This window comes from Peromyscus californicus, unplaced genomic scaffold (genome assembly GCF_007827085.1).
Source record: "Peromyscus californicus insignis strain IS unplaced genomic scaffold, ASM782708v3 Scaffold_5__1_contigs__length_169319896, whole genome shotgun sequence".
NCBI lineage: Eukaryota > Metazoa > Chordata > Mammalia > Rodentia > Cricetidae > Peromyscus > Peromyscus californicus.
Genome location: NW_026294573.1, coordinates 19,141,668 through 19,285,846, shown reverse-complemented (window position 1 = coordinate 19,285,846; position 144,179 = coordinate 19,141,668). Strand labels below are relative to the sequence as shown.

Sequence of the window (144,179 nt, the reverse complement as noted above, 5' to 3'; positions counted from 1 at the left end):
GCTGAGGAACCCAGGAGGGCACAGCGGTTCCATTCCCTCCGTGACTGTCCTTGGCGTTTGCTCTTGGCTGGATGTCTGTGGGCTGCACAGTACACAATGATATGTCGTATCTCTGTGGGCCGGACACTCCACTTCACCGCTCCCTGCCCCCAACCCTCGACCCCTGACCCCACTCATCTTGGGGATAGTTTTCCTCTCCTAGAGTGTCAGATAGTCTGATGCCTCACATTATTTAGCCTTCCTAGACTTAGTAGTATGGATTAAAGTGTTCCCGTTTTAAATCGTATTTTAATTTCTGTGTGTGTGTGTGTGGAGGTCAGAGGGCAACTTGCAGCAATTGGTTTTTTCTATTATCGTGCAGGTCCTTTGGATCAAACTCAGGTCACCAGGCTTGGCAGCAGATGCCTTTACCTGTTGAAACATCTTGCTGCCCACCCTGCTGTTTGCTTTTTAAGAAAACTTTGTTTTTCACACTGAAAGAGAGCTATGGGATAGGCGGTTTCCTATTTCTTTTCATGGTTTGGTAGTTCATTTCATTTTAGTGCCGAATAGTATTCCATTTTCTGGATATACCACAGTTTTTCTATCCATTCACCTACTAAAGAACATTTTGGTTTCTTCTTGGGTTTTGACGATTATGACAAAAGCTACTGTAAACATCCATCAGCAAGTTTTTGTGTGGGTCTAAGTTTTTGACTCTGGAGTGAGTAACAAGGAATGAATGAATGAATGAATGAATGAATGAATGAATGAAACAGACTGTGGCTTGCATGTGTCATCATCCAAACATGTATCAACACATGTTACAATACAGATAAAAGTGTTACCCTGTGTGAATGATAAGACCACACGCATTGTGCCATCCCGGTGTGGCCATGCCCAGAACAGGCAACTCCAAACACGGAAAGTAGACTAGTGGTGGCCAACAACTAGCAAATGGAGAATGCTTGTGAAAGGTTCAAATTCCCATGGAGAGCAACAAAAATATTCTGCAATTAGTGGTGATGGTTGGATGACCTTTTACTGAATAAATAAATGCTACTGATTAATGCATGTATCAAACCCAGGACCATGGGCATGACAGCAAGTGCTCTACACTGAACCACATTTCCAGCTACTAATTAATGCATGGGTTAATTAGGGGCTGGAGAGGTAGCTTCATTGGTAGACTGTTTGCCTAGCCTGCATGAGGCCTGGGTTTGAGCCCCAACAGTGCATAAGCTAAGCGTGGAGGTGCACACCTGTAGTCCTAGTCCTTGAGAGGTAGAGGCGGGAGAATCAGGAGTTTGAAGCCAGCCTGGTCTACATAGATAGTCAAAGATCAGTCGGAGCTACATGAGACCCTGTCCCCCACAACCCAAATAACAATAACAACAACAACAACAAAGGCTTGGAGAGATGACTCAGTGAACAAGAGTGCTTGATGCTGAGTTCGGTTCCCAGCATCCATGCCAGATGGCTCACAACTACCAGATCTGATGCCTCTGGCCTCTGAGGGCACCAATACACACACATGCCCCCCCCACCCCCACACAAAACAAAAGCTAAAATCAAATTATCTTGAAGTCAGAAGCTGGGGTCCAGCAGGATGAGAGACACATTTTCTCCACATGGTGACTGTCCTTGTCTCAGAGGACTGTCCACAGAACCGGGAGCTAACCGTCCACTCTCAGATCACAGGCTTCCTTAGAATCTCCAAGCGTGTGTGCTAAAACATGAGCCACCTCTGGGACGCTTCTGACTCAGCCAGTGCAGGCTGGGAATCTGCATTTCTGGTAAGTTCCCCGGTGCCGACGTTTGCAGAAATGCACTTGCCGACAACACCAAGTCTGATCCTGGACTGAGGGGAACTCGGGGTCCTGTTGACACACTGCCCTGAGCCCTACAGCCAGACACTCCTGTATGCTATTGTCTTGGTTTTCTGGTTGGGGAAACTGAGGCTCAGAGAAAGCGGTGGCTACTGGTAGTTGGGAGAAGGGCGGGACAAGGCAGAGCTGGAACATAAGTGCATGTCTTCTGACTCTGGTTTGAAGATGTGTCCCAGAATTGGGGGAGGGAGGGCACCAGCCCTCTGCCCTCACCCCAGTCTCCATCTCCCCACCCTTTCAACTCAGTCTGGCTCAGGATATGCTTCTCTCCTTTCCGCCATTCCCCCTCTCTCTGCTCTCTCTAGAGCAGAGGTGCGCCGCCCCCCCCCCCCCCAGACATCCTCCCACTCTGTGACTGTTAACTTTAATTGTCAACTTGACGCAACCTAAAATCACCTGGGAAAAGAGTTTCAATGAGGGATTGTCTGCATTGTCTTGTCTTGTTTTGGGGGATTGTGGGCGTGTCTGTGGGGAATTGTCTTAAATTGATTGATGTAGGAAGACCCAGCCCACTGTGGGTGGCACCATTCTCTAGTCAAGAGGTCCTGAACTGTGTGAGAATGAAAAAATCAGACTCAGCACCAGCAAGCAAGTGAACGTGCATGCATCCATTACTCTCGGCTCTTGACTAGGTGAGATGTGTCCTGCTGTTTAACATTTCTGACTTGGCTTCCCCAGAATGATGAACTGGAACCTGGAAATGTAACCTGAAATAAACCCCTTCTCCCCTAAGCTACTTTTTTTTTCCCCCCCGAGACAGGGTTTCTCTGTGTAGCTTTGCGCCTTTCCTAGATCTCGCTCTGTAGACCAGGCTGGCATCGAACTCACAAAAATCCACTTGACTCTGCCTCCCGAGTGCTGGGATTAAAGGTGTGCACCACTACTGCCAGGCTCTAAGCTACTTTTTAATCAGGATATCTTATCACGGCCATTAAAATGAAGCTAGGATATCACTCATCCTGGGAACCTGGCCTGCATCCCAGCAGGTGGACTCAAGATAGGGCAGTCTGAACCAAGCCACAGAAGACATGATTCTGAGGTCTCCCAAGGAGTCATTTAAAAACACTTGCCGCTGGGCATGACAGCCCACACCTATAACCAAAGCACTAGGAAGGTTGAGGATCATGAGTTCAAGGCCTACCTGGGTAAAATGAACAGACCCTGACTCAAATACTGAAAACAACAAAAGACTCTCACAGTGAGTTCCATGGAGCTTGTCCGAGGCCGTGTTACATTGGTGGCTGCTAGCTGCTGTCACTGGCACAGAAAGTGGCCTTCCCTGTGTTCCTGGCTTCAAACATTGCCTGGCTCTTGACCTGTTTGAGACATCCTTGACTTTGGGGGACACAGTTTGGAATTTAAACCCAGTTGTAGGGGCTCCCAGGTGGTGAAGGTACCTCTGGCCTGGTCATTGCAAAGGATGTCAAGGCCGCATTCCAAGGCCCCTGTGCACGGTTCCCAGAAGGCATGGCGCAGACCACACCGCCTGCAGCAGTCTGATGTGGGGGAGAGTTTGAATCACTTGTCTTCTTCCTATGAACCAAAGTGGCAGCACAGACAGGTCCATCTCTGCTGGTGGAGGGGAGGAGAGACCAGGAAAGGCGTTAGCCAGGAGGAGCCTGGCCGCTTTGTAGGGCTCAGCCTTCGAAATGTGCTGCTTCTCAAAGGCCGTAACCCCTGTTTTATAAACACAATGTTCAGTGGGGAGATGCTGTGTTTGGGCATCTTTGAGAGGCTGGGTTTGTCCTGTTTCAATATTTCTGGAATTGGGTGTGTCCCACCGCAGCGGCTGGCGGGGCTCTCTCGTTGCCTGCCGATGCTGAACATCACATTTGTAGGGGACTCTGTGGCTTGGGAGAACCCTCAGAGACAATGGGGGAGTGTTCTTTCGAGTCGTAGGAACCAAATCATTGTGGGCACAGGGTGGAGGAGGTGGCGAAGCAGGCGGGCTCAGCAGCATTCCTCACTGGGGAGTCACAGATGCTGGCCACACAATGGCACAGCTCGTGCCAGCGGCTCCCTGCCATCTGAGGACTCTGTGGAAAGCACTTCACCCAGGTTCAGCTCGGTGCCTCACGCCTGCAGTCCCAGCACTCGGGAGGAAGAGGCAGGAGAATCAGGTGTTCAAGGCCAGCCTCAGCTACATATGGAGTTCGAGGTCAACCTGGGCTACATGAGACTGGGTCTCAAAAACAGAACACACAAACAAAGGATAAAACAAGAAACAGCACAAGCGAAAGCTTTCCAAGTAGAGATGGGCTGTGGAGCTCTGTCCGTCTGCTGGGAGCCAGCAGCTCTCTCCTGACATGGTAGAAGTTGTACTCCACGATGAACTGGTGAGCCTGATGAACTGGTAAGCCGGATATCAGAACTCCTGACTGTGATGTTTGCCAATTCCCGTGGTGTAAACTCTCCACACCCACATTACTTACAAACCTAAAAGAACTCTTAGGAATAAGATAAAAAAATTCTAAGTTACAAAGAATTATAATTTTACTGACAGAGTTTTTGCTTCCTAGAGCATGTAAAATAGAGGTCTGTCTACTTTGAAGGACATCGTAGACCCATTGAAATAGAATCATAAATCCCTTTAAGTTTTTTGTTTTGTTTTGCTTGTTTGTTTTGTTTTTGTTTGTTTGTTTGGTTTGGTTTGGTGCTCTTAAGAGCTGGATAAACGCTAGGCCTGGAATTAAAACTAAGAGATGGGTTCTAGGTGTGTAGTGCTGTATGACTTTAAGCAAATCAGTTATCCTCTGTGAAGCTCCATTTTCCTACTCCCAAAATAGAGGTCACACTATTCTCCACCCCGCAGGGCTATGGTAAAGGTTTTGTGAGACGCCACATGCAGGATGGTTGATCACATGCCCTTGTCACAGCCCCAGTCCCCCTTCAAAGCACGCTAATGAAAAGTGCTCCACCAGTGTGGAAAGACCATGTGACACAAAGGGACAGCCAGACAGCGACTGGACATGTCACCCACGGCTGAGGTAGGAGACACCCTGAGAACAGTGTGGCAGGCTGGAGCCCACTTCCACATGTGGGAACATCTGCCCTGTGGTCAGACCTGCCATCCCGGCCTGGCGTCTTGCTCATTCAGAATGGAGAAGTGGCTGTGGGAATGATTCCAGTCTTCAAAGGGCTGACGTGGACCTGGGACACAAAACCAGGCTGAAATGGAAATGGCTCCTGGGAGCTCACCCTGCTGCCCAGCTGGGTGGGGGTGAGACCACGTGACTGAGCCTGTGATGAAGCAATGTGGCCTTCCCAGGCCGACTCCGGCCTGAGCTCTGTCCCCGCTAGTCACCGCTGCCTAGATGATATCATCCGCTTGCAGGTTCCCAGAGAACTCCAGCAGACACCGCTCACACAGTGCTCAGCAGCCCCACACCACACGGTGGGTGCCTCCGCTGGTGGAAATGTGAGGAGGCAGAGTCGAGTTCCCTAAGCGCCATGCCGGACACTGTGGAGGGAAATTCACCCTGAATGCAGCATAGGTGCTCGGGAAAGAAGAAAGCCTGGTGCTGGGAAAGAACACTGCAAATTTCCTGAGAGCACTGCATCTCCTTTGGTGGGTGAAGGTTAGCAGCGTGCAGGAGAACAGGGCATTCATTGTTGGCTGGTGACACCTGTTGCTCCAAAGGCAAGCCCGGCTTTAGATTGGGGACTACGTAGAGGTCCATGCTTGCCTACCACTGTAGCATACCTTCACGCTCTGCTGGCCTGGCCTGTACTTGATGGACCCTGGCTGCTGCCTTTGGAGTTAGGAGAGTGAGCTTCCCAATGTCCAAAGCTTAAGTGGAAATCAGCGTGACTGTGCTGGACTCTAGCCTTGACCGTGCTCCTCCTGTACCGCAGGGGGCTGACCTGCATGCTACCTTTCCCTGGCTTGCTGTCAGCTGCTTTCCAGTGGGTTCTGCCAAGGCAAGGAGCTAAGGGAGGGCATGAAGAGAGAAGCTGGAGTGTCCTGCTTCCCTCCTGCCTCAGCAGGTCCCAAGAAGCGGCCGTGTCTCCTCTATGTCCCAGCTCCTACCCAACAAGCCTCTGATGGCCCCAGTAGCCAGGACTCTGGGCTCTGCTAACCCCATCACCTCTCCTGGTCCTTCCATCCCCCCAGAGTTTCATCTCCAGGTCCACTCACTGTCTCCTCGTTTCCTTGGCCTAAGCTCCCCTATAGCCTGCGTAACTAACTCTTTGTCCATCCAGAGACAAGTGCTTCTGACTAGGCGGTGGTGGCACATGCCTTTAATCCCAGCACTCGGGAGGCAGAGGCAGGCAGATCTCCAAGTTTGAGGCCAGCCTGGTCTACAGAGCGAGTTCCAGGACAGCCTGGTCTACAGAGCAAGTTCCAGGACAGCCAGGGCTACACAGAGAAACCCTGTGCCAGAAAGAAAAAAAAAGAGTGCTTCTGTTTTCTTGTTTGGATCCAGAAGAACACCAGCCTTCCCGACACCTCGGACAGGAGGCTGATCTGAAAGGTCCTTTGCCAGCTTGAGTCTCTGGGCTTAACTTTAGGTGAGGGCATCACTATGCCCTCCTATGTGAATGCCAACTTCTGGAAGATGGCCACCAGATACACCAGCTCTGCCAGGCTGGCAAAGGTCTAGCAGCAGAAGCTGCCCCCTCCAAAAGATGGAAGCCCCAGGTGCCTAAGCAAGAACTATCCAGAGTGCTGGGGATGGTCCCTCACCCCAGAGCTTTGCAGACCCGATTCCACATGCATGCCTGGCGAGGCCTCCAGAGCCCTGGAGCAAATAACTGCCAGCACTGCGCCCACCCCCATTTAAGAGTGAGGAAATCAAAGGAAGGAGCTTCCCCCCCACAGACAGCCAACAGGTGAGGGGCACAGATAGTCTGGACCTTTCAGGTTTCCAGCTTACAGCTGGGACTCTGTCCCCTGGCTTACCCAGAAATGGGGTACTCAGTGCTTGGTGAGGCTGGGTCAAGATGGGCTTCTAGAGGGTGTGTTGGCAAAGGCCAGAAAAACCTATGCTCAGACAGCTAAGGCCTAGCGAGCCCACATTGGGGGACCACCATTTAGCAGTGTTCCCATGCAGAGTCAAGGTTAATAATGCTCATAGAGGCCTCCTTGAAAGGGAAGCCCGAAAAGACTCCATGGCTCTCTACAGGCTGTTGGTTGGGAAGCAGGAACCATCCAGCCTTGTGCTCACAAGCAGCTGGTGCACCAGTCTGCCATGGCCACAGCCGGTGTGTGCAGAAAACCCCCACAGTTGTGGTTTGAATGAGCATGCCCCCAGAGGCTCAGACGTTTGTCCCCAGTTAGCGACATTGTTTGGGTAAGTTTAGGAGGAGGTGAGGTCTTGCTGGAGGAAGCAGGTCACTGAAGGAGGACTTGGAGCTTTAAAAGCCCCAGGCCCTTCCCAGTGCACTCTCTACTTTCTCCTGCAGATGGCATTAGCAACTTCGAGGGGTAGGGGCTGGGGGTGCACACTAGGGGAAGGCAAGCTGGGGAAGGGCACTGCCCAGAAGGGATGAGGTGGAGGGGTGGATTCTTTGATCTCTAAGGGTCCCTTCGACCTGAGTTTATAACCCATGGCTGAAGGACTCAGGACAAGGACTGTAGCCGTTACTTTTCTATTGCTGTGATAAAACACTGTGACCTTTTATAAGGCAACTTATAAAAAAAAACATTTCACTGGGCTTGCGAGTTCCAGGGAGTGAGTCTGTGATGGTGAGCACAGGTGTGGGAGCAGGAGCATCAGCAGGCAGAAGGCAGAGAGCACACGGGCAACGGCACAAGTCTTCTGAAACCTCAAACCCGCACCATTGACACACCTCCCCTAACAAGCCACACCTCCCCTAACAAGCCACACCTCCCCAAACAAGCCACACCTCCCCTAACAAGCCACACCTCCTTTAACAAGGTCACACCTCCTAATCCTTCCCAAACTGTTTCACCATGTGGAAATCAAATATCCAAGCGTGAGCCTATGGGGGCTGTTCTCGTTCTAACCACCACAAAGACAGTATCAGTAATGGCCCCCACTGGCTGAATCTCACTGTTGTCACACCCCCTGTGCTCAGAGGCCTTTAGGTAACAATATGTCTCACAGCAATGCTGAGCTAAGAGGTCTGACTCCGGCCAAGTTACAGGTAAGGAAAGAGTATGGGAGGCTGAGATTCCAGAAGATTCCATCAGACTCCAATGCCAGGGGAAGTAGTGGGCAGCTCCAATCACACCCTGAAATGCCATAAGGTCACAGCTGTCAGTTGAATGCACTTCTAAGTGGACCACTTAATCCCCATGTGGCATGTAAACAGGATTTCTCAGTAGGGCACAAGCTCTGACCTGGGGGACAGAGTCCTCATCTCTGGATGCATGAGTCATGCATTCTCTCCACAGTCCCTCTGGGAAAGCCATCTTGCTGCCTCAGCCACAAGGTCCTCAGACATGCTGTAGTGTGGGCCACTGAACCTCACAGCCCCTAGAACCATAAACTGAAGAAACCTGTTGTGTGATATTTTGTTTGTGTTCTGACAAGTAAAGCTTGCCTGGAGATCAGAGGGCAGAGCTAGCCACTAGTTAGCCATAGAGGCCTGGGGTGGTGGCACACACCTTTGATCCCAGCACTTGGGAGGCTCATGCCTTTGATCCCAGCACAGTCGGGAGGTGGAGACAGAATCTCGGCCCCTATTCAGTCAGAGGATCTGGAGAGGTAAGAAGTCACTGGTGGTCGCTCCTTTGCTTCTCTGATCTTTACCCCAATATATGACTCCTGGTTTTTATTGATAAGTCTAATTAAGATCATGCTTCAGAAACCTCTTTTCTCTGTAAGTTACCCAACCTGTGACCCTCAGTCACAGCCAGGACAGTCACCCCATCCAGGTCTGCCAATGCCAATGCCAGATGTTTTCGCATTCTGTTCTATTCTGTTAAAAGAAAATTAAGCCCTTCCTCACCTGGGTGGTGCACACCTTTAATCCCAGCACTACCTCTGGGAGGCAGAGGTAGGTGGATCTCTGAGTTTGAGGCCAGGCTGGTTTATACAGAGAGTTTCTGGACAGCTGGAGCTATGTAGAGAGACCTTATCTTCTTGTATAATATTAGAGGGACCAGCCTTAATATTATACATCCCAGGGGCTCAGGAGAGAGAACTACTAATGGCGAGGACTATTTTCAGGAAATAGAATCTCAGCACACTGAGCTCTATAGTCCACTTGCTTTAATTCCTCTGGCATAACATCCTTTATACACAGCTTCAGTTCTGTTCTCGTGCCTAGCTCCTTTCTTGTCTGATTTCTCTCTGTTTATCTACTGTTCCCTCTTAAGTTCTATCTTAATTCTCTCGTTTTAATTCTGCCTCATCTAGGTCCTTTTCACCTTGTTCTTACCCAGTTAGTACTTCCCCATCTGACTCTTCCTTATCTTCCATCTCGTTCCTCTAGTCCTCTCTTCTAGCCCTTCAATCTAGTTCTTCCCCATCTCAGTTTGTTCCTCTCAAGTTCTTACCCATCTAGTTCTTCCATTCTCTTTTCTCTTCTCTATCTTGTGCCCTGAAAGTCTCGGTATATAAAGGGAGGGTCTGAGCTAAATTGTGTAAAGCTATATACTTAACGTCCACCTCTCCTAGGCGGTGTCTCCTTGTGGAATTTACCTTAGATCAGGAGACTTGCCTGTGGGCTGCTATCATTGTTAGTCCTCGGAAGTTGGGCGCCCACCTGGGTGGTGTTTCCTGTAGTCCTTGAAAGTGGCTAAGGGAGATATCTGATTCCAGAGAAAGCCTTTCCTGAGGCAGTTCTGCAAATACTTGGAATGTGTATGTCCAGAGAGTGATCAGTCCACACTGTCAGCCCTTCTTAGGGAAAAGTCAACTGGGAAAACTATGAAGGCACACATGATTTTCAGAACAGAAGACAGCTGATATATAACAAGGCAAGTAACACCAAAAACTCCTTGGGATTTGGCTTCCTCTGGAGGAATTCCCTGATCCCTCCAGGTAGTGACTTTGCCATAACCAGCGGAGTTCTTATGATATATTCCTGTGGCCTGCAGCATTATCTCTCAAACAAACAAATGATAATAATAATTAAGCCCTGAGAGTATGACAAGAAAACACAGTCAAGCCCGGGTGCTGTGGAATAATCCTTTTCTACACTGTGAATGTGTGTTGCTCTCCTTGGTTAATAAAAAGCTGACAGGCTGATAGCTGAGCAGAAAGTTAGGCAGGAAAGCCAAATTGAGAAGGATGGTAAGAAGGAGGGTGGAGTCAGAGGAGTCACCAGCCAGATGCAGAGGGAGCAGGAGATGACCATGCCATGCATACAAAGGTTTTCTATAACCAAATAGAAATATAGGTTAACTTAAAATGTAAGAGCTATTTAGCAATAAGCCTGAGCTATTGGCCAAGCATTTATCATTCACATCCAGCCTCTGAGTGGTTATTTGGGATCAGGCAATCGGGTCAGGAAACATCTGTTTACACTCAGGTTCCTTGCCCTGGCTTCGCCGTCAGTTAGCATGCAGTTCGTTGCTCTCCCTACACACCCACATGATGCTTGCTGAGCCCCAAGTAGAATGTCAACCTAAGTGGACTGTGCTGTCTCTTGAGTCCCTGTCAGCATGGCCTCATGAGACAAGGACCTTGTCCTGTGCAGCCTGGAACCACAGCCACCACATGAAGAGTGAACATGGGCAAGAGACTGTTCCCATCCCACCAACAGCCCAACACTGTCCCCACATCCCTTTCTACCTTCATTGATGGCTTTGAGCTGGATCCTTAAACACCTGCCTTCTTCTTCTACCCACCTGCATTTCCTGGTCCCCACTCTGCCCAATGGTGAGTGAGTGACCCGGATGCTGCACATCATGTGTTTTCTGCCACACAGGAGGCTGTGACAGACCCCCACACCCTGTGCCCTTGGCCTAGCTCTGCTCAGTCTCATCAGCACAACTTGGTGAGTAGAGTCTCCCCAGTGCTCCAGGCCAGGAAACAGGCCCACTTGACATGTGACATGTGACATGCAGGCACTACTGGCCCAGAGCAGCTCCCGTGGGGGACGGGGGGGAAGGAGACGGAGTCACTGCTTGTTAGAAGGCTGGGAGTGGACCCAGGAACACAACTGACTTTTTTAAAGTTTAGATTAGCATACAGAGTAACGGGTTAGGAAATCTTCACACATATGTGTTGTTATCCTTTGTCCCCATCTGTCCTCTTCCCCACATCCCTCCTCATGCCTCTGGACCCTCTGGCTAGATCCCTTCCCGTCCCCAGATGGTCCTCTCTTCTGCATTCTCAGCACTACTGTTCCATTCTCCCTCCCTTAGGACCTCTTTCTCCTCCTCCCAGGGTCCCCTTTCTAGTTCCATGGCCTATGCATCCATAAACACACACATATGTGCACACACATGTAATTTTAGGTCTAGGCTGCACGCGTGAGAGAATCATGTGACGTTTATCTGTGTGAGAGGCGTGTTGCACACAATCCCACTTCCGTGCATCTCCCTGAAAATACTTCGTTTCCATTTCATTTCATTCATGACTTCATTTTCTTTACAGCGGCACAAAAGTCCATGGTGTGTCTGGACAGACGGCTCAGTCCATAAAGTGCTCACCGCACAAGCATGAGCACCTGAGTTCGAGACCCAGCGACCACAGAAAAAGCCAGGCACGGTGGTGTGTGTCTGTAACTTCAGCCCCGGGGATCCCCACAGCTCACCAGCCAGCCGGGCTAGCCTATCGGTGAGCTCCATATTCAGTGAGAAACTCCATCTCAAAAACCAGCGTGCAGTGCCCGCGAGGCGGCATGGTACGCCAGACGCTGGCTGCCAATCCTGATGACCCAAGTGCAGTCCCGGGACCCACACAGTGGGAGGAGAGAATCAGTTGTCTTCTGGCCGCCGTCTGTAAGCTGTGTCTCATGTCATCTGTAGGCTGTACCCACCCGCGCCCACAAATGCAAAACAAATAAATAGATGTGAAAATGAGAAACAGAAATTAGTGAGAAGAGCAATCGTGGAAGGTACCCGATGTCAACCTCTGACTTCCACATGCACACTCATGCAGTGCACACCCACCCATGTGTACACCTGCACACACCCACATGAACACACACTCATGCAGTGCACACCCACCCACGTGTACACCTGCACACACCCACATGCACACACACACACTCATGCAGTGCACACCCACCCACATGTACACCTGCACACACCCACATGCACACACACACACTCATGCAGTACACACACAGCACCGTGCACACCTGCACACACCCACACGCACACACACATACATGCAGTGCACACCCACCCACGTGCACACCTGCACACACCCACATGCACACACATATACATGCAGTACACACACAGCACCATCTCTCCTTCTTTCTGCTTGGACCTGCACAGATATGGGCGCATGTCGGACATGTGAGAATCCCATTTTCCAGACAGCAAACTGGAGTTCACAAGAGCAAATGACATCTGCCCAATGTCACTTGAGGAAAGAGGCCACTCCCGAAACCTGCACTTTCCAGCTCTGGGATGTCCGAGGCAACTTTGGGAATTGAGGGATCAGCGCCCCCTCCCGGGAAGGCTGTTCAGTGGACTTCACTGTCCTCCTTCCCACTTTCCACTGTGGCAGTGGCTTGATGTGCAGCCCAGACAGAGAAAAGCTGCTAAGCTGGTCTCTCCAGTGTGCCTGGGACGAGGTTAGCAGAGGACTGACAGGAAGTGTGCTCTCTCGCTCTCTCTCTCTCTCTCTCTCTCTCTCTCTCTGACTTTTTATTTGTCTTTATTTATGCTTACATGTGTTTGCCTGGGTGAGTTAATAAGTACCACATGTGTGCAGGGGCCAGAAGAGGGTGCTGGATCCCCTAGAATTAGAATTACAGATAATTGTGAGGTACCCAGAGTGGGTGCTGGGAACTGAACCCTGGTTCTCTGCTGGAACAGCAAGTGTTCTTTACCACTGGGCTGCCTCTCCAGCCCTGTGGAAGGGCCTCATCGCTGCACAGTCAGTAGCTTGGAAAACAAACATACATTTTTTTTTTGTTACTGAAAAAGGGAATAACACAAAGAAACAAGCCCAGAGGAGTCTATGGAGGTAAAGAAGGGCATGGATAGGAGAAGCAGGTGGCACCAGGTTCTGTCCCAGGGGCCCAGACACCAGGTCCTATGTGAAGTAACAGAGGGAACTTGGATCTGTCGCTGGTGCTCAGAGCTCTACCCTCAAGCCAGAGGCCATTTCCTTCCCCCATGGTGGGTGTGTTCTACATCTGGCCACACACAAGGAACACACCCAAGGTATGGAGTGGAGGACCTGGGAGGGCACAGGGAACACAGAAAACAGGGTAAAGAGGCAGGTTACAGCCAGCACTAAATCACATCAGGCAGTGAACTCCACCAGGTCCCTGGCAAGGACGACACAGGAATGCTTGGGATTCAGGAAGATGGAGACGTGGGATGGGTCAGATCTACATATGCTTGTGCACGCCTGCGGAGAGAGACCCTTCTCCGCTCAGAGCCATGCCCCAGAATTCCCAGGGTCCTGTTCACCTGCAAGGTGTACCTCTGCACCCTCCATGGATCCTGAGAGTTCACCTGGCACAAGACACATCACCCACACTTGCACTCACACATGTACGCACACTCATACACACACTGCCTTAATTTCTTTTCTCTCCACTGGGACATCTCATCTTGACCAACCATACAAAGGTTGCCTGTGACCTTCTGTCTTCTCTGGTGGCTACTGTCACCCCGAGGCTGAGTGGCAGCCATATACCCCAATAGCAATGCCCGAGGCCCACCACCTCCAGACAGCATCCTCTGTGTCCCGCCACCTGAAATGTTAGCTGCCACACCAGCCAAGGCTCCCAGCTTCACCCCCGTGATTTGCTGACCTGTGCTCACTGCTTGCTTTGGAGAAGGCCAGTTGCCGGCTCCAGGTACTGTGGTGGGTCACCTGCACTGGGGTCCCTCCCAGCCCTCCCAGTAGGACTCTGCATGTGGTCGTTGTACTTGAGGGAAGGCTGGACGTTGCCTGGCACTACTCAGAAGTGACTACTTCCGGGCTTGGCTGGAGCAAGAGAAACCTTCATGTCTCACACCAAACACACCTACCTACATTCTTCCTGGAATCTATTTCCAGTACCCTATGGTGAATCCCTGAGCACAGCACAGTGCGCTAATAATAAGAAACCTACTGTTTGCACAGCACCTACTGTGTGCCAGGGGCTGCTCTGTGGGCTCCATGCTTGTGAACTCACTTAACGGGAGCCCAGTCTGATCTACACGTTGTCATCATCTTTCTAGGTCATGGCCACTCACAGCCACTAAGGACCAGAGCAGGGACTGAGACCTGGAAGTCTCCTTGTCCTGATGACGCCTGACAACTTCCCTCCATCACCTCAGAGGCCTCAAGTAAGTTCCTTCATTTCTGCCTCGCTGCAGCTGTGTCTGGAACTCCTTGCCTGATTCAAGTACTGTAGATACAGAGCTATAGTCTACATCTAGATTATTCGCCAAAGGCTGGTGTAATAAAGGTGTGGCCACATCGTAGAGGAAGGGAGAGATGAGCTAGAAAATGTAAGGGTGGGGCCTGGAGGGAGGTTTTCGGCTACTAAGGACTTGACTTTGAAGGGGATTGTGGGACCCCAACATCTTCCTCTTTGTCATCATCCTAGCCGTAAGGGGAACAGTTTTACCCCATGCTGTGGCCGCCACCATTGTGTGCCGCCATGATGAACAGTTTCCAAAGCATCATGGCCAGTGGGCCACAGGCTAAAACCTCCAAATGCAGAGGTGAAAGCCATGTGTTTATAAGACCCTTGTCCCACAGTGGGTGAGACAGCTCCCTCCACAGCTTGCCCATGTTCACTCAGCTGCTGCTGAAGTGACTGGAGATGGCAGGAGGCTTGTTTTCCCGTCTTCTCAGAGGAAGTCTCAGAGGAAGAAACCTGTGTGCTCACACAGGCCCAGGAAGCCTCCAAGCCTCCGGCCACGGATACCTCCACACCACGCATTAGCCCTGGTCACTGAAGCCCGGTAAGTGCCATGAGTCTGTTTGAGCTCAGGCAGTGGCTTGTAGAGCTGGGAAGGATGAAGAACAGTTCTTTCCCCTCCGGCCTGTGACTTGCCTCTGCAGCAAAGCTCAGTCTTGAAATCCTGTCTACTTCCACACATGCCACAAAAGCAGGCTCTCCCCCACCCCCATCCTTAGTAGCGTTGGGCCCCAGAACTGTCACACTGCCCTGGAGCCACATCTTAGAATTCTCAAAATAAGACCTGGCCCAACACCCTGGAGGAGACACACCCACATGTGAACAGTGGCAGATCTGGGGCGTGAAATTGCGGGTAATTTTTATTTCCTTCTTCGTACTTTCCCACAGCTTCCAGATTTTTCTACAGTGAATATGCATCGCTGTTATAATTAGAGAAAAAATAAAAACACTGTGGTGGGTTTTCTTTTTTCCTCCCAGGAGACATGGCGTCGGAAGGCTTCCAGCCATTGAGTGTCAAAGGCGCCAAGCTTGTTCACCCAGAAAAGGAAATGGGAGAAGACCACCCTCACTGGTTGGTGCTCGCCATGGTACAGACACCTCATCTGTTGTCTCAACTACTCAAGAGCCTGGTGCTCTGGTCCCCATTTCATCAGTGGGGATATTGAGGCATGCAGATGGGGCACCTCGTCCATGTTCACTCAGCTGGTACTTGGTAGAGCTAAAATCGAACCCAAGATCATCTTGTTCTCTCTACCTCTGGTAGGAAATTTGATTTTAAAACATGCAGAGGACCAGTCACGCCCCAGCAGCTATCAAGAGACCATAACCCAGAATGACCTCTGTCATCTGTCTTTCTCGTCTCTTTTTTAAAGATTTGTTTGACTTGTGTGTGTGTGTGTGGGGGGGGGGGGGCCAGATTCCTTCAGAAGCCAGAAGAGGTCATGGATCCCCTGGAGCTGGAGTTACAGGCAGTTGTGAGTCACCAGTGTGGATGCTGGGAACCAAACTCAGGTCTCCTGCAAGAGCAGCCCACGCTGCTAACTACTGAGGCTTCTGCCTCGCCCCCACTCACCTTTTCCTTCAGGACTGAGGCTTGACTTGTGTTCTGGGCACATTGGCTGAACTGGCCACACTGGAGCCCACTACACACAAAGCCGCAGTAGGTATGGCCACCGTTGGCTCTCTTCTCTTGGAAACAATAACCATAAATACGGCAAGATCTGTTGACCCAGGGAGTCCGTTGGCAAAGAATGGATTGCTTAGAAGAATCCAGAAAGAAGAAGCCATGTGCATAAAGATGTCTGTGTCAGTGTCAACCACTGCCGCAAAGAACTGCCATTTCAATAGCCTGATGAGAAAGACTACAAAAGGTACATTATCGACAACGGATAAATAGTATGCCAACTTCTGCAAGGCTCCTGGTGGTGCCACCTTCTGATGAAGCCCTTCTCTTCCTGAATGGGGCTAACTCAACGGTCCAGAGGTGGTGGAAGTACCCTCATGTAACTTCCAAGGTGAGGTCATGCAAAGTGTTGCAACATCTGCCTTGGTCTCCAAAGCTCCCTCTGGGGAAGCCAGCTGCTACATCATGAAGACTCTTGGGTGCACCTTGGAGGGGCCCAAATGCAGGGTAGCAGAGTTTCCTGCCCTGGCAAGCTTAGCAGTGTGATGGCACAGATATGAAGTGGCGCAAGAGATGCGGATGCCAGAGAGGACATGTTTTATGATCTTATGAATGCAAAGATCAAGAATGTCAAAATTCCAGAGCTGCAGAGATGGATCGGTGAGTTAAGGGCTTACCACGCAAACAGGACTTGAGCTTCGATTCCCAGCATCCACACAGACAGCGGAGCACGGGGGTGCATGCCTGTCATCCCAGTGCTAGGGAAACAGACAGGAGGAAGCCCGGAGCATTTGGACCAGCCAGTCTAGCTGAATCAGTGAGAGACCATGTCTCAAAAAAACAAAAACAAAAGCAAAAACAAAAACAAAAAAAACAGGCAGGGCATGGTGGTGCACACCTTTAACCCCAGTACTCTGGAGGCAGAAGCGGGTGGATCTACGTGAATTCAAGAGTTCCAGGCCAGCACACACATACACATATAAACACAAAAGTCAAAATTCACTTGTACTTTATAAATGAGGGGTATTAGCTGTCTTTGCTTGTGGAACAGTAGTAGCAGAATAGGTCAGGACCCACCCCCCCTTTCTTTCATGTATACAGGTGTTTTGCATGCTTGTATGTCTGTGCACCACATGTGTGCAGCGCCCGCAGAAGCCAGAGAGGGACTGGAGTTGCAGATGGTTGTAAGCCACCGGGTGGTTGCTGGGAATTGAACCCAGGTCCTCTGGAAGAACAGCCAGTGCTCTTAACTGCTGAGCCACCTCCAGCTCCACATCCTTTAGTTTGCATTGTGACTGGGCAAGCTGTCCTACAGGCAACAGTGGACCTCAATCAAAATGTTTTAAATGTTTAAAGATTGTCTGTTCCACTAAGAACCTGAGGCTCCATCTTAAAAAATGTTTTTAAACTATTATTTCCCACTCACTGTGTAAAATGTAGACACATACAGCCAGGCTGCGGCCAGGGAAGAGGGAAGCTGCTTAAGAGAACATGTTCACGTGACTTGCAGCCCTGTAAAATACACACACACACACACACACACACACACACACACACACACAGAGAGAGAGAGAGAGAGGGGGGGGGGGAGTATTCATGCACAAAAGACAGAAAAAGAATGTATTAGGAGACAGGAATTATGGGTAACTTAAAATTGTCCAATATCACTTAAGAAGCATCATATTGTCTTGAAAAACATGGGAAAGTGGCCAAGGTATATGTAACACATTTCTACAGGGTGTCTACCTAGAAAGCAAACACAATCCTCAAAGGAGCCAGCTTTTTGGTCACCACCAATGCCCCTGCCCAGAGACTCCCTGTGGAGACTCCCCATCCCATGGGGCAGGAAGGCAGAGATGCTTTAGCCCCATGGTCCAGCAGGGCCTGAAGTGCAGCCATAGCAGGTAGAGGGGAGGAAGGCGGCAATGCGTGGTGAACGACCAGAGCGGTCTTGTGCCCAGTGGCAGAGAGAGAAGGGGGCACCCTGGACCTGGGCATCCTCCCTGGCATCCTTAGGTCAGAAACCATACAGAGTATGCCCTGGAACCCCCGCAAACTGCACTCCAGTTGAGAGGATGGTCAAGTGGCCTGGAGCCAAAACTTTGCTCCCCAGACCCAGCGCCACTTGGTTTCTGGTGGAAGTTGAGCCCTCAGCCTTCAGATGTCATAGCAAGGGCACTGCCTGGCAGCCCCTCCAGGACCCCTTGCACACAGCCTTCTCTACTGTGACCCCACAGATTGGGTTTAAGAGCCGTCCCTCATGGTGTCCCAAGCACCAGTTCGATCCACTGTGCACCTGCAAGCCAAGGCCCTTGGGTTCCTCACCCGAGCACTTCTTGCCCTACTGACCCAAACAGGCAGAGGGTTCTCGAAGCTTCAGAGCTGTGGGAGATACCACTGAACCGAACTGTAAAAATAAAATATTCTGACAGGGGCTGGGCATGCAACTTGGGGAGAGAGAGAGCCTGCCTGCCTAGCATATGTGAGGCCCCAAGTTTGATCCACAACAACACACATGCATGTACATGTAAACAGACATGGGGGGGGATTAAAACAAGTAAAACTAAAACGAAACCACAACAAGAAAAAAGCTGAGGAAATGTTCGCACAAAGAGAACATTAGAATCCGAGTTGGTGACGTCAAGCTACTTGTACAATCCTGAAAACCTAAGCTTGCCCTGGAACCTATAGAAAAAGAAACACGACTCCCAAAGTTGTTCTCTCTCTCTCTCTCTCTCTCTCACACACACACACACACACACACACACACACTACTGATAATAAATAAAAAATCTTTCAAATCATTAACTCGTAAAGAACTCATACAAGTTAGTTGAAAAGATCAAGATGCCAGTGGATAAGATATTAGTCCCGCGCGCGCGCGCGCGCACACACACACACACACAGACACACACACCCCACACTATTGATAATAAATAAATTTTTTTCAAATCATTAACTTGTAAAAAACACATGTGAGTTTGAAAAGTTGAAAAGATCAAGATGTCAGGGGATAAGATACTAGTTCCTAAACAATGGAAAGTAAATAAAAATGGCTGTGGATATTGCTCAGCCGCCAGAGGGTGTGGGTTCCACTGAAGCAGAGAGGAATGGAGCACCCACCCACCCCCAACCCCACAACCAGAACACCAAGCGAAAGTTTTAAAATAGCTCCTTTTGTTCACATTTTAAAATCATTTCCTAAGACCCCGTCTGGGAGCCACGGCGGTGGAACACCTCCCCCGCCCCACCCCCTCCCCCCTTCAATGTTCACACTTTCATTTCCCATTTCTGATTATTTCTTCTGAACTCCATACTCCGGGTGCAGCCCCAGATGTGTGCTCGAGGCTGTCCGCTGTGACTAAATGTGTCACCGTGAGAGCCGAAAACAACCGAATCCTGCTCACCGTGGGATAGGCAGCAGTGAGGGGACCTGACCAAAATCTAGAGTTGCAGATGATGTGGGGATGCTTGCGACATAGTCTGTTAGTGACAGAGAATAAAGCCCTACAACTCTCAAAGGAAAAAGAACCCCCTAGCCAACGGGCTGTCCCTGAGGGCTCACCCTGAGTTGCGCTCGGTGGGGGAAGTGGGAGTGAGGCTGCTTCCAAGCTTCCTGCCCCCTGAGCTTTCCATTCTCAGTGAGAATGACTTTAGTCATCACTTAAACAATTTAAAAAAAAAAAAAAAAAGATAGTCCCCGCCTCATCCCTGTCATTTTCTTTTTTTTTTTTTTTTTTTTTTTTTTTTTTTTTGGTTTTTCGAGACAGGGTTTCTCTGTGTAGCTTTGCGCCTTTCCTGGAACTCGCTTTGGAGACCAGGCTGGCCTCGAACTCACAGAGATCCGCCTGGCTCTGCCTCCCGAGTGCTGGGATTAAAGGCGTGCGCCACCACCGCCCGGCCCCTGTCATTTTCTTAGTGAAAAATTTCTTCATATGTCAGTTGAGTTTGTCTGGGTAAAGGTTTGGGGGTGGAGGAGTGTCCGTGAGCAGTACTTTCATGAATCCTTCTTACCCTTGGCTGGCATCGCCTAGCTATCTCTATTTAGATCATTTCTCCTTTGCCATTCTGGAAGCTTCTGAAAGACAGAAGCCCAGTGTCTGTTTTATTCCTATCTAGCCATGCCACCGACACCAGTAAATCACAGGGCTGCCCCATGCAGATATGTTTTAACCTGGGATGGACAGAGGGTGCCAAGAATTGCCTGTGGGCTGAAGAGTGGCACTGTGGTACACAGGAGGGGAGGGACCCTGAAAACCAAAAGGAGGGGATAAAGATACAGGTGTGGCGTCCCTGCCTGCTGATCCTTGAGGATTTGTGCCCAATCCACACTAACCCACGAGGGCCCACTCAGGGCCTAGCTAGGCGAGGAGCTCAAGCCCCCCATTCTTAGTCACCCGGCCTCAGCGTTCCTGGGTCATACAGAAGCTGGAAGTGATCCAGCTTCATGCCGTAATGATTTATTTCTACAAGACATCAGATAAGGAAAGCCGGTGTAGAATGTCAAGTTGAAAAGTAACTCCAGAGCATTGCAGGATTTTCCCTTCAAAAAACAAAACTGCCAAGAGTGAAACCGATCCTGGGCCAGAGACGTGGGACCGACTTCATTTCTTTTCATTTACATTGATTACATTTATTTTCTGGTCAAAATGCAAAGCAGGCAACCCCCAGATTCCTGCAAAGACCCTTGAGTTCCAGAAGGGTCTGTAGAAATTGGGAGCAATTTCTTAAACTGCTAAAGAAGAGACAAAATACTTTTCTTTTGGCATATGTGTGTGGTGTGAGCGCACGTGTGTGTGTGCGTTCACATATGTATGTGGTGTGAGCACACATATGTGTGTGCGTTCACATATGTATGTGGTGTGAGCGCACATATGTGTGTTTGTTCACATATGTATGTGGTGTGAGCGCACATGTGTGTGTGCGTTCACATATGTATGTGGTGTGAGTGCACGTGTGTGTGTGTTCACATGTGTATGTGGTGTGAGCGCACGTGTGTGTTCACATATGTATGTGGTGTGAGTGTACATGTGTGTGTGTTCACACAGTATGTGGTGTGAGCGCACATGTGTGTGTGTGTTCACATGTGTATGTGGTGTGGGCACACGTGTGTGTTCACATATGTGTGTGGTGTGAGCACACTTGTGTGTGTGCGTTCACATATGTATGTGGTGTGAGCGCACATATGTGTGTGCGTTCACATATGTATGGGTGGGCATGTGTGAGCATGTCCGTGAAGTCCCAAGGTTGACAGGTCTACCTCCATTGCCCTCGTCTATCTTGCTCATGAAGGCAGGCAGGGTCTGTCAGTCAAGCCCTGGGTTGATGATTCAGGGCCAGTCTCATCTGGCCAGCGTGCCCAGAGACCCCTAGTGCTGGGATTACGGGTGGTTGCCATGTAACGCAGCATTTATGTGGGTTCTGGGGTTTGAACTCAGATCCTCGTGTTTGTGAAGCAAGTGCGTTATCCACTGTGCGTGTCTCCAGCCTGCGGTGAAATTGTTTGGAGGCTTTGAAAATAGCGTTTCCAAAGAAAGAGAGAGCAAGAGAGCCCAGGCGTCTCTGACTAGTCACCAGGGGCTGACTCCCAGTTCTCGATCCACTTGTCCCCAACTCTCACGTGCTGGGATTCCAGATGTGGCCAAGCCTTCTCTAATCCTCCTGCTTTCCCAGGCCCTACTCTCCCGTCCGTCTCGACTAAACCGGACCGGCCTCTTCCACACTGAAGTCTGGGCCAATACACTTGCCCAGGTGGCGCTGGAGCCGCTGGGCTCTCTTAGCATCCCCCGGGAGGCTGCTGAACATCCCCACAGAAAAATCCCCTTGGCCAGCTCTGGGCTGCCCCACCCTGTGCGGGGCCAAGAAGTCCACCTGGCTAGAGCCCCTGCCAGCATGGGAGGTGACAGCTTCCAACCCAGTGCTATGGGGGGAAGGGAGGGAGGAGAGAGGGAGGGAGGGAGGGGGGGAGGGAGGGAGAGGAAGGAAGGAGAGAGGAAGGGAGGGAGGGAAGAAGGGAGGGAGGGAGGGGGAAGAGAGGGAGGGAGGGAAGGAAGGAAGGAAGGAAGGAAGGAAGGAAGGAAGGAAGGAAGGAAGGAAGGAAGGAACCTTGGCGCTATAGATGAAAGAAGATAGTTTGCTCTTATTTGGGGAGGGAATCAGAACAGGGGGACTCTTGAGGAGACAGGGGTTTGTCATTTTCTTATTTATGACATGGGATCAGAACGCAGCAGCAGCTTCTTTTCCTTTTGTCCTGGGTGCATCAAGGTCCTCTCTCCAATCGTTCCTTCTGAATGCAGACCTAGGGACATGTTCCGTTGGAGCCAAAAATGCATTTTGTGGAGACAACGTCACCGATCCTTGGAGAACTTTCACGAACCATCACCTCTGCCAGAGGCCCGGCGCCTTCCTTTCTTTTAGGTGGCACCCACTGCTCCATGTGGCTCAGGCGCCAGCCACGCGCATGCACGTCCTGGGTGTCACCGGGTGCAGGGCCCCTGGAGGGATGGCAGCAGCGGCCTCGCTTCGCCCCGACCCAACTGCCACCAGGCCTAGCAGTCTGCCGGGCGCAGGCCGAGAAGAGGGTGCAGAGGCGCGCAAGGCCCATGCGTGAACCGAGCTCGGGGCAGGTGTCGCCCCTCCCCCTGCCCTGCCCGGCCCCGGGGTGCGAAGTGTCGCTCGCTAGATGGCTGCGTCCGTTCGCCACAGGAAGGAGGGAAGGAGGCCGGAGGTGCCTTCACGACACGTCGCGGCCCTGACAGATCTGATAAAGAGGAAGGAAGCCGGCGGCGCTGCGGATCTGAGCTGACAACTCCCCAAACTGCCGGCGGCCTGCAGCTGGCCTCCCGCCGTTTGCAGAAGTGGCGCCTGAGAGAGGGTCGCCTGCGCCCCCTGCCGGGCATTTGTAGAAAGCCCAGGTGACAGCCAGAGCTTTGGGACCAGGGTCCACCTCTTGGGTGGGTGTGCACAGCTTGTCCGAGCCTGGGGCCTCTTCACTTCTGCTTGTTGCAAGAGATGTGCCCCCAGAGAATAAACCCAGTGCTGAGTGCGCCCCAGCTGGGTCTCAGTTTACCTGATAATCTAATTCGTTTGGTTGGCAACCTCAATGAAAAAAGCAGGCGTGCTTCAGAGTACAGAGCACAACAGTCCATCACTGGGACAGCCATTTCCAAGCTGACCTTAAACAAGTGACTTACCCCCGTGGGCTTCAGTTTCCTCATCCACTAAATGAGAATGCTCTATATTAGGATCGTGAAAGAACTCTAATATGGTGAGGCACTTAGAACAGTTGTTAATGTGATAGGTACACGCTTGTTAGATGAAGCATTTAAAACGGCAGCGTGGCTGGGAAGCCTGTCAGCACTGCCTGAGAGGGGATTTTCCTGAGGCCTGAATTACAGAGCAGAGTATATGTTCTCTTTTGCCAGACGCTCCATGTGCACTTGAACCTGCATCCTGAAGTTGCTGAATGTAGAATTCTACACACATCAGCTAGGTCTATTTGGTTGTCGTTTAAATTTTTCCTCCCCCTCCCCTCTTTTCTTTGAAAAAAAAATCTTTTTTGAGACAGAGTATCATATATCCCAGGCTGGCTTTGAACTCACTAACTAGCCAAGGATGACTTTGAGTTTCATAGCGCCGTGTCTTTACCTCCTGAGAGCTGAGACCACAGTTTCCATGGTACTAGGGATTGAACCCAGGGCTTCAGGCTTGCTAAGCAATCACTCTTGCATCCGGGCTACACACCGAGTCCCATTTCCTCCTTAGGCTGAGAGCCCGATCTGCCTGGTTGTCTTCCTTGTGGCGGCTTCTTCACCGAGTATGGAACTTTTTTTTTTTTTTTTTTTTTTTTGGTTTTTCGAGACAGGGTTTCTCTGTGCAGCTTTGCGCCTTTCCTGGGACTCACTTGGTAGCCCAGGCTGGCCTCGAACTCACAGAGATCCGCCTGGCTCTGCCTCCTGAGTGCTGGGATTAAAGGCGTGCGCCACCACCGCCCGGCGAGTATGGAACTTTTATTGGCGGACTTCCCCCAGCTGCAAAGCCATCCTGGCCTCCCTGTGGCACCCTCATTGGCTCTACACCGTTTGTCTGGTTGTTTTAAATGGTCAGCAGTTTCGCCAGGATGTGCTTAGGTGTGTTTTTATTTTGCATGGACTTTACAGATGTTTTGTGGATTTGGGGGTTGACTCCTTTAATTAGCTTTCAGAAAATTCTCAGCCATTATCCATCAAGCGCAGCTCCAGCCCACTGCCCTGTCCTGCCCTTCCAGGGTTTCATTACACACGTTCAGGCTGCGTTATCCTCTTGTGAGGGTCTTGTTTTCCTGGTTTTCAGTTGTTTGGGATAGCGCTCTCTCTCTCTCTCTCTCTCTCTCTCTCTCTCTCTCTGTAAGCATGTGCACACGTGGAGTCCAGATTGCTCCCACAGATTAACCTACAGCTCAATGTTTTAGCAAGACTAGCTGGCCAGCAAACTCCAAAGACACCCCCGCCTCCCCGCCCCGTCTCCACCTCCCCAGTACCGAGGACACTTGGAATAGGCAGAATCCTACAGTATGTGACCTTTGGTGTCTGGCTTGTATCACAGAACAGTTTTTCTGGTTTGTCCATGCTGTGGCATCTGTCAGTACTTCATGTCTTTTCATGTATTACTCACTGTACGGACCTACAAGCCAGTCCACTAGTCAGACACGTGAGCTGTCTCTATCATTTGAGTTCTGCAGACGGCACAGCTGTAAAGATGCTTCAAGATGCTGTGAATGCATTACCCGCCCTTCTGCTTTCATATCTAAATTCCTTCCTTCCCCCACCCTGTTCCCAGCTCTCTCTGAAGCGCCCCCACCCCCACCTCCGTGCATCATTGTCTCCCTCTTGCTTCGCTTTATTAAACCTGGCCACATAAGGCCATTTTCAAGCAAATATATAATGTGCTTTGTGCATGCCCCCCCCATATCCCATCATCCTCTGTAGCTAGAGTTTTCCTTCCTGGCCCACAGTCAGGACAAATCTCTAGCTACAAATGGCACCCAACGTGGGGCAAGAGTTTCCACCTAAAAACTGAGAAAAAGGATTCTAAAATGGAGCTAAAAACAGCTTCCTAATTGTCTCTCTCAAATGAGCGGCAGCTGCCGGTTTGAGCTACTGGTGGGTTCCTAGCGTGTGCGCTCGACCTGCAGTATGGCGGGAATGAGGCCTCTGCAAGTGGCACATTAAGCTGCATGGTGGATTTAGCCTTTGCTGGTACAAAACAAAAAAAGAGGTTTCTGGGCTACACGCTGCTTGGATAAAAGCATAGACCCACGATAGCTCCCAGAGCTGGTGGTAAAGTACCACGCCATGTTGGGAAGCTGAGGTGGGCGGAGCCAGCAGCCACAGCTGCTGCAGTTTAAAGCAATAGATTCACAATAAGACAGATTCAGATGTAATAGTTTAAAATGTGTGTAAAATATACGTAGGCTTGAAAGAGACAAAAAAGGTGATATATACAGTTATAGAAACAAATACATAGTTTTAAAAAATAAAGTCTTTAAAGAGACAGTAAAATTAATATAAAAAATAAGCCACATAAAGATGAATATTACACAGAGAATCTGGATTGTGTTGTCTTTGGGATTTTTAACTGCAGAAAAACATTTGATTGTAAAAGCTGTTGAGTTATGCCAAAATGTATATTTTAAAGGTACCATGACTTCAAAATTTGAATATAAGGATATGTTGCTTTGGAAAGGAGACTCTGCTTTTGTTTCCACAGAAAGTCAGAGGCTATGGATTTGTTCCAGATTAAGATACATAAGGTTTGACCAGCCAAGACCCCCTGAAAGGTCTCCGATGACACCATGGCCCAGATGATCCAACATCCAGAATGGTTTCAAGGCAACTGGCTCAGACGATACACCCTCACGGACTACTCCATAATCCTAAAATAGTCTTTGTGTCCCCATAAGATACAGCACCCCCCTCCAGCAGGAAGTAGTAAGAGAAGCTACGCCCAAATTCCCAAATATACCAAGCTGACTTTGGAGATGTGTAAAGGTTAAAAGCTTCCTTTTTAAGAAAAGAAAAGGGGAAGTGCTGTGGGATGGTCTGTATGTCAAATGTGTTGCTGATTGGTCAATAAATAAATCACTGATTGGTCCGTGGCTAGGCAGGAAGTGTAGGCGGGACAAGGAGGAGAATAAAGCTGGGAAGTGGAAGGCTGAGTCAGAGAGACACTGCCAGCCGCCATGATGAGAAACAGCATGTAAAGATGCCGGTAAGCCACGAGCCATGTGGCAAAGTAAAGATTAATAGAAATGGGCTGAATGTAAGAGTGAGAGCTAGACAATGATAGGCCTGAGCTAATGGCCAAGCAGTTTAAATAATGTAAGAGTCTGTGTGTTTGTTTTATAAGTGGGCTCTGGGACTGGCGGGACTTGGTGGTGGGAGCTGGAGAAAAATTCTCCAGTTACAATCCTCCCTTTCACGGCCCTCCCCTCCCACTAGGCCCCTTTGTTCCCCCGGAGTTTCATTTCTACTTCCATATGTCATCTGTACACATATGACTGTATGTATCTATATAAAATCAGGACTCCCAAATGAGAGAAATCAGGCCGTTTACCTTAGAGATTCTGGGGTAATTCACACGGTATGATCTGGCACAGTGGTAGTTACCTTCCTGTAGAGGACACAACTTTCCTGTTCTCTTCCTCTTCAGTTTCTTCAAAGAGAGACTGGAGCAGGCTGCTCCAAGGCGGGGAACAGCTTCCTTCTTTTTTTTTTTTTTTTGGTTTTTGGTTTTTGGTTTCTCGAGACAGGGTTTCTCTCTGTAGTTTTGCGCCTTTCCTGGAACTCACTTTGTAGCCCAGGCTGGCCTCGAACTCACAGAGGTCCACCTGGCTCTGCCTCCCGAGTGCTGGGATTAAAGGTGTGCGCCACCACCGCCCGGCACAGCTTCCTTCTTTATGGCTGAAAATACTCCCATTGTGTATGAACCACAGTTTCTTTCCTTTTTTTTTTTTTTTTTTTTTTTTTTGTTGTTGTTTTGTTTTTTGAGACAGGTTTTTTCTGTGTAGCTTTGGTGCCTTTCCTGGAGCTCACTCTGTAGACCAGGCTGGCCTCAAATTCAGAGATCCGCCTGCCTCTGCCTCCCGAGTGCTGGGATTAGAGGCGTGTGCCACCACTGCACGGCTAAACCACGTTTTCTTAATGCATCCCTCTCTTGTTGGGACACCTGCCTGGATCTATAGCTTAACTATTAGAATAGTGCTCCGATGAACACTGATGTGTAAGCACCTCTGGGATACGTTGGCTTGGGGGCTTTTAGGTTAATAAGCAGGAGTGGTATATCTGGGTGATTTAGTTCCAGTGTAAATTTTTTGGGAACCTCCATTCTGACTTGCATAGTAGCTGCACCAGCTTGCATTCCCACCATCTGAATGGGGGCTGTTCTTCCTCACATCCTTGCTAGCACTTGCTATTTGTCTTTTAATTATACAATGCGTCTGTGTGTGTGTACACAAGTGCAGGTGCCTCGGAGGCCAGGGGCGACAGATACTCTGGAGCTGGAGTAGGAGGTGGTTGGGAGCCACCCAGTGTGGATGCCAGGATGCCAACTCAGGTCTGCAAGGAATGAGTGCCCATCTGCTCAGCAGTTTCTCCAGCCCTGGGAGGCATTTGTTTCTTGGTAATAGCCATTCTGGCTAGGGTAAAATGGACTCTCTCAATAGAGTTTCAATTTGCATTTCCCTGTTAGTTAAGGATGTTGAACGGTCTTTCAAATATTTACTGGTCATTTGTTTCTTTTAGGACTATAGTCAGTTCATTTGCCCACCTACTGATGGTTCATTTTTTAATTAAAAAAGAAAATCTATACAGATCCTAGACATTAGTCCCTAGTCAGATGGACAGTTGGTGAAGATTTTCTTTCAATCTGTAGGCATCTCTCCACTCTGGTGATTGCTTTTGCTGTGCAGCAAGCAGCTTTTGAATACCCTGCAATCCCACGTGTCTGTTCTCGATGGTATGCCCTCACCTGTGGTGGTTAGTTTTAAATGTCAACTTGCCACAACTTAGAGTCACCTGGGAAGAGAGCCCCAGTGAGAAATTGTCTAGATGGGGTTAGCTTGTGGGTAGGTCTGTCTGTGGGAGACTGTCGACTCACTGACCCAGCCTACTGTGGCGGCACCATCCCTTAGGCTGGGCCCTGAACTGTCTAAGAGTGAAGGGCGATGATGAGCAAAAACAGCAAGCTGGTGGCATGGTTGCCTTCATCTGCTCCTTCCCTGCAAGGATTAACATGGAAATGTAAGCCAAATAAAGCCGTCCTCCTCAAGGACATCTTTGGGCAGGGTCTTTTGTCACAGCAACAGGAAAGAAACGAGGATTGTGCTACATTTTATGCTCTCCCCTAGCTGTGTTTCATGCCTTATGTTATTGTGGCTTTGACCCATTCGAATCAACTTTTGCACAGGGTGAGAGTTGGGCATCTAGTTTTGTTTTTCATGTGGATATCTAACTTTCCCAGCACCATTTATTGTCTTTTCTCCAATGTATTTTTGACACCTTTATCAAATATTAGGTGCCAGTAGCTATGAGTTTATTTCTAGTCTATTCCATTGGTCTACATGTCTTGAGTTTGAGCTAGTACCATGCTGTTTTTGTTACTATGACTCCGAACATAATTTGCTATCTCTAACATTGTTCTATGATTATTCTGGCTGTTCAGAGTATTTTTCTTTTCCATATAAACTTCAGGATATATAGATGGATAGTTTCGTGAAGAATGGTACTGGAGTTTTGGTAGGAAATGAGTTAATCTTTTCTAAGAAATCAGAAAAAAAAATTTCATCAACAATAGCTTCAGAAGCCTAGATATAAGCCTAACTAAAGAGAAAAGATTTCTATGATTCAATGAATGTAAGAAAATCCTCTCATGTCTACAGGCCAACCTGATCTAGACAATCCCTCTAGACTCTCTCCCACAAGTTGAGAAACCCACCACACCAGACCAGATCACACGTGGGTCTGATTCCAAGTCTGAGGTAGTTGGCATCTTTTAAAGGAAGAAGACTATTTGCACTTAGGAGTACTGGGAGAGATTTGCTAGTTGCTGTAACTGGGTTTTTATTCTGGTTTGGATTATTGCTCCTTTCTTTCTCTACTTGCACTAGGGGTTTCTTGCTGTGTTGGACACAATGGATCCTTTCCTAGCTCTCTTTTGCTCATGGAATATGCAATCTATTCTTCTCCAGTCTCCTTTCCCCCCATGTTTAAGGGTCCTTTAAGTATTTTCTGCAACACTGGTGTGGTGGTCGTGATCTGTTTTAGTTGGTGCTTGTCTTGAGATGGCCTCCTTGTTCTCTCAATTTTAAGAGAACTTCACTGGATATAAGAATCTCGGTTGGCTGTTATTTACTTTCAGGACTTGAAATGATGCCGTGTTTCCTGGCTTTGGGGTTTCTATTGGGAGGTCTGATGTTATTCTCATGTTTCTGTGCACTACTAACTTTTCTCTTACAACTTTTTATTCGAGACAGGGTTTCTCTGTGTAGCCCTGGCTGTCCTGGAACTCTCTGTAGACTAGGTCGGCCTCAAACTCTCAAGAGATCCACCTGCCTCTGCCTCCCGAGTGCTGGCATAAAGACAGAGAAAATCTTGTCTTGAAAAACCAAAATAATTTCTTTCAAAACAGGACTTTATATAAGCTTACATTTTTCCTACTTATTTTTCCTCCACCACCCAGGTCTCCTTCTGAAGAAACTGATGTTAGCAGTTTAACTTCTCATTTGTTTAATGTGAGTATATGGTAATTATACTGACTTTCAAAATCCTTAAATTTATTTTATGTATCTAGATGTTTTGTCTGCCTGTGTCTGTGCATCACGCGCATGCCTGGTGCCCAAGGAGGCCAAGAGGGTGACAGATCTCCTAGGACTGGAGATACAGCTGGTTATGAAACACCATGTGAGTGCTGGGAGTTCAAACCCAGGTCCTCTGGACCAGCGCTCTTAATTGCTAGGCCACTCTCCAGCCCCTGATTTCTGATATTTAATGTTGTATGTAGACATTCAACTGAATTCTGTTGAGAATTTCCACCCTGTTTAGGATTACACAAACGCCATCATTCATCCACGCCCATGCCTTCCAGGCCCGCTGCGCTGCTGAGGTGACCTCACAGCAGCTGTGAAAAGCAGAGGGACGGCAGCTGTGACGGGACATGGCTTCCACCTCATGCTCTTGTCACAGTTTCTGGAAGTTACTGGTGAAGTTTTTATCGGGTTAAAAAAAATTACTGGTCCAGGGGCTGGAGTCAGCTTGACAGTTAAAAGTGTTTATCGCTCTTGTTCAGGACCACATCAGGCAGCCTGTCACTCCAGCCCCAGAGGATTCTTCTGCTCTCTGCAGGCACCCCTACATACATGAGCGTGTGTGTGTGTGTGTGTGTGTGTGTGTGTGTGTGTGTGCATAAAAACAAAATATTTTTAAATGTGCCCTATTTTGCTAAGAGTATCAGTTTTTACTAAATCATTCACTACACCAGTTGTGAGTTAACAGCATTTCATTTTCCTTCCTAGTAAATGTGCTGAATCATATCAGAAAAGCACTCTCAAACACTTTTACACCAAGTTATTTCCATGAAGGAGACAAAAGACTCCTCTGATAGTGAAAATATATTTATTTACTTTTTTAATATAATAGCTGCCAGCAATCTACTGGTGTTGATGTTCCAGAGAGAAGAAAGAAAATGCAAGCATTCTGTAATGGGCTTTCATCCCTACCCAAGGAATTCTAGAAACAAAAACTCCAATCCTGTTTGGTCAGCATTATGGCTTGGGTGCTGAGTTTTTATGGCTTGGGACTTAAATTTTTTCCACACACTTTGATAATTGTAAAGATGAACCTTTAGAAGTCTACTGTGAATTTCACTAACAAACGTGCTCTCTCTCTGAACCAAATGTTGATTATTGCCAGCCGAAGAAACTGGTGAGTCCATTACAACTTGATGAGGTGTAGACCAAAATCTTCACTAAAAATAATTTCTACTTCCCCTCATTTTTACTTTGTAGATATTTCCTAAATGAGTTTAAATATGAAGAAATAAACCCTATCTACATGCAACTCTGGCAAGATTCCAGAATAACTCAGCCAAAGTATAAATGCCTACCTTCTAGAGCTGATCCACCTAGTGTACAAATCACTCAGAATCTCTTCATAGTATGCAAACTGCTCAAGAGTTTAGAGCTATGAAAGCTAATGCTACTGAGAAAATCTTATCTGCACTGCATTGAAAATCTGTATCTACAGAACAAAGGAAGTTACAGGAATTAGAATAGTGAGGCATTCCCACTGTTCAATAGTTTCTCAGTATCCACTGAAAACTAGGGAGACTCCACTCAGAATCCCGCCTCCAAGGGGAGGGCTGGTAAGAAAAGGAGGTTAGACACGGAGGAATGAGTCACTGGTGTGGACGTGAGCCTAGGTGACTCCTGTACTTGAGCCCACACACTGCATCAACTGCATGGAAACTTCCACATTCGCACGTTCCAAATCCCCAGGTTTTAAGCCACGAGCTTTGCAGAGGGAGTGGTGGGTGCTCGCTGCAGGCCTTCCTTTTTATAGCTTCTGTCCATTGCCAATCTCAAACTTGTCTGACTTTCTTCATAGAAAACTAAACTGTATCTCTCTACAGAGAAAAACAATTCTGCCTTTGTCAAAACCAAGGCAGGCTTCCCTTCCTTGGACATCCAGAGACAGCAAGAGCAACCATGAGGCAAATTAGGAGCCACAGAGAATAAACACCAAGGGTGGGCATCTCCGCCAGTTTCAGCCTGTCCTCTTCACTGTCCTGCACAACCTCTGCAGAGTGAGAAGCCCTCACTCCATCCACTTGCGGAAAGAACAGGCATTCATTCTCTGGAATCTTCCTCATGAAAGATGCAATCTGACCCAAGGACAAGCTGTCACTATGTAAAGTTGGGACATTTCTGCCCATGGAGACACTGCAGGGTCATTTCTCAAAGGAGAAAAGACAGTGCCTCCCCCTGGAACCAGACACATCACCACCCAGTGTTTGCATAGTGATGGGTGCTCACACCCTGATCTGAAATAAGGGGGAAAGCTGTGGCCGAGGCATCTCCCTGAGCCACAGGGACGCACTGTAAAGCTCCCCTTGTCTCCATGCTAAGCCAATTCCTGGTAAGTTTTCAAAGGGGGCTGCTTATGAGTCAGAATCTTCCGCAGAGTCGGCGTTTGTTTACTGTCTGCACACCAAAGGGAAAGCAGGCCACCTTGAAGCGGCGTACTGTGGGGCGGAAAGCCTGTGAGAAACAGCACTTCTTGAACAAGTTACCTTTAAAAAAAAAATCATCAAAACTGTAGTACAGTCAGTCACATCCAGGCTCTGGAGGACTGCTTAGAAAGTCCACTTTGTTTGGGTGAGAGGGGACAGTAAATACACAGCAAACCTCTCCTTTTACCAAACTCATTCTCCTCTGTTAGACTACAAACAACTTTCAGCTTAGACTTTGTTTAAAAATGAGAAAACAGGCCAGATGTGGTGATGCAGGCTGACCATCCCAACACTCAGGAGGAAAAGATGGCCACAACTTTGAGCCAGCCCGGTTCACCTATCAAGTTCCAGGCCAACCAGGGCTTCAGAGTAACATCTTACCTCAACACAAACAGCAAGAACAGAGCAGTGCTAGTCCTCAGTGTGGCAGTGGACAGTAGGCAAAACTGCGGGAAATACACACCACTATGACAAACACAATTTATCCCAAGAGAAGTGAAGGACCTCCCCTCTTTGGTCTAATGCAAATGGAGGTGGAATGGGAGCATGTGACCTGTGCTTCACGGGAGTTTAAGATGGGCTGGATGATGCATTCTTCACACCCCCTCCTCCAGAGAGTCTGCTTTAGGAGTAACATGTACTTGACATTTCAGTAAGCAGACCCTGAGCCCGAATAAGCTCTGAGTGGTTGACATGCTAGTCACCAAGCTGCAGCAGGTGAGTGTCAGCTTATGTAGTGCTGCTCAAAGACAGGAAGATAAAGAGCCACCCAAGAAAGGAGCTCTTACAAGAGGGAGGCGGGGCTTGGCGGGGCTCAGGGACAGCCTTGTCAGGCCTACACAAAGCCCTGGGTTCCATCCCAAGCACAGAGAGAGAGAGAGAGAGAGAGAGAGAGAGACAGACAGACAGACAGACAGACCTGTGACAATGAAGGCAGCAATACTGTTGCAAATGTATCTAAGACCCTGGGTGAAACCCACACGCAGATAACATAATAGAGAACCCACCCACCTTCTCTTATCATTTTGAGAATGTCTTCCCAGCCCTCAGTCTTTCGGTTTCTACATAGTATCGGATGTTACAATTTATACAAAGGACACATTTTAGGCAAAATTAAGTATCTACCAAGAACCCAACAGTCTCTCTATGGAAGGCAGTTTCCCAGACAGCAACACCCTCCAGCACACTCCAGGGCAGAGGACACTGAAATAGTATGTCCAACGCAGTAGCAATCCGTCCATATTCCATACTCAATATTACAATTCTCCCCAGTACAGAAATATTCTTTGTACCATGCATTACACACCAGTGTGGGGCACTCACGTCACGGCTACTATTGTAATGGTTGACCACTGGACCTCAAGTTTGCCATCTACACAGTGGAGGGACATGATGGTCGGGGCTCCAGAGGGATGGCAAACTGCCTCTCGTGTGACGAGCTTGTGTGGAGTGCCTCCGAATTGGAGAGCAGATGGGCAGGGCAGGTGGGCCAGGTAGAGGATTTTAGAATAATACTGCTTAGGAGTGTGTATTGGAGATAACTACTACACTTGGTCTACCTTTAATCCTAGTCTTGAGTAACTGCATGTTCATGCAAAATACACTTCTACTTTAGAGGAGGCAGAGCAGTCTGTTAGGAAAGCGGATTCTGGGGGAATCTGAAGGCATCTCTCTCAAAAGTGCTGTTTACTTGGTAAGTCTCTTGGCGACATCACTGTATGCGATTTCCACCTCCTTGTCGCTGGGGCAGGTGTTGGTGAACTCATCCCTGCTGTAGGCATTTGTCAGGTATCTCCAGATGCCCGTCATCCCTTTAGGAATATCAAAGTTGCGGTATTTTTTGGCCACCACCTATAAAAGACAAGAGACCAAGAGTTACACCTACCTTCCAAGGCTCCACACTAAGCACGTCTGACTGAAGGACCATTAATTCTGTGAACCTTTGTCAGCACATTCTGGGGGCAGAAGCTCTTTCATGTTCTGTTCCCAGCTTCCATGCTGGGCAGCTCACAACAGCCTGTAACTCCAGCAAGGGAAAGGCACCCCTTCTGGCTTCCCAGGTTAGCCAGGTGAACGCGCACACACTCAGAGAGCAAGCTACATTTGACATGTAGACTAGGACTGCATGCTACTGCATGCACCTGGAAATGCGACAGTGGCTACAGAAGCCTGCCTTGGACACAGGAGACGGCTGAGTTCAATCTCTGGGGACGTATGCTTTAAACACACGCTATTTTCAGTTTGCTTTCTTTTCTTTCTTTTTTAGTTCGGGCTGGTTTTGGTATAGTCTCATGTTAGTTACGCTGGCCTCGAACTCTCGCTTTCCTGCCCTCATCTCCCAAATGCTGGGAGTGCACACCAGCTTCTCAAACCGTTTTTCTCATCTTAGAGCTTTACTACACATTTAATTTACTACACATTTACTACTCATTTAATAACTGAGCGTGGTGACCACTTGGCATTTCTGGTTTTGAATTAAAAAGGTCAGGTAGGTGATGATCACCAAACAACATTTGACAAGCTCAGGCCAGTTCAGAGTTACCTATCACATCTTTGAGTTTTTATTCAGTCACAGGAAAAGAAAAAAAATAACAATTCTTGATCCAGTCTCAGTGTTTTCCTCCCTGAGACAGGGTCTCACACAGCCCAGGCTGGAGAGGGTCCTGATCCGCCCAGCTCTACTTTCTATTTAAGTGGCCCGAGGACGTGTTGACAGGGTCCTCTCTGGCTGGGGTGGAGAATCACTGCTCCGGCAGCACCCCCACTTCCGGCAAGCCCACCTTGACAATGTGCAGCTTGGGCAGCAGGTTGCAGTCTGCTAATGTCATCTCATCACCGTCCAGAAATCTACGTGTGGAAAACTTGATGTCCTCCATACTGTTCTCATCAATTTCATCAGGGAGGGGCGAATTCAGATACTCATCCAGTTTCTGCAGTGTCTTCAGGAGCCCCCTCTCCAGCGCTGGAACAGACACAAACACCGTCAGAGAGGAAGCCAGTCCTGAGCAGGGGCTGTGCCTCAGTCACTGCGTAATGTTCACTAGTACCGTGGGCCCTCACACCCTCAGCTCGGCTCGAGAGCAAGACAGAAGGCCCCTGCCCCTGGAGCTTGTCTCCACGATCGCTCCAGCGAGCGCATAAACAAACGAGAGTGCTGTCATTTTGCTGACCAACAAATGTCCCGTCCCGTTCCCACAAAAATGCTGCAGCCCACCCCGTTGATATGTAAACTGCAAAGATAGGTGGGGAAAGCAAGTCTACTAACTCACAGTGGGAGGAATTCTTATCAAGAGGGAGAGCACGATCCTGCTCACTGGGACCGTTTGGATTTACCGTGAAGAGTGGTCAAGAGGCACCAATGCCTGAGCAGACAACTTAGAGAGAGCCTGGGGTCTCAGCTTGCCTTGTACCACACAAGAGGCCAAGAACAGGACTGTCTCACCAAGGCCCAAGTCAGAATGGGAAGGCACAGTTACAGCTCTGAACTGGCTGCCTCCTGAGAGCCAGGAGAACTAGAGACTGTGGCTGTTAATGCCTCGGAAGTCGCCTAAACCACGGGCATGCACCTGGAGAGTCAGGTCAGCTGGCCTTAGCGGAGGGAGCAGGAGCGTTATAGGAAGGAATATGGAACAACAGCCTCACTAACCCTTTCCTTTTGTGTTGTTGCTGCTGGTTTGGAGAGGGGTGGGGGTGTGTGTGTGTGTGTGTGTGTGTGTGTATGAGAGAGAGAGAGAGAGAGAGAGAGAGAGAGAGAGAGAGAGAGAGAGAGAGAGAGAGAGAGAGAGGAGTACTGGATCCTAGACCTAGTGCATGACAGACAACCCCCTAGCTATTGAACTATATCCCCAGCCTAATACACCTCCCCCGACAATTCTCAAAATAGATGAACTCATGCAAACATCTGGTAAAAAGAAAAAATAAGAGTAAATATCATAACTCTCATTCACAGCAATATATACATGTGTAAGTATGAAGAAGTTTGGAGCCTTTAAACCATAAAGTCAAGTATTACATGCTTTACATCAGGCATTTCACCAGTAACATAAATCCACCCTACCAACACTTCTTCCAACTGCTACCTCCCTACCCATCCCTCAGTTTCTCTGTGGCAATGGATGAAGTCTTGGCTATGTAAGAACTTACAGGCACCAAAAGATGAATGAATTTAAAAGACAAAAAGCAACAGAGTTCAGAAGGCGTGTGAACAAGTAGAAGGAATATATTCAACAAAATATAAACTCGATCTTGTAAACTAGAGTAGATTTGAGTACTTAGAGGAACTGCTTGGAAGGATTATGAGATGTGGCCTTTTTGGAGGATGTATGTCCCAAGGGGATGGGCTTTGGGGAATCAAAAGTACATACATGCCATTCCCAGTGTCTGTCTGTTGGATCAGACAGAAGCTCTCAGCCAGTGCCTCACCACCACACCCACCTGTCTGCCTGCTGCCATGCTCTGCCGTGGTGACCATGGACTAGCCCTCTGAAACTGTAAGCCCTAATAAATGCTTTCTTCTATAAGTGGCCTTGGTCTTGGTATCTCAGCACAGCAACAGAAAAGTAATGAAGACATGGACCTTTCATTTCCTTCTCTCAGGCTGACACTACCAGGAAAACTCTCAGAAGCAGGGACAGTGAGCACCCTGTTCTAGCTCCCAATCCCAAGGAGGAAATGGAAATCTTCCAGTATTCCCAATATGGTGGTTGTTACAATTTCCTACAGAATTTTCTACAGAAAATGATACCTAACAGTATACTATGTGTAACGGAGTCTCACTACGTGGTCCTGGTTGACCTCAAACTTGCTCTGGTCATCCTACCTCTGTCTTGCGAGTGATGGAATTACTGGATCACCATGCCAGGCAGGAAAAAGAAAAATGAGTTTCTTAAAAATGTATGGAGAACGGGGGCTGGAAGGTGGCTCAGAGGTTAACAGCACTGGCTGCTCTTCTAGAGGACCTGGGTTCAATTCCCAGCACCCAAATGGCAGCTCATGCCTGTCTGTAACTCCAATTCCAGAGCTTCTGACACTCTCACACAGACACACATGCAGGCAAAACACCAATGCACATAAAAATTAAAAAATGTATTGAGCTTGCTGCTAAGTGTCTGTGGGGAGATGGGAATAAGGGAGGCACCGGGTATGGCTGTGAAACGAAAAATCCCCTTTAACACGTACAAAGAGAATGGATGAAGTTTCTACTTAGGGAAATACCAAGTTTTATGTGTGTACTGTGGGAAGATGTGTTGCTGTGATTGGTGTAATAAAAAGCTGAATGGCCAATAACTAGGCAGGAGAGATAGAGGAGAAAATCAAGACCCACAAGAGGCACCATCAAAACTTGGAACAAGTTGGATACCAAGAACAGGAAAGAGAAAAGCCATGTGGTAAAATGTAGATTAATAAAAATATGGGTTAATTTAAGTTATAAGAGCTAGTGGGGCAAGCCTAAGCTATAGGCTGAGCTTTCATAATTAGTAAGTCTCCATGTCATTTTTTTGTGAGCTGGTGTGCACCCTCCCCCAAATCTGATTACAGACAGCAACAAACACATAGGCTGGATTCATCAAGATCACCCTCACTGTCTCCACAATCAAACAGGAGGGGTTTTCTGGTTTTTTTTTTTTTTTTAAAGAAAACAAATAGGCAGCAGAGGGTGATAGAATTCAGAAATAAATTTGGGAAATTATGAGCACTCAGCTGGATCTGGAGACATGGCAGGGAATCATCATTTAAAATAAAGATTAAAACACACAGCAATAGCTACTACCTCCTTTTAATATCATACAAGCCAACGGTAAAGCAGATATAGCTAAAACACAACGATACAATTATTAATAATATGAACTAATAAGAACCCAGGGTTAAAAACAGCTAGGTTAGTAAGGAATTGAGGGCATGATGAAAAAATCTTTTTATGGTTGTACTTAAAAGAAAAAGAAACAGCTGGGTGGTGGTGGCACACACCTTTTATCCCAGCATGCAGAGGCAGGCGGATCTCTGTGAGTCTGAGGCCAGCCTGGTCTACAGAGCAAGTTCCAGGGCAGCCAGGGCTACACAGAGAAACCTTGTCTTAAAAAAACAAAAAACAAAAAAACAGCCAGGCGGTGGTGGCACACGCCTTTAATCCCAGCACTCGGGAGGCAGAGCCAGGCGGATCTCTGTGAGTTCGAGGCCAGCCTGGACTACCAAGTGAGTTCCAGGAAAGGCGCAAAGCTACACAGAGAAACCCTGTCTCGAAAAATCAAAAAAAAAAAAAAAACAAAACAAAAAAAACAAAAAACAAACAAACAAAAAAAAAACAGTGAAAATGGAGAGAGGAAAATTAGTAATAATTTATGTCATTATTAATAATAATTAATGATTCATCGTAAGGTATGGCCAACGAAAAAAGACACAAACAGGCATCAGGAGGTTCCAAAACCAGTACTAGTCAATGAACCCAAGCAAGTTCTAAAGCTCAGCTCCCAGGCAAAGGCCTGTCACTAGGACAAGGAAACACCAAGACTAACCACTGGGGGGCGGCAGCAGGTCGCCAGAAAGTGATCTGTCTGCAAGTTAGGACTGTTACTCTCCATCTCTAAGAAGCTAGTCCCAAAAAACAAAGAAACAAAGTGCAATGCAGTATACACAACTTAAAATTAATTATGAAAATAAAAACATTTTGGCCTATGGATATAGCAAAATTTAAAAATGCAGACACACATGAGTCAGAAGTCTGTGGAAATGATCACTTTGAAGTTACAGAAAATACAAACTAGTACAGACTTTTGAAATTTTGGCAAAATTAAAATGCATAAAATTGCTAGACATGGTGGCACAAGTCTCTAATCTGCATCCAGGAGAGCTGAGGGCCACGCAGTAAGATGCCATCTCAGAGGAGAGGAAAGGCTCGGGCCTGCCCGCACATAATTGGAATCTAGGCTAGGATAGTAGCATGGTCACTGCCAAAACAGGTACAAGTCCTGTTGAATAAGGGACGTTTCTAAAGCCTGAGGCACCCTTGTTTTGACTGGAAGGACTGGGCTGGGGGTGGTGCGATCCACGGTCTCCTCCTCCTGTCTCAGCCTCAGGAGTGCTGGGGTCACAAATGACAAAAAGCATTTTTTGGGGGGCGGGGGTTTTCGAGACAGGGTTTCTCTGTGTAGTTTTAGTGCCTGTCCTGGATCTTGCTCTGTAGATCAGGCTGGCCTGGAACTCATAGAGATCTGCCTGCCTCTAGCTTCCGAGTGCTGGGATTAAAGGCGTGCACCACCACTGCCCGGCTGACAGGTAGCATTTCTAATACATAATAATGTGAACATGCACAACACGGTTTCATATAAAATGACTCCCAGTCACCTAGGATCTGTTATTGAGTTACATACTGAAATTATATTGGATTTACTCTCCAACAGTAAGTCAGAGAGGATCAGAGGAAGTGTCTTCTGGATAGGACAGGATTCATGAACACTCAAGAACACGCAGCAGCTGTGGTCTCACTGCACAAACCAAGCCAGTTAGCGTTCTAGCACGGGAATGGGGGAGACTCATGAGCCCCATCCCCAGCTGAGGAACTATTGACAGTTGATGGCTTCTGGGGGAGGGAGTCAGTTTTCTTTAAAGGTGTGGCTCCTGGTAGGTCACCCCGTTTCCAGTGGATGGCCCCACACCCAGGAATATATGAACAGCATGAATTGTAATCAGTGGGTTATTAAAAAAGACATGAAGTTGAAAGAGTGGGGAGATGAGGAGTCTGGGTGGAGTTAGCGGGGGAGGAGAGTGAACAGGATAGGATCAAAATACATCGTGTGCATGTATGATAATCTCAAAGAACAAAAAATATCATTAAAAAGTTATCCTGCTACAACCTTAGCTTTTCCAATAAGCAAAACTTACTCTATTACTTATATGATTTGAATGGGCAGATTCAAGGCGGAAGTGTTAAATGTGACATAAACATTTCTGTTGGTAAAATAGATACATCAATCTAAGCACCAGCCCTTGCCCATTTTCACTAGACTAATACGATAGCACCTAGACATCTAAACCCTTAGAATTAGGTCCTAAGGGTCTTTAAACTCCTCATATGTAATGGATTTTACAAATATTTACCAGGCTGATAAAGCCAAGACTTGTCAATGAAAACGTGACACCCACGTCTGTGCAAACTGCTGGCGTGTGAGTGTTGGGAGACGGCTGCCGCCGCTGCCTCGGCTTATTAAAAGCGTGTAATTGCTCTCAACAGACGGTAAGAGAACCGCAGCAAACACACAAGGGGACAGCATTCAACGCAAATTTGATTTCAAAGTGTTTTCTAAAGTCTCGGGGCAGTGACAGTCCCTGTGGGAAGAGGTAGCTCGGCAACAGGAATTCTTATTTACCAGTAGGTATTGACTAGGAATGAAGCCTTCTGCATTAAGTGCTTGCCTCGTCCTTTCTTACTGGCTGCAGCACTCTAAAGACAGTAGGCGTAGGTGGCCACTTAAGGCAATAACAACTTGACAGGTAAAAAATAGAATACAAAGTTATACTTAAGTGAGTCACTCTCTTTCCCAAGCCCTCATCCCCCAAGGCAAAGGAAAACTCACTTTATTTCCCTCTTCTACCCACCATGTAGTAAAAGAAATCCAACTGAAACTCAGCCCTCAAAAACTGCACACAGAAATAAAAACATTGCAAAGAGCACAAAGGTGGTCGGCTAGCAGACCTGGGTATAAAAGCCAGCTCTGTGAAAACATTGTCTGCACAAGCAGAGAGCAAAAAACACACTCTGGGAAGAGAGGGCTCCAACTTAACCACTTGCTTAGAGTATAGATTGCAGAGAGAGAAACATTTTTAGTCAGGAAAATGGCTAATTACTCAAGAAAATTGCTTCTAATCCAAGGCAGCTGCTGGAACACATTATAAAAATAGATGTAAGCCAAGCCTGGGCACTAAAACTGTCCCCCTCCCCCTTCACTGAAGAAAAACACTCCAGAAACCAAGAGTAAAGACACGGAATCCCACACTGAATTATGAAAGGCTGGAAGCTTAGAGCTGGAAGCTGAAGTACCAGGGAACCTGAAAGAGCTTCGCTTTGGGGTATTTGCTGCTATAACAGCACTGATCATCAACCCCCATCCTCACCCCACCCCATCCCTAGGCTGCCAGGGCTTTGGAGCCCAGCTCAAACTACCACCCTGCCTACAGCCAGAGCAGGCACAACACATTTTTAGAGGGCAGACTTTTGTCTGTTTTTTGTTACTGTTCTAACTTTTTAGGTTTGGGTTTTTTATTTGGTTTTTTTTGACACTTTCATGTAGCCAGGCTGGCCTCAGACTCAATATCTTTTAATTAAAACAAACAAACAAACAAGTTGTCTCCATACTACTAAACTATTCCTCACCATAATAATGACCTGAACCAAAATTTCTAGTTTTATGATGTAAAGAGATCTGAAAGCTGGTGAGTCCAATCACCTAAAGGCCACACCCAAAACTGCTCAAGAGGAGAAATCAGCACACATACACACAGCAAAGCACAGGAGCTCGTTTAGGCTGCCAGTCCCCCACAATAAACAAGTGATTTAGTAATCAGTCAATCAAAGCTAACTCTATCTCACCACCACAACCAATCTGCCCACCCCTGGGTGTGTCCTCAGTTCTCTGCGGGGTTCCCTTGAGTAACTCTCAGTGTCTGAGAACTCAACGCCTCCCATCACACATCTACCAGACTCCAGGCACCGGAGCAGGTGCTGGATGAGCAGTGATTTAACCACTTCCCCAGGGTTCTCATTGCCCTCCACCGACAGCTCTGATTCTTACAGGAAAGCCTACACACTCCCTCACACTCACTGTCTTCATAACAGCTCAAACTGTTGTTTGGGTTTTGTTTCTGTTGTGACAATCTAATTTATTTCATTTTATTTTATTTTACCTTCATTGGCTTCTGGCCTTGAGTTCTTGATGTAAGCAGAGAATTTGGCAAAGATGTCCATTCCAGCAGTGTTTGACTCCGGGTGTTTTGGTGAAAGCTTTAAGTACCTAAATAGAAAAGGTGAAGCTGGATTACAGATCCTTCCAGAAGAAATTATCCCAAGTCCTATCAATCTGTAAGCCACTGTACAGGTGACACCTGCAGACATCTCTGAACAGTTACTGACCTAAGGAACACCATCACCTGTTTTCTATGATAGTTTTTAAATTTTTTTTTCATTAGGAAACAAAGTCTGCATGGTGTTTTTGTTCACATATTAATATTCTTGGCAATCAAAGGGCATCCACTCCCCAGCTCCATTTAGTGATTAGAATGCTAAGGAAATGGCTTGTTAAGGGGTCTGGGCCGGGAGAACACACAGGAACAGATGTCCCAGGATAAGACTTCTCAAGCAGGCCATCCAAAGGAGCTTTTCATGGTAAAGGGAATGTACTCCATCTTCACGTCAACACGGCAACCATTGGTGCCAAGAGGCTATCAGAACAACTTTAAAAGAACCACAAAGAAATAAGGCAGGTCACACTCAAACTCTCTGCAGCGGGGGACACAGCTCTCACAGCTGGGTGCTTAGTATGCTAGGCACTGGCCTGGCCTTTGTGCAGCAGCCTGAGAGGACCAGACAGCAGGAGGAGCCCAGGCTGGTCAAGCATCTTGATCATCCACAGCCAGCTGAGGACAAAGTAGTAGGTGGACCTTTCACTTCCAAACAGCAGCCAGCCTTTCCCAGTCCTTCTGTGCTAAACATGCTGCAGTATATTTAGGACCGCAGTGCTACGCAATAAATAAATAGGATGTCAGACATCATACTGAACCCTCGTTTGTGTTGTGACCAAGTTTTCAACTTTAAGTCATGACACACCAGCTTTGAATAGGTGTGCACACGCATGTACTTTACATGTGTAAATTTCAACCACAAGTATTCAGTGTGTTTCTTCCTTAGAATGGAAGTCTGTGTGTGGAAAAGTCTGGGCCACTCCCCCTTCCTTCAGCAGACCTTGCTTCATCTCAGAGGATGGCCTAGAGACATTCAGTCCCTGAGCCCTGCTTCAGAGAATATTAATCAGCTGGAAGGCCCTGGAAAGTAAGGTAAAATTTCACACTAAACTACTTATTTCAACTTATTCGAGAGGATGCTCTCTGGTCTACTTCCCTTAAATTAAAATGAAGGGGAAACAAAATTTGAAAGAAACTGTATTAGAATGCAATGTTTTATTCTGTGTCTCTCTCATACACATATACATTTACAAACATACACACACACACACACACACACACACACACACACACACACACACACACATATTCCAGGCTGGCCTCAAACTCACAATCCTCCTGCCCCAGCCTTCTGAGTGCTGGAATCAGTGTATTTACATTTCTTCTGCTTGCTATTGTGAATTCAGTAAAGGTTTATCTTCTAAAAAAACTCAGGCTGGTTTTCTTTTTAATAGGTCCACCTAGTCTCCAAATTTCTCACTGTTTAACCCTGGAAACTTCTCCCATAAACATTACACCACGTGTCTTAGTGAACAAATAGAATGCGTTTATGGGAATCACACACGTGCACAGACGTTCTTCCTAACCTGAGTGGAGACGTGAATCCCAAAGCCAACACCCCTGGCTCTTCCCTGACTCTGAAAACAACCAGCTTGCAGTGGCGTATTACCAATGGCTCCCACTCACAATGAAGACCCACACCGAGCACGCTAACAGAGCCAGTATAGAGAAGACAGCGCCTCTTCAGTGTCTTCTCTAGCCCAGTGTGACCCCCACTCTTGTGAAGCAGAGACAGGAGGATCATGAATTTGAAACCACAAAACACAATAAAATGGCCTCTCTTATACAGAGCCTGCCTCTGGAGTTACACACTGACGTCTGTCGTCTTCTGTCCTAACCCTTCAGCTCTTGGAGCAAATTACAGTTCAGTTAAAAAGCCAGGTTTGGGGCCAGAGAGACGGACCAGTGATCAAGAGCACTTGCTACTCCTGTAGAAGAGGACACGGATTCGGTTCCCAGCACCATGTGGTGGCTCACAACCACCTGGAACTCCAGTTCCGGGGGACCTGACACCTTCTTCTGACCTCTACAGGCTCCCGCACATACAAGCATACACACACACACACTCACTCAGGCACACACACAGGTGTACACACACACACACACTCACTCAGGCACACACACATACACATTAAATAAAATGTTTTAAACCAAGTTTTAAAGCTTTTTGGATAAGTAGTTCCTTTATTAAAAGAAAAACAAGAGGAACTAAATTATTAACTAATAATAATAATAATACTTTCCCCAGAGGACAAGAGCAAGCCGTTAGACCCCGTAGTTTCTCACAGAAGGCTTCTTTGTGTTCAACTTTGCACTGGTGGCCACATCTCAGGAAATGCTGGAGCCCTTGCATCTATCTGCCTGCAGGGGTGGCATCACAATGCTCACAGTTCCAGCCACTGCCTTTGGACAGGCTGGTCTACCTTCTAGAGCAGTTCGGCTGCCTATCCCCCTTCCCTGTAACAGGGCACAGCATGAAGAGTGCTCATTAGGCCGGGAGAGAGCCACAGCTACATAAGTGAATTTGAGGCCAGCCTAGGCTACATCAGACCTTGTTTTTTTAAGCAAGAGGAAAAGGGAGAAGGGAAGATGAAGAACAACAAAAATACAATCCTGTCTCTATAAAACGTTACTCAGAAGCTCTTCAGGCTACAAAGAAAAAGGAAAGCACTCTAGGAAGAGCTTAGCACACTGAACACTAAAACAGAAAGACTTCCCACCCATCTCCAGTTAGAGCAGCTTTATAACCTGCCCAAACAAAATGGAGAGGAAATTTCTATATAAAAAAGAACAAGTTGCAGTCCAGCACTCAAGAGGCAGAAGCAAGTGGACCTCTATGAGGCCAGTCTGCTCTATGGAGCAAGTTTTGGGACAGCCAGAGACACACAGAGAAAAAGAACAAAAAAGTTGCAGGGCATGGTCGCACATGCCTGTAACTGCAGCACTCCAGAGGCAGAGGCAGGCAGAGCTCTGAGTTCAAGGCCAGTGTAGCAGCCAAAGCAACACAGTAAGGTCCCGTCTCAATAAACAAATAATAGAAAGAAAAGGGAAGAGTGGAAAATGTTTATTTCCAAGGTCTAATCTAATACATCGGATGCCAAGAAACCAGAATATTTTGGTTTTAGCTCTATTTTTCCTAATATCAACCTTCTGAGGAGCTGTAGCAAGAAGGAATAATAAAACTGACTTTGTTGCTGCTGAAAAGTAGAAGAAAACATAAGAAAATGTTTGCTTGGCCCAAGTGGATACACAATTTATCCATGCACTGATTTAAAAACTTAAAATAGGGCTGGAGAGATGGCTCAGAGGTTAAGAGCACTGGCTGCTCTTCCAGAGGTCCTGAGTTCAATTCCCAGCAACCACATGGTGGCTCACAACCATCTGTAATGAGATCTGGCGCCCCCTTCCGGTGTGCAGGGATACATAATATATATGTACTGTATACATAATAAACCTTAAAAAAAAACTTAAAATATCCTTGGAAAAATGCACAGAATGAGTATTTCAGAAATGGCTTATGACAAAATACAATTCCCTTCATAGAGACTGGCTATGTCTTCAAACTGCTTCTCCACTTAGAGTTTAAGGTCAACACAATGAACCTGACTACATGAGAAGATTACTATCAATCAGTGGTCTGAGAACAAGTTGCCAATTGGTACCTTCCTCAGAGCTGACAGACTTAAGCACAGAGAGATCTAGAGGCTTCTATGATGCAACAATCTAGAGTCATTTCCAGTAAGTCAGATGCATGTTCCTAGTTGAGTGTACAAAGTCTCCCTTTCTGCTGTACCCGAGACTTTGGCTGTGGTTTATTGGCATCCAAATTAGACGCATGGGCTGGGAGAGGGAATTAGGATCCTTTTAAGTGTTGTTTGCAGATACTTTTCAGGAAACGAAAAGACCTCAGGACTACTGGAAAACAGAGATAAAAGAAACTTGAGACTCTCACAGAGAAGGAAGGACGAGGAGGGCTCGTAGGCTGTTAGCATTTTAGAGCAGGATTAAGAGAAGATAGTTTTAGGTTTAGCACAAAATTACCAGCCCAGCACACAACGTGCTGGTCTGCATCCTTCCTTTTTGTAGTCCTCCAAAGAAACACCCTTTAGCCAATACATTCTTGCCCTACAATGCCTGTCACGTCTCCATTTAACTGTGCATACAGACTTCAACTAAACAAGTAAAGCTTAGTTAAGGGAGGGTCAGATCTTCTATACAAACCTTTCCTCACCCACTCCTGCATCCCACTTGTCATTTGACTATGCTGCTTATGTGCTTTATTTTTTGAGACAGGGTCTCCCTCTGTGGTCCTGGCTGCTCTAGAACACTCTGTAGACCATGCTGGTCTTGAACTCACAGAGATCTGCCTGCCTCTGCCTCCTGAGTGCTGGAATCGAAGGTGTGCGCCGCCACGCCTGGCTGCTGCTATGTTTTTTCAAGAGCAGGAGCTAAGCTTCCTTTCCTGTTGATCCACACTGTTGTGCTGTATAATCGCTGAAGAGAAGATAGACTGATGGATGGATGGACTGATGATGAGTGGATGAATGGACTGATGAGTAGATGGATGGATGGAGGTGAGTTAGCGGGGAGATGGACAGATACTGAGCAACTAATTTTGGAACCATCTGATCCAATAATCCCCATTGCTGGGAAAATTATCTGGACATGAAGAGTAAAGGTAAAAGCAACTGGCAAGAAAGGGTGGGTTAGAAAAAAAGAAACACATTTTCTGAGATGAAGGGATGGCTCATTGGTTAAGCTAAGTGGTTAAGACTCCTGTTCTTGCAGGAGTCCTGAGTTCAATGCCCAGCACTCACATGGTGGCTCACAACTGTCTATAATGGAATCCAATGCCATCTCCTGGTGTGTATACATACACGTAGACAAAACATTCATATACATAAAATACACAAATAAATAAATCTTTAAAAAAGAAAGAAAAGAAACACATTTTCAGGTTAATTAAGCTGGTAAAACCTAAAAGAAAACTAATAATGCTTTGAAAATAAAAGTAGAATACAAAACCTTCAATCTGCATTTTGAATTTCCAATATAGTACAAGTGGGACTTCAAAATTTGGAATGACTTCAGGAATGGCAGGCAATTGCCCTGAACTGGAGCTTCAAAAAGCTCCCTTCAAAACTGACCAAGAACCAACTGTAGGTCTGGCAGCTCCACAGCCCATCTAGACTTTCCAACTGGGTGAGCTGGAACCTGTTTTGCCCACCAATAGCCAGATTAGGGACTCTCTAGCTCAGACTGATTCCAATCTTTCTTAGTATAGCTAAGCAGAAAGTCCATTTGACACTGATGAAGCATGAATCTTACAAGGGAGTCCTGGTTATCCCCAATTCAACATTGTGAGAATTTAAAGAGTGTCCAGAGACAAACAAAGCTTTATTCAAAGCGGTGGCATTATGCCCACACATTCTGATACTCACTTCGGGGGGCACAAGACTTCTTCAAGAAATTCCTCAATCTTATTTACATCCGTTTTGACTTCGCTGTTGAAGGTTATAAATGGTGGGTGGGTCCCGGGAGCCAAGTTCTGTAGATCCGCAGGCTTCCTGTTAAGCAAAACAGTGGTCAAGATGAGATCACTTTTCACTCTAAAAGGCAACAGTGCACTCTGGAGTGGTTCTAACCCTCCAGTTTGTAAGAATGAGCAAGCCCCAGGGTTCACTAAGTCTAAGAGTTGCACAGTACAATAACAAGCAGAAACCCCCCACAGCCCATAATGTACGGTCAGAACATTAAGAGTCTCTGCTTTACCAACTGAAAGACAAATCCTTCATCCTGGGCCTGGAAAGAAAGCTCAACAGTTAAGAATATGTATGGCTCTTACAGGACCCATGATTAGCTCCCAACACCCACATAGGGCAACTCACAACCACCTGTAACTCCAAATCCAGAAGCTCTGACACCCTCTTCTAGCCTCCAGTACACAGGCACACAAACATATGGTTAAAAATAAATAACATTTAAAAAGATAAAAAAAAACAAAGTTCTTCATTCTCATTCCAAATTCAGTTAGCTGCCTAAAGGTGTTGGGAAATGAGGGGGCAGACTTAAGGTCAGCCTGCAGCTTCAACTTTACACTACCTGCCGCTGAGCAGGGCAGATGAGCCAAACTTCTCTAAGCCTACATTCTTTTCCAGTTTTCTTTGTTTTGCTTTGTTTGAGGGGTGGGAATAAAACAAAGAAGAGCAAGCTCCCACAGTTCTGAACTGTAAGAAGAAATCCTGATCCCTTTACCATGTCCATATGAGTCAGACTAACAGACAGAGATGACTGGGAGACTATCTAGTCTCTTAATATGTAAAAGATGGTATGAGCAAGGTAAGAAATAGCACAAAATAGATAAATTATTCAGTGTGTAAAAAATACTTATGCTTTGTAAGGACTTGTCCAAATCGACTTTAAGTCATCAAAAAATTAAGTAAAGCCAGGAATGGTATCATACCCCTTCACTCTCAGCAAATTTTGGTGAGTTTGAGGCCAGCCAAAGGTATAGACAGAGACCCCTTCTCAAAACAAAGATTAAATAGATATAGGCCCAAAGAATTATGTAAGAGGGAGGAGGGGCTGGAGAAATGGCTCAGCAGTTAAGAGCAATGGCTGCTCTTCTAGAGGACCTGGGTTCGAATTCTAGTACCCATGTTGGCCAAGAATTAGCTGTAACTCCAGTCCAAGGGATCTGACGCCCTTCGTGGCCTCCAGAGGCACTGCACAGACATACATGCAGGCAAAACACACATACACATAAAATGAAAATAAAATCTAAAAAGAAAAAGAATGACAAAAGGCAACCGGGAATGGTGGCACACCTATAATCTGAACATTCAGGAAGCTAAGGCAGGAGATTCATCCCCTCCAGTCTGAGTACCACTCAAAGAACAAAGAGAGTAGAATCTCTAAAAGCAAGACTCTGTCTCAAAAACAATAAAGAGGTAAGAGAAAAGCCAGTGAGCACATGGCCAAATATACAATTACTAAAGAAATCCAAAATGCATCAAGACATTTTCCTATTAGAAAAAAATTGAAAATTTTTTTTTGTAAAAATATTGTAAAGCACTGATAAAGATGGCTAGACTTTATGAATATAACCACCAACAAGAAGGAATGTTGTTCCTACCTGACTAAAAAGCTCCCCCAGCCCTCCAGTGAACATCAGCATCAGTGTGTGAGATGATTAGTGTATTTGACAGTGACAAGACAAAGAAATCATAAAGCACCACGACATTCACTCTGAATCTAATCTCGCCTCTGGGGTATGTATTTCCAAAGCCAGGTCTAAACTAGGCATAGTGGTGCATGCCTTTAATCTCAGCACTCAGGAGGCAGAAGCAGGCAGATCTCTGTGAATTCCAGGCCAACTAAAGCTATATAGAGACCCTGTCTTTTTTGGGGAGTGTGGGGGGTGGGAAGACCAATAAACAAAGTGAGGTCTAGGACCCTTTTGTTTTGCAGCGCACATTTAAAAACTCACGTAGGCTGGAGAGATGGCTCAGAGGTTAATTAAGAGTGCACATTGCTCTTCCAAAGGACCCAAGTTCAGATTCCTAGCACCCACATGGGGTGGCTCACAACCACTTGTAAGTCCAGTTCAAAGGATCTGATGCCTCTGCTTCCTATGGCACTGCACTCATGTGCACATATCCACACAGACACAAGCATACCCATGATTATAAATAATACAAATATTAAATAAATCACCCTCGTAGCCCAGTGTGGTGACCTGGCACGTGATCCCAGCACTCAGGAGGCTGAGGCAGAATCACTTAGCTCCAGCCCAGCCCAGGCTGTATAGGGTTCCAGGCCAGCCTGAGCCACAGATGAGAGTCAAAGAAAAAGAAAACACCCCCAGTACCTGAGACATACATCACAGGACTGAAACGGCCAGGAATTACTTTAACATAGTTCAGAAAAGAGGCTAAGAATGGAACAACACAAAAATGATAGATTTTGGCAACTGAATCGAAAATATGGGAAAGTATTTTCTACTTTTTTTTTTTTAACAGACAAGGTCTCATGTAGCCCACGCTGGCCCCAAATTCACAGTGTTTAAATTCACTTGAACCCAGTTCCAAGTGGGCATTGAACTTCTAATGTTCTTGCCTCAGCCTCCCCAGTACCGGGATTACAGGCATGGGCTGCCTACCATATCTGGCTAATTCTATTCTGATATGTTTGAAAGATTTCATAATTAAAAAAGTAAACTCTAAGTTAACAACAACAACAAAAAAAGCAGTTAGCAGCATATCCCTTCAAAGAGCTTCTTCCCACAGCCATCACAGCCACAGAGCTAGTTCTCTTATGTTTAAATTAGCCGGCCTGCTTGCCCTCTTCCTTCCTTCCTGACCACAAATGCAAAGAATCTGAATTAAAACTATCTTTAAGTATATCACAAAGGAGAATTACTTTTCCATTGAAGAGGATTTCCAAAAGAATGGGCCCTACACACTACAATTAGTCCTGCTATATCCACTTCCCCAGGTCCCATTCATTCATACTTTACTCTGGCTCCATCTTTTAATTAGGTTAGAAAAAAAAGGACCTTTTTCTTTGGCTATATTCCAATCAAAGATATAAAGGTTAGCTGTGCAGTGATGTCTTTAATCTCAGCACTGGGAGGCACAGTAAAAACATAAAGCCTATATTTTTATAATTATTATTTTATGAACAGGTTAGAGTTGTATAAAGGGGAAGGAAAGGCTCAATGCTTTAAAAATAGCCCATGGAAGGGACCACATAACTAGCTCTGACTTCCACAATTGAGCATGGCAATTTTTAAGCACCCCCAAAAAACATGTTTCTTAGTGGAAGGGGCAAGGTGAATGAATAAACCTGAATAAAAGGACTGGGTAAAGCTCTACGGTCACCAGCTCCACCAGTGACCAAGTAAATAACAGCTAAACAAAGGTATGCAAAAAAAAAAAAAAAAAAGGCATTAGGACCCCCAGTGTCACATTAACAAAGCATTATATGAAGGGGCTAGGTTATATCAGTTTTAACTTTAGTGGAGTTAAGGGTTCAGAACTGGTTATGTATGATCAAATGATTTATAATAATAAAATGTTTAGAGGATTTATTTGACAATGGGATAAGAAGCCAGGCATACTTGTGATTACCAATTTCCATTAATATTAATGACTGGTAATTAGTCTATCTTATTTGAAAGCTATACAGACTTTGAAAACAATCAAGGTCATAAAAGGATTAGTTGTTGAAATAAAGGCCCTCCATTCCCAGTGAGAGGGGAACTGGGAACAACCTCAGCTTCTCTCAGTGGGAAATCTGCAGGAGTGCCAGGCAGGGAGGTGACTCTTCACAGGCTCTGTGACAGCCCACAGAGCCATCTGCAACTGCTAGTCCGCCCTGGCACATTAAGGATGCTAGTTCCATGTGACCCACAACAGCTCCTTTTACAGATGCTTTCCAGACAGAGGCTGAAGCTTGAGAGAACCCCCGAGGCAGTGGATGACCACTCTAGGTCATCTTCCATCTGTTTCCTAAAAGGCCCTCAACCCGTATTCTGCAGCTCACGTAAGCTCATTCAAGTTTCCCCGAAGTGAAAAAAGCCAGGGCCCTGAGTTCACACCTTGAAATTCTGCCTGAGCTGTGCAGCACTCCAGAGCTGAGGCCTTGCCTCCCACTGTAGCTTTGGTTTAGGACTCTGACGGAAATACATTGTTCCGTCCTTTCCCAGTTTGTTTCCAGATGAAAAACAACAACAACAACAACAAAAACCAGAAACACAAAAACAAGAAAAAGAACAAAAGAGAATGAAAGGAAAAGGGGAACCCAGTTGAGGCTAATATAAGTAGCTTAAGTGGCTTAATTTCCATTAAAATTGAATTCACCCCACTCACAACAACAGGAAGGCATGAGGCTGGTGGCTTGGTTCCAGTCGCTCAGTATAAAATATGAGCACAGCACAGTGATCCCACATGGGAGCTGGCTCTTGAGGGTCACCTGTCTCTGACCGAAAGGGAGCAGAAAGGACTGTCTCGAGTTATTTCAAAGGTACCAATTTTCAGTGCATAGCATTATATATAGCAAGAGAATACTTAACATTATATAAACAATCAAAAACAAAACAAAACAGAAAACAGAAAGCACCCAGCCTCACAAAGGCTACTAGTAGGGGATCTCTAACTGTTTTGTGATCTTTTCTCTCAGTTAGTTGCTCCTGACTACTCACTACCTGGAATCTTCTGGCTGACGAAGTCACAGCTGGGAAGTCACAGGCGCCTCCTTCCTAAGGTCTGTTGAGTTAAAGTGGTTAGAGGATTTCACTGATTTTTGCTACATGTTATAATCAGCTCATTTTTGTCTACTTCAGTATCAATCTGTGGAGAGAGGGATTGAGAGAGAGAGAGAGACACAGAGACAGAGACAGAGACACAGAGACAGAGAGATACATAGATACATGATACATGGATACATACATACATACTTATTATATACATACATACATACTTGTTTGTTTTTGATTTGAGGCAGCGTTGGCGGACCTGGAACTCACTTTGTAGACTAGGCTGGTCTCAAACTCACAAAGATCTACCTGCCTCTGCCTGCTGAGTGCTGGTATTAAGGACGTGCACCACAATGCCCAGCTAAGAAACAATATTTTAAAAATAAAATATCACTCAAGACTTCAGAACACATTTTAATAACACAATGTATAAGTAGAATTTAGAAAAATATGCATTATGGGGCTAGAGGAATCCGAGTTCAGTTCCCAGCACCTACAGCAGGCAGCTCAGGGGATCTGATACTCTCTTCTGGCCTCCACATATATACATTAATTTAAATATAAAAAAAATGTCTTTTAAAAATAAATTTAAAAAAAGAAAAATACTCACTAATCACTTTTCTAATTCACTCTTAGTAGCCTCAGGATTTACTCTCACTGACATTCTCTTGGAGAGGTTAAAAAAAAACATGCAGTAGCAAAACTCTCCTATGGAAGAGCACAGAGGGAAAAAGACAGAAAGGCAGACAGACGGACGGACACACAGTATCTAGTTCAGAATCCATTTGTGAAACTGTCTTGAGATGGACTGCAGGGCTGGACTAGCAGCTTCATGAAGGAAGATGAAGTCGCCTTTCCTGAATGAGTAATAGCCACAGGAAACTGGCAATTCTCTAGAAGGAAGGCCTCCCTGTGCCATTACATCTACAATTCTCTAGAAGGAAGGCCTCCCTGTGCCATTACATCTACAACTCTCTAGAAGGAAGGCCTCCCTGTGCCATTACATCTACAACTCTCTAGAAGGAAGGCCTCCCTGTGCCATTACATCTACAACTCTCTAGAAGGAAGGCCTCCCTGTGCCATTACATCTACAACTCTCTAGAAGGAAGGCCTCCCTGTGCCATTACATCTACAACTCTCTAGAAGGCCTCCCTGTGCCATTACATCTACAATTCTCTAGAAGGAAGGCCTCCCTCTGCCATTACATCTACAATTCTCTAGAAGGAAGGCCTCCCTCTGCCATTACATCTACAATTTTCTAGAAGGAAGGCCTCCCTGTGCCATTACATCTACAACTCTCTAGAAGGAAGGCCTCCCTGTGCCATTACATCTACAACTCTCTAGAAGGAAGGCCTCCCTGTGCCATTACATCTACAACTCTCTAGAAGGAAGGCCTCCCTGTGCCATTACATCTACAACTCTCTAGAAGGCCTCCCTGTGCCATTACATCTACAATTCTCTAGAAGGAAGGCCTCCCTGTGCCATTACATCTACAACTCTCTAGAAGGAAGGCCTCCCTGTGCCATTACATCTACAATTCTCTAGAAGGAAGGCCTCCCTCTGCCATTACATCTACAATTCTCTAGAAGGAAGGCCTCCCTCTGCCATTACATCTACAATTCTCTAGAAGGAAGGCCTCCCTGTGCCATTACATCTACAATTCTCTAGAAGGAAGGCCTCCCTGTGCCATTACATCTACAATTCTCTAGAAGGAAGGCCTCCCTGTGCCATTACATCTACAATTCTCTAGAAGGAAGGCCTCCCTGTGCCATTACATCTACTCTCTGCATGTGTCATTCATGCAGCTGTTACTGAAGATCCACCAGGAAATGTCACCCATTTCTCAACTTGAGAAAGTAGGACAAGAAAGACATACATGATGGTGGACTGTTGTTTTGAGGGATGGTTGCTGCTGTTGCAGCTGCTGCTTTGAGACAGGGCCTCACGGGTAGCCCAGGCTGGCCTGGAACTAAAGATTCTTGTTCCTTATAACCCTGGGATTGCAGGCATGCACCACCATGCCCAGCTTGAGACATAATAAAACTGAAAACATCTTGTGGGTTTATTTGGAAATTAGATTTTGCTCTGAGTTTATAACTCCTTTTCAAAGGCCTGGTACAATCATTTTCATGGCTCCGTTGTTATATTTTAAACTATTATGAAACTACATTGAAGTTTAAACTACCACAATAATCCTCCATAACAATGTTGTTACTACAGTAACTTGACTCTGAGTCTGATCAATGTACTATATTACAAATGGTATGCCTACATTTGCAGAAGGAAATCATTATGACGGTGCAAGTAAGATGATTTTTCATGTTTAACAGAGAATAGAACTGTACATTTCCCCAGGATTTCAAAAAATGACCTCCATTTATTCTCTCAAGGGAAAGCACGTAGAAAATATGATTCATTGGTATGACAGACATGACTGCTTTTTTGATAGAAAGCTAATGTTCGGGCTGGGGAGATGGGTCAGTATAGAAAGTGGTTGCTGGACAAGCATGAAGACCAAAGTTCAGATCCCAGGACTCAGGTCAAATCCTGGGATGGGCACATGTGCCTGTCATTTGGACAGACAGGCAGATCTCAAGAGCCAGCCTGGCCAAAATGATGGGACCCTGTTCTCACAGATGGAGCAAAGGCTCAGAGATTAAGAGAATAGCTACCAAGAACCTAGGTTCAATTCCCAGCACCCACATAGTAGGCTGCAAACTATCTGTCACTCCAGATCTATGGGATGTGATGCTCTCTTCTGGCCTCTGTGGGCACCAGACATGCAAGTGCACAGATAGATATGCGGGCAAAAGACCCGTACACATAAAATAAAAGAGAGCCAGTTCTCAGGGACGAAGATGAGAGTGATAGATCAGGACGCCCAACATTCCCCTCTGGCTGCACAGACATTCATACACCACAGACAGACAGACAGACAGACACAGACACACACACACACACACACACACACACACACACACACACACACACACACACACAGCTAACCTCTAAAAGTTATCGTTTCTACGCACTTCCCCAAACCAGAGGTCATTACTGTGCAGAGGCAGGTGTCTCTTCTGATTGTCTCTCATCAGATTACCAATCATATTTTGTTTTGTTTTTGTCTTTTGAGAGAACATCTCACTATGTAGCCCTGGCTAGCCTGGAACTCAACTGGGATCCATCCTCCTGCCTCTGCCTCCCAAACTGAGATTACAAGCGCACCTTCAACTCTTATACTTCCTGCTTTCTCTTCCCTTCTCACCTGTAATGCCTAGCTATAGTACTGGAAGGCTGGACTATGATGTAACAAGAGAAATAGAGACACTAGTCTCTGGCTTAGGAACTCCTGGGCAGAATGAGGGCAGTACATACAAATCTTCAAATCAAAACCCTGGTTACTGCCATGTGCCTGTCAGCTAACACAAGCCCTGTAAACCAATAAATTCTATTCATTAAGAGGTCAAAACCAGCTGCTGGTGGTAGCACAGGCCTTTAATCCCAGCACTTAGGAGGCAGAGGCAGGTGGATGTCTCAGTTCAAGGCCAGCCTGGTCTACAAAGGGAGTTCTATCTAGGACAGCCAGGGCTACATAGAGAGAAACCCTGTCTCAAAAAAGATGCCAAAATGGTCTGAAAATAGTCAAAAGAACCTTGAACACTGCCCATCACACAGCTGATACTGAAAGTTAACCTTCCCTTTGTCCTAACTTGAACGAGTAACTGACCCCAAGAAGATGAGGCTGCTTGCCCTCGGACTCGGGAACTTCTCTTGGGGCTCTTGGTGCAGAGCCAGACCTTACTCCTTGCTCCCAAGGCACCCTGCTTCTTCCTCCCCATGATGCTATGTGATAGTATCTGCTGCTGGACTCCTGGTTCTAATGTATGTTTATCTGCAGCTTTTGTTCAAATAGCAATTGCTGAAATAGATTCTTCCTGTAGCCTGGATGCCATGTTATCTAAAATGCCTTTAACACCACTTCATCAAGAACAGAGAAACGGGCTTGGAAACAACTCCCACTAAAGCATTAAGGCTGCAATGAGAGCAGGCAATGGCGGTGTTGGAAGGCTCACAGAAGGCGAACATATGCCAGCACAGTCATTAACACCAACTGAGACTCAGAACACATGCCACTGTGCCAGAGCCAGACCCGCCTGCTCTTGTGCATGAAAGCTAACAATCACTGCTTCCGAGTGCGAGTGGGCTTCTCAGTAGCTCTCAGGGGGCCATCACTCTGCACTGGCATGCTCTGGGATCAGTACTTTCACTGTAGAAGTGGGCAGTTTCTAAGATCTGCAGGAAAATGAGCTCAGCGGGCATTTTCTCCCCCACAGATTTCTAAAAAGGGTTACAAAGCTTTAAAACTAAGTATATATTATGGAAGGTACTTCATACCACGGAGTACTTCACTCTTTGTGACAACTTTATTATATGTTGTTTCTGAGCCAATGTTCATTCTCTTGGGTTACTTTTCTTTTTAAGAATGTTCAAAACTCTGTAAGCTCGTAGGAAAGATCTGAACGGATAAATATCACAGACCTTGCCTAAAAGCAACAATCTCCTTGAAAGAACACTGATGACCTGGTTGGAGGGGGAGGGTGTCATCATGGCTTTGTGACCCTTCATTTTAACCTCCTCAACTTTTAAGCTGAGTGTGATATCAAACACCTATACTTGGGAATGGTAGGGCAGGGCCAGAGGAGTGCCACCTGGGAATATTGCAAACCCTGTCTCTAGGAGGGAAATATATTTTAGATGTACTAGACCTTAACTTCAGGTGTTCTCTGCTCTTGATCTGATGCATAACCCTAGAAAAATGTACATCTTTGATATTTTCTGGCTATAAGACCCCAAATACCTATTTCCTATGTGTCACTTTTTGTATATGGAGTACAATACTCTCAAATCTACCAGCCCTCATATCAATCAACCTGCAGCAGTAATGCCTTATGGAGTCTGTAAATGAGAAGTAGGCCCTGATGCACTCCTTTACTTCCCCACCAGATTCAGTATTCCTGGTCTTCAGACAATCAGGCACTGTACTCAACTGGTCAAAGAAAGCTTTTCAAAGCATGGCTGTCAGCTCATTTCTTCCAAGCCAAAACTGGAATCGGAGAGCACCCGTAGTTTAGGACATAGTAAGGGTGTGTGTCTGGTGTATGGTTTATTTTTAGGAGTTATACTGAGAACTTCCTTTTTGAATATATGTAGGAAAATAAAAGTAATAGCAGGGCTACTGCATGACTTCTTTCCTTCTTAAAATAGCTCTGTCCAACATGAACGGATCCGTGCCTTCCCAGGAGCCCGTAGTCATTTTAACTCTTACTAGCTCACATCAAGGGCTTATTTCCTACATTCATAAACTATCTCCGAGGGGCTCCTGAAAGACTGGCTAGTTTCAACAAATACACTTTCTTCCCCTTTTGAAACAAAGTCTCTCTCACTCTGTAGCTCAGGTCAAATTTGAATGCACAACAATCCTCCTATCTCTGCCTCCCAGAGAAGAGTCACCCACCCAGCTCACAAATACACTTTAAATCTTCAAAATTTCAAAAACTGTTCCAAAGAAGTAAAAAACAAATGATAAATAATAAATAAACCTAACTGGGAAGAGCTCTATGACAACTCAGGATAAACAACCATCCATTCTGCCGTCAAACAGCAGCCTGACCAGTCTTCCCCAGACACTCTTAACAACCTGAAATGTTTAGAAGGTATTTAGCAAACAAGACTGTGGCATTTCTGAATCTATGTCAAGAGCATTGTGTGGGGCTATGGGATAGTTCAGTGTTAACCTAGCACACACAAGGCCCTGGGTTCAACATACACCATCAAAAAACTAAATACAGTTCACTGCCAGAACCTAGATTTTCCATTGGTACAAATATTTTTTTTTATTTTAATTTTGGTGTGTGTGTATGTGTGTGTGTTGCCTTCATGTATATCTGTGTACCGCTTGCGTGTCTGGTGCTCTCCAGAGGCCAGAAGAGGGTGTCTGATCACCTGAAACTGGAGTTACAGACAATGGTAAGCTGCCGTGTAAATGCTGAAAATTGAAGCTAGGTCCTCCAGTAGGTCCTCCAGTAGAACAGCCAGTGCTTTTGAGCCAACTCTCCAGCCCCAAGAACAGGCTCTTACTGAACCTGGAGTTTACCATTTTGGCTAGGCTGACTGGCCGGAGAGCTATTGAGGATCTGTCTTTGGGGACTGTGGGAATGTAAGTGTTCGTCAGACACATTTGCTAAGGAAAACTAAAAGTTCTTGGATTTAAAAAAAAAAAAAAAAAAAAAAGAGCTTCCTACTTGTCAGAACTCTTCTTAGCCTCCCATATTCTGGCCTACGGAGAGAAACCTAGCAAGACTACTCTTATTTTATACCAGACTTCATTTACATATCACAGAAAATACATTATTCCCTGAAAACTAGGCTAAATGAAACAGACCACACATTATTCAACTTTCTAAAGCTCCTGTTGTCTTCGCCCACCTCACACCGTGACTGTCCCCAGTCTTTGTGGCACCAGCTGGACAAGTGCTCTACCACTAAACTATGTCCCCACCTCGGTTCTCCCTCAGGATCAAACGCTATTGTTCACATTTTAGCACACTTGAGATCAGGAAGATGTCAGCCAGAAAGCAAAGCCCTTTGTGGCTCATGTTCACACTGAGAAACTCAAGACTACACTGCATCCACATTAAAGCTTGGCTTCAGGTGCTGCTCAAGAGATTTAAGGTTGACAGGGTCCAAGGAAAACCCAGACTGTACAGCCAAGGGTGGCAAATGCACCAATGGAAACACTATGATTTGGAAACGTCATTCTTTTTTTCAGGACAGGGTTCTTTGTGTAGCCCGGGCTGTTCTAGAACTCACTCTGTAGATAGGCTGGCCTCGAACTCACAGAGATCTGCCTGCCTCTGCCTCCATGGGATTAAAGGCGTACACTATCACCCCCCCTTAAATCTAGCCTTACACAGAAAACCTGACTAACATGTGTTTCCTTCATGTGCAATCAAAGCAAAGGACAGGAAAAGGATCCAAGCTACAGATAAACTACAAACTTGCACACCACACCACAGCCATGTCTTACCTTTTCAGGTCAACGGTTGTAACACTAAACACAACTCCTTTGAGCCACAGAATCATGAAGAGCCTCTGTGAAAAGGGGCAGTTTCCTATGCTTTCCCCATCACTGCCAGCCTGGAAAGAGAATCAAACATTTAAAAACAAGATCACCAACAAGGACACTCGTGCAGAGCTTCCTATGAATTCCACCCAGAAACACTAGGAGCGGCAAGGAGGGTGGAAATGTGCGTCTTATTGTTTTGGTCTTTCATTTGCCTCAGTTTCTTCTTAGAAATGACCAGTCCAGTAGAGCATTGTCCCAGATGCTTTGTACTACAAAGGAGACTTTATTACAACTTTCCAGTGTGGCAGCCAGCAGCAACATCTGGCTAATGACTACTTAAATAAGGATAGTCCCAATGTAATGAAGATTTCATTTTACTTATCTTTAGAAGTCTCATTTGTTCTGAGTTCAAGGCCAGCCTAGTCTACAGACTGAGTCCCAGGACAGCCAGGGCTACACAGAGAAACTCTGTCTTGAAAAACCAAAAAACAAAGTCACATTTGGCTAATAGCTGTGTGACGGTTTAACTGAAATGTCTCTCATATTTTCTTGTCTTTGAATACTTGGTCCCCAGTTTGTGGCACTGTTTGGGTATGATCAAGAGGTGTGGCTTTGGTGGAGGAAGTATGTGACTGGGTATGGGCTTTGAGGTTTCAAAAGCCATAAGCCATTCCCAATTTGTTCTGTTTCCTATTTGTGGTCTGAGATGTGAGCTCTCAGCTGCTGCTCCAGCAGCCAAGCCTGTGGCCTACAAGCATGGAGCCTGGTGCCATGCTTCCCACTTCTAGAACCCTGTAGCCCAAAATAACCCTTCCTTCTCTAAGTTGCCTTGGTCATGGGGTTTTATCACAGCAACAGAAAGTTCACTAATACAGGCTGCTATGCTGAACCATGCACCATGCCCAAGGATATATACATTCCTGACCCAGGCAAAGGCAAAGGCTGCCATGGGTCTGACAGTATTCTTTTGCAGGGGGGGCGCCTTGGGGGACAGGGTTTCTCTGTGTAGTCCTGCCTGTCCTAGAACTCACTTCAAAGACCAGGCTGGCCTCAAACTCACAGGGATCTACCTGTCCCAGTCTCCCAAATTCTAGGATTAAAGGTGTGCACACCACCACACCCAGCAACAGTATGCTGTATAAGGCAACATAAAACCCGGAAATTTATAAATGTCTGTCTCCAAAGAGTTAAATAACTGCCAATCATCTCACATTAAAAAAGAATCCACTATAAATATCCCACATTATTCATGGAGCAAGAAAATAATCAGCTTTTCCTAATCCTAGTTATTGAATGAACAGTTAACTTCCCTGAGGCAATGATGAACAAGGTAGAATTTTCCCAAGTCCAAGCCAAACAACTCTTTAATTTTTATTAGGTATGTGCTGTGGGATGGTCTGTATGTCAAATTGCTCTGATTGGTCAATAAATAAAACACTGATTGGTCAGTGGCCAGGCAGGAAGTATAGGTGGGACTAACAGAGAGGAGAATTGAGAGAACAGGAAGGCAGAGGGAGACACTGCCAGCCACCGCCATGACAAGCAGCATGTGAAGATGCGAGTAAACCATGAGCCACGTGGCAAGGTATAGATTTATAGAAATGAATTAATTTAAGATATAAGAACAGTTAGCAAGAAGCCTGGCATGGCCATACAGTTTGTAAGCAATATACGTCTGTGTTTACTTGGTTGGGTCTGAGCGGCTGTGGGACTGGCGGTAGACAGAGATTTATCCTGACTGTGGGCCAGGAAGGAAAACTCTAGCTACAGGTATGCTCCAAGATTAAAAGGGAGACCTGGGTGTGGGGGGGTGGTACGGTAGCACATCCTAAAATCCCAGCACTTGAGAGAGGCAGGAAGGTCAGGAGTTCAAAATTATCCTCTACTACATAGAAAGTTGGAGGCCAGCCTGTGCTACAATGACTCAGGACAGAAACATTCTAATCACTTCCACTAATCCTTCATACTGTGGCCAAGAGCATTACTTTCTCATCCCGGTTCATTTGAATGAGTCCTTTTGGGGTTTGGACTTACCAAAGCAAAAGTGTGCAAGACATGGAAGTCCGTCCACTTGTTTCCACACACAGCAAACACAACCACATGAGCGCCCAGGAGCAGAAGGCAATTTGCATTACCACTCCCCATGTAACACACCAGAATTCTTGAGTTTCCTTTGGAGTCAAAAAGCATTTGAGGCTGGGAGGTGGTGGTGCACGCCTTTAATCCCAGCACTCAGGAGGGAGAGGCGGGCAGATCTTTTGAGTTGAGGATAGCCTAGTCTACAGAGCTAGTTCCAGGACAGCTAGGGCTACAAAGAGAAACCCTTGGGGTGGGGGTGGAGGGTACATTTGAACTCACAACGTGTCTTAAAGAAATTAAGTCTACAAAAAAATATTTTCTATTCCATTTCTCTCCCTCCACAGACAATGCCTCTGTCACTTCCTAATACAAACTATAATCATTGATGACACACATTCTGGGTTGGAGAAGGTACTGTTTTCCTAAAGTAATGCTGAAACAAATTCAGAACATCAGTAAAAAGTTACTGAATCACTAACTAGCACTGGGTACTTAGTAGTTGAGGGTACAGTTCACTGATATAGTGCTTACAAGGCCTGGGTTCCATAGCTAATGCCAAAGCTTCCTCAATTAAAAAACAGAAGTCACAAAGAACTTGAAAAAAAGAAACAAGGGACATCCATATAAAGAGAATCTCAGATACCACTGTAATCAGAAATCATAGGACAGTGAACTTGAATTTTAAAAAATACTAATTTTTATTAATAACAGAATATAAACAGAATTTGTAGTCAGAATGAATCAGCAAGTAAGTCCTATACTGCAAACTGTGTAAAAATTTACTTTCTAAAGCGGGTCTACTTTTTAGCTATATTGTGTTTTAAAATAATCCAAGAAGGGGCTGGAGAGATGGCTCAGTCGTTAAGAGCACTGGCTGCTCTTCCAGAGGACCCAGGTTCGATTCCCAGCACCCACATGGTGTATCACAACTGTGTATAACTCCAGTTCCAGGAGATCTAAAGTCCTCTTCTAGCCTCCATGAGCACCAAGCAAAACCATATATGCAGACCAACACTCATACACCTAAAATAAAAACGTACAATTTTTTTTTTTAAAGAACCAAAGGAATGAACCGGCGAGATGGCTCACCAGGTAAATCACACAGCTGATGACCTAAGTTTGATCCCCAAAACCTACATAATGGTGGAAGAAGAGACCCTACTCCACACATTTGCCCACTGTCCTCCATATGTGTGCTGTGACAAGAGCACACACAAAATAATAAGTAATAAATAGTAAAATAAAATAGCCCAAGGAAAGCATTCAAAACAGCCTCAGTGCCGGACTGCAATCTCAGAGAATCCAGGGTGGGTGCAGGAACCCTGACTTCATTACAGGCACCACAGAGATCCACAGGAAAAGCGAGTGCAGGAAGGTCATACTGGGAAGCAGGGTGAGAAGGTGGAGAAGGCACTTGCTTCTCGTTCTCAGTTCTGAGGCTCCACACTGTGGTTGTCCCTAGCGACCCAGTGGGGCTCGTCCTACACTCCCTGTGCCTACAAGAGCTCTCACTCCTCTCACTTAGTTCAGGATTTAAAGAGAAGAGTCAAGCAGACCCAGGGTTTTACAATGAAATGCCCGGGGTTCCACTGAGAAACTCTACCCTGAATTTTTGAAAGGCAACCGACAGATGCCAATAGCAAGATGACAGAGACAGAAAATTACATGACAAAATACTTAGGAGCTGTGATAAAATGCTTCAGCCAACAAGTATCAGTACCTGGAAACAAATGAAAATCTAGCAAGCCTCAGCAAAATAGTCTAAAGAGGAGACACAAAGAAAGGCTAGTTATCTTAGAACTAAGTTAGAGTAACCAAAATAAGAGGCTCAGTATATACTCTGCTGTGACTTTGTTATTAGTGTCCCCCAAGGTCCACTGTGGAAGGCCTGGCCCCATGGCCCCCATGGAAGGCACTACAGAGGCTTATAAAGTGGGCACCAATAGGAGCTTTATGTCACTGTAGGCATGCCACTGACAAGATTATGGAACCTCAGTGGGCAGGGGTGGCACACGACTTTAATCCCAGTACTCAGGTCTACAGAGCAAGTTCCAGGATAGCCAAGGCTATGCAGAGAAACTCTGTCTCAGGAAAAAAAAAAAAACATAATGGGGCCTCAATAGCTTCCTCTTCTCTGTTGCTTCGTGACCAAAATCAGCAATTTGTTCTGCCGTAGACTTCCAGCCACTGCCACCCAACTGCTGCACCAGAGGCCCAAAGCTGTAACCTCAACACCATAAACCAAACCAAAACTTTTCTCTTCAGAAGTTCTCTCCGATATTTCACATAGTAACAGAAAGCTGTAGCTATAGCCTGGAAAGTCAAACGGATGGCCCAGAGGAAAGAACCTATAAACTAAAAGAATAAAAATCACCAATCTAAACAAAGGGGAAAAAGTAGGCTTAAAACCGAATATATAAAGCCAGGCATAGTGGTGCACTCCTTTAATTCTAGCACTTGGGAGGCAAAGGCTGGTGGACATCTGTGAGTTCAAGGCCAGCTTGGTCTACCTAGTAAGTTCCAAGACAGCCAGAATTGCACATAGTAAGATCCTATCTCAAAACGACAACAAAAGGAATATCAGCTGACTTTTGATAGGATATGTCTGTGTTCCTAACACTCAGGAGACTGAGACAGGAGGATTACCAGTTCAGGGCCAGCCAAGGGTACAAACCATACTGGGAGGTGCGGGTGGGTCTTAGCACTCACTTGGGTTTTGTCCTGAAAGGGTGTTTCCGTCTACCATACTGCCTGATGTGGCTCTTGCTCACTAGCTCTCCCTCCTCCAGGCCTGGTGTAATTCTACAATTGCACAACACTGGCATCTGACGAGAAACCGCTGGATTAGCTCCCACATTGCAGAACAGGGGGCAGTAGCAGATGCCATGAATATTTTAATGTTTTACTAAGTCAAGGTTAAGGAACTGCTCACTTAGAAAACCTAGTTTAATCAGTCCTTAGAGCAGTCAGATTTAAAAATAACGGAGAGGGGCTTTAACAACTTTCTCTCTGTTCCCGGCTAGGGGGAGAGGTGACGGTGACAGGGAGGAAAGAAGCCGAGACCTGAATGGTCTCCTTACCACTCACTCCTTTCCCTCCACACATACAGAGCCTGTGTTACCAAGGTGCCTTACGTTTTAATACTCCATTTACCTTCAGCGTAGGTGCTACTGATCTAACGGAGATGCCTTGTGGTGTGGAGGTGCACACCTGCAGGCCCAGAATGCAGGAAGCTGAGGCAAGGGATGAGTTTCTGACTACTAGACTACACAGTGAAATCTGAGGCCAACATTTCTTGCTCTATAGGTTCAAGACCCCATCTCAAAAAACAAAACTAAGGAGAACAGGAAGGAGGCAGGTAAGGAAGAAGAGCTGCCAGAGCACTCAAATGACTTCCTTTGCTTTAGGTTTATTTACAAATCACAAAGCAGCGAGGTAAATGAATGTCCCCCAATGTCTATCACCTATCTTCAAGTTCTGGTCAGCCTGCTGAAACCACTGTGTGCACTCTCAAGGTCTCATCTTTCCACTGGGTCTAGAGTGCCCAGGAGTACCCAAGTTCAGACTCAGACACATCTGGAATTGAATAGTGACTTTATTATTTCATTAGCTGTGCGATCGTCAGTAAACTAACATCTGTGAGAGCTGACTCGATACACATGTAAGAGACTGGCTAGGTTAGAGACCCACAGTGCCCAACATGCGGTAAGAGTTTAGTAAATGTTTGAGTTTAAAAATACTTCTTGCTGCCGGGCAGTGGTGGCGCACGCCTTTAATCCCAGCACTCGGGAGACAGAGGCAGGAGGATCGCTGAGGCCAGCCTCCAGAGTGAGTTCCAGGACAGCCAGGGCTATTACACAGAGAAACCCTGTCTCAAAAAACAAGACAAAACAAAACAAAACAGAGCCTGCTGGCAGTGCTACACAGAGAAACCCTGTCCAGCTGAGTGGTAAAGCACTTGCCTAGCATGCATGTTCTGGGTTCAAGCCTAGTGAGAGACTAGGAGTTGGACGACTCTCTGGCAGGCAGACAGGGAGGGAGAGAGAGGGGTTAAGGCTAGTAATAAAGATGGTAAATTTCCAAGATGGCCGGCTTCTTCCTCATCCTCCCACCAGCAGGCCCCCTGCTGATGGACTGATCACACAGGACACACAACAGTTGTGAACCCATCAGCCATCCTGTATGTCTTCATGCTCGACACCCATAAAGTGGGGGAGGAGGCTCTTCAGAGGTTTAAACCCCCAGGGCTCAGCAGAGCCTGGGTCTTCAGCTTTGCAGAGGGTCTTTAGGGTCTGCAGCGAGCATGCCTCCTCTTTCCTCACACTGCTGAACTGCTGATTCTGTCTGCGGAGCTCGAGAGTTCTCTGCTGCTGCTACCTGTTGGGCTACAGATTTTTTCTGCCTATAATTCCTCACCTGGCAGAGAAAATAATCCCAATCAAGACCACTAGACTGCATCATTTCAAGACTGTTTCACTAGCACTGGAAAGAAAAAAAATAAAAGGAACACAAGTCTAACAAGACCTTCAGTTCAAGCACTCAGTCACTAGGATCCTCAGAGTTCCTTTTCGTTCAGAAAATGGGAAAGACTCTAAGAACCTTTTTCAATTTTTCCCCATAAATGTATTTCTATTGATGTGTTGTGCTAGCTTGTCTATGTATACAATGTGAGTGTGTGTGTGTGTGTGTGTGTGTGTGTAGGGTCAATGAGATGACTTAGCAGGTAAAAGCTCTTGCAGCAAAGCTTGGTGGCCTGAGTTCAATCCCCAAGGCCTATGTAAAGTTGGACGGAGAAAAATCTACTCTACAAAGTTGTCTTCTGACAGACAGCACAAACATACACACTGTAACACACAAACCATGACCACAGACATGCAATAAATTAGTAACAATTCCACATGATAAAACTGAGTGCAGTAATTGGAGCGAAAACAAAAATAATCTTTATTTAGGGTATCAAAAATCTCAGGCCATGGCCAGTCTGTACCACATCACAGTACTATAATTTGATAAATAAAGTCAAATGATATGGCATGCAGGAATCACTGTTTCCAAGCTCTGCATTTGCAAATAAAACAGCCAAGGACAAGATTGCAGACATGGTCTAGGACACAGCCAGAGCTCCATAATAGAAACCCTGTGTCTCAAAAGAACAACAAAGAAAGACAGCAGACTTGAGGTGTTCCCATTTCCTTTTGCAGCATCAGCATCATTGGCTCCTGAAGCCTAGGCCACTGAGACAGGAGCTGGCTGATCCCTTTTCAATCATACACAACCAGGCAAGGCTAGCTGCAACTCCAGGCCAGCACAGGAGCTTTTACCCCTGAAGATGAACTCTGCTCTTGCAAAGCAAGCTCTTCGAATTAATCCAGTTAATACTTGGATCCGCTCACTCAGCAGAGGGTGGTTCACCTAGACCCAGACTCTCAGAAAACCCCACCCACTCCCTCTAGTCAAGTGACCAGTCCTTGCTAGGCTGTTTGCCCTTTCTACAAAAAAGGACTGTGCGGATCTCATTGGATTGTTACAGGAATCAACGGTCAACACATACAAAGGGTTAGAAATAACACGAGGCTCCAAAGTAAGGGGCAGAAGAAGCTGCTGCTCATTGTATGTCCTTTCTTACTTCTCAGTATGTGTAATTCATATGCAATAAACATAATTAATACATAAATTTACAGTATTTAGCAATATGGACATGAACCTTTCCCCTCCTCCTCAGCCCCCCAAAAAAGGAAAATCAAAACCTTTCTACCTAAAATAAATGAAAATGAAATAGGGTTCCAGAATGAATGTGGACAAGCTCTGGAGAGGAGGAAATCTGTTTGAAAAGTCCACAGAAGCAGGACTCTCAAATAACTAGAAACAAAGCCGTCAATGAAATATATTTAAATGAAAATTATATGAAATCCCGCCTCTAGACGTGATTCAGTACATCTGCAGTGGGGGTTTGACATTGCAATTTTTACAAAACACTTCTAGTAATTCAAAGTCTGATGCATTTGGTGAATACATTGAATTTTCATAAACACTGACAAAGAAAAAAATTTTGAGGGTAAAAAAATCAACACCTGGAAAGAATTTGCTCCATGGTTAAACTCTTCTTTGGACTCTGCTCTTTGAAGGTCAGTAACTGATAACCAGTTGGTAAACAACAGTGTGTGTTTCCCCCACCCCCTATTAAAAGAATGCTTCTTGGCCCAAAGTGACGGTGCTTGCCTTTAATCCCAGCACTCAGGGAGCCAAAGGCAGAGGATCTCTGAGTTCAAGCATGGTCTACATAGCAAATTTCAAGCCAACCAAGGCTATATAGTGAAACTATTTCTCAAAAATCAAACAAAAATAATGCTACCCTATCTCATCTTAACTAGAGCATACCCAAATCTAATTAATCCAAGCCTTTTTATATTCTCAAAAGAACCACCCAAAGACATTCAAGAACGGCCAGGCTTGGGAGACAGAGGCAGGAGGATCTCAGTGAGTTCAAATTTTTTTTTAAACTTTTTCTTGGTGATGTGGCAAGTGCACTACCAAACTACATCCCTAGTCCTCAACCATTTAAAATTAAATTTTCAAAAACTGGGCACAACAGCACATGTCCAGCCTCTAATCCTAGCACTCAGGAGGGAGAAGCAAGGGGATCAGAAGTCATCTTCAGCTATAAAGCCAGTTAAAGAAAAGCTAGCCTGTGCTACATGACATCCACGTCCCCCTCCCCCAAAAAAGGAGGAGCTGAAGGCACGGCTCAGTCTGGGTTTTTTTTTGTTTTTTTTGTTTGTTTTAAAGGAGGGGTAGAAAGGGTAGGGTCTGGAGAGACTTAGCAGTTAAGAGCACTTCCTGCTCTGGCAGAGGGACTGAGTTTAGCTCCCAGCACCCACTGAAAACTCCAGCCACAGAAGATCCACAACTTCTCCCTCCTCCAGTACCTGCATGCACACAAGCATACAAACATACACAAATATAAAAATTAAAGATTAATAATTTTAAAGTGGGTGGAAGCTGGGGTAGCCTACTTACTTTCCAGAAGCAAGTAGGCTAGGATAAAGAGACGGCTCAGTGATTAAGAGCGCTTGCTGCTCTTCCAGAGAACCCAGCTTCAATTCCCAGCATCCACATCTGTCTGCAATTCTGGTTCCAGGGTCCTGACACCCCCTTCTGGCCTCAGCAGGTAACAGGTACATGAGTGATGCACAGACATATATTCAGACAAAACATCTATATGCATCAAATAAAAATGCTAAGAAAGATGGTAAGCGTTCCTGGGGAACAGTAGCCAAGGCTGACCTCTGACCTTTTATGCACACAAACACACATATACACAAACGTTTCTGTCCATTCCTTACTCATGTGAGGACCCAAATGAACCCAAAAGAGACCCAGTTAGAGAAAGAAAACTTGACTCCTGCCCTCCCGTTACCAAGTCTACAGTGCTTACTCTGATGAGAACTCAGTGAAATTTTCAGTCTGAAATACATTGAAGTTCCCAACCTCATCTCAAGTAAAGTCACACTTGTTTAACATTTTCTCAGAAGTGCCGTGAGTTGCCCAGCGGTGGCGCACGCCTTTGATCCCAGCACTCGGGAGGCAGAAGCAGGAGGACCTCTGAGTTCAAGGCCACCCTGAGTTCCAGGACAACCAGGGCTATACAGAGAAAACCTGTCCCAAACAAACAAACAAACAAGGGGGGGAAAAGTCTTTTCACATTATTCTTTAATTTAAAAGGGAGAGATCAACCTGAAATACAGCAGCTACTGTTCCCCCCATCTTAAATAAACTTACCCCTGTTACTATGAAGGTCACCTGGAATCAAACTTACTGTGGTAACTAAAATGGGCCAACTGCTTTAGCTAAATGCCCTGCTAAGTGCAAGTCTAAAGCATCCTCTTCACCACAGCTATCCAGGGTTACAGCTGCCTATGGTTACACCTGCAGAGCTGAGGCAGACACTTCACCTTCCCGAGACTCAAAATGGTATCTGTTTCCTTGAAAAATGACCAAACTCTGATTCATCTACCAACTGTGGCTAATAATTCTATTTTTAAAAGAAAAGGTCAGCCGGGCGGTGGTGGCGCACGCCTTTAATCCCAGCACTCAGGAGGCAGAGGCAGGCGGATCTCTGTGAGTTCGAGGCCAGCCTGGTCTACAGAGCGAGATCCAGGAAAGGCGCAAAGCTACACAGAGAAACCCTGTCTCGAAAAACCAAAAAAAAAAAAAAGAAAAAGAAAGAAAAGGTCACACACACACACACACACACATGCACATGCACATACGCACACACACACTTTGTAAAGCTGAGGTCTGTCAGAACCCTCTGCTCTTCCCTTAGATGAGGTCCCTGCTGTGATCCCAGGGAGCCCCTTCCATCCTGGACCGTATGGTGCATGACTAAAATCATAGTCTCCTCTGTCTGAGATGAACTCTGCTCTCCTGGCCCTTCAGTCAAGCCCCAAATTCCGCCTCTAAGAAACTTCAGCCGGGCGGTGGTGGTGTGCCCCTTTAATCCCAGCACTCAGGAGGCAGAGGCAGATGGCTCTCTGTGAGTTTGAGGCCAGCCTAGTCTACAGAGTAAGTTCCAGGGCAGCCAGGCCTGTTACATAGAGAAACCCTGTCTTGGAAAACCAAAAGAAAAAGAAAGAGAAAGAAACTTCTAGGTTTCTCTAGCCCAAACCCATCATCCAACCTCTCAAGCTCTGTTGCAGCAGATCGTGAGACCTTGTAAAGATCTCTGGGGCCCTGATCAAGGTTCTCCACCTTTACAGAGTGACGGGCTAGAGCAAGCCTATCCCTTTTCTTCGCAGTCATGACTCTCCTTGTGGTTTCCTGAGTCACTGCTGTGTACCGTCACTCTTCCTGTCTGCATGCCTACGGCCTGTGCTGGACTTTATCATCTCACTCTTTCTCTAACTTCCCATGGGACTTCATCTGCTATAAATACTTTACCACTTACTAGCTTTCATTGATTGGTTAACAATTAAGTCTGAACTGCAAAGAAGGTGTTTTAGGCCAGTGCCTTAGAAAAGGTATTGCTTTTTCCTGACATATTTTTATCAAAAATTTAAATTAAGGAGCCTAGGGTGTACTTCAGTTTGTAGACGGCTTGCCTAGCATTCATGAGACCCTCCGCACAGCACACACTGGGTATGGTGTCACACATACACTAGGTATGGTGTCTCACACACACACACTGGGTATGGTGTCACACACACACTGGGTATGGTGTCACACACCGGCTAACTCCTGTACTTCGAAGATAGAATCAGAATTAGGAGGATCAGAAATTCAAGGTTACACTCAGCTACATGGAGAATTCAAAACCAGCCTGAGCAACTTAGATTCATATTTATTCTTTCATTCATATTCTCTGTCTATCTCTCTGTCTCTCTGTCTCTCTCATGAATAAGAGAGATGGGGCAGAGCTCAGTGGTAAAATACTTTTCTCACATGCAAAAGGCCTGGGGTTCAATCCCCAGAATCTTCCATACATACACAGACACACAAACACACACACACACACACACACACACACACACACACACACACACACACACACGAAAGATTCTAGAAGGGACTCCTTGGATGTGACTGATAGTATCCTGACACTGAAATCAATACCAGAAGACAGAGCCAGGAGTCAGGAAGAAACAGCTGGTATCTGATATGCCTGCCACACATGGAGCTGCCCATACTCTTGCTGTACTTTTATCGATGTATTTCCTTGGCTGCTGAAGCCACACTGAACTCGGATTTTCTATTATTCACAATCACAAGTAGCTATATCAATACTGTCACTTACCTCTAGTTTAGACTAGCTGGAAGGGCTAGTGTTAGTTCAGGGGGTTTAATGCCCAGTATTACCAAAAGGGGTAGCCCTAGTGTGGAGAATGGAAGACTGTGTGCTGAGGACCAAGGGAAGGAAAGCTCTTTGAGGACAAAAGAGCCAGCATCCCAGGGTGCCGCTCCATCTATAATTAGCTCTTTTCCACAGGCTGCCATCTAGACTGCTCTATGCTGTGAGTGAGCTGGGTAGTATTTGCCCCACGAGGTCTGAGAGCAGAACATCACACAGAACGCCCTGTCCTGGAACCCAGCTCTATTTTCTCAGCGTTGTGCACTCCCTCATCTCCAAGCACTACAGCAAGCAAACAAGCGGGAATGAACAGACCTGATCTCGTGAAGATAAATACTCCAGGCCCGTCCTTCCTTTCTCTGAGTACTTGGTTACCCTTGGGCACTTAGTGATGTTGGAATATCTCACAGACATCACCTAGACTAAGAAAAATGGAGTTTCTGACTAGGCTCAGTGAGCACAAGACCAGGCCACAACAGACATCTGAAACAACATTAAAAGGCAGATTTTTCTGCTCAAAGAAGAAATGATCCATTGGTTTGTTTGACAAATGTTTACCAAGAGCTTGCTTGCTTGCTTTTTTTCAAGACAGGGTTTCTCTGTGCAGCCTTGGCTGTCCTAGAATTTGCTCTGTAGATTGGACTGGCCTCAGCCTTGAACTCACAGATCTGCCTGCCTCTGCCTCCCAAATTCTGGGATTAAAGGTATGTGCCAGATGTAAGGATTATGTCCTTAATTACGTCACCAGCCTGCAACGGTGTCCCAGCCTAAAAAGCGGGCGTTCCCTCTGTGCGTTCTCTCTTTCCGCACTCTCTCCTTCCATAATCCCCCCTCCACACTCCCCTCTCTTTCATCCCCCCCTCCCTCTCCCTCTCTCCCTCTCTCTCCCAATAAAGCTCTAGAAAGGTAACTATGGCTCGTGAATCATCCGTCACCAATACATCCAGCACTCTGCTCCGTCGGCCAGCCATGAGCGGTGGCCAGCCATGAGCGGTGGCCAGCCATGAGCGGTGGCCAGCCATGAGCGCCACCACGTAACCAACACCACAGGCCCAGCCTATCAAGAGTACTGAACTCAGTGTCTCTAACAGGGACTGAAAGCAAAATGCCTGGTTTGAAGCATACTGGTGCTTCTAACTAACTACCTGTGTGATACTAGAGACTTATTTAACCTCTCTGGTTCTCAAGTTTTTCCTCTATAAAATGGGGAAGAACGTGCACTTCAAATTATTATCGCTATCCAATGAGTAAATAGATGAAAATCTCTAAAGACAGTCAACATGTGGAAAGTGATCAGTAAGAACACACTTCAAGGCAGAGAGTGTAGTTCTGAGCTTTGGGCGTGGCAGGAGGAAGAAGCTAGAGATCACTCAAGAAAGGAATGAAAGGAATTGATATAGGGACACGGAGGCCAAAGTCCAACTTCCATTTAAGGCAGTAAGAACCTACCCAGGGAAAAATCAGGCTGAGGTATGGAACTGATGACAGACAGATGGAGCCAGGCTGGGCAGGGCTGGCTAGAGAGGCAATGGAGATAGAAATAAAGTGTGGTCCAACCAAACCAGAGAAGTGCAGCCCTGTGTCTTTGTCGTGACAATGACTGGGAAGACAGGACGTTACAGAGAGCTCAAGGGGCTGGGGAACCTTTGGGTTAAACACCTGGGTAGAGAAAAGCCTCATGGTTGGGGGGGGGGGGGAGGCTACAGCCTGCTGCAGGGTAGTGTCCAGCCCTTCAAGACATAGTAAAGGGGTCGTCTATTCCCCTGAGCAGTCTACAGCCAAAACCGTTCCCAACCTCAGCACACACTTGGGGAGAGAGGTAGGTAGGAATGAGAAGGTTCTTTTCTTTTTCACATTTAAGAAAATGCAGCCAGGTGGTGGTTAACGCTTTTAATCCCAGCACTCAGGAGGTAGAGGTAGGCGGATCTCTGTGAGTTCAAGACCAGCTTAGTCTACAAGACTGTCAGAGCTGTTATACAGAGAAAAAAAAATAGAAGAAAATGCACCAAATGTTTATAAATGCTGCACAAATATTAAATTGCTTAAATATAATAGAACTTGAATTTTAAAATACTGAGTGCATTACTGGAGGGAATTAACACCAGTTGAGAATGCCCCAGTACTCTGGTTCCCTACTTGGAGCACATGCTGAAGAGGAGAAAAGGAGTTCTAATCTGTATAAAACCAAACCTGGACTGTCTCAGCCAGAATCGTTTTTAAAAATACTATGTCAGGTGGAGAAAACCCAGACAACTCCACCTGAGCAGAGCAGGACCACGATAAAAACTCTGCTTATCTGTATTCACTGCCCAGGAGAAGCAGTGGCTGCTCTTTCTTCAGAAGAAATTATAAACCATATAATTTAAAACCTTGACTGAGAGTGATCCCACCTCCTTCCCTGGGGACCCATCTTTTTTTCTTCCAAATTCTTCAATAAAGGCACATTGTACGGTGGGCATGGTGGCCCACACCTGTAAGTACAACATTGGAGAAAAGGGCCGGGGAAGGACGGAGGAGGGGGAAGGACGGAGGCAGGAATATCAGGAATTCAAGGACATGCTCAGCTTTATGGTGAATTAATTCAAGGTCAGCAACACAGGAGACTGTCTCAGAAAAAGAAAAAAAGGACACAATTGTAACCCTGCACTCAGAGGCTGAGGCAGGAGAACCACTGTCAGTTCCGAGACAGCCTGTTCCCCAGCAAAAAAGAAAAAGGAAAAAACTCTTAGGAACAGCAGGGATCAGTCAGCACGTCCCTAGAACTCTCAGCAAGTTTGAGGCCTGCCTAAGATCCGTAGTGAGAGTCTGTCACAAAAAAACTGAATAAATGGCTGGAGAACTGGCTCCGAGTTAAGAGGTCTTGCTGCTCTTCCAAAGGACCTGAGTTTACATTGATGTCAGGCAGCTTATAAATGCCTGTAATTCCAGCTGCCTCCAAACACCTGCACACACATGCTAGACATAGACATACACACATAAATAAAATAAATCTTTAAAAACTAAATAAACAAGCTGGGCGGCGGTGGTGGTGCATGCCTTTAATCCCAGCACTCGGGAGGCAGAACCAGGTGGATCTCTGTGAGTCCAAGGCCAGTATGGTCTACAGAGCAAGATCCAGGACAGACACCAAAACTACACGGAGAAAACCTGTCTTGAAAGACAAAACAAAAAAAGTAAATAAACAAAGATTATAGTGAGTTCCAGGTCAGTCAGGGCTTTATAGTGAAACCCCATCTCAAAAAACAAACAAAATTAATGTAAATAAACCCCCCCCTCTTTTTGAGGCAGTATCCCACTGTATAGCCCTGGCTGCCCTGAATGAAACTCACTGTGTGGGCCAACCTGGCCTCACACCTGCCTCTGCCTCTCAAGTGCTGTGATTAAAGACATGCATCACCATGCTCCACTATAAATAGTACCTTTATTTAACTCAACACATCTAAAACATCATCATCTCAACCTAGAGCATTGGCCTAGAGCTGGTGGCGTACACCTTTAATCCCACACTCGGGAGGCAGAGGCAGGAGGATCTCTGTGAGTTCAAGGCCATCCTGGTCTATAAAGGAAGTTCCAAGACAGTCAGGGGCTACACAGAGAAACCCTGCCTCAAAACACCAAAACAAAAGAAAAAAGAACATAAGGCATTACATTCTTTAAGTCTTTTAAGTCTAGTGCATATTTTATAACTATAGTACCTATCAATTCTAACTGAACATGGTTCAAGTACAAGTGTCACCCGTGGGCAGTGCCCATTATGCCTGAGGGTGGATGTCTACAGAGAAAAGCCCCTGGGAAACTTCTGCCATGTCATTCACCACAACCACAGATTGATGATATGAGCCAGACAGGTCAATTCCACACCCCAGCTCTCCTTAATGACTTGTTCTTATTTCAAGCACAAAGTTTTTCTTCCCTAAAGTTAACTTAAAATACATATAACTGCAACCTAAATTATCAAGAATACTGGAAATGAGTGAAAACAATTAAACAAGGAAAATTCCTCCCATCTGTGTTATGGCAGCTACCTAAATTTGTTTATTTTTTAAATATATTTATTTTTATTTATGTGCCTTGGTGTTTTATGATGGGTGTCGGGTCCCCTGGAAATGAGTCACAGACAGTTGTGAGCTGCCATGTGGTGCTGGGAGTGCTGAGTCACCTCTCTAGCCTCACTACCTAAATTTTATGTGCAACAGCTATTCTTTTTTGTTTGGTTTGGGTTTGTCTCCCCAACTCCCAACCCCAGTAGCGGGATTGAACCCAGGGCCTTGCACATATTAGGCAAGCACTCTTTGAGCCAGGGTCTCAAGGAGATGCCCAGAGGGGCAAGGACCTCACTCGGCAGCACAGGCAGGCCTGGACTTGAGACCCTCCTGCCTCAACGTCCTAAGGAGCTGGGAATATACAGGCCCGTGTAGACACTTGACTAAGAGTTCAACTATGAAATCAAAAGTCTAAGTTTTTTCCTCCAAATATATCTAAATTTTCTAGGTAGTTTTTTCTTTAAGAGATTATATGTTGCCAGGCCTAGAAGCTGAGGCAGGAGGACTACTTTGAGTTCAGGGCTAGCCTGAGCTACATAAGACCCTGTCTCAAACACAAAACAAAACAAATTCAAAACATAAATAAGTTTATGTGAGGGTAAACTTTAAAAACAGAATTACAGCCAGGGCAGCCAAGGTTACACTTGAAAACTAAATTTTAAAAAATTATAAACAAAATTATCTTACTTCAGCTATTAAAACTTAATATTCAGAATTAGTATTTACCTCTTTACCTCCTTAGCAGATGCATTTTTTTAAAAAATCTGAATAGTCTAAGAGCATGTTTATGACTGAAAGTTTTAGTTACCATTTTAAAGACAGTCCCAAAAGAATATGATAAAGGCAGATTTAACAATGCCTCTGTGCCTGCCTTACTTTTCTTTTTTTCTGGAGCTGAGGACCGAACCCAGGGCCTTGCACTTGCTAGGCAAGCGCTCTACCACTGAGCTAAATCCCCAACCTCCTGCCTTACTTTAGATACAACCAAACTCCTTTATTATTCAAATAGTCTATTTGGAATAAATAAAGTCAGTCCAAACGTTTTTAATTTTCTCACAGATTGCCTCCATATTGCTAAGCACTTTGATTCATCTACATTTGTTTTCCAATCTACTATGTCTGATTGTGAAAAGTTAATTTTCTGGACCAGACTATGGACCTGAGAGGTCTCAACTTTCTCCCTCACCTCCCACTCCCCATTTTTTGAGACAGGGTCTCCTATAGTCCAAGGCTGCCCTTGACTTCACTGCATAGACAAGATGACAGTTAGCTTCTGAGCCTGCTGTCCACCTAGCTCCATGGGCCATCGCGTCAGTTTATGTGGTGCTGAGAATTAGACCCTGAGCCTCGAGCATGCCAGGCAGGCACTCTACCAGCTGAGCTGCACGCGCACGCTAGGCCAAGCTTTAACCTTCTGTCTGGGTCTCTACTCAAGCCCAAGGCTACAACCTTAGCATCTAAAATAAAGAAAGCTAGCCTAGCCTGGCCAGCACCCGCTTTACCGACAACAGCAGAGACCGGCTACCATGCACGCAGGAGTTAAGCCTGGCCTGCCAGCTACATGACTCTAAGACTAACAGCCTTGCTAACCTGTTAAGTTGAGACCCGTGGCTATAGAATAAGCTCCTGGCCAAACCCAAACTGCATGTTGTAAGCTTAAAGACCAAATAGACTTTTATCTGTAGCGTTTGCTATGATGTAAGATGGAACACCAACCACACCAGCAACCAACATAATATTCTTTGCAGGCTTTTATACCTGTAATATGCAGAAAAGTGTGCCCCAGAATCCTAACAAATATTTACTAAGTTAATGGATTCTCTCCTGTATCTCCATTTATCCCAATATGATAGGCAGTTATAAAAAATGAGATATATTCATTTTTTTTCCTCATTTTATGACAACATTCCTGGCAAAAGTAGCTTAAGGAAGAGTTAGTTTGTCTGGCTTACAATTTGAGAGGCGGGTCTACTATGGAAGGCAAGGCACTGCAGGAGAGCATCTGGCCACTCTGCATCCACCATCAAGAAGCACACAACGGATGCTGGCACACAGCTCCTTTCCTCCTTTCCCTCTTTATCCCAGCACGGGAGGAGGTGCCCACACTTGGGGCAGATCTTCAGTCCTCAGTTACACCTCTCTAGAAATGCCCTGCGACACTCCCAGGTGTTGTTTCCTGGGTGACACAAATCCAGGCAGAGGCCAATGAAGCCTGACTACCACACTTGGCTGAGTGAAGATTAACCAGCGCACCCCTGATCCTGAACTCCTGGAATTCCCATCAGCCAGGAACAAAGAAGCATGAGAAAGGATTCAGATGAATGGCAGAATGGGCACGAGCTGGACCAGAGAGGAGGGACTCACTCTGCTAAGGCAGCCAGGAGGTCAGAGAAGAAGAGTGCAGGGCTATCTCAGCTGATGCTTGGAGAACATTCTGCTCCGTAAACTGACTCCCTAAGACCCTTGCAATGTGTTGAGGATTAGTTCTGCTCCAAGCTATCCATCCTAAGATGCCATGAGCAGCCAGGCATTGTGGCACATGCTTGTGACTTCAGCACTTGGGTGGCCAAGGAAAGAGAGCTCAGCAAATTTCAGGTCAGCCAGAACGAGAGTTGGACTGTCTAAATAAATAAATTTTCAAAAACTTTTTAAAGTTATGCCTTATATGGCCATGGTGGCTTCTCATAACTATAAATTCTAGCACTCAGAAGGCTGAGGCAAGACAACTGCCATAAGTTTGAGGCTAGCCTGGACTCCCCAGTGAGTTACAGCCAGCTTGGGATAGAATAAGATCCCCTCTCAAAGTTTAAAAAAAATGAAATAAAAGAATCCCAGCACTTGGGAGGCAGAAGCAGGCAGCTCTCTCTGAGTTCAAGGCCAGCCTGGTCTATAAATTGAGTTCAAGGACAGCAAGGGCTATTACATAGAAAAACTCTGTCTCAGAAAACTTACAAGAAGAAGATATGCCATAAGCAAATCCAAGGCTTCCTTAGAAGCATGTACATTCTCTGTGGTTGGGTGTCTTGGCGCGCTTGCAAAGGGCTCTAGGAAGGGTCACAAGAGTTGAACACATTTACTATGAGTCAAAATGCTTTGGGAGCTTCAAGAGCCCTTATCTAAGAACAAAATGTATTCTGGCCCAAACCAGGACATTTATCCCATCTTTCGGTTCTCCGCTACCTCTATAAGCTGCCAATCAGAGCGAATCTTATTGTCACTTAACCACACTGGAATCTAACCAGTGAAAACACTGAACAACAACAAAATTACATAGAACAGGCTTCTTACACTAGTACAGCCCAAGTAAAAATACCCTTGACAAAAGCTGAACATTGATAAAGCCAGCCTGAAAGGGGATGAGAAGACAATGAGAAGGTCAAGACATTTTAGTTCTTTACTCTAAGAGCTCTAAGAGTCCTTATAAATGGTTTGGTATATGTTAAGAGGCAGAGGTCCATATAGAAGACCACAGGACTAATCCATGTAGTAGCCTTTTCAGGAAGCCAAAAAGCCAGGGAGGCAGATTGAAAAGTACTGGCGGACCTCATTAGCCCTGCTTAGGAAACTGTGTAAGTGTGACCTCACCCCTGGATCACACAGCTATATTTAGTTTATACCTAATATGGATGAAGTCCTGAACAGGGCCATTTCCTCTCTCCACAAAAAGAAACTTCCTTGCTTTTCTTCTATCAACAATGCAAAGGGTGGGCTCCTCTGAAGGGGGAGTTTTAAAAAAGAAAAGAAAGGAAAGAGAAACGACTTGAGAAAAACATTAACAAATTAGGATGTAGCTTATTAAACCTGGCCCAGTTTGACATTTCTAAACTGGAAAACAATTCTGAAATCCAAATACACGATGTGCAAGTGAGGTTCCTCTATTGTGCTTCTAGAGAGACTCTTTAAAGTCTTTTACAAGAGACTAATCAACCAGGCCCCCAAAACACAAAGAGGTGAAGCAATGGAAACCCTCTAATTTCCTTCTAAATGTTAGCAGAGGTGTTAGGGTTGTCACTCTGTGGTAGAGCACAGACAGAGTGACATGTGTGAGGCCCTGGGTTCAAGAGTCAGCACCTAAAAACAAAGAAAGATTCAGACAGGAATTCTAAGCGGCGTTGGTGCAGATTCCAGCCTATATTTATTGGCCCTCTCTGAACCTCACATATGACACAGAATTGACATGCCTATTTCAGAGTTTATGTGAGGATTAACTTGGCTAACACATATAAAAGGCTGGCATCCTGTGCCTGGCCCATAATCAGCACCCAGAGCTGTCTATTATCCTGACTTTAGTATCTTGGCTTTTATCAGTTTACTGTGTCCTGTGTGGGAGTAAATTAAGTACTTTCAAAAAGTTTATAACATTATAATAAGATAAAAGATAAAGTCACTTTATGATCCTTGAGTCACCTACTAATTACAACCATACACTCAAGTTTTACAGCTTTATTACCATCCCACTGTGATAGAAAGATGGAAACTAGACACTTAGGGTCTAGAAATGAAGACTAGGAGACTACAAATCCACCCTTAGCCCTTAAAAACCACTAGTCGGTCAGGATAGCACAAGTCTTTACTCTCAGCACTCAAGACGCCTGAGTTCTAGGCAAAGTCTACATCAGGAATTCCAGGCCGGCTAGAGATGAAAAATCTAAGCATAAAGCCTGTAAATCAGGGTGTGGTAGCACAAGCATATAACCCAACACTCAGAAAGCAGAGGCAGGAGGATTTCGATTTCAGTGATAGCCTGGGCTGCATAAGTTGACTCTCTCAAAAAGGAAAAAAAAAATTCATATAAATTTACACTACCTCTGTTTCTTCTTACAAATTAAATGAACTCAAAGTCTCTTGGGATGGAGAAGATTTTAAAATATCCATACACATCTACGTTTCCCCTTAAGAGAGCATTATTTAATACTAGTTAATATATGACCAATCAATTTAATAATTGCATACAATAAAAATAAAAATAAAAAAGCATGGAATTTGGAAGCACGGGAAACCAAAAATCAATAATTAAAAGTACCCCTACAGAACCACTCTATCCAACGTCACAGATGGACTCTTGACCTCTTTTGAAATTTCACTGTAGAAGAGGAAGCTTTAGCTAGAGTCCTGGGAGCTGAGGCAGGAGGACTCGGATGGAGCTCATTGTCAGGCACTTGCTGACTACCAGCACAACTGGAGCTGCCAGTTACCTCAGAAAGGAGGCCCAACTGATCCTGAGGCTTCTGTCACACTAACTCCTCACTTCTGATTTAGAATGGAAAGCTCTCCACTTCTTTGCCAAGCCAGCCAAGCAGATCTTCGTAACATCCCAGAGGTTGAAACCACACACACTGCACACGTAACTAACCACAGGCCAGTGCAGTCTTAGCTGCATCCCAGAGGCAGCATACGAGCAAGTGAGTGGGCCCGCTGTGGGTCACACTCTAAGTGGTTTTCTTACTAAGACTTTTAATCTTACTGAAGCCCAAGAGTCAGGTTCTGCTACCTCAGTGGAGACACCAAGTGAAGCGGCGAGTTAGGATTTAAACACAGTTGCATGGATCTGGCATCCAATTTTTTAAAATAAAGTGTGGGGGTGTGTATACGTGCCACAGCATGCATGTAGGGGTCAGAGGACAACCTTGGGTGTGGGTCCTCACCTTCCACCTTGTTTAGACAGGGTCTCTGTTATTCACTACTGCTCATGTAGACTAGCTGGCCTGCAGGCCTCTAGAGACTCTCATGTGTCTGTGTCTCCCAGGAGCACTGAGATAACAGCACATGCTACTCTGGCTTGATGGGTGCTGGGGATCCCAACTCAAGTCCTCACACCAGCATGGCAAGCCCTTTCCCCACTGAACCCTCTCCCAGCTCTCCGGTATCCACTCTCACCAGTACACTCTGGCAAACAGCAAAGCACTAAACTTAACTGTACACCTGAAACATGAATCCGAATTACGGCACCTTCTAACTGGACCGACACTCCAGTGCCGACACCGAAAGCACGGAGGAGGATACTCTGAGCAACAACCGCCCTCCGACTCTAACTTGGGGAAGAAGTTAAGCTTGCATTTGAGTATATCCTAAGAACCACTTTGAGATACTAAAGCCAAACAAGTATGAACTAAGGCACTAACCTTCCCTAATCGTTTTCTCTTTTTCATTTGTTTTATATGGATTTGTTTGTTTGTTTTATAGTACTGGGGATCAAACCCAGAGCCTCACGGCAAACACTCTATCACTGAACTACATCCCCAGCCCCAACCCAGTACTTTCTTCACCCTTTCAACATATTTATCTGGCTTCTTGTGAGTTTAACAAGCACTTGCATTTTCCCAGTCATGTGATTTTTTTATTTATTTTTGTTTTGTTTTGTTTTCTTTTCTTTTCCTCTAGCTGCCTCTGGAATAAAGCATGTGCAAAGAGGGGTGAGGGTGGGGGAGCCCAGCACTGTTCTTCAGCAAGCATTTTATTGAATAAATAGTCCAATGAGTTAATCCACAGTGCAGTTACACACAGCACTCCACAAATGTCTGTATCTGCTCAATTATTATGGACCGCTCTTCTGTGCATCCCTTCTGCCCTGCAGTTGGGAAACGCAACATAAAACAAGTCAGTGAGACTCAGCATCTACTCTAAATCCACTAGCACCAGGCTTCTGCAAGTGGAAAAAGCCTCCCAGCCAGGCAGTTACAACGGCTCCCCAGGAAAAGGCTTGTGGGGACTCCGGAGGAGTGCTCCTTCCTACACTACAGTCCTCGGCGGCCACAGGTGCTCACAGTGCATCTGCTCGGCTTCCCCTGGGCCTGGAGCAGCTCCTGGTTTAATGAAGATTGCTTAAACTGGCACTGATTTGTGCCTCTCCGCAGTCACGAAAAAGCTGCAATGAAGAGAACACGAAATACAATGTGCTTTATGGGTGAGTCCTGACTCTGCGTGAGACATGGCAAAGTGGCAGGTTTGGCAATTACCGAAGCCCCAGCATCACAGCCTACTTAGAAAAACAGAGTTAAAGGGATAGCTGCCAAACAACAGGGAAGAAGGCAGTGGTACCAAGTCTGTGAAATGACAGGCGATATAAGCAGTGGGGGGAGCAAGTGAAATCTTGAAAGCAGGCTTGATTGAAGCTCAAATTTCACTTTGTTTTAGGAAAGACTGCTCTCAGTTCCAGCATTAGAGAAGAAAAGACTCCTATACTTTACCATATGAAAGTTCTCTTTCAAAGCCTAACTGGACTGCAGAATAAGACCCTATTTCAAATGAACAACAACAAAAAATCATACACAGAAAGCTTTCCCTAGAGCCACGAGTGGTGGCACATGTCTGCAATCCCAGCAACCAGAAAGCAGAGCAGTTTACTACATGACCCTGTCTCAAAGTTCAGTCCCTAGTTGGTGGAGGGGGTGGGGGAAGAGGATGACAACTAATTAGGCACCTGAAACAGAGAAAAACGAAAATTCTTTAAAATAAAAAGTTTTGGTTTTGTTTATTGTTTTTATATTTTTCAGTTGTTCCACACCGCTTCACACGCCTCTCCCCACCCCCATAGGGGTGGTAAGACTGACCTCAGTATGCAGATCAGGCTGGCCTGAAACTCCAGGAGATCCACCTGCCTCTGCCTCCCAATATTGGGATTAAAGGCATGGGTACTTATTTATTTTTTATTTTATGTGTACGAGTGTTTTTGCCTTTGCATGTGCATTACATGCATGCCTAGTGCCCAGGGGCCAGGAGAACACCAGATTCTCTGGAATTGAAAGTTAAAGGCATGGCAAGACCTAGAGCCAAGCGACAGTGGCTGCGAAAGAGATGCCGGTGGCCTTGGGTCCCTACAGCTGTCCCAGCCCAGCTGCTTCGACTATGTGAAGATGGGCTTTGTCATGGATTATACCATGGGCATGTGAAGATGAGCTTTGTCATGGGTTACACCATGGGCATGTGAAGATGGGCTGTCATGGGTTGTGCCACGGGCATGTGAAGATGGCTTTGTTGTGGGTTATGCCATGGGCATGGTGGCCCAGGCACTATTTGGCACCTTCTCTTGTCTCAGGATCAGAATTCGGGATTGGGAGCTGATGGACAGCATTGGGAAAACCATGATGCAGAGTGGTGGAACCTTTGGTCCATTAATGACCACTGGAATGGGCATACGATGCTAATCAGGGCAGTGACTGCCTGCTACGTCTATACTTTCCCATCCATTTTGACCCTTGTACAATAATAGTTTTTAATTCTCAAAAAAAAAAAAAAGTTACAGGCAGTTGTTAAGAACCAAACTGAGTCCTCTGCGAGAGCAGCACATACTCCTAACTGCCATGTTATCTCTCCAGCTTCCAAAAGAAAATTCCTAATTTACTGCTTTGGACTTTGAAGATGAACTAAAATTCAGCACGAACTGTAAGCAGCACCAGCTATCCTAAAGCTAGAGTCAAATGAGACTCTCCATAAGCTGAGACCCCTTCCAAACTAAAGACAGGTCACACGAGAGTGAGTGGAAGGCTTTGAGAAATGGAGTTGACAGCTGACCAGGCAAAATCTCACCACTAAATCATCGGGGTTTTAATGACACAGCCAGCAATATCAGCCAGCCTATGCTTTATTTTCTGTCAACTACCCACCAAACACAACTGTTAAACAGATGGTCCTTTTCCGAAGGACTGCATATTTTAAAGGGGATTTCCAGCCAACTCTAACCAACAGTAGAGTTAGCAACTCCACCTAAGTGCATTGACTCACAGTAAGACTTAGTGCATGCCTATTAGGAAGCAAGTGATCCACTAAATCCTGCAGTGGAAACAAAGATGAACGTCAGGGGTCCTACCTACACGGGCCCCTCCTTTATTATGGCAAAGACATGTGAGGCAAAGAAAATGGCTTTCCACAGAGAGGGAACAGGAAAGTGATCCTGAAGAATTAATAAAGACATGTGAACAGTCTTACAGAATCACCTAGATTTCCACAAATGGGAATGCAGAAGGTTGCTTCAGGAATAAGAAACAGAAGCATTCCAAACAGCTAGGGTAAAGGCCCAGGAAGCAGGAGGTATATGTGTCCATTCACTGGGTCTAGACTGTGACAGTTGTGGGCTTGAATGACAGGCTATGGATTTGAAGTTAGTTTTTTATTTAGCAAAGAGCAACAAAATGGTTTCTGCACTTGGGGAGTAAGGAAGAGGAGGAACACAGTTGGATTTTCAAAAAACATGGCTTATAGCAGTGGTTCTCAACCTTCCTAATGCTGCTAATGTTGCGACCCTTTAATACAGTTCCTCATGTGGTGACTCCCAGCCATAAAATTATTTTCATTGCTATTTCAACTGTAATTTTGCTACTCTTATGAATCCTAATATAAATATCTGTTTTCTACTGCTCTTGGTCGACCCTTATGAAAGGGTCATTCGACACCCCCAAGTTGAGAACCACTGGCTTATAGCAATTCTTATCTCCCACTGTGGCTGCAAATGTACTTTATGTTCTAGTGAGATTGGTTTTAAACATGCCCCATACTTCTTTGCTTCCATGGATCCTTGTTGCCATTCCAATGATCACCTGAAATACCTTCGTCTTCTACAGCCTTTCCCATCCCCCATGTCAACTTGCAGATGGAAGTCAGTTGTTTTTCCTTCCCTTTGTTTAGTAACTATTTCAGGCACTGTTGTAGGTGCAGCACATCAGTGGGCAACTTCTCCGTCACTATGGCATGCAGATTTAGTTGGAGAGGAAAACAAGAGACATGTGCCTACTTGTGATGAAGTGCTGTACAGAGAAAGAGAGACAGCGGGGAAAGGGGTATTGGGAGTGATGAGTGATGGGGTGTGGCCCTGCTTCCCCATGATTCCTTTCCCTCTGTTTCTTTTCCTCCTTTTCTCCTCTCCCCTCCCTCTCCCCCACCCACCAACAGTCTTCACACACACACACACACACACACACACACACACACACACACACACACACTCAGAAGAGGAGGAGAAGGGTTTATAACAAATTCAACAAACAATCAGCAAATTTCGGCCGGGCGGTGGTGGCGCACGCCTTTAATCCCAGCACTCGGGAGGCAGAGCCAGGCGGATCTCTGTGAGTTCGAGGCCAGCCTGGGCTACCAAGTGAGTTCCAGGAAAAGGCGCAAAGCTACACAGAGAAACCCTGTCTCGAAAAAACAAAAAAAAAACAAAAAACAAAAACAAAACAATCAGCAAATTTCAGACAAGTGTCAGTTTTACTTTAAATAAACCAAACTTGCAGAATGGAATATAGAACTAATAAATGAGCCTCTTTAAACTAACAGGCCAGTTATAGCCTCAGTAATACCTTCCATGCTTAAATATTCCGCTTCTCTTTAAATCAGTTACGTCATTTAGTCTGTCACATAGAAAATCATTCTGAAGCTCTTAATTCAATGAATTTTGCTTTTTGTTTGTGAGAGGGTTTCTGTTTATTTTTTGAAACAGGTTCTCAAGTAGCATAGGCTGGCTTAGATCATATCCCAGGGCCAGCCAGGACCTTGAACTTCTGATCTTCCGGCCTCCACCTCCTTACTGCCAGGATTAGATTTTATTCTGTTTGGTTTTGCTTTTTGACTATGGGATCTTTGGCTTTTAAACTAAGAGATCTTTGTGTTTCAGCCTGCTGAGTGCTGGAATTATAGGTTTGTATCACCATACCCAGCTCATTTTTATTTATTTATATTTTTAATTTTTTGAGAGTCCTACACTGTGTAATCCAAGGTAGCCTGGAACTTGTGATAATTCTCCTGTCTCAGTTTCAGGAATGCAAGATACAGACATGAACTCCTCCTCCAGGCTTCAACTGGGCTTCTGAAGACTAAATGGAATAAAGTCACCGTAAATTACAGTCAAAAGAAGGAGCCGGGCGGTGGTGGCGCACGCCTTTAATCCCAGCACTCGGGAGGCAGAGCCAGGCGGATCTCTGTGAGTTCGAGGCCAGCCTGGGCTACCGAGTGAGTTCCAGGAAAGGCGCAAAGCTACACAGAGAAACCCTGTCTCGAATAACCAAAAAAAAAAAAAAGAAGGGGCTAGCACCTGACACTCGTCAACCATGGCTCACCTACCCATCTTCCAGCTACACAGCAAGCTCCTTCAGGAGAAAAGAATGGCTGTGCTTATTGGTCTCTCAACTGCTATTTGCTTCGGTCATTATCCATCCCTACCCGTACTCAACAGTTCCTAGGCAGACCATCTCACCACTTCCCAGTCCACACATACAGAAGGGAGACATTACGATGTGTTACATTTGTTTGTGTTGCAGAATAATTGTTTAACTATATAAAGGTGTGTTGCATTTTTTTAACTATGTAAAGATGTGTTGCTGTTTTACCTTGCCTGCCTAAGGCACCTGATTGGTCTAATAAAAAGCTAAATGGCCAATAGCTACGCAGTAAAGGGACAGGAGGGGCTGGCGGGCAGGGAGAAAAGGAGAGCCAGTCAGCCAGCCAACCACCAGCCTGCTAGGGGCCAGCCTGCCAGCACCCAGCCTGCCAGCACCCAGCCAGATAGGCACAGAAGAAGCAGTAAAGTAGAACATACAGAATGAAAGAAAGGTAAAAAGCTCTGAGGCAAACCATAGATGAAGAAAAACATGTTGAATTAAGTTATAAGAGCTAGTGAGACAGCATAAGATAAGGCCAAGCATTCATAATTACCAATAAGTCTCTGTGTCACTATTTGGGGGCTGGATGTCTGAGAAAGCCTGCTACACAGATCTCCTAAAGAGCACAAAAGGAACTCCTACCTTAAAACCATTTCATCAACACCTATTTGAACAATTCTAAGTATTAGTGGTGCTCTTCTACAGCTCGATTGGTAGAGGGTGGGGCGGCTGTAACTGCTGCTGGGTTTCACAAACAGAAAACCTTGCTTTCTGAGGGCAGGTGTGGTCCTGCAATCCTTTAATCCCAGGGGAGGCAGAAGCAACTGATTTCAGTTCGTTGGAGGCCAGCCTGATCTACATTGTAAGGTCAAGGGCAACAAGGGCTACACAGACACCATCTTTTTAAAAAAAACCTCTTGCTTCCTTCTAGTAAAGACTGGACAGGGCACGTGTTTGTAGGAAGACAGATCTGGACACTGTCTAGGTCTCTTTTATAAAACCTAAGTAAGCTTTCCTTAAGTCGACTCAATACATGATACATATCAGGCTGAGCTGTTCTCAGGAGGACTAAATAAAACATTACACAAAAATTCTCAAGGACTCATTAGTAAAAGTTTTTGAAAAGGATTAGGGCATATTAGCAATTAAGGGCCCTACTGACTGTGAAGTACAATTAACACCCATTTTACCGATGGCTGGAGACCTTTACTGGACTTAATGAACACTTGAAAAGCAATAACCATCTTTAGGGCAAAATTTTGGAGTTCTGTATTCACTAAAACATGCTGTCCTCTGGTCAAGCAATACAAGAGGGTACACCCTGCATCAGCTTACATTTTTGCAAAAGCTTCAATCCAGCCTTGCATGTTTGTTACGCTCATGCCCAACATCTAATTTCTTAAGTGTAACCAACCACCTCCTTTTTTTCCAGCTAGTGGATGTAGTCAGATTTCACAGCGACTACTCTCCCAGTATTCCTAAGTGGCACAAACACCTAATTTGATTCCTTTTTAGTTTTAAGGACTGCTCACTTGAGTAATTTACCACCTGCTCTCCACCTCCAAGAATACAGCAACTGGTCTGGTGGTTCGGCACACACAAAGCACTGGCAGATCCTACCAAGTCCCTACCTGGGATCCATCTAACTGCAGTTTTGTATCCCCGCTGTTCAGAGTTTATTTTCTTCTTCTCCCACACATACAAGTAAATAGCCACGCTTCGAGCTGGCAAAATTGTGTTTGTGCTACACCAGGTGATTGACAGCTTTACAACTCGGTTACAATGAGAATTCAATGTTCTTCCTAAGAATTAGTTCACCCATAAAGCTGGAAATAACTTCATCACATACACAACACCAACATCAAAAGCATGGAAGAGTATTAGGCTTCAAGCATTTTAAATTCAAAGAAAAAGGAAACAAAACCCCACCAATAGTAGAAGTAAAAGACCCTTCGGTGCTCTCTGGGGTCCATACTTAGCCCTAGGAACAATATTGCTAGTGTTCAAACAATACTCCAACGCTCTTATTCTAAACATGGTCTGATTTACCTACATTAGGTTGTGACTTTCACAAGTTTATAATTAGTCTAATACATGATAATGATCCTATATTTTCAATAAAGAGGGAAAAAATTAAATAATGCTAATTTTTGGGCCTGGTGCCCCAGCTACTCTGGAGGCTGAAACGGGAAGATCAAAAGCCCCAGACCTGAGGCTGCATAGCTAGCTCAGTGGTTAGGTGTAGGAGCAGCAAGAGGACCTGAGTTCAGTTCCCAGCACCCACACCCCAGCTCCACACAATGAGGGGTACACACATTTAATCCACTACAGGCAAAACACCCATACACATAAGATAAATAGTATTTTTAAAAAGGAGCCAGGAGTGAGGACACTTGCCTTTAATCTCAGCACTCAGAAGGAGGTGGGTGCCTGCAAGTTCAAGGCTAGCCTGATCTATATTGAGAGTTCCAGGTCAGCTAAGGCTACTTTGTGAGACCGTGTCTCAAATTAATTAAGTTTTTAAAGGGCTGAGGCATGGTAGTGTTAGTGTGCTTGCCTAGCATACATAAAGCCCCGGGTTCCATCCCTAGTACCACAAAAACTGAAATAAAACAAAAAGCTAATTGATATTCTTCAGTGATACTTGGTACTGACTGCTGAGGTCTTGTGAGCCAAGTCTCATGAAAGGCACCAGAACCAAAAGCTCCTAAGACATTCACAGAATCGCATGTCCTGGACTTAATTTCGAGTTCCATTCTATCATACTCCAGGGTTTGTAGTCAGAACCCTAATGTCATTTTTCAGTCTCTGTACCAGCCTTTAGCTGAGCAAACTATCCCGGCTTTTTGCTCTACTTGATAAAAATCTTAACTCATCATGCCTTAATCATACTTCCCATCCTGCCTAACTCACTTCCCAGAGACTCACTCATTCCCTACTCAGGAAACACCGGAAAGAGAAGCGAGAAGCGGGGCTCCTGCTCCCGTGGTGAAGCAGGGGGAGGGGAAAGTCTTGCTCACCACTCCTCTATTGGCTCCGAGGCACCCCTCAGGCATCCTTCCTTCCCCTCAGGCATCCTTCCAGAACAACTTGACTGTCCCTCACCTGTCACTTCTGCATTAGGCTTCCCTGCCTCAGTCCCCTTGGCTCCAATACCTCCTGTCTCTTCCTCATTCTGAGCTCCTTTCAGAATTTTGTATTTAACCAAAATCATCACTTGGCATTTGCCAAAAGGAACCTGCTTCAGGTCAATAGAAACAGCCCTGGGAAAAGGTAACAAGGACAGAGTTTCCACGAACCTCACATTTTACACAATTCCAAGTCCTTAACTTCCCTCTGAAAGCCCAGAGAACACTGTCTTCCACTGAATTTGAAGCTGTTCCATCTCGGCACCACTTTCTATAGAAAAATGATTTCATCTGTTCTTTGAAAGGTTTGAAACCTGCCCTTGAAAGGAAACATAAGAATCTCCCAACTGAGACCGGCAGCAGGATCCATTCACATCTTCCCCAATGGGACTAGGAGGGTGAGCAGAGAGCAAGCCAGGAGGGGACAGGAGAAGTCCGGGAGAGCAAAGCGTGCAAAAATGGGCACACTAACAGAGCAGCTGACTAGTCAGGATCTTGTCAGGATCTGAATTTGGGCTCTTCGTTCAGAGGCATCACTACCAGCTGCTCCTGGAGTTCACAAATGATGTCTAAACTCACATTCCCTTTCTCAGCTACCTACCTTCAACCCACCTACTCCCCCTCTACCTTTCAGGGTCAAGTTCAAGCCTCCTTCAACCTTTATGTCTATCTCCTGGCTTAATTTGCCATGAACTGCATGACTCCATAAGCACATACCTCTTGCCATCTGTTCTCTTTTGTGGTACTGGGGGTCAATCCTAGGACCTAACAAGCTGAGTAAGAACTCTACCACGGAGTTACAACCCAGACCTCTCTTTGAGACAGGTTATCACCATCTAGTCCAAGTCTTGAACTCACTCTGCAGATTAATGTCCTATAAAAACCACTCCCAGGGGCTGGAGAGATGGCTCAGAGGATAAGTGCACTGACTGCTCTTCCAGATGTCCAGAGTTCAATTCCCAGCAACCACATGATGGTTCACAACCATCTATAATGAGATCTGGTGCCCTCTTCTGGCCTGCAGACATACATGCAGGCAGAACACTGTATACATAATATAATAAATAAATGTTTTTAAAAAATTTTTTAAAAAAAAGAAAATTGCATATTAAAAAAAAACACTCCCAATCGCAGAAGCTTGGGGACTACTGTAGACAGTGATATCACAACTCAAAAGGGTACTACGTAAAGTTTAAATTACAGCCCATAAAACTAAACACTGGGAAGGATTGACTCCTACTTGGGATTCGAAATGTATCACTTCATACAGAGGCAACCAGTGAGAGGGGGAAACAGTGTGTCAAAACAAGTTGGGCTTATACAAGCAAATCAAAAATCCAAACTCCTGATTACTCTCCTCCTGTGTGTAATCTCTGTACTCAGGAGGCTGAGGCAAGAAAACTCTCACTAATTCAGGGGTAGCCTAGGCTGCATAATTATGGCTATAGCCAAGAAGAAATATTGGTGAAAAATAAGGACAGATACATGAAAAGATCAGAACTATTAAATTAGGAAGGAAAAAGAGTTAAGTAGAGGTGGGCGGCGGTGGTGCACACCTTTAAGCCCAGCACTCAGGAAGCAGAGGCAGGTGGATCTCTGTGAGTTGGAGGGCAGCCTGATCTACAGAGCAAGTTTCAGGACAGGCTCCAAAGCTACACAGAGAAACTGTATCAAAAAACCAAAAGAGAGAGAGAGAGAGAGAGAGAGAGAGAGAGAGAGAGAGAGAGAGAGAGAGAGTTAAGTAGATAAAAATCACATGGTATTGGCAACCAGGGCTAGACAAAGTAGGACAAAGGACCAAGAGCAAGGTTCATGACTCAGAACATCAGGATCCAAGAAATAAGTGTTTCAAGGAGAGCAGGGTATTGCATGCCTGTAATGTCAGCACTCAGAAAGCTGAGACAGAACTGCTGCAAGTCAGAGGCCAGCCTGGGCTACACAGGGAGTTCAAGGACAGCTGAGACACAAAGGAAAAACCTGTCCAAAAAAAAAGACCAAAAAATGCAGGGTGGCGGTGGCGGTGGCGGCCCAAGCCTTTAGTCCCAGCACTCGAGAGGCAGAGCCAGGAGGATCTCTGTAAGTTCAAGGCCAGCCTGGTCTACAGAGTGAGTTCCAAGAAAGGCAAAAAAAAAAAAAAAGACCAAAAACCAAAAATGGGGTCAGGGAGAAGAAAGAAAATTGTTTCCAATTTCAAAGAAGGACAAACAAGACATACACTAACAATAACAACAACAAATGATCTAGAGATGGCTCAGGGCTTAAGAGCCCCCCCGCTGTTCCCACAAAGGACCAGAGTTCGATTCTCAGCATCCATGTTGGGCCGCTCACAACCACCTGTAACTCCAGCTCTGGAGGATCTGACACCCTCTTCTGAGGGCACCTGCAAACATGTGCATATACCCACATACAGACATACATACCTAAAGATAAAAATGTCTTTTAATCACATATTTTTTAAATGCCCTGAAAGGGGAGAGAAGCAATTTCCTTTCCAGCACTGAGTACCTTAACTTCCAGGCACTCTGGACAAGATATAGACCAGGCAGACAGCTTAGTGGGTCACCTGAGCAAGCCTGGCTAGCTGAGTTCAAGCTCCAGAACCCACAAGGTAGGAGGAGAGAATTAGCTCTCATAAATTGCCCAATGGCCTCCATGTGTGTGCTGTCCCATACACACACACAAAATGAATTTTTGTTTTGTTTTGTTTTTTGTTTTTTGTGAGCCAGGGTTTCTCTGTGTAGTTTTGGTTCCTGTCCTGGATCTCGCGCTGTCGACCAGGCTGGCCTCAAACTCACAGAGATCCGACTGGCTCTGCCTCCAGTGCTGGGATTAAAGATGTGCGCCACCACCGCCCGGCATGAATCAATTTTTTTAACACAAAAAGTTTTCAGACACATAGTGGTGACTCAAGCCTTTACATGGAGCACTTGGGTGACTGAGGCAGGACTGCCGTGAATTTGAGGCCAGTGTGAGCTCCAAAGCTAATTCAGGCCAGGCTGAACTACAGTGAGATCCCATGTTCCCCATCGCCCCCCCCCCCCCCCCCCCCCCCCCCCCCCCCCCCCCGCCAAAAAAAGTTATCTACTACAAATTCAGGATAGTTGGCTGAATAACTAACGCTGTTTAGCATATCACCCTAGACAACCAGTTTCTGCCCCTTCTTACTTTCAAAATAACTATTTATAAGAGTATTTCCCCATTTGCCTTCCCCATATACAGGTTTTGAGAAGAAATCAACACCCTTTACATTTTACTTTTCTCTTTTTTCTCCTTTCAAACAACTAACCGGGTCTGGATCAGCATAAAATGGCCCTATATTAAGCACAGAAGAGTAAAAAATAATTTCACAGTTGAAAAAAATAAAGCTTGAGAGAAAACAAATTGCCCAGGATGGCCCAACCAATGAGCACAGAATTCTACGACTGGCCTTTGGCTCCAAGTGCAGACAGATCTATAAATTCAATGGTTCACACCAGATATGGAAGACTGGGAAGGGGCATGCAAGTGACTCATCCTTGGGAAAGTGCACCCACCCATCTCCTCATGGAAGTATTAAATCAACAGTGAGCAGGGCATCAGGCATCCATCACGTCCTTTCTAAGGGTGTGTTTGTGTGTTGCTAAAAATTGCACACAGGGCCATGCCCACGCTAGGCAAGTGTTCTACCACTGAGCTACATCTCCAACCCCTTCCTAGTTTTTAAACATTTCCTTGCTGTTATTGTATTGGCTAAGACCTCCAGAACCACAGAGTAGAAGCTAGAAATGGTAGTATTTGTGTGTGACTCTAAGTTATGTTTGTTGCTGTTGATTTTGAAACTGGGTCTCCCTATGTAGCCCTGGCTAACTTGGCACTCACTATGTAGACCAGGCTGGCCTCCAGCTCAGAGGTCTGCCTGCCTCTGCCTCCCAAGTGCTGGGATTTAAAGGGCTGGGCTTGTATTACTCAGCTTATAATTCTGAGTTGAATAACACTTCTAAGATTTTACCAATAAGCACTGTTCTTCAGATTATATACACAGTTTGGAGGTTGTTTTGCTTTGTGTTTAGTTTATCTGAACTTCCTGCTGGGTATGATGTTTCACACCTGTAATCCCAGCACTCGGCAGGCTGAGGCAGCCTGGACTACATAATGAGTTCTAAGAAGAAAAACAGGAGAGAGCAGATGAGAAGAGGAAAATTCGTTGTGTCTAGATTTCTGGTCTAGCCTTATCCTGTCTCTGTGTTTTCTCCACTCCCCTCTTCCTTTTCCCTTAGCTCAGATTCCTTCCTACGCACCTCCAAGTTAAATTATGTCTGCGGCCTCGGTCACAGAGACAATGATATTTTGGGATCCTATGCCTTTCTTTCTCTTTCAAGTCTCTAGACCAGTGGTTCTCAACCTTCCCAATGCTGCGACACTTTATTACAGTTCCTCATATTGTGGTTGACTCTCAGACATAAAATTATTTTTGTTGCTACTTCATAACTGTAATTTTGGTACTGTTATGAATTGTAATGTAAATAAATATCTGTGTTTTCCGATGGTCTTAGGCGGCCCCTAAGAGTCGGTAGCTCCCGGGGTCACGACCCACGGGTTGAGAACAACTGCTCTAGACCAAACCGTTTCTAAAACTGGCAACTGAAAGAAAAATACTAAGACGAACATTGTTAACACCCTGCAGATTTCTGCCTTCCACCTCTGGAACATATCCTTCAATAATTTCCGCTCTTTCAAATTAAAACTAAGAAAGGGCAGACTAGTATGGATTCCTGTTGAATTTCTAATGTGTTGCCTGTTTCTACATAAGCCTGGCTATTTAGGGGCTGACAGAATCTCGGGGTTTCAAAGGCGGTTCAGGAAAGCAAGAGGACCCAGATGTAACTTTTCTCTCCTTCACTGCGCTCCAAAGGGAGGGGCGCGGAGAGCATAGTTTCCAGGCAAAGAAGGCAGTCTCAGGATTTAAAAGCTGAAGGGGGCGAGAGGAATGAACCTTTTAAAGCCCGAGGGAGCTAAGAATTATTCTTTCTGGCAATCAATTTTTCTTTCGATCCAAAAGCGCTTGCCGAGGTGGCAACACCAACCGGAGCAGCCAAAAAGGTTGCATCATATGAAAAGGCGCCGCGCTTGAGAAACAAGAAAACCAGATGGTGGTAAAATACCGGACAGGAAAACCCGAGTCGGGAATCTCCGTCTTTTCCGGAAGCCCTGGGGCATCCACCCTTCTTTTCCTTTCTTTTTTTCCCCTGTTGTTGTCTGGGGTTTTTTTTTTGGGGGGGGGGGGGGGAGGCGTGGGCTCACATTTGTAGCTGGACTCGAACTCGAGGCAATCCTCAAGCCTCAACCGCTGGGTCATAGCCTAGTCACCACGCCCGCATTAGGGAAAAAAAGAAATCTCCCTTCCCCCAGCGGGGAGGAGGGCAGGGTTGAGGGGTCCCACGCATCCCAGGCTTGCCCTGAGCTCAGTAAGTAGCCACGGCTGGCCCTGAACTCCCCATCTTCCTGGCTCCACCTCCCCCCGTTGCGGGGTTTAAGGCGTGCGCCACCCAGCCCCGCTCCCGGTTTTCCCCTTTATTTTATTTAGCATCGCATCGAAATTAAAGTTTCAGTTTCACACCGGCGGAGCGCCAGCCTTCAAGTAAGTTGGCCGGGCGATCAGCCGGGCTCCGCGGGCGGGGTGGGGTCGGACGGGGCGAGGAGGGTGACAGGACCCACGCGGCGCGGCTGGGGCGCGTCCCGCCCTGCCGAGTCGGCTGTGTCGCCGCGCCCGCGGGGTCCGCCAAGGTCCCGCTGCGAGGCGGGAAGGCGCGGGGCCGAGACAATGGGCAGGGGCGCGGGAGGCACGGCGCTGCCTCGGGCGGCGGGGACGCCACGTGGGGGCGCTTCTTCGGGACGTCGGGGGGGGGGGGGGGACACGGGCCGCCCGGGACGGCGAGCGCTCACCTTGACGAAGAGCTCGATGAGGGGCTCTTTGTCCTCCTCCTTCAACCCGTTCAGGGGCATCGACAGCGCCATGGCCGGCTGGGCAGGGCTCCGCGGACGGCGGCGGCGGCTGTGGCTGTGGGGCTGCTGTGGCTGCGGGTTCCCGCCGCGCTCGCTCGCTTTCTCGCTCGCTCGCTCGCTCGCTGGACAGTCCCGGCGTCAAAGCTGCCCGCGGCCCCGGCTCCTCAGCACCGCCTCACGCCTCGCGCGCGACTCGGAGGGGGTTGCGGTCCCGAGCCACTTCAAACCGCTGGGCGGGCCCCGGTGGGCGTGGTGTGGGCGGGGCAGCGGCCCGGCGCCTCGGGACTCTGCGGGGGAAGTGGGCGGGCCGGACCCCCAGGGGCGTGGCCCCGGGCGGGGAAGGCGGGGACGGGCGGGTGGGTGGGGCCCTTTAGCTTCAGCGGATGGACCACTGCGGAGCCTGGAGGACGCTGCGGGGCGTGGCCTAGGCTGGGCAGCGCGGATTGGCGGGGCGGTCCCCGCGAGCCACGCCCCCCAGGGGCGGGAGGGAAAGGGCCCCGGAGCCGGAGCCTGACACCGCCTCCCTCCGCGGCGCGGCCGCGTCCTCCGCAGCTGCTGCTGCTGGTTGGGTGCCAGGTGACCTCATGCGGCGGCCCGCCTAGCGCCCTCTCCGCAGGACTCATCATCCCCGCCCGTTCCCGGGGCGGCGGCCTCCCGGGCTCCTTCTGTTAGGCGCGGCCGCCTTTTCCTGGAAAACTTTTGCGAAAGTTTTCATGTCCTTAAGAAGTACTTTCTTTCTTCTTCTGACTGCGGACTTCCTCTCGGGATGCTTCTCTATTAGATGTCAAGATACTCAGAAATTCGTATAAAGCCGTGCTGTGTCACAGGCTCTGAGTTAGGCCGAAACGATGGGACAGGATCTCGCTCCATCACAACCCCCCGTGCCTGAGGCAGCGTCAGATTCCTAAATCGTTATCCACGCTCTTTGCACCACCTGGACCAATTCCTTTCCTCCGTTCACCTGAAGAACTTTAGTGCGCATTAGAGCCACCTGAGTGGCGCCCTCAGCGCGCAGGGGCCAGAGTACTTTAGACCCTGAGGGCAGAGACCAGAGAGACATGTGGTCTGCAGTAGAATGCCTGGGGTGAATGTCACCTCCGGAAAACGTGCCTCCTGGCTTGCCTTAATCTGGTCATTCTGTGTTCCTCCCAGGTTAGGGTGATGAGCGAGTTGATTAGAAAGGCCAAAGTTTGGCTGGGGGTTGGGGAGGACGGCCTGCTGTGGATCAGAATGCTTCCACAAATTGGAATGGTGAGTAAAAACACGATGCAACCTGCCGCTTTACCCTCACTCAATCCAATGCAAGCCGCTAGATTCTCCAGCGATGCTCTGAAGTGCAACTGTTTTAAGTCCTCAGTTTGACAATGGCCTTAAACACCCTAAACCTCGGCCTGACGTAGTGACATGTGCATGGCTCTTGGGAGGCTCAGACAGCAGGCCTTGAAGGTTGAAGACAGTCCGCAAGACTGTCTCAGAAAAGAAAAAATACAATAAGGACAGCCAAATGATTCAGCAGGTAAAAGCACCGGCCTTGCAAGCCTGGCAGCCTGGATCTGATGGTGGGGGACCCACCTAAAGGCAGAAGGAGAAAATCTACTCAATAAAGTTGTCCTCTGACTTCCACAGGAGAGTCAAGACACACGAACAATAATTGTTTTTTAAAATAGGTTCCCAGGCTGGGCGGCAGTGGCACCGCCTTTAAACCCAGCACTCAGGAGGCAGAGCCAGTGTCTCGGGGGAAAACAAACAAACAAACAAAAAAACCAAAAAGGTAGGTTCCTGGGTTGGGGATTTAGCTCAGTGGTAGAGCACTTGCCTAGCAAGGCCCTGGGTTCGGTCCTCAGCTCTGAAGAAAAAAAAAAAAAGGTAGGTTCCCACTCTGTAGACCAGGCTGACAAACTCAGAGATGTGCCTGTCTCTGCCTCTACTTCCCAAGGGCTAGGGTCAAAGGTGTCAAATAATAGTAATTTTTTTTTTGAGACAGGGTTTTTCTGTGTAGCCCTGCCTGTCCTGGAATTTGCTCTGTAGACCAGGCTGGCCTTAAACTCAAAGATCAGCCTGCCTCTACCTCCGTAGTGAATTTTTAATAGAGTCAGTTGGTAGACCGTCTTGCCTAGTATGCTCAAAGCCCTGAGTTCAGTTCCCAGCAATTCGTAAACTGAGTACACTGCCTGTCATTCCCTCACCCCAGAAGTGGAGGCAGGAGATCGGGAGTTTAGGGTCATCCTCAGCTATAGAATGAGTTTGAAGCCAGCCTGGGCTACATGAGACCCTGTCCTAAAAACAAAAACCCAAGACTTCCTCTCAGTACCTAGACTAGAGGGTGGTGCTGGTTACTGCCCTGTGTAGTTAGGGGGAGCTGATACCTCATGGGGCCTTCTGGCGTCCTGTCCACCCCTACAGGTGAGGCCGGCACTTTGTTCAACTCAGTGACCAGCAAGTTTGTTGAAGAGTAAGAAATGATAGCAGGCTGACTTACAGACCGAAACGTGAACTAGAAACCAACCAAAGTGACAGCTGGACTCTGAACTGGGCCTCATGTTAATTTTTCACAGAACTGTTAACAGATTAAAGTTCCCTTGCAGCCTACCCTTTCTGACATGATCCCAAATGCTAACTTCAAAATACAGGCACACCTAAAATGACCCAGCACAACCTAAAACACCGCAGACTGGCCCAAAGACATGCATCCACTGGGTCCCATTTAGGGTTTATCCAGGTCAGTTTGGGTCCCTGAACTGCTCATCCACAGGTGTTTGCGCTGGGCCCACCGCACCCCAGCACAAAGACCCACGCTGGAAACATCAGCACAGCTGGGGTGGGTCTTCCGGTTTCTTTGCTTAAGTGAGGGGAAGACTGCATTCTCCTCCAAGCCCTAAGGTAATTGTGATTCCTCAGGATGGGCCGTCCACCTGATCACCCTCAGGCACTGGCTCAGACCGGGAGCCTGTGCTTGGGAACCTGGTCACGGTGATGCCTAGGGGGTCCCAGTTTCCGCTCTGATGTTCCTGAGCATGGGAGCACAGGTGTAGGAAGAGGAAAGGGTGTTTATCCAGGGAGATCCCATAGCACCTTGCTTCCAACTTTGAAAGACAAGACTGTTTTACGCCCGGTGCTCCTGTTTGTTTTTATGACAGAGAAATCTTGAAGATGGGTGGAGGTGTGTTCTCATCCACACACACCCCTCTGACCTCATTCCAGTCCACTCTCCCCTGTGTGCCCCACCCCAGCCCCACCTGATCGTTTCTAGTCCTTGGACGTATCAAGCACACTGCTGCCTCAGGGCCTTGGTACTGACTTGCTCTCATCTACCTCTGAACCCTTTGTCTACCAGAATTCCCAGAACTCTCGCTCGCTCGTGTCCTTTGCTCAAATAGTAACTCCTTAGAAGTCTCACTATAGCTACGACCTGTGCACTCTGGGCCCTACCAACACTCATCCAGCCTCTGCCTTCTTCCTCTCCAGAACATGTACATGCGTACATATGTGTATGTGTGTATGTGTATACTGTGTGTGTGTATAGTGTGTAGTGTGTGTGTGTATGTGTGTGGGTTCCTAGTATATAGTCCTATATACTAGGCTTTAACTTGACACAGCCTAGAGTCACCTGAGAGGTCAGTCTCAATTGAAGAATTACCTCGATCAGATTGGCCTTTGGGCATGTCTGTGAGGGATTCCTTTGATTAATTGATACAGGAAAGCCAAGCCCACTGGGCGGCATCGTTTCTCTGCAGGTGGTCCTGGGCTGTATGAGAAAGGTCAGTTCACTAAGCATGCTTGTGTGAGTCAGCCAGCCAGCAGCGTTCTTTCCTCCACGGCTTCTGCTTCAAGCTCCTGCCAGAGTCCCTGCTCTGACGTCCCTCAGTGAAGAACTGGACTGTGACCTGAAAGCTTGAAAGCTTGAGCTAAATAAATTCTTTCCTCCCCTAAGTGGCTTTTGGTATTGTTATTTGTCACAGCAACAGGAAGGAAACCAATATGTGTGCATCTGTTGCCTCCCCAGTAGCACACACACACTTCTCTGGGAAAGAGGTTTGTCGAGTTTCAGTGACGACTACGTTTGTGAATATCTCTGGGTCATCAATAAGAGTGTACCCAGAATGACGGAGCCCTGCGGTTGGGTGCCTTTCCTGGGGAGACTTAAACATCTATTCACTTCACTTAGGGAAGGGACAGAGCAAAGAACCGCCAAGTCCACCTTGGAGAATTCCTGAGTTTCTCAGGATACCTACGGGAGCGTGAGTGACTCACAAGCAGCTGCCATCACGGAGAAGTCCCACCCCAGTCTGCAGCCTCGGCATTTCTAAGATGACGTAGCCAGGGCAAGAGGGAGTGGTGAGTGGAATCTCAGGGGAGGGTCTTGTGATCTCCCTTCTCCAAGAGGGAATGTCAACAGCCCCAATACCTTAGGCTTAGGTGTGTGGTGTATAGGTTTGTTTCTCCCGTTGCTATGACTGCAGGCCAAGGTCTTCTGTGGGTCACCACAGCTGCTCTGCTCCATGGTCACACCAAGCCTACAGGAAACAGCTCCACTCCATCAACCATACTGCAGTACCTACCATGTACCTGGGCACATCTCACATGGCCTAACCACCAGGAGGCTTTGGTGCCTCATGTCTGAATCCTCGTGCTTGAAGATTGAGGCAGGAACACATCTGCAAGCTCTGGGCCAGTCCCGTGAGACCTGGTGCCTAAAGAGCAAGGGTGTGTGTGTGGGGGGGGGGGGGGGGGGGGGGGGCAGTGAGATGCCTCAGCTGTAAAGGCACTTGCTTCTTAAGCCTGGCAACCTGAGTTTGAATCCCCGAACCCACGTGAAAGTGGAAAGAAAGGGAGGCCGGAGGGATGGCTTAGGGATTAAGATGGCCTACTGCTACGTAAGATGCATGTCTCTAAGTAAATAAATACCACGTCTAAAGGGGTCGAGTTTTCCAAAGCACAAGGTAGGCCTCCAGTGAGCTCCCAGCAGGCTGATTGCCTGGTTCCATCCAGTCCTGACTGTCATTTCCCAGCTCAGGGTGGCTTACTGACTCTCTTTGTGCTCTGTAGAACAGGTCTCATTCGGAACCCATTTAACAGGTTCAGCCGTGAATTAATGGGGAAGTGTTTGCAATAGCAGCTCTGTCAGTTCCGGGTGCTGGCGTGATACCCACCAGGCAGCACACTGGGCCACTCACCAGCTCCATGCTGTGTGACACACACCTAGCCGGGGTCTTCATAGTCACTCCTGTGTCCTCATGGGGACATTTCTCAGGCACAGTTCTCATCGTCCTCTTTTGGCAGATGTGGAAACCTCAGGCTCAGGGAACGGCTTACCCCAAGTCACATGACCTTTAGATGGTGGAGCCATCAAGTGTCAGCGAGCTAGTGTTCTTCTGCACTGCTGTACCACGAGTGAGTGAGTGCGGCCCAAGAAAAACCCCCAAACATCTGTGAACCTCCATCAGACACCTCTGCCTCAAGGAGCTTCCTTGCACAGCATAGAGAGCAGCAAAGTACCTAAGCCATGTGACCTGGAACACGCCAACTCACAGTCATTGAGAGGGTTAGTGAGGATAGTTCACAGAACAAAAAGTCAGAGATCAATGTTAGCCACCAGTGTTCATATGAAAGTCTCCTCTTGGTAGATTCCTTTTTAACATTTATTTTCCTTTTAATTATGTGTTCGTGCGCCAGTGTGAGTAATTTTTATCTTATTTCCTCCATTCAATTCACTTTCCACAGAATGGCCAGAACTATCCATATTTTTTAAAGATTTATTTCTTTTTTGAAATTATTTCTTTTTATGCATATCAGTGTTTTGTCTGCTTGTGTACCATGTCATGCCTGGGGAGACCAAAAGAAGACATCATATCCCTGGAGACCAGTCTTACACCAGGTTTCACTGCCATGTGGGTGCTGGGAATTGAACCTGGGTCCTCTGGAAGAGCATCCAGTGCTCTTAACTGATGAGCCATCTCTCCAAACCCTATTTTATTTTTGAATTATATATATTTGTATGCTGTGTGAGTATATGTGCATGTGGATACCAGTGCCCAAAGAGACCAGAGGCATTAGATCTCCCTAGAGCTGGGTTACATGGGGTTGAAAGTCCCCTGATGTGAATGAACTCAGGTCCTCTGCAAGAGCAGTACACGCTCTTAACTGCTGAACCATTTCTCCTGCCCCACACTGTGGTCTTAGAAGGCAAGGAACCTTATTCATGTACACACACACACACACAGATTTTGCTGGTGGGTTTTTTGTTGTTGTTTTGGGGGGTTGGGGTTGTTTAAAACAATGTCAAGAGGACAACATTCAAGGGTCAGTTCTCTCCTCTCCATCGTGTGGGTTCCAGGAATTGAACTCAGGTCATCGGGCTTGGTGGCAAGCACATTACCCACTAAGCCATCTTGCCAGCCCTCAAGTATTATCTTTTAAACTTCCACCTTCTAGCCAGGCATGGCAGCGGATGTCTGAAGTCCCAGCACTTGGGAGCTGAGGAAGAAACATCAGGAGTTCAAGGCTGTGGTGGTTTGAATGAGAATGCCCTCACAGGCTCACATATTTAGAGTCAGCTTAATCCTGGGCTGGAAAATTTAGCTCAGTGATTAAGAGCACTGACTGCTTTTCCAAAGGACCAAGGTTCAATTCCCAGCCAACATGGCACTCAAAACTGTCTGTAACTCCAACTCCAGGGATTTTGAGACCCTTACACAGACGTACATGCAGATAAAACACTAATGCACATAAAATATAAATTGAATGAATGAATGAATGAATGAATGAATGAATGCTTAATCCCCAGTTGATGGACTGTTTGGAAGGATTAGGAGGCCTAGCCTTGTTGGAGGAGGTGTGGTATTGTTAAAATGGGTGTGGCCTTGTTGGAGGAGGTGTGTTGCTGGGGGTGGGCTTTGAAGTTTCAAAAACCCAAACCAGGCCCAGTGTCTCTCTCTGCCTGTTGCCTGTGGATCCGGATATAAAGCTATCAAATACTGCTCCAGAGCCATACCTGTCTGCTCCCCGCCATGATGATCATGGACTAACCCTCTGAAACTGTAAGCAAGCCCTCAATTAAATGCTTTCTTTATAAGAGCTGCCTTGGTCATGGTGTCTCTTCATGGCAATAAAATGATGTCTAGGACAAAGGTCATCCTCAGCAACACAGTGATTTCAAGCCAACCTAGCCATATGATACCTGTCTCAAAAAAAAAAAAAAATAGTGAATGTATGCATGAACATCTCCCATCTCCTGAGTTTTGCTTGGCTGTTTCTCTCTGGGCTCCTATCATACAATAGCTACTCAATTAATCTTTGGTGATGCCAGTCAAGACCAGTATGGATCAACTCTGCTATGGAAAATTTCAGTTTGGCTTTGAATTCAAGTGTGTCGGTACAATGGGAATTGGATCCTATATTTTCCTGCCAGCTGTGGCCAAGCCATAAGTTGGCTGAAGTTTAACCTGAATGCACTATTTATAGAATGACTGGCTTTTCCAACCTCCAAAGAAGGAGCAAATCATTGAACAAACCTGAGAGTGGAGACGTTCAGATCAGCTTGTCTCAGCTCAAGAAGTAAAATGCTAATAAGTCAAAAGCTCAGAAGCTCTTCCTGCCCACCAGCCTGTTCCAGTAGCTGGAGCTTCTCTAGAGAAAAGACCATCTAGACACAATGTATACAGCAGAAAAGAAGCAAAGCTCAGAGAGGTTAAGCAGCTTGCATAGGGCCACACAGTTAGTAACAGAGTCTATCAAACCCAAGTTTGTCTTTTGTCACCTGCTCTGCATCCTTATAGGGTTCTTATGAGCACTCAAGAAAACAGTGTATGGCCGGGTGGTGGTGGCGCACGCCTTTAGTCCCAGCACTCGGGAGGCAGAGCCAGGCAGATCTCTGTGAGTTTGAGGCCAACCTGGGCTACAGAGTGAGTTCCAGGAAAGGTGCAAAGCTACACAGAGAAATCCTGTCTTGAAAAACAAAACTAACAAACCAAAAAAAAAAAACAATGTATGGGGTTGGAGAAATGGCTCAGTGGTTAAGAGCTAGTACTGCTTCCCAGAGGACCAGAGTGTAGCTCCCTGCATTCACATCAGGCAACTTACAACCACCTATAACTCTAGCTCTAGGGGGATCCAATCCGATGTCTCTGACCTCAAAGGGCACTTGTATTTATGTGCATACACCCACACAAAGGAACACACACATACATGATGCATAAATCTAATTAATTTTATCAATAAAAACCAGGAGTCAGATATCAGAGTAAAACCTGAGAGATCAGAGAACCAGGAGCAGCTGCCAGTAGTTTCCTATCTCTTTCATTCCTCCAATCAAAAAGGCTAAGATCCTGTCTTAGCCCCGCCTTACCACTTCCTGTCCCTCTCTCTACAGTCCTCCAAACCTCTATGGTTAGGTAGTGGCTAGCTCTACCCTCTGACTCCAAGCAAGCTTTATTTGGCAGAACAAAGTAAAAATATCACACATTTCCCCCTTTTTGTCCAAATAAAAAGCAAAGATTTTTAACTGACATAGAAAAACTATATACAATAAGTACAATAACTATATTCATATATATACAGGCAATAATTGCATTAACAATGTCTAGTCCATAGCATATGATAAATTCAGAGAAAATACTCCATTAACTATACTATCTTGGTGAGTCTAAAATGTTGTACCTAATTCACTTTCAATCCTAACTTGAATTACCAACCCAAACTATCTTTTCATATCTCTCAACCTTATACACTTTACACCTCTTTTGTGAGGGTTTTTTTTTCTGAATTTGTTCACAAGGAAAACTATAACTATCTAGTCTTCAACTCCATCAGAGACACGAGAAGGAAATAATATTACTTGAGTAAGCAGGAAGTGTAAGCAAGCGATTTGCAAAAAATGTGAGAAATGACAGAAACAGTTGACTACCTGGACAGTCACCCAAGATTCCTCTGCAATGTTGGGGCATCCATCTTCAACCTACAGACCTAGAATAGCTGACAGACTTTTCTGTGAAGCAGGATTTTTGAAGGACTGTCCTGCCTTGTCTTGGCCAAGTTTGGCAGTCACTTTCTTTTGTGTCTTGCTTGTCCAATTTGGACAGCATACTGTCAGCAGTTGAGGCAAGAGCACTTTCTTGCCCCAGTGGCTAACTTTTGCCACAAAGAAACTCCATGAGGAGTTTCTTCAATGCCCATAATCTTTTCTGAAGTAGATTGGTGCTGCCAGCAGACATGTCTCATTGTCATAAAAAAAGAACCTATGTTATTAAAACATCTCAAATGCCATATTCTGTAGGTCTCTGAAGTGTTTGAAGACCACCTGTCTATCCTAAAGTATATCTCTGTTTGACCTTGAAAACATACCTAACATGACTACAAGTTTGATTGTAATAGTGACTAACTACTAGCCTGAATTTCTTTACTATCCTAAAGTTTGTAATAACTTTCAAGGAATAGAAATTTACATTACATTGTTAAATGAGCTGGGTAGGTACCATACCTTGGACAAGAGTAGAAATGCACGTACAGCATGTTCTAACCAAAATAACCTTAAATATGTATCAATATACAAAGCATCTTAAACAAAATAGAAACATCTATACAGTATAACAAAAATAATTTCAAATTTGTATCAATATACAAAAATTCATATCAATGTAAAATATTTAAGACTAGTAGTTGCTTTTTTTGGTTTAAAAATAGATTCAATAATGTACCCCTTTATCCTATTTCTATATCCCTGTTTTCTTTTTAGAATGAGATTCCTGAATCTAATCTCCTTTGTTCAGCTTCTTTCCTGACCATTACCAATAGCAACTTGTAACCAACCCCCCTAAATGATGACAAATATCCATAATCAACTGAACAACCAAAAACTACCTACCCCATCTCTTGGGACTGTTGGATGTCATGTTCTTAAAATTACTTCCTGTTGTCTAGGAGTGACGGCATCTTTAGGGGACCCTGAGAAAATGTGACAATTGTCAAGTCCTGGAAGAGCTAGCTGTATCATTTGTTGTCTGTGTGTCATGGGAAAGTGCAGGGCTTATGTCAAAGTCCTGGCCGGAGTAGTCTGTGAGCCTGGACCATCTCAGCTAGCCACCTTGAAATTGTTCTGAGCAGTTTGTAGTCCACAGACGATCTTTAGGTGACGTTTGTCAGCTTAATGGCATTGCCATCGTCCAGGTGGAATTGTCATTGTGGGGCCCCATCCTCCTTTTGACGATTTCAAAGGACGCTGTTAGGCATGGTCATGGTTCACTGCAGAAAACTTAAACATTTTAAATGTCATGAGCAGCAGATCTCAAAGAGGTTAAAGGACCATAATTTGTTATGTCCATCCAGAGTACAAAAACTTAATTCCTAGTTACATGATAGAGACTCAAATCTGAAATGATATACAGGAAACTAGATGAAGCCTTTTTCTAGAGTTAGTACTCTATATGACCATTAATATCATGACAAAAAGTTTAAAATATATATACACATATATTAATTTTATAAATTTGGAGATAATATTTCTATCTTTTTTTTTCCAGAGCTGAGGACTGAATCCAGGGCCTTGTGCTTGCTAGGCAAGTGCTTACCACTGAGATAAATCCCCAACCCCGATAATATTTATATCTTTTTTTTTTTTTTTTTTTTTTGGTTTTTCGAGACAGGGTTTCTCTGTGTAACTTTGCGCCTTTCCTGGATCTCGCTCTGTAGCCCAGGCTGGCCTCGAACTCACAGAGATCCGCCTGCCTCTGCCTCCCGAGTGCTGGGATTAAAGGCATGCGCCACCACCGCCCGGCATATCTTAAGAAAAGTTTTAGGGCTGGAGGGATGATGGCTCAGCAGTTAAGAGCACTGACAGTTCTTCCAGAGGTCCTGAGTTCAATCCCAGCAACCACATGGTGGCTCACAACCATCTGTAATGAGATCTGGCACCCTCTTCTGGCCTGCAGACATACATGCAGACAGAATACTGTATACATAATAAACAAATAAATCTTTTAAAAAAAAAAAGAAAGAAAGAAAGAAAAGTTTTAAAGGGTCAAAATAAAACTAAAGGATTATGAGATTAGTGGCAATAGAATAGTTTCTTAATTTTGGTTTTTCTACTCTCCCATACCAGGTGGCTCTTCTGACATGAGACAGAGATTTTGGATTTTCCTTTTAACAAGCATGCTTGGGTTTAGAGAAGAGAGAGCCATGTTCCAACTCCAAATCCAGCTTTAATTTTTAATTGAATTAGGACTACAAAAAGACCATTTGCTTTATGTATCTGTAGGGAACAGCAGAAACAAACATTTGGGAAGATTTATGAAATTTTATGTTATGCCCAGATTTGAGAGGACCCCCCAACAGACCATCACAGAGACCAAATCCCATATGTAAAAGCAAAGAGCCTTTATTTAAAGCTCAGAGCTTGGACTCAGTCTGATGCAGCCATGAGAACAGAGAGCCCCGAGTCCAGGCAGGATAGGGTTTTTATCATAGCAGAGGTTGGGGTGAGGAGATTTCCAGGATTCAGGACCCGATTGGCTGACATTTGTCTAGGGGTATAGGGAATGTTTGGAATTTCAGGTATTTTCCCCTTAGATGCAGGCCCTCCCTGGGTGGGGTCAGCTCATAGCTTTTTCTGGCTCTGGGTGTTACCTGCCAGTAAGCCTGTTATAGAAGCTGTGTCTGGGCCTCTATCTAAGTCTGTCATAACAGTTGTGTGGTCAAGCTGTTTTGCCCCCCTCCCCACATTATCCTGTTGGAAATGTGATATACCAATAGGCCAGTTTACTCTTTTTCTTGGGATATTTTCTCTGGATGATTCATCCTTTTTCTCAAATGTCTCATTTGTCCAGTGGTCTTCTGATTCCTTAGTTGGATGCCTTCACTCTCCTGGAAAGACAAAAACAAAACCCTGCCCCTAACTTTGAGGACTTTCCCTTTTGGCAAGTTATATCTGATCAAATGAAAAGCATTTGTTAGTCTTATAAGTTAGTTTTCTAATCCATTCATCTATGTGTGCTGATCTTGCCTTTAAAGGCCTAATTAACCTTTTGCATTGTGAATTAGCATTTTCAAAAGCCAAAGATTCAATTACTATTTGTCTAGCTTCTGGATTTGGTATCATTATATTTACACTTGAAGTCAATCTTTGTAAAAAAAAAAAAAAAAATCAGTGAAGGTTTCTTTGGGGCCTTGTATAACTCAGTTCTCTTTCCAACTTCTTCAATTCTGTCCTGAGCATTTAAAGCTGCTGCATGGCATAGAGCCAGGGTGTGGTCATCATATAGAGACTGTCTTTGTACATCAGCATAATATCTCTCTCCAAGAAGTTGGTCTTGCCCTACTTTGTTGTTCAATGGTCCTACCCTCATCTTTCTACCAGGTCCGCCACTGTAATTGAGGACCAGGTTCCAATACTGCTGAAACCAAGTCCTTCCAGTCTTGTTGGCCAATTCTGTTACTAGTTGAGCGTGAATTTAAAGTCTGCTTCAGAATAGGTAAAGGCATACCATATGAGACTATAGCTTCCTTAAATCTCCTCAAATCTAACATATCCACAGTAATCTAGTGAGCTCTTCCATAGCTTTGGGAATACTTGTCATTTGGTGGTTGTTTCTGTATAGGAACTAGATAAATTAAGGTTGATTGTTTGATAACCTTGTTCCTCTCTTATTTTATAATGTAATGGTGAAGTTGGTTCTCCTTTAAATTCTTCTGCCTTTGTCTGAATATCTCTATTATTTGTGTTAGTTTGTTTTTCTTTTTTCTTTTTTTTTTCAGAGCTGAGGACTGAACCAAGGTCCTTGCATTTGCTAGGCAAGCGCTCTACCACTGAGCTAAATCCCCAACACCTAGTATGTTTTTCTAAGGCTTGTAACTTATATAGCAATATTTTCTCTAGTAACTTTTTCTAAGGCTTGTATCTTGGCACTCATATCAACCAACTTTTTTAGGAATAAAACAAGAATTATCAAAATAATACTTAGCATTATGTCAATCCCAGCTAAGTTGATTATCCCTTCATTTAATTGTTCCATTTTTAAACCATGCATTGTGTAATCATACAGTGACCTAACTAACTCCCTCCACTGTAATAGTGTTTCCCATTTTTTAGCATAGGAAAAAAAAAACTTTTTTTTAACTAATTCCCCCTTTTAAGAATTCCCGATTGTCTCACCAAATCTGCTGATGATGACGGTGAAGTGTGAGGCTGGCTGCTGCTGCCTGCGTAGCACATCTGAGCAGAGAACACAGGCAGTGCACAGCCTGGCTGAGGACAGCTGCCACTGATCACATGTCAGGAGCCTGAGGAAGGGGTCCAGGGAAAGCCCACAACCCACTGGGAAAAGAAGCCAAAGAGTCAGCCATCTGGAAGACAGACGGGGAATTGCGAAAGCAGCATGTGTGACAGACAGAAAGTGAAAGCACAGAGCTGCCTGAAGGCTGAGCTGGCGGTGAGAGGCTAACCATTCGGAGCCCAGGCACCAGTGCAGTTTGCTGTAGAGAGGCTGCAACAGGAAAATCCCAGACTTGCTCAGAGGGCTTGGCGAAGAAAAGGAAAGCCAGATATAGTTCTGGAATGCAGTTCCTGCATGCAGCTCTGGTGGGTGCCCATGGTTCCAAAGCCACAGGCAAGTAGGTACTTCATGATTTTGTGCCCCAAAAGTTGAATGCCAGATGATGCATAAATCTAATTAATCTTATCAATAAAAACCAGGAGTCAGATATCAGAGTAAAACCTGAAAGATCAGAGAACCAGGAGCAGCTGTCAATAGCTTCCTACCTCTTCCATTCCTCCAACCAGAAAGGTTAAGATCCTGTTTCAGCCCCGCCTTACCACTTCCTGTCCCTCTCTCTACAGTCCTCCAAATCTCTATGGTTAGTTAGTAGCTAGCTCTACCCTCTGACTCCAAGCAAGCTTTATTTGTCAGAACACAATCAAAAGATCACACAACACATACACTAAAGGTGTATTTCACCATGCCTAGCTAAAAAAAAAAAAAAAAAAAAAAAAAAAAAAAAAAAAAAGGCATACAGTTGTGGTCACCAAAACATCCCCAGCTTTTTCTGCACAACCAACTCTCCAGCTACATCTGTCCTTTGCTTCTTGGTTCTGTACTAGAGGATCTTTCATTCAAATCCCCTCCGATGCTTGCTTACTTAGGCAAGTCATTTCACATTAGCTTCCTCATCTGTCACCTGGGGGAATGTGTCCATCAGAAGATGTATTAAGGCATAATGGCACACTCCTGTAATCCCAGCACTACAGAAAGGCAGATCTCTGTTAGTTCCAGGCCAACCTGGTCTACATAGCAAGTTCCAGGACAACCAGGACTCCATAGGGAGATCCTGTCCAGAAAAAAAAAAAAAAAAAAAAAGTACAAAACAAAGAAAAAGTTCTAGGTTAGTTAACTGGAACCACATAGCAAGTCCCTGTCTAAAAAAAAAGAAGAAGAAGCCAGGCGTTTAATCCCAGCACTCTGGAAGCAGAGGCAGATCTCTGAGTTCAAGGCCAGCCTGGTCTACAGAACAAGTTCCAGGACAGCCAGGACTACACAAAGAAACAACCCTGTCTCCGAGGGGAAAAAAAAATGAAGAAAAGGTTGGAAAGCTGGCTCAACAGTTAAAGGTGTTTGTTGCTGCTCTTAAAGAGGACCTGGGTTTAGTTCTCAGCACCCACACAGTGACTCACAACTCACAACTGCATATAACTCCCGTTCCAAGGAGTCCTATGCCATCTTCTCACCCCTGTAGGCACCAGGCCTGCAGGTGGTGCACATATTTCTCTGCAGAGAAAACACTAATATACGTAAAATAAAATTAATAAATTAAAAAATCGATGACAAAATGTAGGGATGCAGCTCAGTTGGTAGAGGGCTTGCCTTGTAGGCACCAAGCCCTGGGTTCCATCCCTGGCACCACATAAGATCAAGCATGGCAGCATGCTGTGTAATCCCAGCACTAGGCAGCTACAAATAGGAGGATTACAATTTCCAGGTCATCCTCTGAACACATGGAATTCTGGGCTAGCCTGCACTTCCTGGGACCCTCCCTGCATCGGGAAAAAAGAAGAGAAGGAGGAGGGGGTGGGGATATCAGAAGGAAGGGAGGGAAGGAGGGAGGGAGGGAGGGAGAGAGGTGGATATGATAGGGCGTGAGCTAGGCACTGGGTACCATGCCCAGCTTTGCTTAAAACAAAACAAAACAACAACCATTTTTTTGTTTTGTTTTTCAAGACAGGGTTTCTCTGTTTAACAGCCCTGGCTGTCCTGGAATTCACTCTGTAGACCAGGCTGGCCTCGAACTCACAGAGATCCACCTGCCTCTGCCTCCTTCGAGCTGGGATTAAAGGCCTGTGTCACCACTCCCGGCTTCAACAACAACCAAATTTTAAAAAACAAAACAACGTATAATTTCCTTGAAAGTCACCCCAGTTTGCCCGTGAGCTACAGTTGGCTACAGGAAGGGCAGAGCCATGAGGGTACCATGTGGGAGTCCTGTGGTGGTGGCTTTGTTAGGAATCTTGACTGTGGTGATGCTGAAACCAAGCTCCTTGCGGTGAGATAACACAGCATTGGAAACAATGCAGTCGCCGCCGGCGGCAAAGCTGGGCTGGTGGTCATCTGAGCAGGAGCCATCGAGTGGTTCTGGGGAGCTTGGGCTTGGCCTCATGGGAAGTCCAGGTGTTCTGGTTGCAGATATCCACCCACTCTTCCTGCCTACTATGTGGACTCCAGCTACTGGACTAGACTACACTTCCCAGCCATCCTTGCAGGGAAGCAGAGTTCCTGTCAACAGGACATAAATGAACAGCTCTGTCCTCTCTATAAGCCTTTGCCTTCTCAGGAAACTTGAAACCATGTAAGAGTAGTGCCCCTTTTCCAAGACACGTACCCTCAAGATGTCTAGATGTCTAGTGCATGTCTGAAACAAAGCATACCACACACATACACACACACACATATCACATATATAGTTTTTCCTATCCATCCAACCTATGATAAAGTTCAACTTATAAGTCAGACATGGTACAAGATTAACAACACAGGCAAATAAAAAGAGGGGAAAAGTGTAAAAATATAGTGTAATAAAATCAAATGAATATTAAAAAAAAAAAAGATGTAAGTTCTCAGCTACTGTGCAAGCAGTGGTCCGCCTGCCTGCCATCATGCTCTCTACCGTGATGGTCGAGCACTCACCCTCTGAAACTAGAAGCCAGCCCCAACAAACTCTTTCTTCTATAAGTTGTCATGGTCACGGCGTCTCTTTACAGCAATAGACCAGTAACCAAGGTACGTGCTCAGCTAACATACTCAAGGGTTTGATCCCTAGTACCAAAGTAAGCACCGTTAAAAACAAGATAGTTGAGGGCACTGGGGAGATAGTTCAGCAATTAAGAACATGCATTATGCTGTGCAGTGGTGGCTCACACCTTTAATCCCAGCACTTGGGAGGAAGAGCCAAGGTGGATCTCTGTGAGTTCGAGCCCAGCCTGGTCTACAAAGTGAGTTCCAGGACAGCCAGGACTGTTACACAGAGAAACCTGTCTCGAAAAGAAAAGAAAAGAAAAAGAGCATGCATACTCTCCCAGAGGACCAGAACCCGACTCCCAGCACGTATATAGGGGAGCTCACAACCACCTGTAGCTCTAGTTCCGGGAGATCTGACATCTCTGGTCTCCTCCAGTGCTCACACTCAAGTGGTATATACTCACATAGACACATAATTTAAAGTAACATTTATTTATTTATTTATTTATTTATTTACTTACTTACTTACTTACTTACTTACTTACTTACTTACTTACTTACTTACTTGGTGTTTTGTGAGAGTTTCTCTGTGTAGCCCTGGCTGTCTTGGAACTTGCTATGTAGACCAAGCTGGTTTCAAACTCACTCAGATCCACCTACCTCTACCTCAAGAGGTCTGAGATTGAAGGCATGTGTCTCCATGCCCAGCTTAAAATAAAATAATTTTTTTAAAGAAAAAAATAAAACCAAAACCAAACCAAAACCAAACAACACACACACACAAACACACACACACAAAAAAAACCAAAAAACAAAAACAAACCAGTTGCTAACGCCTTCAGAATAAGCAGCTGAGCGGGACCAGGGGCCAGCTGCCTGTCTTTCCAGTTCTTCCTTAAGGTGCTCTGTGGCCTCAGGCAGGCTCTTCCTCCTCATTCATTAGGTTCTCTTCCCTATGACAGGCAGATGAAAGCAGAAGAGACCAGCCCCTGACCCCTGGCCTGCTTTAAGATCCTGTCACTGCGTCACTGGGCACAGCAGCCCTTTTTCTGTTCTCCCCCAAGGCCACCCAAACCCTGTAGGCTCCAGCAGCCTGTCCCCCTGGGAGCAGAAACCGTACTCCTCACCCGCCCCTTTCAGCTCCGCAGCCAGGAGACTGACTGGCTTGTCTTGGGGAAGTCACAGGTTTCATTCTGTCGCTTGGAAGTTGTTCCAGCCAGGAAGGGAACCCAAGTTGACTTGAAGCCAGACCCTTAATTGGATTGGGTTCCTGGGGAGGCCATTAGCTCTCTCTGCAGCTCTGGAGAGAGGAAGCACTTCCTTCCCCACCCCTCCGCACCCCTACACATCACAGCTGAATCCTGGATGGCCTTCCACCCAAATAAGGTCAGTTTTATGTATCAGTGATCACGGCTCTCCCTCCCATTAGGAGGGCCTTCTACAGACACACCAGCAAATACAGTAAGTCCTGTATAGTCTAATTTTGTTTTGTTTTGTTTTTGTTTTTTGGAGGAGGGGTGGTTGTTTTTCGAGACAGGATTTCTCTGTGGTACAGCTCCAATTGTCCTGGAACTTGCTTTGTAGTCCAGGCTGACCCGGAACTCACCAAGATCCGCCTGCCTCAGCCTCCCTTGTGCTGGGATTAAAGGCATGCGCCACCACGCCTGGCTAGCCACTGATTTTTATTGAGGGGCTACTACATGTCAAGTATCAGACAGCATTTTGGCTCTTGAAAAGACTTCAATAGACAAATACCCTAATCAAAATGTCCAAGTCCAGACCCAGCAATGAGAGCTATGAAGGGGATCCCCAGCCACGCGGCTCAGCAAGCAAGGTGCTTTCGGATGACTTGAGTTTCAGTTCCTGATATCCACATGGTAGGAGGAGAGAGCCACAGGTATCGTGGTGTTCCTGTGTGTGAGAACATCAAATGACTGGACTATAAAGAATAAAGGAGAGGGTTTAGAAACACTTGTTAACTGAATGAGACAGCCAGGGCACACCTTTAATCCCAGCACTCGGGAAGCAGAGGCAGGCGGATCTCTGTGAGTTCAAGGCCAGCTTGGTCTATAGAGTCTCAAAAAAAAATCTTGTATTTTTAAAAATTATATGTGAATGGGTGTTTTGTTTGTACGTATGTCTGTGCACCATGTGCAAGCAGTACCCACAGAGACCAGAAGAGGGCGTCAGATCCCCTAGGACTGCAGTTATGTATGATTGCGAGCCTCCATGTGTTGTTGGAAACCGAACCCAGGTCCTCTGGGAGAGCAGCCAGTGATCTTAACCACTGAGCCTTCACGTCAGCCCTCAGACGGCTACTTTTGAAAATCACTGCTGTTCATTCATCGTGTGGGTTCCAGGATTGAGCTCGTATTGTCAGGTTCATCAGAAAGCACTTGACCTGAGCTATCTCACTAGCTAGAGAAACGATTAGTCTAGAGGACTCTGCCTGGAGGAATGGATTAATCCATCCAGGATTAGTAGATTAATGAGTCACCTTGATGGTAAGTCTAGTATAAAAGCCAGTTTGAGCTGGGTGTGGTGGTGCAAGCCTGTAATCTTAACACTTAAGAAACTGGAGAGTCATGATTATAAGGAGTTCAAGGCTAGCCTTGGCTATATAATGACTTCAAGGCCAGCCTAAGCTACGTAGGAAGATCCTATCTGAAAACAAAAGTTGTTTTTTGATGTCTACACACATGCTGTGGTCTGGGCATGGACACACACACATACACACACACACACACACACACACACACACACACACCATATACACTGTAATAAAAGCTTTAAAAAATCTATTGAAGGCTTCTGAAAATGGATGGTAGTAACAGGATTGGCTATCCAGATGAGGACATCCTGTGCCACCTACTGCTCATTGGTTGGTCCCTATCTCTACCTCAAGCTCATACTGGCTGCAGCTTCCTACTCAAGGTTCACATCATCATCATCATCATCACCACCATCATCATCATTAGAGCCCTTACTGTTACTAGAGGATTGTGGAGCACTCAATATGTGCATTTTGCATGCATTGCAATGTGCCATCTGCTGTGACCACTGTCTGTCCTCTAGGCACAAGGCCTTCGCCTTGGATTATCAGCAGCTGGGACTACTCAAAGGAAACTTGAGAAGCCTGAGCCAGTTAAAGTCTCCAGATGGGAGTGGTTCAGAAGCCCAGCCCCTCCCTGAAGATATATAGACAGTTAGCTGTTGCTAGGGGAGTCACAGGACCACACACACACACACACACACACACACACACACACACACACACACACACAAACAAACACACACACACACAAACACACACACACACACACACACACACACACACACACACACACACACACACACAGAGGGAGGTGGGGGAGTTAAGCCTTGCTAGGGGAGAGGCTCCTGAAGTCCAGACCCCAGGATTTATAGCCCGTTACTGTGACTGATGGAAGGCACTCTGGGAGAGCCATCCGTTCCTAGGAACCTATGTGCACATAAACAGTTAAAGGTTGCTGGGGCAAGAGGTTCACAAGACCCTGCCCCTCCTGAGGATATCTGGACGGGCAGCTGTGAGGAGGGGAGACTAAGAAACCTTTTCTTCAGTGTGTAGACGCTCACAAGCCGCCACACACCTGTAGGTAACCCTAATTGAATTCACTGCTCTGCCAAGCCAGACTTGGGTGTGAATTGTTTCTTTGGTCTGTGGTTGGTGAGTAGACATTCGTTCATCGGCCTAGGAAACCTTTGCACAAGACTGTCTGGTTCCATTTCTCTATCCAGGTTGAGTGTCATAGTGCTCCCGTCACAGGGGGAGATGGAGACTTAATGGGCTTACGTTACTTAGCAGAGTAAAACAGCTGGTGAATGGAAGGGGCGGTATCCAAACTCAGCTCTGACTTCAGATGGCACATTTCACAGCCCGCTGCCCCCCAATCACCATCCACTATCACATGGACAGCAACGGGGTAGCCAGGAGTCTCCCAGATGCCTGCCTGCCTTTCCAACAATTCTTTCAACTCAGAATATAAACCTGACCTTCAACATAGAGAAATGGTCCTCACCGCAGAGCTGGTGGCCCTGGCTCAGATGAAGTGACCATTTCCCATTCTGAAAGGTGCAAGGACAGCCAGCGTTGCCCTGGGAGAGTCGCAGAAGCAGTCAACTCCGCAGCTGCTTCTAAGCAACACCAGAGCTGAGCAGGCCAGCCCTACCTCCTCAGAAAGTTTGGTTTGCCTGAGGACTTTTCTTCCTCTCTTTGGTGGCTCAGGGCTCTTTGGTGATTCACGGTTCATTTATCGGCTTATTTATTTGGTCTTTTGAAGCCTGAACAATCAGTTCCTCACATCACAGCTTGCAAACAGAAGGGGCATGAAGCCATTTGAAATTCAACGGCAAATGCATCCTCTCCCAGATAACAAGACTCACTTCCCAAAGAATAAAGGCGATCTCCAGTTCCGAGGGGCGCTGGGATCCCAGCAGCCTGCAGAGTCCTTGCAATGCAGGAACCAGAAGCAGCTGTGCAGGTCTGATGTCTTCCCAGCTGCACCCCATGCCCCCCAACAGCCGCAGCCTCCCTCCCTTGCTGGCGGCTTGTGTGACACTTGGGAGCTGGGTTGGGCTGGTTGGTTGGCTTCCTGTGTGAGGCGTCTGCACTCCTGGAGCCAAGCTTCCGATTGCATGTCCGTATTTGGAGCCGGCTGCCTGTCTTCCTGCAGAACACCGTGTACTGCTGCCTCTGCTGGTCTCATCCTACAACGCACCAGGAACAGCTTGTGGCAGAAGGACAAGCCCCTTGTCTCAGCTCATCCCTCCCACACACGTCAGGGTCCTGACAAGTGAGCCCCCTGCATGTATCTGCTGTGGCCATCTGTTTCTGGCCTCTGTGTTTGGAGGTGTGGTTCTGGAAGGATTCCTGTCTTCTGGTGAGCCAGTCCATGCCCTTGGGCTGCTGGGTCCACTCCTGGGACTGAAGGAGTGTGTCTGAGCACCATGACCCTGAGTTTTGCTAACAGGGATGGCTTTTCACAGCCTAAGGCTAGAAGACCAGGCTGAGAGAAGCGCATCCCAGGACCTGCAGGGGTGAGGATAACCAAGGGTAAGAGAAACACAGCAGTTCCTGCTGATCAGAAATGACCCAGCAAGACCCAGTAGACAGGGGATAGTTATGTGACCGCTAAGTGTCCCTGCAGACTGCCCCGTCCCTATTTGCAAGAGGGAAAAATGTACCTTTGGAGTGGAAAAACCTGATGGACCTAAGGTGCAGGTGACCAAATCTAACATCAGCCTCTCTAAGCCACAGACACCCGGCGCTTCTGGAAATGACTGAGGCACACATGTCACTCCTGTAACATTCCAGCCCAGAAGGAGGTCAGAGCCTAGAGTGAGCCAGAGGAGAACGGGACACACACCCCTGAAGGAATGGTCTGTAAAATAACTCATCTGTTTCTTCTAAAGTTCCAGGGTTACTAAAGGAAAGTTGCCCAGCAGGGTGGTATACAGCTATGATCCCAGCACTCAGAAAGGCCATGAGTTCAAGGCCAGCCTGGGCTATATGTTCAGTCTGTCTCAAACACAAACCAACAAATAAATGAGAAGTCTAACAAAACAAGCGGAGGAAAGAGAGCCGAAGCAGAGTAAGGGGCCGGTGTGGCGGCTCACACCTCCGATCCCAGTACTTGGGAGGCCGAGGCAGGGGGATGGCCAGGCGCTCAAGGCTGCCTCAGACTGTACAGTGAGTGCTTATTGAGCTCTGGGAGCAGAGGCGATGGGAGCAAAGGCCAGTGTGGTGGTGTACAGTTATTTATACTCACAGTAGTTGGGGCAGAACACGGGCATCGGTGAGTTCAATGCCTGGGTTACAAAGTGAGATGTGTGTGGATGGCCACAGGCCAGCGATGAGTAAGATTCGAAGGATTTATGGGAAAGACAGAAGAGAAGGACGGAGAGAGTTCTTCAACTGCAGTGTAAGAAGCCCTGGGAAGGGATCCCATCTCCAGGCTGAGGGGTGAAGTCTTTCAGCAGCTGGGCGTTGGTGCTTCAATCTTATCTCACAGGCCATTTGTCTGGGTCTCTATCAGAGGGGACAGGCTGGCTGTGTTGTTAAGCAGTAAAATTTAAAGCAGGACTTGTCCTTCTGGGCCATTTAGGGCCAAGCACCGTGGGTCACTGGGAGTTAGGCTCTGCATGTTTATATAAGATGTGTCAAGTCACTGAGGCAGGATCTGAATGTTAAAATTTGGGGATTTTTATCTTATTTTAGTTTTGAACATTTTGTCTCTATAATCCTAGTTCTAAAAATAAAAGTACTCACTTAATGGTAAATTTCCCAAGTCTAATATCTGACTCCCAAAAGTTGACCTCTGACCTCTGACTTTGTGTGTGTGTGTGTGTGTGTGTGTGTGTGTGTGTGTGTGTAATATCAAGGAGACATTCATATTACAGTCTGGGGATGTAGCCCAGTTGGTAGAGTGTTTGCTTAGCATGCATGACATCCCGGGTTCCATTCCCAGTATCACATAAACCAGGCCCGGTGGCATAACTATACCCCCAGCAGTTGAGAGGGGGAAGCAGGAGCTTCAGGTACGTGGCAAGTTCAAGGCCTGGAGATGGAGGCAGGAGGAACAGGAAATTCAAGGTCTTCCATGCTCTGCCTGGGACATGACGTCTGTCTCAGAACAAACAACAAACAAACAAAAACAAGGCTGGGGAAGATCATGGAAGAGAGGCAAGAGGAAGGGGTGGGGCGTAATGAAGGGGTGGGGTGTAATGAAGGGGCGGGGTGTAATGGAACCCCGTCCTCTGGCCATGACACAGCTGTCACACTCTTGAACTCACAAGCGGGTATGATTCCTTGGACCATATTGGGAGCATCATGGATGAGGGAGAGACTCATGAGGCCCCAGCCCTTCCTGAGGGTCTCTAGGCAATTCACAGTTGCTGGGGGAGAGAGAGACAGTTTCTTCATGGGTGCAGGTACTGGAAATATGCCCATGCTCCTAAAAATGACCTCTCACCCTGCACCTGTACACAACCCTAATGAAGTTCATAAAGAAAGACAGAAAAAGGGCTGGAGAGATGGCTCAGTGGTTAAGAACACTGGCTACTCTTGCAGAGGTCCCAGGTTCAACTCACAGCTCCCACATTGGGGTTCACAACTGTAACTCCAGTCCCAAAGAATCCAACACCATTCAAACACCAACACCAATTCAAACACCATTCTCTGGTTTCTGTGGTGTGAGTTGGTGTGAGTATTGCATGCATGTGGTACACAGACATACAAGCATATATATATATATATAAAATGTGTATATATATTATATATGTAATGTATATATTATATATATATATATATTTTTTTTTTTTTTTTTTGGTTTTTCGAGACAGGGTTTCTCAGTGTTGTTTTGGTGGCTGTCCTGGATCTCGCTCTGTAGATCAGGCTGGCCTCGAACTCACAGAGATCTGCCTGGCTCTGCCTCCCGAGTGCTGGGATCAAAGGCATGAGCCCCCCCCTCCCCCGCCTGGCAAATATTTTTTTTAATTAAGGAAAAAAAAACACCAAACCCTGATAGTAGAGGGGGAAATAGTTGAGAAGAGGAGGGGGATTCAGGGGGGGTGGGAAAAGAGTGAGTTATGGGGGTGATTGTGATCAAAAGACATTATATACACATATGGAAATGCCATAATGAAATGCACCACCGTGTATTAACATGTCTCAATAAAAACTTTTTAAATATTTTATTTATTTTTGTTTTATTGTTTTGTTTTGTTTTTTCCACACAGGGTTTCTCTGTGTAGCCCTGGCTGTCCTGGAACTCACGCTGTAGACCAGGCTGACCTGGAACTCACAGAGATTCGCCTTCCTCTGCCTCCTGAGTGCTGGGACTAAAGGCGTGCGCCACCACCACCCCAGCATATGTTTTGTATGTGTCTGTGCACCACCTGTGTGCCTGGTGCCCTCAAAGTTCAGAAGAAGGCTAGAGGGTGTCAGAGCCCCTGGAATTGGAGATACAGATGGTTGTGAGCCACCACATGGGTGTTAGGAATCGAACCCAGGTCCTTTGACAGAACAACCAGAGATCTTAACCATGGAGCCATCTGTCCAGTCCCTTAAAATATTTAAAGACATGGTTCTTGCCTTTAACTACATGTATTTGGGGTGTGTGTGTGTGTGTGTGTGTGTGTGTGTGTGTGTGTGTGTGTGTGTAAGGCACAGGTATAGTGGTGAGAAGACAACTTTAGCGAGTCCATTTTCACCATCTACCATGTGAGTTCTAGATCTAACTCAGGTCACCAGGCTTGGCCGCAAGCCCCTTTACCCCCTGAGCCATCTTACAGACCCTGCAGTATATTTTCAAATAGTTAAAATAAAAGTGTGTGATTGTTGTTTTGAGACAGGATCTCCCTGTTTCCCGGGCTGGCCTTGAACTTGCTAGGTAGGCTAGGCTGGTCTCAAGTGTATGATAATCTTCCTGCCTCATCCTCCCAAATGCTAACATATAGGTGTGAACCACCACATCCAGCTATATACTTATTTATATAGCTACACATCATATCTTTATGTCTTTTGTATATAGAGAAGATGTGACCAAAAAAGAAAGAAAAGAAAAGAAAAAGATCAAAGGTGCCTTCAGCCAGGGGTATTTTAGAGTTCATTGTATGAATCTTGCAACTTTTCTTTTGGGTTGAAATCACTTCAGTGATTGGAAACATTACAGAATTCAGGCAGAGAGAAGCGCTGGACCCCCAGCTGCGGCCCAACAGCTCCTTCCTGGCGGCATGGCATGTCTTCCCTCTTCATCTTTAAGGGTCTTGCCAGGGCATGCTGGTGCACATCTTTAGTCCCACCACTTGGGGGGCAGAAGCAAGTGCATCTCTGAGTTCCAGGTCAGCCTGGTCTACAGAGTGAGTTCCAGGCTAGGCAGGGCCTGTCTCAAAACAAAACAAAGACCGTCTACGCACCCATGCTTAGGTTGGTGTAGGTATAGTCACAGAGGACTGGCTTGTTTGAATGTCGTGGGCACGCACGTACGGGTGCGTGTGTGTGTGTGTGTGTGTGTGTGTGTGTGTGTGTGTGTGTGTGTAGATGGACGTGGAGGTCAGCAGTCAGTATCAGGCGTCTTCCTCAGTCAGCATCGATATTTTTATTTCACGTATTGTTATTACATTTATTTATTTACTCTTGTTTGTGTCCAGGCACATGCCCGACACGGCACCCAGGAGGAGGTCAGAAGAGAACTTACAGAGCCTGTTCTTCCTTCCACCGCTCAGGTCGCCAGGCTCAGCAGCAAGTGTCTACCCACTGAGCCATTCCACCAAGCTTCCGCCTTACTTTTTGAGCCAGGCTGCTGGCTTTTTATGTGAGTGCTGGGGACTTGCACTCAGGTCCTCATCACTTTGCCCACTGAGACACCTCCCCGGCCCCCAGAAGACTATCAATAATGAGGTTTTTTTTCTCTTGACGCAAAGTCCATGGGAAAGCAAAGTTGTTGTGGAGAATATGGGGGAGGGGGGTAGTAAAGCAGACCCTGAAGCCAAAAGGCCATGGGTCCCAGCTGACATCCTCAGGCTGAGCTCTGACGGCCCCCTCCCGCTGGCATGGCAGCTGAAGAAACGAGAATTCTGACTTCAGAAGAGCGTCCCTGAGAACTCAAGTCCTGGGAGCCACACCTCCTGGCTCGTCGATCCCCCTCTGCTTCCCTTCCCTACCTCCTCTCAGCTCTCAGGCCGGAGGACAGGGCTGCGCTCCAACAAATGCTCCTTCCTGCCCTCCGGAGACGAACTGGGGCTTTCCTTCTTTGTCTGCCAGATGTGGGTGTCTCTCCTGAGGCTGCTGCCAGCAGCAGTGCCTCCTGGCATGAACGACTAGGCACTGTCTCCTTCCTGCTGCCAGGGTGGAGACCTGAGTCAGACCATCCGGATTCCAAGCTCATCGTCACCCATTTCAGCTGTGTGGCTCTGGGGAAATCGCCTAACCTTTCTGTGCCTCACTTTCTATGAGGAGTAACAGCTTTCCCAAGTAGATAAAGCTGCCACACCACTTAGTGCTCAGTAATGCTCCCTGCTGGACCACCCTCTCCAGCATGGAGGTGATCCCCAGGATTGAACCCAGGACCTCATGCATGTTGAGCAAGTGCTCTCCCATTGGGCTACCCCCCAGAAAACTACCACCGGAACTTCTGTCTGTTGTTTCTGGGTTTTGAGACCGGATCTCTTGCGGACATCCCAGGCTGGCTACACAACTCGCTGTGGAGCTGAAGATGGCATTCAACTTCTGATCCTCCTGCCTCCACATCCCACGTGACGTCGGACGCACCACCCCTCTTAAGAGGTGCTGGGGATCGAGTCCAGGGCCTTGTGTAGGCTAGGCCAGCACACTACTGGCTGAGCTACACCCCCAGCTTCAGGTCTGGCTCTGAGGCTGGTGTCGACGTCTACAGTGCCTTGGCTTTTGAAGCCCACAGATCTTTGCTCATACTGGCCCCTCTGACCCTCTTCCCACACTCCTCCTGCGTTCTAAGTCTTTCTCAGATCTCAGGCTTCAGAGGCGAGGCCTCCAGGGATCTTTGGCAAACACACCTCCACCCTCAGTCCAAATAAACCACTTCCTCCGGGGATCCACTGCACTGAGTGCCTGGCCGCTCCTTGCTGCTTAGGTTGTTTGTGTAACTCGGGGTCCTCCCGCCCCAGCCCCAGCCCACAGGGGTCACTAGCTCTTCAAGTTCCATCCACAGCCCGCCCGGGGCTTCCCAACAAACTCCTCCTCCTCCCTCCAGTCCCCCACTGCCGGGAAAGGCACACCCCCTCCCAACTTTGAGCTGCAGAGACACTTCGGGTGCTGTCATTGGGCCAGGGTGGACCACATGACTCAGCTCACCCAATCAAAGGAGAAAGAAAGGTCAAAAGGGCTGGTGTTGAGGCTGCTCTCCTTTTTAACTTCTGTTCTGTTACTTTTTGGTTTGGTTTGGTTGTGGTCTTTACTTTGACTCTATAGTCTGTCCAGAAACTTGCTATACTGTCCTTGGGCTCTCAGTGATGCTCCTGCCTCAGCTTCCCAAGTGCTGGGATTGCAGGTTTGAGCTACCATGCCCGGCTTGGTTTCTCTCTCTCTCTCTCTTTTTTTTTTTTTTTTTTTTTTTTGGCCGGGACTAGGGCACTTGATTTCTAAGACGTTGCTGGCAGCGGTCAGGACACCACAAGTGTACCTACTCATGGATCAAAGCAACCTGGAGAGAGGCAGTGGGGGACAGAAAGTTCCTCAGGCCTCACTGAACCACGGTATGCATCAGTCCCCCGGCCTGGCATCTCCTGAGACTGTTCTAGAGGGAGGACAGGCTCCCCGCTGTCAGCCCCAGCAGTTTAGACTTGTAGACGTCTTGACTCAAAGCTAACCGTGGTTGGTGGATCTGATGCCGAGAAGAATCCCAGGACTAGCCAATATGAAACACAGCTGAGGTTTAATGAGATGTTTTAAGCATGTGGGTTAAGAGAAAGAGAGCCTCTGAAAAGGAAGCGGGACACAGGAGAATAGGAGTGTGGGCCTTTCCAAGGATAAGACATAGCAAGTGTCCTAGGCTCCTCATGGGGGCATCCATGGTGTTTTTGCGGTGGATTTGGAGGGGTGTGAAGTTACTACCTTCAAAGAGTTGCTAAGAACCCCAAGTGAGGTCACTGGGTGGTTCCTGAGGCCGCATCCGACAGGATCAAGATGGATGAGGTAGAAACCAAGCCACAAGGATACAGGAAGGTTTCTGTCTTTAACTGTAAACAGTTTATAGTTTTGAGAGGCTCAGGAAATAGCCGAGGAAAGGAGAAATGCCCTGCCCAAGGTCATGTGTGTTCAGACTCTAAACCTGGGCCATTGTCGTTTGAACATAAAGGACTAGTACTCTGGTTAACTGTATCAGAACCTCTGGAGTCAAAGTTATAGAGAGCAATGGTGAGCTCTCTGATATGAGTGCCGGGAACTGAACTCAGGTCCTCCGCAAGAGCTTAAGTACTCTTAACCCCTGAGCCATCTCTCCAGCCCTTCTTTTTAATTTGTTTGTTTTGTGGGTATGGGTGCATTCATGCTATGACTCACATGTGGAGGTTTGTAGCAGGAATCTTAAAAAGGTCTTATTAATAAGATCAAACCTGAGGCCAGTTATTGGGGTGAATGCTGGAAGATCAGAGAATCAGAACAAGCCACAGTTACCTCACCTCGCCAGTTCCTCAGCTGATCTTGTTTCTCAGACTGGAAACCTCTCAGTCCTCATCCAAATGAATCTCAGCTGAACTGCTGCTCAAAAGCCTGAAAGCTTAACCAGCCAAATGCTGCTAGTTTCTGGCCCTCACATCTTATATACCTTTCTGCTTTCAGCCATCACTCCCTGGGATTAAAGGCTCACTTTCTGGAATTAAAGGCGTGAGTCACCATGCTTGGCTGTATCCTTGAACAGATGGATTTCTGCCTCTGGAATGCTAGGATTAAAGGCATGTGCTACCACTGCCTGTCCTGAGTATCTAGTGGCTTTTCTGTTCCCTGACCCCAGATAAGTTTATTAGGGTGTACAATATTTTGGGGAACACAATACCACCACAGAGGTTGGAGGACAGCTTGTGGGAGTTGCTTTTCTCCCCTGACATGTGGGTCCCTGGAGTGGGTATTTGCTCCGCCCACGATAAGTAGATACCCCAACATTGCAGAGAAACATTGGATGACTGTCCAGGCAGCCAACTGTCTCTGTCTTTCCTTGCACTTTTTTTGGAAGTTGCTTGCTTGCACTTCCTGTTTACTCAGGTAATATTTCTTGGCATTCTGACCTACAAAGGGGACCCGCCCTGTGTCCCGGTGTAAATCCTCCTTTAAGGAGAACCCCTCCCTTCGTCTTCCTCTTCCCCTCCTCCCTTTCTCTCCAGGAGGTGCGCACCCCTCTGCTTTCCCTCTTCCTCTCCATCTCTTTCTTCTTCTCTCCCTCTCTTCCTCTCTTTCTCCGTCTATCTCTCTATAACAATAAACTCTCCATGTGGATGCCGTGTCTGCATGATATGAGTGACATTCCATCATGCCATGCAGCCCACCGCCGCCACATCAGCATGGCGTGTCTCCCTCACCCACCAGGGCACCTTGGCCCAACCGCCAAGGCCTCCCGAGTAACCGTATCATTACAATATTATTTTCCTTCTCTGGTCTTTGATGGGGTTGAAGACTAGATAGTTACAGTTACAATCATCTTAGCTAAGAGCATATTAGATACTAGATTTAGATTCTTCAGGATAGGACAGCTATTGGAGTAATCTCTGTAATTTGCCAGTTACCTATGGTCTGGACATTCAGTATGTTGTTCTTGTTGGCTGTAGTTCCACTTTTGTTTATGTTACTACCCCTTCTTTCTCCTGGACAATACTTGATAATCATTCCTATTGTATATAGTTTGTATTAGGTTTAGAACTTTCTTATTTAGACAAAAAGGGGAAGTGTAGTGGGTATTTGCTTCACCCGTGACCTTGGACTAGCTAGCTCGATAGAGGTAGTGCTTCTTGCCTGCCTACGTGACCTCTTAAAAGGGAAGAGGGAAGGGGTCTCGGTCTCTCTTGGACATGTAAGGCTTCCTGGCGCAGGGTTCAGTGACCTGGTCTGGAGCTTTCTCCATCTTTTCCTGGGAGACGAAGAGGCAACAGCGTCGCTTCCTTTTGTAGCAGTGAGTCTGTTTTCCCCATAGAACCCTTTAATGAATCGATATATATAGACCTTCGTGGCTCTCGTTACAGGTCCCAGGATCAAACTCGGTATCAGTCAGTGAGTTTGGCAGCAAGCACCTTTCCCTTGTAAGCCATGTCACCAGCCCTTCCTCAGTCTTGCTGTTGGTGACCTAACACTTGAGCTGGGTGTTCATATCTTTACCTGCTGTGGTGGTGTGAATGAAAATGGCCCCACGGGCCCATAGGGAGTGGCACAATTAGGTGGTGTGGCTTTGTTGGAGGAAGGGTGTCAATAGGGGTGCACTTCGAAGTTTCAACTGCTTGAGCCAGCCCCAGTGTCTGTCTCTCTTCCTGCTGCCTGCCGATCTAGATGTAGAACTCTCAGTTACCTCTCCAGCACCGTGTCTGCCTGCATGCCTCTATGCTTCCCACCATGACAATGATGGACTGTAAGCCAGCTCCAGTGAAATGTTTTCCTTTATAAGAGTTGCCATGGTCATAGTCCCTCGTCAAGCAAAAGAAACTCTAACTAAAACACCTGCATGTGTATGGCTGTTTTGGCCTTATGTGTATCTGTGTACACTGTGTGTGCCTGTGGCCTTCGGAGACCAGAAGAAATTGGATCCCCTGGCCCTGGAGTTACAGATGGTTGTCAGCTACTATGCGAGTTCTGAGAATTGAACCTGGGACCTCTGGAAGAACAGCAAGTGCTCTTAACTGCTGAGCAATCTCTCTAGCCCTCCCCCCTGAATTTGTGAAGTACTTGCTGCATGCCAGGGCCTGTCCTGAGGCTTCGTGGGCACCCATTTCCCATGACTGCCTGTTCTGAGAGATGTGACTTGTGACATCCTTTCTATTGCGCTCTGGGAAGGAACTTGGATTTTCCTATCTCAGCTACTTACTGTGTGAACTAGATACTAAGTCTCCCTGTATGTTTTTTGAATCTGAAAACTGCACCTAGTTCTCTGGCCCTAGTAAAAATTAAAACAGAGGGGCTGGAGAGATGGCTCAGCATTTAAAAACACTGGCTGTTCTTACAGAGGTCCTGAGTTCAATTCCCAGCAACCACATGGTGGCTCACAACCATCTGTAATGAGAACTGGTGCCCTCTTCTGGCATGCAGGCAGAACACTGTATACAAAATAAATCTTAAAAAAATAATAATAACAAAAAGGAAACTTCTAAAAAAAAATTAAAACAGAATGCTGGAAAGATGGCTCAGAGTTTAGGAGTACTGGCTGTTCTTCCAGAGGCCTCAAATTCCCAGCATCCACATGACAGCTCATAACTGTCCATAACTCCAGTTCCTAGCATCTGGTGCTCTCTTCCCCATGGTCACCAGACATGCACACAGTGACATATACACATGCAGACAAAACACTCATATACATAAAATAAAATAAATAAATCTTTAAAAGAGAACACTCCAAACCAGGGTTGGTGTTGCATGTCTGTGAGGAGGCAGAAGCAGGAGGAGCTGAGGGTCAAGGCCATCCTCAGCTACATGAAGAATTCAAGGCAACTTAATCTATACAAGACCCTACCATAGAAAACGATTCAAAAACAAGCCGCATGCCTTTAGTCCCAGCACTTGTGAGGCAGAGGCAGGTGGGTCTCTGAGTTCTAGGCCAGCCTGGTCTACAGAGCAAGTTCAAGGGCAGTCAAGGCTACAGAGAAACCCTATCTCCAAAAAAGTAAAAATAAAATAAGATAATCAAGAAAAGGAAATAATACAAAAACAACTATCCTATTTTACAGATGAAGAGCCTGAGCCTGGAGTCTGTGACGTGACCTACGGTGACACAGGCTGAAGTGTGTCAGCCCCATGTTGTCCAGCTGTGAAGCCCGCTGAGGCAGCACACATGGCTGGAGGCTCTGTGCCAGCCTGCTTCGAGAGGCCTGGGAGGTGTGATAAGCAGTGGCTGCCGGTGGCCTCATCAGTCACCTGGGCCACTTGCCCTACTAATCTTTCTAGAAGCCTTTCCCTCACCTAGGAGCCTGTCTGTCCTTCCCACTCTCAAATGACCATTGCCATCAGTTGGTGTGAGACCTTCCCTCCAGGTCTCTATCCATCAGTGAGGAGACATGGACCTTCTCAGGCACGATGGCTAGCAACTGACGTGTTTGGCCTTACAGAAATCCTGTCCACCCTGGAGGCACACTGTGGCTCAGACATGGTCCTCTTCCCAATAGTCTACAAGCACCCTGAGGCTCCTAGCTGAAACAGTCCAGGACTGTGGCTTAGGGGCTCAGATAGACTCCAGGGAGCATCCAGTCACCCCTGCCCTTCCTGTGGGCCACCCAAAACCTGAAGGAGTCAACCTCTGAGCTAGGCCTTCCAGCCTGTTCCTGGCCGCCTCTCTGCTATACAGGATGTGAACTATGATGGCCACCAGATGTGCAAGGGACATAGATGTCAGTAGGCTATGCCATGGAAGCTCCCTGAATCCCACAGCTGCCCCCCAGCTTTCACCTGAGGACAGGGGATCCTGTTTCAGAGGATGGACAATGAATACCAGAGGGTGTCTGGGCACACAGTGTACCCCAACTCCTAAAGAGGGCACAGGACCACAGAAAATCAGGGGTGGCCTCTGGGGATGGGTGATCTGGGTTGGAAAAGTGTTCAGGCACGGTCCTCTTCTGTTTTCCTGGCAGAGTGACCCTGGCTGGCCTAGAACCTGCTATGTGGACCAAACTGGCCTTATACTCGCAATGCTCCTGTCTCTGTATCTCAGTCCTGGGATTCCAAGAGTTCGACACCATGCCCAGCGAACAGGCAAGATTTTTGTTGTTAAGCTCTCTGCCTCAAATGCCTCGTTTATAGAGAAGTGAGTCAGTTGCTCTCCAGAGTGCATGTGCTTACATCAGAAGGCACTGGATGGTGCGTGTCTGTTCTATAGACGTCTAAAGCAGGAGGATCAGGAGGTCCAGGTCACCCTTAAGTTGGAAGCCAGCCTGGGCTATAAGAGAATCTGTCACAAAAAAAAAAAAAAGGAGGAGGAGGAAGGAAGGTCAGAAAGGCAGGGCCAATTGCTGGGGACAAGCAGTAAACAAGACTGACACAGGAGCTGTCCCTAAAGCAAAGAGCAGAGTTAGCAAGTGTCACCTACGGAAACATACAGCTCGGGGAAACTGAGGCCCGAGGAAGGGTAAATAGCTAGTCAAGCCTTACAGCTGGGAACCAGCAAGTACCTCTGAGGATCATTTTCTCTGTGCTGAGCACACTCCATTTTGGGTATCTCTGTGTGTGTGTGTGTGTGTATATGTGTGTGTGTGTGTGCGCGCGCGTGCGTGCGTGCGTGCGTGCGTGCGTGCGTGCGCATGTGATTATCTCCAATTCCTGAGTGAGGAAGGTGCAGAGAAAGGTGAGGTGACTTTCTTGAAATCCCAGCCAAGACCACACCATGGCAACCAGGCTGGACAAACAGCAGAGTGAAATTGAAGCTTCGCTGTCATTGGCTGAGGACCATGCAATCCACGGCATCTCTGAGAGTTGGGTTGCTCTCTGTTTCCTGGAACCTGACCTTCCCCAACCCATGACCTTGACTTGTTTTTGAGAATACTCTGACCCTCCCTGGCCCTCCCTAATCACATGGTGGATGACCATGTGATTTTTTTAAAAGAATTTTTGTGTTTCCTTATTGCCTCATTGTCTCCCTTCTGTAAAACTACTCGTGATTTTACTCCTTAGAAGGGGCCCAAGAGATGGATTTGGGGCTGCTCTCTTTAACCCAATTTAGGAGGCAGTCCCTGGCCAGCTCTTGGCTGCACCCCAATAAAAACCAAGCTTGCTTCAAATTTGGCTCAAATTGTGGTAGTGGTCTTATTCTCGCCGTTGGGATTAACAGTGGCATGCATTTTTGTTCTTTGTTTGTTTGTATTGTTTTGTTTTTTGAGACACGTTTCTCATTGTAGCCCTTGGCACTCCTGGAACTCACTCTGTAGACCAGGCTGGCCTCAAACTCAGAGATCACCTGCCTCTGCCTCCGCCTGTGCTGGGATTAAAGATGTGCGCCACCACCACTTGGCATCTCAGCACTCAGAAGGCAGAGACAGGAGAATCCCTGTGTGCTTGAGGCCAGCCTGGTCTACGTGGCTCTAGCCCAACCAAGGCTACATAATGAGCTTGTCTCAAACAGACAAGAAATGCTTCTCCAGCGCTGTCTGTGTGTCTGTCTGAGCTCATATGAAGACCAGAGGACTACTTCAGCGTCATTCCTCCGTTACTGCCCACCTTGGTATTTGTTTGATTTGTTGGAGACACAGTTTCTCTGTAGTTCGTGTTGTCCTGGAACTCACTCTGTAGACCAGGCTGGCTTTGAACTTAGAGATCCACCTGCCTCCCTCTCCATCCCCCACTGCTGGGATTAAAAGCATGAGCCACTAGCCCCACCCTCTACCCCCACCCAGGCCCGACTTGTATTTTGAAATAAGGCCTCTGATTGGTCTGGAGCTAGCCAAATGGGCTGGACTGGCAAGCACCAGGATGCCTCCAGTGTCTATCTCTCCCAGCCCTGGGATCACAAATGTGTGCTACCACATCTGTTCTGGAGGTGGGACTCAGGTCCCGTGCTTGCAAGGAAAACATTTTACCAGCTGGGCCATTTCCTCAGACGCTCTCTGGAGCTTTATGCCCAAGCTGGTGGATGACACAGCATTGGACTGATTCAGGTTATGTGACTGCCAGAAACTATTACCAAATGGAGGGTCTGGGAACGGGGAGGAACCCTGATTGGTCAGGCGGTATCGTGTGTCTGTCTTTACTATGAGGGTGCGTTTCTTCCCACCTGGCCAATTGTAAAGAGTTTGGAGCTCAGGTGGGAAAGCTGGTGGGGGGGCGGGGGAGGGGAGTGTGTCTGGACTCTGAGGTGAGGTCAGTGGGGAGCCAGTGAGAGCTTCGTTCTACATGCTGAGCAGCTTGGAGAGGCAGAGGTAGTTGCAGGGAGCCTCCGGTTCCTGCTCAGGACCCTGGGAGAAATGGCGCACAGGCCCCAGCTGTTAAAGCAGGGATTGCTTTGCAAACTTGGCTAGGGGCCTGCAGATGCCAGCAAGAGCATGGGCGGAGGACCCATGAGTAATCCTTCCCTCGGTCTGCTCCCACACTTACCCTCATTGGGCCCCGGGGAGCCCAAGCTTGGTGGCCCCAGCTGTGAGCTGGCCACTCCCACATCAGGCTGTGCCCAGGGCTGCCGCCACCACTCTCCCATCTTTGGCAACCCCTTCTTCAGTGTCTTAACTCGCACCCCAGCCCCATGGGCCAGCTCAACTCTGAATGGAGCCATTGTGAGAGCCGCCCAAGAGCCGCAGTGGCTCCGGGCCAGCACACGTGGCTCTCTTGCAGATGCCGGCAGAGACCCTAGGCCGGGCTTGACTGAGAGGAGAGAGGAAGCACGAGGAGCTTGGGCGGCTGCAGGAGGCTCCAGCCTGCAGAGACCGATTCAACCTGTGTCCCGTCTGGGGAGGAGTGGAGGGAGGCGCTCATCCCCGGAACTTTTGCAGCTTTGCAGAAGACCTGAGACGGGGCTCTGAGGTATCTCAGGCTCTCACTAAACTGGAAGTCGTGACGGGAGAGAACCATGTTCCTCAGGCCCAGCTTACTGTAGAGGCCTGGTAGGAGCGACAGCCCTGAGGCATCCCAGGAAAGTTTTGAGGTCCAGAGGCGGGTGTTGAGAAGAGGAGCCAAGGACTTGTTGTTTCTTGATAGACCGACAGGGTCTTCCAGACTGAGCCAGCCATGATGGCGTCATAACACCTAGGTACTGTTTATTGAAGACTTACTAAATGTCTGAGTTCTGTGCCAAGAACTTCATATCTCATTTGGCCCTCATAACATCCATAGAAGGCAAGTGTTATCCTTATCCCTAGGCAGCTGTTGCCCAGGTAAAGGGACTCAGTCAGGGTGGGGCCATTAAAGCCAAAATCCTCTCAATGAGCTACTTAACAGCGTCCCTAGAGTCTGTCTTATGAGTCGAGCTGGATTCTCACAACTAGGTAGATAGATGAAGGATTCAAACTTGGATCTGATTCTAGACCCTAGGGATTCCCCCACCACATTCCTGCCTCACACCCCACCTGCCTGCTATGGCTGGCACAGTGCTGGGTGGCAGCAGCCTGGCTGGGGAGGCAGGAATGGAGGATTGCCAAGCCCCAAACTCTGTCGATTCTTATCCATTGTGACTCTTCATCATCTTTTACGCTCTTCACGGGAAAGTAGGTATCTCCTATTTTGGTTTTTGGTTTGTTGGTTGGTTTTTGGTTTTTGGAAACACAGTTTCTCTGTGTAGTTTTGGTTCCTGTCCTTCGTCTCACTCTGTAGACCAGGCTGGCATCGAACTCACAGAAACTCATCTGACTCTGCCTCCCAATTGCTGGTATTAAAGGTGTACACCACAACTGCCCGGCTTCCTGTTTTGTTTTGTTTTTGAGACAGGGTTTCTCTGTGTAGCCCTGGCTGTCCTGGAACTCACTCTGTAGACCAGGCTGGCCTTGAACTCAGAGATCCACCTGACTCTGCCTCCTGAGTGCTGGGATTAGAGGCGTGCGCCACTATGCCTGGCAAAGTGGATATTTCATTTAGCATTCTTGTTTTGTTTTGTTTGAGGTAGGGCCTCACTCTATAGACCATACTGACCTCTGCCTGTCTGCACCTCCTGAGTGCTGAGATTAAAGGTGTACATTATCACATCTGACCCCTTCGTTTTGTTTTTTGAGGCAGAGTCTTCCAGTAAGCCAGGCTGACCTCAAACTCACTATGTAGCTGAAGTTGGTCTTGAACTCCTGATCCTTCCACTTCCATCTCCTGAGTGTGGAGATAGAGACTTGTGTCATCATGCCTTATTTTAATTAGAATTCTTTAATGCAAACAGGAGATACCGATTTGGGCTTACTAAGACAAGGAAAGAATGGACTGGAAGGATCCAAGACCACGCCATGCACCGGATAGGAGCTGAGCTAGGTCTTGGGCCACCTACAAATATTACTCCAGGACCTGGTAGCAGGTGGAGTGAAGGCCACCTGGTTCCCTTAATGACAAAACAGGCTCTAATACCAGAAGAAACGGAAGTGGAAAAGCTGGGGGCCTCAGTGGAAGAGGCTTGTGTGGCTTGCACGAGGCCCTGGATTTCACCCTCAGCCCCACGAGAAATAATGGAGCACATGAAGGAGTGGGTGGGGCTGCCCACACAGCCTGACCTCCCAGTCAGGGCTCAAGGTTGCCAGAATGAAGTGAGCCCCGTGAAGGAGGTTCCTGGTGGCTGCGAGACTCACAGGAACGTGGCCTGACACCTGCTGTGGTCTCATCCCAGACTCTGGTTTGCTCGGTGTCCTTGGGCATTGCCACATCTCCTCCTGGACCATGGCTCCTCCATCTGTGGAAAGAAGTACATTAGTGTCTCTCTCTCTCTCTCTTTCCTCTGTATGTGTGTGTGTGTGTGTGTGTGTGTGTGTGTGTGTGTGTGTGTGTGTGTGTGAATGAATCCGGGAGTCAATCCTCTCTTTCTCTGAAGTCTATGGATCTAGGATCTGTGGATGAAACTCAGTTCAACGCGCTTGCTTGCCCAGCATTTATACAGTGAGCCATCTCTCTCCCCAGCCTTATTCTTTTATTTGTTTTTGAGATGGGGTCTCGTGTCCCAAGCTGGCCTTGAACTTGTGATCCTCCCGTTCATCCTCTGGAATGCTGGGATTACAAGTGTAGGTCACCATGCTCAGCCCGTCCTCAGCTCTTGGAGCCCTTAGTAACATTGCTAGGGGAAGGGAAAGAGTGTTCCCAGAGCGGTTGCCCAACAGAAAGGATGAATCACAGATGGAGGAATGTCAGGCATTCCTGAAGATGACTTAGGCTGGGTTCTGTCTGTCACCAAGTAGAAAAACAGCCCCTCCTTCCAGAAGGCCAGTGAGGCAAAGGGCAGCACAGGCCAGTGCCCCCACAGGGTGCTTCCAGAACCCACACAGGGAATGGGCTACGGGCCTCTATGTCCTGGTGCCTTTGTTGAAGGGACAACTAGATTTGTGGCAGCCACTGAGACATTGTGCCTTATCCTTGGGCCTCAGTTTCTCTCTGTGTCAAATAGGGATCAACTCCCTGCCATGCCAGCCTCACAGGGTCTTCCTGAGGCTCAAACAGGACAAGATGGAGAAAGAGAACTGGAGGCCTGGCGTGGCGGCGCATGCCTGTGAATCCAGCACTTGGGAGGCAGAGGCAGGTGGATGTCCGTGAGTTCCAAGCCATCTGGAGCTTCATAGTGAGGCCCTGTCACAAAAGTAAAAAAAACACAAAAGCCAGTGTTTGGGGAGATGGTCCAGCTGGTAAAGTACTGGCCGCACAAGCTTGAAGACTTCAGTTCCATCTTAAGAACAAAGGGAAAAAGCCTGACGTGGTGGCTGCCACGTGTTTGTAGGTGCCAGGGAAGCCAGAGGGCAGAGGAACTGTAGGAACAGGCAGTTGTGAACCTCCCGACATGGACACTGAGAACCAAAGTCAGATCCTCAGCAAGAGCAGTAATTGCCCTTAATCTGAGCCGTCTCTCCACCCCGACTCCTTCTTACGTTCTCTTACTCATCTGTGGATGTGGATGTGTGTGCATGTACACACACACAGGTCCACCTATACACGCGAAGGTCTCAGGACAACTCTCAGGAGTGGCTGTCTCCTTCCACCTCGTGGGTCCCCCTGATAGAATACAGATTGTCGAGCTTGGTGACGAGTATCAGCTGATGAGTCATCGCACCAGCCCTTTGTTGATTATTTTCAGGTGGTTTCTTGTGTCCCAGGCTGGCCCTGAACTCACTACGTAGCTAAGGATGATCTTGAACTTCTTCCTAGTTCTCCGGTGTCTGTCTCCTGCGCTCTGGATTTTAGGTGTGTGCCACCACACCCTGCAAACATGCACCCCTCTCTTTCCGTCATCATTTATAAAATGGGCTCTGATCTTATTGCCCTTGATTAGAGGTAAGGAGGCTACAGCGTCTAGAGGGAGGTGAAGCCAGACTGTTTGTTTTTTTCCAGATCAGGGGGTCTTGCTATGTAGATCAGGCTGGCCTTATGCTTCTGTGCCTCAGCCTCCTGAGTGCTAGGATTACAGACGTAAGCCACCATGGCTGGCTCAGCTTCTCTCCTGGGCTCCCGGGCTTCTGCAGGCTGGCTGGGCATGGCTGGCGTCCTCTCATGGAGATGCTGGGGTTCTTGTGATTTCATCCAAATAGTGACGAGACCTGGTGTGAACTAGGGTTTCCCCTCTCACACCTCTGGAAGTTATTTCTGGTTGTCAACTTGCAACTCAATGAGCCTGAACACCAAGTAGGGCAAGCATGGTGGATGCCTTCCAAGACATGGGAAGTGGCACCTGCCATCTCCCAAGATTGAAGCCATTGTGTTCAGATTCTGTGGGCCAAGTAGTCAGGGAGCCTGTGATCAAGGGGAGGGCGTTGAGAACCCCACATCTAGCATGTCCAAGGAAAATGGGCACTGTTTTGGAACTGTCGTTGCCCCCAGTTTCTTTGATCCCTTTTAGTGAAAGGGCCCTTTTCCCTAGACAGCTTCCCCCTCCCTCCCGTATACCCAGCTTCAGCTTCAAAAAAAAAAAAATTATGTGTGCCTATGTGTACGTGTGCTAGCTCATGTGTGGAGGGCAGAGCACAAACTTTTGGGAACTGGTTTTGCTCCTACCCTTTTTATGTGGGTCCCAGGGATCGAACTCACATTACCAGGCTCGTGCGGCAAGCACCTTTACCCGCTGAACCACCTCATCAGTCCGCTTCAGCTTTTCGTTTTGTTTGAAACAGGGTCTCACCATGTAGCCCAGGTTGGCCTGGAACTAGCTATGTAGACCAGGCCTGCCTCTGCCTCTTGAGCACTGGGACCAAAGGTGTGCGCCACCACACCAAGCTTGGCTTCAGCCTTTTCTTTCTTCTAGCATGAGATGCCTGAGGAGACGCGTGGGTTCCCTATTTCCATCATCTGGTAGCCGAAGGGATAGAAGTGTCTGTTTTTAGACTCTCTTCATCCTCGCCAGGGGAGTTCCGCCCCCCCACCCCCACCCCACACACACCCCCGCTTCCACCTTCCTACTCCACTTTTGCCCACTTCCCATCACCTCTGCCACTCCATTTACCTTATTTCCCCCAACAGTGCGGTTCTCTGGTTCTCCGGCCTCTTACTCCCAGTGCATGCTAGCCACACCGAGGGCGCGCTTCCGGCACTCACAAAGGCCGTTAAGCCAAAAGTTAAGCTGAGCACAGGCAGTTCCTTCCCCTGGAGGAACTGAATTTACTGCAGGACTCTTTCCAAGCGCAGGATTGAAGGAGCCCTTGAGGACAACACCCCCACCCCCACTCCCCCTCTCCCCGCCACACACACACACACACACACACACACACACACACACACACACACACCACACACACACACACACACACACACACACACACACACAGCACAAGGTTTTGCAGTCCTTGTTCCTGGGAGGAGTGCCACTTCTCAGGTTAGCCACAGAGGTTCTATACAGGTAGCAGCCCGCGGCCGCCCGTGTTAGGAAAATGCTGGGTTACACTGTCTCTCTGACACAGCCTGCCAAACAGTACTCGCTATGAGGAAAGGGTTGCTCTAACCCGTCTGTGCAAACCGGGCCACCAGCAAGGCCTGCCCAGGACATGGGCTATGACACATAGGCCCTCATGTTCCTGCCTCCGCATCCTGAATGCTGGGATTGCAGCATGTACCATCACCCCCGTTTTATGTCCTGCTGGAGACTGACCCAGGGCTTCGAGCATGCTCGGCAATCCCTCTGCCAGCTGAACAACCACATCCCCAGTGTCTAGGGCTTGGATTTAATTAACTAATTAATTAACTTACTTACTTACTTAGAGACAGGGTCCAGGCTATGTTGGAACTCTCTATGTAAACCAGACTGACCTCACATTCAAGGCCTTCCCGCCTCTGCCTCTTGAGTGGTGGGATTAAAGGTGTGTGCCACCGTGCCCGGCCCTGGCTCAGAAATTCTGCATTCAGTAGGTGTAGGCCTCTGGAAAAATATTCCCCCAAACGTAGTGTCTCCTCCCACTCCCCTCAGCTTGGGAAGTGCTCTTCTAGTGCAATTGTCCTTAACTGTGTCTTCCAGAGGGAAGGAGACTTCCTCCAGGTCACTCAGCAAGCTTGATGCTTGGACTGAGATCTGCTGCCCAGCTCTGAGGCCTGGACTCCAGCCTCCTCCCTCTCCCGGCCGAACTCTGCCTCTGGGCTTTTTGCCAGCCATGAGCACTAGGTCCAAGCAGGACACACACCATCTTAGCGCTGGCTCCCAGGCAGAAGCTGACACACGGCAGATCCCTTTCTTTTTTTTTTTTTTTTTTTTTTGGTTTTTCGAGACAGGGTTTCTCTGTGTAGCTTTGCGCCTCTCCTGGAACTAACTCACTTGGTAGCCCAAGCTGGCCTCGAACTCACAGAGATCCGCCTGGCTCTGCCTCCCGAGTGCTGGGATTAAAGGCGTGCGCCACTACCGCCCGGCCGGCAGATCCCTTTCTTAACCTGATGCGGTGGGTTTTAGCAGCCCCGATGTACAAACGGGAAACTGAAGCTCACAGAGGGCAAGAGATTTGCCTCGAGAGATAATGGGTGGCCAGCACTGCAAGTGAGCAGAACCTCATCCAAAACGAGCAATCGGGAGGAAGAAGGTGGGGTAACAGGGAGGCAGGAGAATTACACCTCAGTAAACAATGAACAATGCATCGGGGTGGGGACAAGAGCACCCGGAACTGGCCCGATGCCAGAGAAATGTCAGAGGAAGCCAAGAAGACCTCTGCAAAACCCAACGCCAAATCTGACTCCAGCATCTCTGCCCAGGGGGTGGAGCAGCAGGTCTATAGGACGAGCCTGTAGGTCGGCTATCAACCAATGGGAGCCCTGGTGTGAATGCTCTGACCAATAGGGACAGGGGCTGGCATTTACACCTTGTAAGGTAAGTTGTGGCAGCCTGAGGATCATCACGAAGGAACTGTTGGGTTCTGTTGGTTGAAACTTGCATAACGGCCGCAGCTACAGACATGAGCTAGTTCTGGAGAAAGGATGACGTAAGAGTCCTGGAACAATGAGAAGGCCAGGGACAAAGGATGGTGTTGTGCGTGTGCGTGGGCGCAAGACTTCTCAGCTGGGCAGATGGGGGTTGGGAAGGAATGGAGGAGTGCCTAATCCCGGTTCACCACCCTCCACACCCCACAACCCTCTCTCAATTCACACAGCCCTTGTGGGCGAGCAGTGGCCCTTGACCTTGGCATTGCCTAGCACCAGCTAGGTCATGGCGTTCACTGCTGTGGGGTAGAGGAGCTGTAAGACGGAGAAAGCTGGGCTGAGGCACATTCCTTTGATGGACACGTGGTTCTTGACTTTCCCTGGCGCAGACAGGTCCACGAACCTGTACAAGTGCATGAACTTGCCCTTGTCGTTCCTCACATCCAGGCCTGGCCTACTCCTTCTATGTCCAGCGAGAGATTATTTGAGACAGGCTCTCTCTCATTGTGTAGACCAGGATGTCCTGGAACTCACAGAGATCCACCTGCCTCTGCCCCCACGTACTGTAATCAAGTGTGTGCCCTGATGCCTGGCATGCCAGTGCCATTTTTTAATAGTCTGTTTTTTGTTTGTTTGTTTAGCTTTTTGAGACAGGGTTTCTCTGTGTAGTCCTGGCTGTCCTGGAACTCGCTCTGTAGACCAGGCTGGCCTCGAACTCATAAAGATCCGCTTGCCTCGGCCTGCCCAGTGCTGGGATTCAATGCATGCACCACTACCGCCTAGCATAATAGTCTGGTTTTTGTTTTGCTGTTTGAGTCAGGATCAGCCTCATGTAGACTAAGCTGGCCTTGACCTTGCTGTGTAGTGGAAGATGATCCTCCTCCTAAGTGCATAATGGGGTTGTAGGATGAGACACCATACCAGTTTACACTGTGTTAGGACGGAACCCAGGGCTTTTCACATGGGCAGCTCCCTACCCACTGAGCTAAACTCTCCCTCTCTGTCCCTTCCTTCTTTCCTTCATTATTTTCCTCTCCATCTCAGCCTCTCTCTTCCTCTATTTCCTCCTCCTCCCCCGTCCCCTCCTCTTCTCCTTCTCCTCCTCCTTCTTCTTCCTCTTCTTCTTCATATTCTAAGCAAATCTCTAATTCACCCTGTAGCTAAGACTGATTCTCCTGCCTCCACCTCTCCAGTGGTGGGAGCACAGTGAGCTAGTGTCTAGTTTTCTGAGTTCCCTTTGGGTTACACAAGGATCCTGCCGGTAACTTCTCAGCCTGTGCCTGAGCTGGCCCCATAGTTTTGGTCTTTGTAAGCGCATTCACGTGTAGGTGTGGAGATGGAGTCCGGTTATGTGCCCATGAGCGACTTAGGCTTGTGAGAGCGAAGCCACTGTTCTTAGTGACTGATTTCCCTGTTGCCACTGGGGGCTTGGGATGAGCTGTGTCCCGACAGCCAGCTGTCACCTGAGCCTTTACCTGCTTTACCGTGTGTGCTACGGACTCAGGAAAGCGCCTCTCACTCACCCAGCCGTTCTGACGGTGTTTATTGAGTGTCAGTTGGGCAGTAAACCTTGTCATCCCTCATTCCATTGCCGGGATGAGGAAAACAGCAAGAGCAGTATCTTTTATGCATAACTGGCCTCGGCTTCCCTGTCTCCAAAATGAGACATTTTGCCCTTAGCTTCCGGAGGTGCCTCTGAGTGGAAGTATCTGCGCTGTACTAAACTGGCTTGTGAGCACTTGTTGCCTATCAAGCGGGCATCTGCACCTCAGGCTCCCCGAAGGGGGCTGGGAAGGAGACCTGGAACCGGAGAGGCTGAGCTGTTGGGTGGTAATGGGCTCAGGTTGCAAGCTGGCCTGGCCTACCAGCTGGCCCGGCCTCAGCCCAATTCCAAGGGGCCTCTCAGCGGGCTTGCGTCCTGCCTTGGTTATTGCTCAGGCTCCCTGCTTGGCCCAGGGCTGTCTCTTCTGACCCTTGACTCACCATGTGAGTGTCCAGCTTGACCCTAGACACTCCGGGATCCTGGAATACCAAGGAGAGTTCAGATACCAGTACTTTCCATCTGCCCCACCCCAGGCAAGGTTCTTATTTGCCTGCTGTAAAATGGGAGTGAGAGCTGGCCATGGCTTCAAAGGGCTTTTGGCCGAGAAAAACCCGACAGAATCTCAGGAGACCTGATGCTTGCTAAGACTTGCAATTAGGGGGTCCTCTGTCAGCTCCAGCTATTACAGCAACACCCCTGCCTCTGCTCACATGCAAAGGCAGTTTTGTCTTTGCAGATGTCTGTGTTTATTTTTTTCAGCTTTCTTTCTTTTTTTTTAAATAAATCGTTTTTTATTTATTATGTAAAAAAAAATGGGGGTGAGAGTCACACCCCTCTAGGTAAGGGAGGAGAAATGGCTGGTACGCTAAGCATTCTGCTTTGGAGTGAGCAATGCTGTTATTATAGACTCCTGGTGAGTCTCTGCTTCACCTTCCGTGGTGGGAGAATAATGAAGATGTCTGAAAGGCAGCAGACCCAGCAAACAGATTGCACGCTTTAGAGCTCACTCGGCCTCTCGCCAGATGGAAAACCTCAAGCGAACGCATCCCAAGGCTGACCTCTTCTTCCTTGGAGCGGAACCCGGGTGCCTTTTGCCTTCTGTCCCTCAGACCTCTGAAGCACTTTGCCTCAGGAGGCAGAGTCTGAATGACCTGTCCTGCTAAAGCATTTTCTGACCCAAATTGACTTAAGCGGTCTTGATTAATTCTGAAGTAAGGGAAAACCTGATGGGAAGTTTCTGGAAGGTATTCTTTCTCTCTCTTTCCCCTTCCTTCTAGTCCCCACCCCTCTGCCCAGTAGTGGGGACGATACTCAGAATGAGAAGGGAGAAAGGGTCCCTGTTGGCCTCTGGGGACCTTGGTTGACCTCTGGCCCATAAAGCCACTGGAGCCTTCGTGGAAATGAAAGGGAGAGAGGAGGCTGTGTGTGTGGAACTTGTGGAGAGGGAGCCAGCTTGAGTCTGGAAGGCCCTTTGGAACCTCTAGATTAAGAATCTGGCCGGACGGTGGTGGCGCACGCCTTTAATCCCAGCACTCGGGAGGCAGAGCCAGGCGGATCTCTGTGAGTTCGAGGCCAGCCTGGGCTACCAAGTGAGTTCCAGGAAAAGGCGCAAAGCTACACAGAGAAACCCTGTCTCGAAAAAAACCAAAAGAAAAAAAAAAGAATCTGAGGCCTGTCCGGGCAGTGGTGGTGCATGCCTTTAATCCTAGCACTCGGGAGGCAGAGCCAGGCAGATCTCTGTGATTTCGAGGCCAGCCTGGGCTACAGAGTGAGTTTCAGGACATCCAGGGCTATGTAGAGAGACCCTGTTTAAAACAAAACCAAACAGATAAATAGTAAGTAAATAGGTGTACACAGATGGAGACAGGATGCTGGCCTCCCATTGTCTACTTCCTAGTCAGGTGTCCAGTGTGGCTGACTCACTTCCTGATGCCCTGCCTCCTTCACACCATGGTGCCTGCCCAGCTTGCCTGCTGTGTCCAAGGAGAACCCAGAGAAAATATCAACAACACCCACCCATCCATCGAGAGCATCGGGGGCTCAGTGTGTGCAGCCCTGGAGCCTTCAGGAAGACAAAACAAGACCAGCGTAGGCTGGAGGTCAGCTCGGCCTACTGAACCTTGTTCAGACAAAAACAAAACCAAGCTGAGCCTAAAGCCAGGCCAGCTCTCCCCGGGCCTATCACAGGCCGATCTCCCCAGGCCTGTGATGGACCTGAACCTGCGTCGGAGGCAGTCAGCCCCAACGTCTGAGTCACGGCCTAGGCCTGTGTCATCAGACAGCTGAGTTCCTTTCCCCAGGCCTGTGTCCACACCCACGTGGTAGCTCACAACTGTAACTCCAATTCCAGGGGATTGGGTACCTTCTTCTGACCTTTGAGTGCACTGCACACACATGATGCACATATATACATGCAGGCAAAACACCCATACGTCTGAAACACATACGTAAATAAACTACCTCCAACTAGGCATGTGAAATATGTGGCAACTTATCATATATCAATTTTACTGCAGTAAAGCTGTGGAAATACAACAAAGCAAAAAGTCTGTGAAAGCCGGGCGGTGGTGGCGCACGCCTTTAATCCCAGCACTCGGGAGGCAGAGCCAGGCGGATCTCTGTGAGTTCGAGGCCAGCCTGGGCTACCAAGTGAGTTCCAGGAAAGGCGCAAAGCTACACAGAGAAACCCTGTCTCGAAAAACCAAAAAAAAAAAAAAAAAAAAAAAAAAAAAAAAAAAAAAAAAGTCTGTGAAAACTGTAGCTTACTTGTAGGGCACCTGCCTAACACGTGCGAGGCCCTGGATTCAAGCCCTAACAATTCAAAAACAAGGAAAAGAAAAAAAGACACCTATGTAAATTCCCCAAATGAAAAGTGAAGACCCACAGCCCTGCGCGGCAGGGTGAGGCTGGGCGAGCAGCCCTCCCTGACCCTGTTACTAAGGCATGTCATGTCCCTGACCTCCACCGACCAGGTTGAGGAATCCTGGAGGAGCCTTGGCAGAGGCTCATTTTCCCCCAGCCACTTGGCCTGAGTGAAGCAGGGCCTGCGCAGAAGGGGGGTTGTAGGGAACCTCTGAGTCGGCTTTAGACACCCCAAGACCAAGTTCTCAGCACAGAGATTTATTTGCCCCAGAGGGACAGAAGACAGGGACAAGGGACAAAGACAGGAGATGGAGGACGAAGGGAAAGGAGAGGGGGGAGAGGTATTTGTCCTGGGGGACCTTGGGGACAAAGGTCTGCCTCTGAATAGAGAGGGGACAAACATGGCCCATAGGAAAATGGCGGTTCATAAAGATAAAAGGGAAATCCTGTGTTAGGATGAGGTGATGAGGTGTATAATTTTAATTGGGCATGTTAATTAGGTGAGCCAAAAGGGGCTTTTGCTGTGTTTAGTTTTGAGACAGCATTTCTCTGTGTAGTCCTGGCTGTCCTGAAACTCACTTTGTAGATCAGGCTGGCCTCGAACTCAGAGATCCGCCTGCCCCTGCCTTCCAAATGCTGAGATTAAAAGCATGAGCCATTACCACCTGGACAAAGGGGGCCTTTGATTGTTGGACTTCAATACTTTGATAGCTGGACCTTGGTGGTCAGTCTCAGGAGGAGGAAGTGGCCAAATAAGGGTACGGACCTTGAAGGCCAGCTTTAGGAATGTCATCTAACGGTTTTTAGCAAGGCACCGGGAATGGGGGAGAAAGACCTGCCAGAGGCGCATTTGCCTCGCTCGGGGCTGGCTGGAGCCCCTTCAGGGGTCCTTCCCCGAGTGGTCAGTGCTCTTCATGACTGGCACTGGAGACAGCTGGGGAGCACACCAGTGGTACCCAGTTCTAACCTGAACTGAGCAGAACCTGGCGGGAGCACAGCGGAGCAGCCGCCATCACTGCCCTCCAGGGGCTCTCAGGCTAAAGGTTACCAAGACGGAGCTGGAGTCAAGAATGGGAACGCAGCCACTCCCTGAGTATGACATCCCTGGGGCCGAGCCCTGCCAGCCACCACAGAGGGTGTGGGGTGCACACTTCCCCCACCAGCCAAGAAGGACCCAGGAAGGTTTGTGACCCCACAGTGAAGCTCAGCACCGGGAACATAGTATGCTGGTGTCCTTGGGCTGCAGTTTCCTGGGGCCCAGGGATGACTCTGCTGCCCAGAGAAGGGACTCCCGATCCCAGTGGCTCATAGAGCTGGCCCTCTGGAGGGCTGGGCCTCTGTCCTCACTGCTGCGGCTGAGGGAGGGCAGACTCTGGTGCAGGGCAGGACCAAGGCAGAGGCTGCCAGTGGGAGGGAGGGGCCTTCCCAGCCAGGCCTCTGTCTGACTGATGCCAGTGTTGGGTCAGGCGATGACAGACTTCCTGCTGAGCCCTTTGGAATGTTTGGAACTCAGCAATGACAGTCCAGAAGTTTCTGTTTCCCTGGAAGGCTCTGGTGTGAGAGGAAAGTTCTAGATAAAGACTCGAAGTTTTGTTTTGGTTTGTTTTGGTTCTCCTACCCTGCCTTTCCTACTCTGGGGCCTTCACATAGGAGAAGGTGGGGACAACGGCTCTGAGACGCTTGGCTATCCTCACCAGCCTGCCCACTTCCCGTCCTGTATCTTGCTCTGGGTTTAAGAAAAGCAGCCCGTGGCTCAGGCTGCACAGACTGCAAGGCGCGCCCATCTCCATGGCCCCCGCTGAAAATACCTGTCTCTAGTTTTCAGTTATGTGCAAAGCATCCCTTCCATTCTACAGAGGAGGAAACTGGGGCCCAGAGAGATGGTTTACCCTGGCCTCGGAACTAACAGAGTTGGTTCCCAAACCCACATCTTCAGCCTCTTCAGCTTTGTTCCGCCCTTCGGCTCCTGATAACGCCTGAAGGGTGTGTGTGTGTGTGTGTGTGTCTGTGTCTGTGTCTGTGTGTGTGTGTGTGTATGTGTGTATGTGTATGTATGTGTGTTTATGTGTGTGTATATGTGTATGTGTATTTGTGTGTG

At 47.0% G+C, this 144,179-nt stretch overlaps 1 protein-coding gene and 2 long non-coding RNA genes across 5 annotated transcripts; 1 reads left to right on the top strand and 2 right to left on the bottom strand.

Annotated features, from left to right (window-relative positions):
• Positions 1–30,585: 30,585 nt before the first annotated feature.
• On the bottom strand, positions 30,586–95,988 carry Clic4 (chloride intracellular channel 4). Its single transcript, XM_052716717.1, has 6 exons — positions 95,722–95,988; positions 59,574–59,683; positions 47,670–47,795; positions 42,115–42,221; positions 34,998–35,179; positions 30,586–34,068 (listed from the first exon to the last, which is right to left on the bottom strand). Exons 1-6 carry the CDS (start codon positions 95,791–95,793, stop codon positions 33,904–33,906), a joined length of 762 nt encoding a protein of 253 aa, XP_052572677.1. The 5' UTR covers positions 95,794–95,988; the 3' UTR covers positions 30,586–33,903.
• Positions 95,989–104,015: 8,027 nt separating this feature from the next.
• On the bottom strand, positions 104,016–112,929 carry LOC128097546 (uncharacterized). 2 transcript variants are annotated; one of them, XR_008213896.1, is made up of 4 exons: positions 112,819–112,929; positions 108,923–109,113; positions 107,518–107,634; positions 104,016–106,027 (listed from the first exon to the last, which is right to left on the bottom strand). It is a non-coding gene; the product is annotated as an uncharacterized LOC128097546 (long non-coding RNA). The 2 variants fall into 2 exon arrangements; XR_008213895.1 differs by lacking the exon at positions 112,819–112,929 and having other exon boundaries at positions 108,923–109,737.
• Positions 112,930–113,267: 338 nt separating this feature from the next.
• LOC128097547 (uncharacterized) lies at positions 113,268–129,458 on the top strand. Of its 2 annotated transcripts, XR_008213898.1 has the most exons (3): positions 113,268–113,381; positions 121,185–122,395; positions 127,431–129,458. It is a non-coding gene; the product is annotated as an uncharacterized LOC128097547 (long non-coding RNA). The 2 variants fall into 2 exon arrangements; XR_008213897.1 differs by lacking the exon at positions 127,431–129,458 and having other exon boundaries at positions 121,185–122,614.
• The last annotated feature ends 14,721 nt before the right edge of the window (positions 129,459–144,179 follow it).

What these genes read in the sequence shown, in the direction of transcription:
- Clic4 (XM_052716717.1), bottom strand. Translation starts at nt 95,793, where the DNA reads ATGGCGCTGTCGATGCCCCTGAACGGGTTGAAGGAGGAGGACAAAGAG. An exon ending in ACAACCGTTGACCTGAAAAG is followed by an intron (nt 47,796 to 59,573) that starts GTAAGACATGGC and finishes TTTGCTTAACAG; the next exon opens with GAAGCCTGCGGATCTACAGA. An exon ending in AAGGCCAGAAGCCAATGAAG is followed by an intron (nt 35,180 to 42,114) that starts GTAAAATAAAAT and finishes TGTCTGTTCCAG; the next exon opens with CGCTGGAGAGGGGGCTCCTG.